Genomic DNA, 130,047 nt, shown 5'->3' on the forward strand with positions numbered 1-130,047 from the left:
ATGGATTAAATAAATAAATGAATGAATAAATAAATAAATAAATAAATAAAATATTGTGGATACAAGAAAGGAAATGCCATGTGTTTAAGTTACCCCCTCCTTTGTTTTCCCCTACCATCCCTTCCCTCCCCACTTCACCAAGTCCTCCCTCCCCCCACAAATTCATTTCTTAAAGGTAATACTTCGAAAAAAATTAGGACCCACAAATTGTAAATCCAGAATTTATACTAAGAAAATCATCATAAGTAGCCTCAAAATTTTACTCATAGGATTTTTGTTATAAAATTAAAATAATCTATAACTATTCATTACTCTATATTATGCAGCCATGTAAAAATATAGTAAAAATCAACATATAGAAACATTCATAATAGCATGATCCCATAATTCCAGGTTTACTATTAAAATGATGAGTTTCTCATGTAGAAATTTTCTGGAATGAATCTTTATCATTAGTAGAAAAGACATTCTTCTAGCACTGTGAGTTATTTTGGCTCTCAAGTTCAAGAGACTTCATGTAGAACAAATTAATTTTTTTCTAAAGCTAGCAGAACAGTTGCAAAAATAAAAGAAGTGGAGCATCTACCACTGAGGCTAGAGGGAGGAAAAGTAAGCTAGTGAGTTAAAGAGAGTATGGTGGTTGCTCTACTTAATCCTCTGGGAAAAATAATACAAAATCTTACATACTCAGTCAAAAAAAAGTTCAATTAAGTAGTGATGAAGTAATATGCACTTTATAAATAAGATTTGGAAATAAGGCAATACTCTATTTAAGATGATTAAAATATGTTTATTACCCCTCTGCTTATTTTGAACACAATAAATATTTAATATCACAATAAGAAGATATTCAAACATGTTTAGGTTTCTCCATTTCACAGGAAGTGGAGAACAACCACAGAAAAGGTAGAAATTTGTTTTACTGGTTAGACAAGAAAAATAGAAAATAATCAATATAGAAAGTTCTAGAATCCTGATTTAATTCTTAATTATTGCAAGCAAAGGCCAGAAAAGTAGTGAAGCAGAGACATTCCCATTCCCCAACCACCCCATATCACTGGAAGAACTGGGAAGTGAACTAATCTAGAACTTTTTCAGGCCAGGATGAATGTGTAGGGCTTGACTTCCAAATATGTGACTGCACAATACTCCATCCCTAAGAATAAAACACAGTAGCATATCCAGTATCTATCATCTGTCAGTCCAACTATAGTAAGTATTCCTTTGTGGTCAGTAAAGTGCAACTAAAATGAGCAAATTAATCATCTGCAGTGCAGGCAACCAGTGGCTCATGCCTGGAATACTAGCTACTCAGGATGCTGAGATCTGAGGATGATGGTACCAAGCCAACTCCAGCAGGAAAAGTCTGTAAGACTCGTACCTCCAATCAACCACCCAAAACCTGGAAGTGGAGTTGTGGCTCCCCTGGTAGAGTGCTGTCCTTGGTCAAAAAAAAGCTAAAGGACAAGTGCCCCGGCCAAGTTCAAGCCTCAGCACCAGGACACACTTACAAAATAATCCATAGCAATGTATTCCAAGGGTGCTTCTGGGTATAATTTCTAGTTAAATATTGATCTAGATTACTGGTCAGAATGAATTTGTTGCTGATGGTGGTAGGAGATGAGACCTTGGAAGGTGATTAGGTCATGTGGGAAGTGTCCTTGTAGAAGAGAACTTAGATTACTACCAAACCCTTTCTGCCACTTGAGAATAGTGCAAATATTTATAGAGTAAATGCATTATCCATATGATTAATCTTTGAGTACAAGAAAATAAAATGCCAGAGGCCCTTTCAACAGAGACCACTAAAGTAACTCAGTAGGACTAATTTACATGGGTCCAACAGGTATCCCAAAAAATGATGGGCCCTGTGCAGAGAGCTCAGCAAGCTGACTAGCTTACTTATCAACCTGTGAGTTGGCTAGAGCTCTGGGAGAAAATTCTGTAAGACTGAGGAAAGAGCTGCTGTCTAGAAAGGCCCAGATCGAACACAGCTCAGACACCTATGTAAACTCAGGTAACATCTGTTAGACTTGCACCTCTTCTGATGCTCAGTTAAAAAGATGGTTAGCCTTTATGTATTTTGATACATTTAGTATCAGATGCTTACTGAAATCAAGGAAATAGAATTTCTTTGCACATGTAATATTAAATTTTAAAGGAAAATATATCTTTTGGCTCCCAGGCAGTTGTTATGGTTAAGGGTTCATATGCTCAATACTTGATTTCTTGGGCCCTTCAGCCCTACTTGGTCATTCTCTGTGGTACCCAGAGTATGAAGATGGATGGATGATTGACATCTTTCTGTGGAATGAGAAAAGCAATTATTTATTTCTCAAAACTAAGAAACCAAGAGATGAGTGTTTGTTAATGTATCTCTTTTAACTTAGAATGTCGTATACAATAATTTATCACTGAAGCATTTGAAGTAAGCAGATGGCATAATTTTTCTTTGAAATGAAGAGGTTGAACACCTGTCCTGAATAAGGATGAGGTGTGTTTTGTTTTGTTTTGTTTGTAATCAAATCCTGGTTTCTCCCAAATTGGTCTCCTTTCACTATGATATAAGGGCCATTAATTAGTATGAAGCTTGGTATGATAATGAAATATTTCAGGATTAATTAGATATGAAACCAGTCTTCTCAACTCTTCTAAGTCTGATGCTATTCTCCCAGCACAGTTTGTTGAAATATGCCACCTGCTCTAACTCATTAGTCTCGCCGATAAATTCAATGCTGACAGAGCTATTTAATTCTGTGTTATTACTCAGCCAGTGTCTAAGGATTATAAGACCTTTATGGAAAATTATATATATTTATCTGTCAAGCTCTGGGTGGCCAAATTTATGACTCATGAGAACATGCAATCTTCAACAATGAGAATATGGAAAATCTGATTAAATTTTAATAAAACTGCCAAATCAATGAGATTGATCCTTTTAAAGATAATTTCCCTTGCCAGATTTTAGGAGTGACATAAAACTCATTTTCAGACATTTATCTGCAAAAGCTTTTCAGATCTACTCACATTATGAAACTCAAGGAAAAATAGCTCAGTAAATTCAGAGAATTCGGAGATGTTATTGTTGTTTCTGGTGTTATTTTTTTTTACTAAGAAAAGACACCAGGTTTCAAATATATTATCTAAATTTGCTTTAGAAATAGAATAAAGCTGGGTGCCAGTGGTTTATACCTATAATCCTCAGGAGGCTGAGATCTGAAGAACATGGTTTGAAGTCAACCCAGGCTGGAAAGTCAGTATGACTCATGTCCAATTAACCACCAAAAAAAAAAAACAAAACAGAAGTAGAACTGTGACTCAAGTGGTAGAATTAGCCTTGAACAAAAGAGTTCTGGGACATTGCCCAGGCCCTGAGTTCAAGCCCTAGAATTGATGAGAGAGAGTGATAGAGAGACAAAGACAGGCAGAGACAGAGAGAGAAAGTGAGAGACAGCAGGAAAGATAGAAAAGGAAGAAATTAAGGCCAGGTACCATTCATTTTAAACCCTTAAAATAAGAGTTAAGGGATCGAGTTTGGGATTAAGAGTTAGACTGAGTAAGCCTGGATAAGACATACTCAAAATATAATAGTAGCACTGTAGTGTCTTTGTTAAGTCTACTATTAGACTATCTTCTCTGGAAACTGATGAACTCATAGAAAGACCTGTAATTTCTTTTTTCTTGGTAGGGACTTGAATTCCAGTACCTAATGCTCTTGCTCATGGGCTGGTGCTCTGTCAATTGAGCTATGTACGCCTCCAAGCCCAAGCCTAAGTATTTACATGAAAAGTGGTCCATTTTCGCTCATTGAGCAGTGATGTTCAAAACTGAATGTTATCACCTAATAAACAACTCATTTTTTCTCATTCTTTTGGTAAGAACTGAATTTATATGCAGCATCAGAAGTGAGACATTAAATGAGCTGATACCAAGTGGGCCTTTAAGAAACCACCAGCTCATTTTTACCCTAATTCTTTTTCAAGGAAAATATATATTAGCCAAATGTAGTTTAACAGTTCCAGTTCCACAGCAAACTACCCTCAACGTACATGTTATTAGAGCCAATTCCCTTTAACAATATATTAAAGTGACAGTTTTTAGTATGCTTCAATTTAACAAAATTTACTAAGGATCAAATTACAGTAGTAGTTTTATCTGTCATATCTTTATTATTCCTAAAGTACAATTCCTTTCAGAATTTCATTACTTTTATCATGTATAAAATGATTTTTCATTTCTTGGCCAAAATTGCTAAGAAAATTATAACCAGCCTTTGTGTGGTTTTAAAAATCATAACTCCAGAATTTGTTACATATTAATATGAAATAGTCCAGCAGCTATATCTACTGTTACTACTTTTTTTTTTATCAGTGATATCGCACTCGTGGAATAATTAACTGTTCTCACACACACACACACACACACACACACACACACACACACACACACACACACATCTCCACAATGGTAAAAGGGACCTTTTATTTGAATGATTGATTATTCTGTAGTAAAAACAGAGTTAGAACCAAGGTGTTCAGCAAATATTAGTGCAGTAGAAAAAACCTATTTTTTTTGGCTTGACGCTGAAACCTGATAAGAGTTTTTCTTCTATTCAATATATTGGCTATATAGCTTTACTTCCTATTGGAAATCCAGTTTTACAATTCACTTACCATATTATGATTTGTGATAGATGGGAAAGTTTAAGTACTTTAAATAAATGTATGGCTTTCTACAAATAAATTAAATCAAGGAGATTTAATAAAGAGTAAACAGTACATACCTGTAATTTCAGCTACTCATATGATGGAACCTGGAGAATCTCAAATTTGAAGCTAGCTCAGGCAAAAAGACAGTGAGATACTATTTTTTTTTAAGTACAGGAATATAACTCAAGTACTAGAGCTCTTGCCCAGAATGCATGAGGCCTGAGACCATAGGTTCAATTTCTATAAGAGAGACAGACAGAAAGAGATAGAGACAGAGAGAGAGAGAGTTAACAAGCATATATTACAGAGAGCAGACAGGCCCTTAACCTGTTATGTTAATAACAAGAAGCTCATATTTAAATGAGCATATTTCCAAAGTTGTGAAGAATGTTAGTACTTGATCAATATCTCACCCCTTTTCTTCTCCCTCTGTTCTTAACCTTAGAGTCCATCTTCTCAGTAAATTCTAGGACAGTATGCCCTTGGTGAACAGCAGGTACCAGATTGTTCTATCTGTTCTGGTTCCAATTACAAATTAATTACTTGGTTTTTAGTTTTATTAATTAGCCTTCCTTTGGGCTTGAATAAATCAACTCCCCCTGATTTCATGAACTTCAATTGAACTGTAAATATTTGTGTATAGAGGGGGAGGGGTTACAAGCCTAACCAAGTTGATGACCACATCTCACATCTCTGACAGCAAATTTTTTGTGTGTGACATTGGAATTATTATCTAAGAAACAACTGGCTTATGTCTTAATGAGAAAACCTCTCAGCTATATTCAACTATACAGCACAGAGAAAGCCTGTTAAGTGCTTCTCTGAGCTTCTATGTCTAAGGTACTGTGCTCAAATTTGCTCAGTTGGACCATTCGGTTGCATTTTACCTAACCAACCAATGGCTACAAGTCATAACTTACTAGAAAAATTTTTCAAGTACATAGCTTGGATCTATGGATTTTGACAGTTAAAAAATAGAACCAGATTTATCTTGATAATTTCTGTTCATTAGCACAGTCTGTGATGCTGTGCATTAACATTCCACAGTTTAAACAAATGTTTATAAATCAGGGTGATTTTTGTCTTTTCTTTTCTTTTTCTTGTTCTTCCTTTTTCCTGTCTTCCTCTCCCCTTTTCTCTTTCCTTCCTTCCCTCCTTCCTTCCGTCCTTTCCTGCTTTCTTTCTTTCTTCTTTTTCTTCTTAACATGAGGGCTTGCCTATTGCCCAGGCTAGATTCTAGCTTCTACACTTGGACAGCTCCCCTGACTCATACCATAGCCTCCTGTGTAATTAGAACTGTAAGGAAGTACCACCATTCCTGACTCATAAAGCATTTTTTAATATAGTAAATATCCTTCCCAACTAACAATTATGGGGGGATATAATATTTGGACTGCAATATTTTTTGTCTTATTTACTTTTTTGACAGTGTCACTAAATTTCCCAGGCTATCCTTGAACTTGGATCCTCCTGTTTTAATCTAATTAGCTGGGATTATAGATGTGCACCACAATTCTAAGCTACATTAACCCATAAATAACCTCGATATTGTCATTGTATCAAAAGCAGACTTTTTAAACAGTTGAAGCAATTTAAAATCTTATCAGTTTTTCTAAAGAAGCTGTAACCTTCATGTGCAAAATTACTTGTGCTAAATTCACACATCTTCTCAGTTCTATTAGAAGGTCTACACAGTACCCATTAATTATCAGCTTCAAACTGTACACGAAGCTTGTCACTTCTCAAGGTTGTAAATGAGCATGGTATTCTGTAAAAACCAATGTTTAAAACAAGTAAGTACCTTAATTGTTTTTCATCCTAAAATAATCCCTATCATTTTTTTAAAATTTCACAACTGTAGTATTAATTAGGAAATACCAACTGAACAGTCATTCTGTACTTCACTCTCCTTTCTCAATCTACAAATGGTTTTCAACACCCACTCTGGGACATGTCACTTTGGCCCACCCTGGGCCACCATCTACCCTCCCTGTGTTTCCAAATGGAGTTGATTGCTGTTGATTATCGACTGTTAATATATTGCAATAATGAGAAACAATTTTTTTCTTTTTTTTTAATTGTGAAAATACCATACAGACGGGTTACAATTACATGAGCAAGGTAATGAGTACATTTCATATCAAGCATTGTTGCCTCCTCCTTTGTTTCCCCTTCCCATCCCTTCCCATCCCCCCCTTGCCACCTCCCCACACCAAAGTTGTAAAGTTCGTTTTTTGACATAATGTGTTGTACATCTCATTGTTGCAATGGGCTCACCTGTAAGAGAAACAATTTTTTCTTGAATATCTAGTCATGTTGAACTTTAAATAGAAGCCATAGGATATTTCTCAAATAATATCTCAAACCTCAGTTATTTCTCCCTTGTCTCTGATATTACTTGTATGCACATGCATGCACGTGCGCACACACATACACACACACATGGTGTGGTTGTGGAGAAGAAGATGGTGTCACCATGGGCAATGAGCAGATCCAAGTTGTCCATACTGGACAACTTGTCTAGGCAACTTGTCTATCCTTTATTATTTTTTAAATTATCTTTAAGTAGTTGTACAAATATTCATGAATATATCCTGATCAATGTCACCCCTTCCATAATTCTCCTCCATCTGTCCCAATCCCACCAATCTATACAAGTTTAGTGTCGTTTTTTGTTTTGTTCTTGTGCAGGTACTGGGGCTTGATTTCAGCGTTTGAGCACTGTCCTACAGTGCTAGTGCTAGTGCTGTACCAGGTGAACCAAACCTCCACTTCCCGCTTTGCAGTAATTAGTTGGAGATAATCTCACCAACTTTCCTACTGGGGCAGCCTTTGAACCACAAGCATCAGATCTTAGCCTCCTGAGTAGCTAGGATTACAGGTGTGAGCTACTTGCACCTAGATTAATCTGTCTTTTTAAAGCCAGGATGATAATCTTCCTTGGTTATTCCTAATAAGAATTCAAGAGAATCTCCAGAGGAAAGGAAATACTATACAATCAATATTCAGATATGAGATCATAAAAATTCTTTGAGTAGAGAATAAAGACACAGAGATTTGTGTTTGAGAAAGATACATAATGTCAAGATGGCTGAATAGCTTGGCTATAGCTCTGATAGCTCGGATAACCCTGAGACAGGAGAAACTACTACTATTAAAATAGGTGGGGAGGGAAGGGATGGTAGGGGAAAATCAAAGGAGGGGGTAACAATGCTCGATAGGAAATGGACTCATTACCTCACTCACGTAGCTGTAACCCCTCTGTACAGTATCTTTACAATACATACATACATACATACATACATACATACATGCATGCATGCATACATAGTCCTGCAGAGAAATAAAGGAAAGCCTGATGTTAAGCCATTTACCATGAGAGGGCAACAAAGATAACTGACCAAGAAAAGGTCATTGGATAACCCAGTTCCCAAGGGGTTTCAAATGCTCTTCAGAAAAGATGGATGCTAGTAGAAAATTTAGTGTTCCTTAAAGAAAAATATCAGAGGCCTGGCACAGTGGTACATTGCCTGTGATTCCAACACTCGGACAGAGGCAGGAGGACCTCCAGTTCAAGGCCTTTCTGGGCTACTGAGTGAGACATCTATGATAATTTTTGAGCAGAGACACCTGCTTAACCCAAACATTCCTAATTCTGGATCCTTTGGGGGATGCATATTAAAATGATTCAACTTTCTGTGCAATATTGTTTGAAAAACCATCATGAATAATATGTTGAGATCTGAGAGGTAGAGTTCTGCTTTTAAGAAGAACGTATTTTCCATACTATGCAAATGTCAACATTCAGCCTGGTTTTGAACCCTGATCCTTAGACCTCAGCCTCCTAAGTAGCTAGAATTATAAGCATGAGTCACAGTTGCCCAATCTCAATTAAGGATCTTGAGTTGGAGAGACTACTTCAATTTTTTTCTTTTTCCTTTTTTTCTTCTCTTTCTTTTCTGTTTAAACCATGAGGCAGTAGGTCTTACACAGCAGTCTTTTCCTTGAAAGTGGCAAAAAGTTCTCACAAAATTATATTTTAAAACTGTTCTTCCCAAATTCACAGCTGAAAAGGAAAATTTCTACTTTTTCAGTTGTCCAATGTAAGCACATTGGGTTTAAACAACTTACCTACTTTTTGACCATTTTCATGCCTTATGAAGGATAAAAAATATTTTTGAGAGACTTCAAATGGGACCCAGATACTATTCTGCCACTCTAAAACCTTATTTTATGCAGAAATTGTCTTATTTTGCTAAAATATAAACAACCATAACATAACCCACGTTGAGTCTCTCACTACCTGGGCCCATTTTCACTTCCAATAAATCCAAATGTCATAATCATAGATTTGCCTTTTGCTGAAAGTCCCACAGCTCATTTCTAATTCATAACTGCTGAGACTGAAAGAAAATTGAATTTTCTGCAAGAAAGATTATACAATTAATTTCCTTAATCACAATGCTCTATGATTCACATAAGCCAACATTAACAGATTACATATATTGGAATTGCACAATTCTACTGATTACTCAGTCTTCCTCATGGAGTTTCAGAGAGGAACAAGAAGAGGTAGCAGTCAGCTCTATTCTGGGAGGGCAACTGGCATTACAATTTAAAGAATGAAATTCTTTTTATTTCATAAGACTTCACCTATGAACTCTCGTGGGGATAGTTGTGGGAAGTTATATTGAAGAGCCAGAGAAATTCCCTAAGAAAAGTAGGGAGCCAGGTACCAGTGCTTTATTCTTGTAATCCTAGCTCCTCAAGAGGCTGGGATTTGAGGATCATGCCAGCCTGGACAAGGAAGTCTGTAAGACTCTTAACTCAAATTACCCACCAAAAAGCCAGAAGTGTAACTGTAGATCAAGTGGTAGAACACCAGCATTGAGTGGAAAAAGCTAAGGGATAGCCTCAGGATGCATGCACATGCACATACACATGCACATGCAACTCCCCCCCCCACACACATACGAATGAATGAACAAACGAAAGAAAGAAAGGAAGAAAGAGAGAGAAAGAAAGAAAGAAAGAAAGAAAGAAAGAAAGAAAGAAAGAAAGAAAGAAAGAAAGAAAGAAAGAAAGAAAAAGAAAGAAAGAAAAAAGAAAGGAAGAAAGAAGAAAGGAAGGAAGAGAGAGAGAAAAAGAAAGAAAGAAAGAAAGAAGAAAGGAAGGAAGGAAGGAAGGAAGGAAGGAAGGAAGAAAGAGAGAAAAAAGGAAGAAAGAAAGAAAGAAAGAAAGAAAGAAAGAAAGAAAGAAAGAAAGGAAGGAAGGAAGGAAGGAAGGAAGGAAGGAGAGAAAGAAAGAAAGAAAGAAAGAAAGAAAGAAAGAAAGAAAGAAAGAAAGAAAGAAAGAAAGAAAGTCTGGATTAAGAATAAGAGGTGGTCTTTTGGGCTATCTTTGAACAACTTCAGCAAACTAGAATTTTAGGAAGCTCTGTGTCAAAAATACTTAAAACACAGACCAAACATAAGCTTAACATAAAAAACCTGAAAGCTGCTACTCTTATGTGTTTTCCAGTACTTATGGAATACATTCATTTATGCAGGAACAGGAACTAATATGTCTACTAATAATATGTCTACATGGAACCAGTGTGATTTACTCCTGTGGAATCAACATTAAACAAATATTTGAGATGTCAGCATGCATGGGATAGTTTATCAAGCCAAGAATGCTTTCATGATTAACAGATTTTTCTTCTGACAGTAATTCCATCTCCCTAGGAGCATATAACAGCTGGTTAGTTGTTAGTAATAAAAAATCATATATGGTTTCACATGTTTCATAGCAACTAATTATATCCAAGGCTGCCTTGCAGCCTCACTGGTCTACGAGGGAAAAGAACAGACATTGAGACCAACAGTATTCTATCCTTGCCATGGAGATGTGTCACCAGCACAGGGGTGTAGTTGTTTCCAGCCAATAAATACCGTATCATAGCCTTCATTATAAATGGATTGTATTGTTTTTGTGTGTGCTTTTCTTGGAGCTTGAATTCAGGCCTTGGGGTGCTGTCCCTGAGTTTTCTTGCTCATGGCTGGCACTTTACCACTTGAGTTACTGCTCCACTTCTGGCCTTTTTTTTTTTTTTTTGGTGGTTATTGGATGTAAGAGTCTCATTGACTTTCCTGTCCCATAATCCTCAGATCTCAGCCTCCTGAGTAACTAGAACTACAGGCATGAGCCAACAGTGCCTGGCACCTGAGTTGAAGTTTTTGATTGACAATATATGATTATGTATGTATGTATGTATATATGTATGTATGTATGTGTATATATACAGACACATATATATGTATATATACATATATAGTGACCATATATATGTAATGTGACTATATATCATCTGGGCCAGGCCATATTCCTTGTCCACTGTGACATTACACGGCATTGGTGATTGTAACCCATCCTAAGATCAACTTAAAGTCTGACTATTCTAACATACTACACAGTACATACAGATATACTGCCTCATGGACAATGTTGAGTCATTTCTTTTTGTTTTCAAATGGTCATTAACCTATTAATTCAACAGAAAGTCTCTTAAAATTCAAAGCTGTGGAGGGAAGGCTTCTGCTTTCTGAGTGGTTGCAGATCTGAAAGTTGAGAAATGAGATGAAAATATCTGCATTACCAAATGATATTTTCATGATTTTTAGAAATGTTTACAAAATTATCAGTTAGGACTGGGAATGTGGCTTAGTGGTAGAGTGTTGCCTAGCATGCATGAAGCCCTGGGTTTTAAAAACTGTGAAATTAATTTCATTTTCTAAGTTCATAAATACTTAGCATATTCTGATGAAATTTCATGAACTCCTGACTTTAGTCGATTTTATATAACCATAGAAACTCCCGATATAGTTTCTAATTTTCCAAAAGGCTATCTTACATTTTTGGGCAAAATGAAAATTCATTCCTATATACTTTACATAATCACTAGTTATAGAAATAAATTTGCAACTAAGAAAAAAAGAACCCAGTGATTCCAGAAGTCTGTATCTCATCATTTATACAAAAATAAAAAGATGTATTATAGGTATTGGTGGTTTATAACAGTAATCCTATCTACTTGGAAAGTGAAGAGCAGGAAGATAGTGGTTCAAGACTAGCCTGGAGCCGGGCACCAGTGGCTCACACCTGTAATCTTCGCTATTCAGGAGGCTGAGATCTGAGGTAGAGGTTCAAAGCCAGCCCAGGCAGGAAAGTCCGTGAGACTCTTATGTATAATAAACCACTAGAAAACCAAAAGTGTTGCTGTGGCTCAAGTAGTAGAGCGCTCGCCTTGAGCTAAAGAGCACAGGGACAGCGCCCAAGCCCAGAGTTCAAGCCCCACAACCGACCAAAAAAAAAAAAAAAAAAAAGACTAGTCTGGGCAAAAAGTTCAGAAGACCCCTATCTTAAGATAAAAGCCGGATGTTATAGTATGTTCCTGCTATCCTTGCTACAGGAGGATTATGGCCTGGAGAAAAGAGTAAGACTATATCTCAAACCAGACCAAAACCACTGGATTCATGGCTTACACAGTAGAGTACCTGCTTAGCAAGTAAGAACACCTGAGTTCAAACATCAATACTACAAAAAAAAAAAAAAAACCGACAGAAAAGAAGGAAAAAGAGAAGAAAGGAAGAAAGGAAAAAGAAAGGAAGGGAAGGAAAGAAAAGAAAAGAAAGAGAAAGAAAAGGAAGGAGGGCTGGGAAGGTGGCTCAGTGGTAGAGCACTTGCCTTGCATGCATGAGGTCCTGGGTTCGATTCCTCAGCACCACATAAGCAAAAAGAAAAAAGCCGGAAGTGGCGCTGTAGCTCAAGTGGTAGAGCGCTAGCCTTGAGCTGAAGAGCCGAGGGACAGCGCCCAGGCCCAGAGTTCAGGCCCCACGAATGGACCCCCCCCCAAAAAAAAAAGAAAGAAAGAAAAGGACAGAAAGAAGGTAGGAAGGAAAAAAAGAAAGAAAGGTGAATAGATGGAAACACCTAAATGCTGGAGATTTATATTAAACAAGAAAGAAAAAAGAAGAACTACCATCAAAAAAATGTAGTTTCCTGAGCTCTTACATTGTAGAATTATCCAAATGAATTCTTTCTGACAATGAATACAGTTTATTTTATACCAGTCATCTCTTTCAGTTGGGGCTGGGAATGAACATCTATTTATACCACTTTCCTCTACAATGAACAATTCATTTTGCATTACATTTAACTTTCATCCAGTAGAAAGACTTCATTGTGTGAAATAACACTGGAAAGCAAAGAACCTTTTGTGCCTTTGTCCTGACAGTTGGTCTTTTGGCTACATACACTGTGTTCTTTTACTTTTTAAAGCTCTTCCTGAGTTTTGATCTATTTGTTGGTTATTGATCCTCTGATAAATTATTGTAAAGTGTTGGCAAAAGGGAGGCATAGGTGTGAGCTATCAGCGCCAGCTGACTCCTATTTTTATCATCTCTAATTGATGCTAAGAACCTCCAGTAACATTCTACCAAATGTTCTTTGTCATTACAGAGAGTTTTTTTTTTTTGGGTCCAGTCATGGGGCCTGAATTCTGGGCCTGGGTGCTGTTCCTCAGCTCTTCAGCTCAAGGCTAGTGCTCTACCACTTGAGCCACAGCGCCACTTCCGGCTTTTTCCTTTTTGCTTATGTGGTGCTGAGGAATCGAACCCAGGGACTCAGGCATGCAAGGCAAACACTCTACCACTGAGCCACCTTCCCAGCCCACAGAGAGTTTTTTTTATTACAACTAATACACTTTTTAAATTATATTTTTATTATCTTCAAGTGCTTATACAAAGGGATTACCATTTAACAAATTAGCAAGCAACAAAGCTGACATGTAAAGTGAATCATTTCTTCTCATGGCTGATCTCGACGACGTTCTGGTTTTGACTAATTTCATCTTTTAGAGAGCTCTGGAGAAAATTGAGGTGAAACAAATCCATTATAACCTCATGGAATGTGTACCAGATACAGTGCTATCTGGGACTGGCACTGGGGAGTCCATTAGTGAAGAAGCCAATTTCTCGCTAACAGCTCTGTACCATGAAAGGAAATCTTTCTGCTGCTAATAATATCTAGATTGACAATATAGATATTCGAAGATCTCTCTTCTGAACAAGGCTGCTTTTTAGTGGAAAATAGTAAAGATTATTCTGAAAGAGAAAATACATCCTTTTAAAAGCTGCTGCTGTTGAGAAGTGTTAGCTTTGCCTTATTTTTCATCTCTTTCTACTCAAAATATACCAATATTTCTGTAAGATGTAGTACACTGACACCAAAAACTTTGGTTCTAATTATACATAAAGACAAAAAAGCCACGTAAATTTTTTTCTTTAGTGGTAATGTGGACATTATACTTGCTAAGGAAGCACTCGACTCCTCGTATCAGACGCACAGCACTTTTTTGCCTTGGGTTTTCAGATAGGGTCTCACCCCAGCCAGCTTAAGACTTGGACAAGTGTCAGACTATCTATGCCTCCCATGTAGCTGGGATGAAAGACATGGACCACCACCATGCCTTAGCTTGATGGTGAAATGAAATCTTACCAACCTGGCCTAGGTTGACCTTTAGTGACATACAATCCTTCAAAGACCTCAGCTTCCCAAGTAGCTGGTATTACAGGCTTGAACCATCATGCCTGGTTTCATTTTCTTCTTAAAGACTATATGCGATGTTCTGAAATGGGTTTATTTGAGGATCAGGTCTGAGGGTTAGGCAGAAATAAGCAGATAAGTGTTTGTCCAGACTGAAAACTAAATACTTAGCTTTGGCCAGCAAAACTGGTAAGCATTTAAAAAAAATCTCAATTCTGAGTATTTGTATTAATTTTGGGGTTGTACCACATATGAGAATAATTTTGTTGCATTTCACTCCTATTTGAAAAATTTGATTACACTTTAGGAAATTTTATTTCACACAAGAGCTCACTGTCCACAAAGCTAGTGATATGTGTTTGTGCTTGAGACAGGTATGTCAATGGATAATTCAAATAGAACAAACAGAATGAATGATTAATGACATAATGCTGTGGAGGCATCTTATCTGTGACAGTGATCACAGCAATGTTCCTCTGAGTAGCCACATATCACAAATATCTTTGGGAACAATGCAGAATACTTTATTTATTATGTCTTCAGAAGAAGTTCTATTAAAGGAAATAGTATTCTCTACCCATATCTACTTTGTCTGTATACACTGAAGTTATAATTAAGAGTCTGGTTCCCTCTTCTAATGAGTTTAGAATAATAATGAGCTTATGATTATTCTCCTGGCTTAAAGTGCGTAAGCAATACTAGACTTTCATGGACAACTTCAGTCATTCAGCAAATCTCTAAGATATATGTATGTCTTAGCTAGAAGGAACACAGAAATGAAAAAGGATAGGCAAGGTTTCTACTCTTACAGAGTGAGTATTTCATTGGGAAAAGGGATTACATATTTTGGATTGAGTGGTCAGCAGAGATTGCTAGGAGATCTGACATTTCAGGTGAGTTCCACATGGTAAGGACAGAAAATAATGGTGCAAATGCAAGAAACCAATCAACAATAGAAGACAGCTTGTATGCATCATAGTGAGAAAGGCAAAAAAGAATTTTCCAGCAAGTTAATGAAGTAATGAAGCCAAGCCATGGAAGTTTCGCAAGCTGAAATATAATTGGAAGCTAGTGGAGGGGTTTTGCTTTGTTTTGTGCCAGGTCTGGGGATTAAACTCAGGGTCTGGGTGCTATCCCTGAGCTTTTATGTTCAACGCTAGTATGCTACCACTTGAGCCACAACTCTACTTCTAGCTTTTTGGTGGTTAATTGAAGTTTAAGAGTCTTAAAAACTTTCCTGCTGAGGCTAGCTTCAAATCATGATCCTCAGATCTCAGCCTGACTAGCTAGGACTATAGGTATGAATCACTGGTGCTTGGCTTTATTTCTGATTTTGTTTTATTAGTGCTAAGATTATACACATGAGCCACTAGCACTTGGCTTTCTTTATGGAAGGGTTTAAACAAGGAGAGAACTTGCTGATTTGCATCAATGGAGCCACTCTAAAGGAGTACTCACACTCTAAAGGAAGAGTGTGAGCACTATTCTGGTATTAAATCCATTACCTGAGAAAGAGATGATAATATACAGTTCTGACAACAGGGGACTAGAGATTTGAAATATGTAGAAGCAACAGATCTGCTGATGGGTTGAGCATAGGATGTGCAGGTAAGAGAAGGCACAAAGATGACACCATGACTTTGATTTGAACAGCTAGATGGTACTATTTCCTGAGATGGGGATGAGTGGAGGTAGAGTGGATTTAAGATTTGATATCAACAGTCTCATTATAGCCAGGTGTGGTGGTGTATGTCTATAATCTCGGGACTAGGGAAACTGAGGCAGGATGGCTGTGATTTTGAGGCTAGCCTGTGTTATACAACAAGATCCTGTCTCAAAGGCAAAACAGAGTCCCATCAAGGTCATGTAATGCCCTTGTCTATTAAACAACCATTAAGACATCTGAACCACACAGTTGAGGGTCTGGAGAGAGGGAGCTTTTAGCACTTGTCAGCACAGATGGTATTAAAAGCTACTGGTCTAAGTGTGGTTCCTGTGTAAGAGAATGTGTTGTCAGCGAGAATAGTACTTGAGATAGGGCCCTAGAACTTCAATATTTAAACACTGAGCTGAGATGCAAAGATCGGCTAAGGAAACTGAGGACACAGTGAGAAAGGGGGAGGGGCCATGACTATAATGTCATAAAACTCAAGAAACATTTTCAAGGAGAGTGATCTGTTTTGTCCATGATTCTGGCTGAAGATTAAAATTAGATAAGCAAAAGAACTGAGCCATGTTGGTGATGACACCCCTGATAGCTGTTGTGATGTTTAGAAGATCCCGTATCCAAGCTCATGCCAACCTGCTTCTACTTTGAGTGAGCAATTCCTGAGGATCTACTTGTGCCAGGAGTGAGATGGAAAGGCCCAGTGGCTTAGATGAGAGGAGGAGGACATGGAAATAGGAGGTTATAATTCATGTGATGAAAGTCAGCTTAAGTCAGCATGAAAAATGGCAGCGCAACAAAGAAAGCGATGCTCATTAGCAGCATGACAAGGTATATTACTCTACTAAAGTGTTATTCTGCTATTCTGTTATCCTTCTAATTCCAATCTGAGAACATCAAGCTGTAAGAAAGAGCTATAGTCCATCATTTACTAAGTGCTATACATGGACTGTGAATTGAGAAAGTATGATTTACAGAAGTAAAGTTTTGCCCAAATTTAATGTATAGACAGTCCAATATTCTGGATCACAAGCCAGTATTTTTCATTATGAAAAATGTGTCAGCCAGGCATCAGTGGTTCATGCCTGTAATCCTAGCTATTCAGGAGGCTGACCTCTTAGGATTACAATTTGTAGCCTGCCTGGGAAGGAAATAGCCAGAAGTTGAGCCATAACTCAAGTAGTAGAGTGACACATTGAATGAAAAAGCTAAGGGACAGTGCCTAGACCCTGAGTTCAAGCCCCAGGAAAGAAAGAAAGAAAGAGAGAGAGAGAGAGAGAGAGAGAGAGAGAGAGAGAGAGAGAGAGAGAGAGAGAGAGAGAGAGAGAGAAAGGAAGGAAGGAAGGAAGGAAGGAAGGGAAGGAAGGAAGGAAGGAAGAGAGGGAGGGAGGAAAAGAAGGAAGGGAAGAGGGAGGGAAAGAGAATGGGAAAGGAAGGAAGAACAGGAGGAAGAAAAGAAGGAAGAAAAGAAAGAAGAGAGAAATAAAGAAATGAAGAAAGAAAAAGTAAAGAAAGAAAGCCATAGGCTCTACATTGATCAGACACATAAAATCAAGGTGAAGGAACAAAGAAGGGAATGAGAAAGTAGGAAGGTTGATTCTTAGATAGGAGGCACCTTAAAAAAATACAATGGGCATAAAAGTGCAACTGAAATACACAGAGAGTAGCCTAAGATGAAATCATACTGTGTTCAAAGCTCCTTGCTGTATCCCATACCATCAAACAAGCCTCTCAGTAGCAAAGGCACACAGAAAACCTTGTCTTCAAGGAGCCAGCTTGTGAAACAAAACCTGGTAGATAGAGCAAAGTGAAGCACCTGTGATGCATTACAAAGACAAGACAGAATTTAAAATAAGTCTGCCAAGGTTCTGAACTTCCACAGCAATTTTCTAATAAGAGAGAAAAGAACATTGTTCAGAGAAAACTCACCACCCAGGATTTGTATTCAGAACACTATTTTACATACTCATGGGTAGTTTCTTTTCAAAATTCACTCTTTCACCAGAAATGTAAGCACCAGAAATTTTATTTTAAAAAATAAAATAAAGATGGGGCTGGGAAGGTGGCTCAGTGGTAGAGCGCTTGCCTTGCATGCTCGAGGCCCTGGGTTCGATTCCTCAGCACCACATAAGCAAAAAGAAAAAAGCCGGAAGTGGCACTGTGGCTCAAGTGGTAGAGCGCTAGCCTTGAGCTGAAGAGCTGAGGGACAGCGCCCAGGCCCAGAGTTCAGGCCCCACGACCGGACCCAAAAAATAAAAAAATAAAAAAATAAAGGAGGATACTTCCTCCAAGAATGTAGTCACTCAGGAGGGCTATTATCTTGAGGTTGGAGTGAGCCTGGTTTTCTGTGTCTCTATCTTTTCAACAATGCCTCCACTTCTCTTTAGCTTAGAGTCTCCATTTCCCATAGAGAGTGAGGCTTCCCCAAGAGAAGCCACAATTGAAATGATCAAATCTTTGATACTGAAGTGGCTGTTTAAGTTAATGAGGCAGAACAGGGAAGCAGAGAACATGTGAAATGTGCAGTGATAGGAGAGGAATGAGCTGAGCTGTGAAGGCTAAGAATTAAACCCATTCACAACTTTGCTTTCAAACAAGCTTATTCTGCCCCCTGCAGGTCAGGAAAGCAAATGTTTTAGCTGGTTGATGGCCTGGCCTTTCATAAATCCATCCATTCAAACAAGTATGGTTCCAAAGAGATATTTTAAATTGTATCTGTACTGAACATACATGGAGTATTTTCTTGTCATCTCTCCCTAAACAATACTGTATTACAACTATGACCATAGTTTAATTTTTTTTTCAGATTTGGGAGTATTTGTGTATGTATAACATAATGAGATTTCTTAAGGATAGGACCCAAGTTGAACACAAAATTCATTCACGTTTCATATACAACTTATGAACATAATCGAGAATAATTTAATATACTATTTTTAGTAATTTGATTAGGTAATTAATTCCCATGAATAAGATCCTGTCAGTGCTCAAAAAACGTTGGATTTTGGAGTATCTCAGAGCCTTGATTGTAAGACAAAGTATACTTAATATGAATATGTAGTTTAGAGATAATTTGTAGTGTGCCTATTATATGAAAATAATGTGCCATTTTACATAAGGGACTTGAACAGCCACAAATTTCAATTATCAGTGGGAAGAACCAAGTACCCATCAATATTGAGGGATACCTATATGATTTTTATAGAAACAGATTTACAAGATAAAGAATATTAAAGTCTTAATCCAGCAAATTATTAGATATTTAGCTTCCAGCTCAAATCCAGAGTTGCAAAGATTATGGTCAGCCCAAAGTTACTCTAGGACAAATAATCTTTCTTTCAAAAGACAAGCAAAGCAGGTACAAGTGACTCGCTCCTGCGGTGAGTGAAACACAGTTCACCTCTACCTAAGTGTGTGCATGTGCCTACAAACACATCATATGCCACAAACATGTATGCAAAACTTCCATAGATAGTCACAAATGGGAAAGAAATGACTGAGTCTAGAGGAAATTGATAGGGCCAAACAGGTGGCAGATGTCAGTAAGCTGGTCTGCAAGTGAAGCTTAAGTCTTTTTTTTTTTTTTTTTTTTTTTGGGGTCTGGTCGTGGGGCCCGAACTCTGGGCCTGTGCGCTGTCGCTCAGCTCTTCAGCTCAAGGCTAGCACGCTACCACTTGAGCCACAGCGCCACTTCCAGCTTTTTTCTTATGTGGTACTGAGGAATCGAACCCAGGGCCTCGAGCATGCAAGGCAAGTGCTCTACCACTGAGCCACCTTCCCAGCCCCAATGAAGCTTAAGTCTTTTTAGCACAAAGATAAAATGACCCCCAACACACAGAGTCTACAGCAGCCCTCAGAAGTTCTCTTTTCTGGCCTTCAGAGTAATTTCCCTTTGGGCCAAAGACTAAGATTCTCTTATACACAGAAGGCAAAGTGGGAATCGGTGAGCAGGTAACAGAATGCAGTGTACCAGAACAAATCTGTTTATGGTTTCATCACTGAATGAGCCCCTAGAATTGTGATTTTGTTCTTTGCTTGCTTGTTTGGTTCAGTGCCGACACCTAATGGGACATCAGCCTTGATATGGTTAACTGGCAGATGAAAAGTGTAACATAGGCCTTTCAGCTAGCATCAGCCCTCTATCAGCCCTCTAACAAATTAAGTACCTTTAAATGTAATTACCTTTAAAAAGCAGTTGTGGCTTTTATTTCATTCAAAAACACTCCTTTCTATGTTGAAGAAAAGGGGAACTGTTAGGGTGACAGAAATAAAAATGGCATCTATACATGGCAGATAACACATGGCCCATCATAGTGCTTCTTGTTCCATAATGCCTCAGGCTCCTGTTCAAATACTTCTTCCCATAATTCCCTAGGTTCCCACTCGAGCAATAAAAAGATCCAGGATAGCACACAAGCAAGAGTAAATCATCCAAGGAGATGTGGGAGTAGCTCCATAATATATAAACCACCTGGACTCCACTGGACTCATTGTTTGGAGTCCTTGTCTCAGAGTCTTTCATTGCTTTCTTTTGCACTCAAATAAATTTGATCTGTCTGTTTTAAACACTCTCCTACATTTTAACTAATCAGTGGAGAAAATGAGCATATTCCTAGAGGACATCAATGTGCTACACCACAAATTTCAGGATAATTAATTCCATAGATCCCTTTCAGAAGACATAGACCTGACAACTTAATGACTATGGAAATGCACTAACTAGAGAACAGTTCATAAGGTTGTTCTATGTTGTGAAGGACTTTCAAATTAAAAATAAATTTGTTAGCCTGAATATTTTCCTCTTCAAAGTTGAGTTCAGAATCTGCTTAAGGAAAAGATGGAAACTTGGTACAACAGTTAATATACTATTACACCCTCCCCCATTAGCATTAGATAACTACAAGGCATAGCTCTATATTTTCTTCTGTTTATTTTGTGTTCTGGGCATCATAAAAGTTCTGGAAAGAGTTTTGAACCACAATGGTTGAGGAATGAAAAGGCAATGTATACTAGAACTATTCTAATCTACTGTAAATGTAAAACAAAAGAAAGTATCATGGTAGATACTCAAATATAAGTTATGCAGTAGTTTGAAATCCTTGTGGACTTCCAAGGGAACAGGGAATCAGTAGTCAAGCTACTGGGGATAGGTAGAACACATTTTTGACATGAGATAAACCCCATTATATCAAAATTTGCTTTCTGTTTTTGTGCCAGTAGTAGGGTTTGTTTTCGGGGTATGTGTGCTATCCCTGAGCTCTTTTTGCTTAAGCCTAATACTCTACCACTTGAGCCACAGCTCCACTATCAACTTTTTTGTGGTTAATTAGAGATAAGAGTTTCATGGACTTTTATTGCCTTCGTCTTCAGATCTCAGCTAGGATTACAGGTGTGAGTAACCAGCACCTGGCTTATCATCAGGACGTTCTCACAATTGATAAACAGTAGAGACAAATCCATCCTCTGAGGTGCCTCTTAACAATAAAGTATTTAAGGGCCAATTACACTGGGGATGTGTTCTCATGGGACCTTTACTGGAAAGTAATTGTTTTCTATGTGTCACCCTGGGCCATCAAATACCAGTCACAATGAATTAGAAATGTTAATTCTTCATTTCTTCTTTACCTACCAAAATTAAGGACTTGAGAGAGAGCTCCCTTCCCCATTAATATGCATTCTAACAAATCATTGAGGGAATTCTAATGCCTGCTGAAAGAAAGTTGAAGGCAACTGAAGTTACTTGTTTGGCTTTTTATTTCCATGATGCATCATCTATATCCATGCTGTTTATGTTTGTGTCTAAATTTTTTTTGACAGTCCTGGGGCTTGAACTCAGGGCCTGGATTCTGCCCCTGAGCTTTTTGCTCAAGGATAGCACTCTACCACTTGAGCCACAGCACCACTTCTGGCTTTTTCTGTGTATGTGGTACTGGGGAATCCAACCCAGGGCTTCATACATGCTAGGCAAGCACTCTACCGCTGAGCCACATCCCCAGCTCTGTCTAAATTTTTTTACAGCATATTTAAAAAGAATTCTTCCTCATTACTGCTTGTTTTAACTCAATGCTGTGAGTGGAGGGAATAATAAACAGGAAGGTGAAATCAGTAAGTAACAAGAAGTAATCTAAAATGACAGAAAGGGATCAACAGGAAAGTGGATAAATACATAGTTTTTTCATTTCTTTTTCTTTTTGTATCACTACTGGGACTTGAACTCAGGGCCTGAGTTGTTGTTGTTGTTGTTGTTTTCTCAAGCCTAGCACTCTATCATTTGAGACAGAGCTCAACTTCAGGATCTTTGGTGGTTAACTGGAGATCAGAGTGTCAGACTTTTCTGTCCAGGCTGGCTTCAGACCTCGATTCTTAGATCTCTTCCTCCTGAGTAGCAAGGATTTATAGTTATAAGCCATGGATGCCCAACATTATTTCTTTTTCTTAACAGTTAAGTAAGAGTTCCTTGAAATTCTGTTGATATAAGAATGTGATTTATTTTTCATTTGGAAACAACCTTTGATATACCCATCACTATCTTCTCAAGTCACAGATGAGGATCTGAACAGGCGAAGTGTTTATTTACACTCCAGTTAAACAACAAGTTCATGATCGTGGGAAGAGAGAGATCTCAAGAAAGAGTTTAAATAGAGTAGATATGTTAACTTACAGGGGTGGGTTAAAACACTTGTCTACACTTTATTTGCTGTAATTATGTAGCTCATGTATACCCTCTTCACCATCACCTGGCTCCTGCTGTGTCATTAAAGGAACACATGCTATCTCAGGAGAATACCAGTCAGAACAAGGATCAACACCACAGGCTGGGCCCAGCTGTCAGGCTGCAGTTGCCAGAGGAATGAAAGAGCCTTTTCACTCTGGTTTTCCTCCTCCCCCAGGCCAGGCACAGCAACCACCAACAGCCCCACTTTGGCTCCAGGACACATTCTTCAGTTCTGAAAGGAAATCATAAGCAACGTGGCCAGGAAGGATTGTTCTTCAGTAAGTAAATAATAACTTACTACTATTACGACTATTACTCTCTCCCTCCTTCTTTCAGGAGTTATTTCAGGAATGGGAATGTTTTATTTTGAAGGGCTAGTTCTTTGTCCCAACTTCTAACAGGCTTGAGTCTTTAGGTGAGGGTAAGAAGAGTCAGGTCAGGCTCCATGTCTTCATTGTTTCTAGGTGTCAAGTTCATTTCTTTGCATACAAGGAGGGCTTTGTAAATACTTGATGAATTTATTAGCAAACCTGAGAGAATAATGGGGGAAATGGTGATGTAAACATAGGAACATGTTCCTGTATATATTTGGATGAGAGGGATAGCTCCTAAGAACAGAGTCTTTTGGTTGTAGTTTACTTTTAGAAGGAAAGAAAGTAGGACAGTCTGCAATCATGGTAAGTTCATGATTCAGACAAAGGAGGATAACTTGGAGCCTTCAGTATTTCCAAGTCTGGATGAAATGATCTTCCCAGATTTCCTTGAAGGAAAGTGCCTTGCAGTGGAAACACTCCAAACCAGAACTCAGACATTTATCACAGCTAAGATAAGGCAGTCATGCCTGAAAATAAAAATTATAATTCAGAACTAACAAAAAGGAATAGGTGAAACTGATAGCAGAGACTGGATGAAGTGTTCCCTCTGGTTCCCAATTTATTAGTGGTGGGTGGTCATGGCAAAGGTGAGGATCTCAGATTCTTGGCATCTCTAAAAAAGAATTGAATGAAGATGTACAGAGTAAGGAGATTAATAGAAAAGGTACACAGTAAAGGTGGACTCCAGCTTAGATGGCTCAAGAGCCAGTTTAAAAGAGAAAAGGGAAGGAGGCAAACAGGGAAGGAGACAGAGACAGAGAAAGAGAGAGAGGTATTTCTTGCTCTCCAAGCAGGAAATGAGAATTAAATACTCAAAATGGCAGCTGTTATCTGCTTCCATATCCTTTCTGAGCTGGAGGAATACCCATCAACATCTAGCAACCCCTAAGTCTTAGGCAATGGTGCTAGGTAGTCAAGATGATGAGATGTATAAGATGCTATGTCCAAAAACGAACTTTACAACTTTGGCAGTGGGAGGGGGGTGTAGTCATGAAGATGGGAGGGCAGGGATGGTGGGGGGAAAACAAAGGAGAAGGCAACAATGCTTGATAAGAAATGTACTCATTACCTTGCTCATGTAATTGTAACCCCTCTGTATGGTATTTTCACAATTTAAAAAAAAACTTATTTTAAAAAACCAGCAAAAAAAAGAAAAAAAAGATGGATGTTACTTACTATTACTATTTTAAAATGTGGGAATGTCTCTGGGCCTACTCAAAAACATATGGACAAAGGAGAGCTTTAATGTTTCCTTTTCTCAGACAAACTTACCCTTTCTACCCATTCCCAGACAGAGGCCAAGTTTTTACCATTTCAAAGGAGAGACCAGTTTTTGATTGTTAATCTTTTAGGTCTCTAATACCTTGTTATATTAGTATTTCAATGCAGGAAGCTTAACTACTTTATTAGTTGCTTTCTGGGTTTCAACTTCTGAATCTGACCCTTTGTATATTACAAAGAATATAATTTCCTGATTTTCACCTAGTTATCCTGCCACAATTTTCCACCTTCCCTCATTCCCAAATCTCTGATCCCTTTTATCCTAAAAGAGGGTAAGACAGAAGAGAAAGAACTCCTGCTATCTTCTAGGGCATGACTGGGATAGAGGATTGTTTCAAAGTCATAGTCAGACCAGGAATCATGCCTGTGTTGTTGTTTTCTGCATCATCAGCAACTAATATAGTGCTGACCTGTTAGCAATCTGGAAGTTAGAAAAAGAAGAACTATTTCTTGCTGATCTACTAAAATTATTCCTATTTTTTCTTCAAAGAAAAATCATAAGCCAGGGAGTTTCATACCTGTGATCATTCTATTAGTAGAAAGTCTCTGTGAAGTTTCATATATGCATCTTGAATTCATATTGCAATGAGAGCAGAAAACACACAAATAATTCATGTACGTTAAGACTGCAGAAGCGAAAGGTTACTCATTTTTACCCTGAAAATCGGTTAATGTTTGAGAGCTAAAGGTATTTAAGTAGGATCAAATACATACTATGTTTTCAGTTAAACTCAGTAGTAAGATGCCTAGATCATCACATTCTTTTTTTGGGGGGGGGGTCCGGTCATGGGGCCTGATCTCTGGGCCTGGGCGCTGTCCCTCAGCTCTTCAGCTCAAGGCTAGCGCTTCTACCACTTGAGCCACAGCGCCACTTCCGGCTTTTTTCTTTTTGCTTGTGGTGCTAAGAAATCGAACCCAGGGCCTCATGCATGCAAGGCAAGCGCTCTACCACTGAGCCACCTTCCTAGCCCCGATCATCACATTCTTAACATAAGGAGCTATCACTAGGGAAGAGAAAGCTCTGCTTCTCAATAAGCCCAAGAAAACACTGCCATCTACTTCTTATTTTTTATTTTAAAGCAAAAAGTGCATGTTGGATTTCAGCTTTTTAGAAGCATTTCCAGAACTGCACTCCACTCAGAAATTTCCCTGGAATCTGAGAATCATAAATAAAGTCAGTCCATATGTAAATACTAGGTAGTCAAGTATTTGATAGATTGAGTAAAAGCTGATGCAGCAAATCATTTATGTGAGCATGGAACTGGAGTGGAAACAAGGTCATCTTTGAAAGGAGGAGGAATTATAGAGAGCATATGCAACATTAAGGGGGTGATAAGCTGGATAGTGGTGGTTCATGCCTTTCTGTATTCCTAGCTACTCAGGAGACTGAGATCTGGGGATCATGGTTCTAAGCCAGCCCAGGCAAGAAAGTCCATGAGATTCTTATCTCTTACTAAACACTAAAAAGCCAGAAGTGGAGCTGTGGTAGAAGTGGTAAAGCATCAACCTTGAGTAAGAAAGCTGGCAGTTCCCAGGTCCTGGGTTCAAGTCCCAGTGTGAGCATACACACACACACACACACACACACACACACACACACACACACACACACACACACACACACACACACACACAGAGGCACCCAGAGAGAGAGAGAGAGAGAGAGAGAAAGAGAAAGAGAGAGAGAGAGAACGGTAGTGATGCTAATGGTGGTGTGATAATTTGGATGGAGAAATAGGACACATTCCCAATGGAATTTGTAGCAGTTGAGATAGCTCTACAAAACAAACAGCTGTGGAATGCAGTCTATTCTGGAACAGCTGCAAATGCTGTGGCTAGAGCAGAGACCATATAAAGAGAGAAAAAGAAGAGAGGTGAGGCTGAAAGACAGACTAGATTTTATGAAGACTTAGAATGCCTAATGAACAGATGTATTTTCCAGGGTACAAGAAACTCTAAAAATATTTAAGCAGAAGAGTAAACAGATTTTGTTCTTTGTTGTGTTTTTAGAAAATACTGGTGAAACACAGAGAAAAAAATTCATTCAGAGAGATCAGAGAGAAGAGCTTTCACAGAAATCCAATTAAGAAATGACAAGTCTGATAGGGCTTTGGTCATGGGATGTTTGAAGACATTTTGAAAGTGGAATTCACAGGATTTGGTGGTTCTGTGTGAGAAGAGATAGGGAGATCTGAGCTTGACACCTGAGAACGAGGTGATGTCTTTAGTCTACTTATGCATTCCACTGATGTACATGAACCAGCTTTTTCTCTGTCAGTCAATATACTAGATTCTGGAGCTACAGATATGAAAAGAGATGGCCATTAGACTACGGTATATAAAAATTGTATCATAAGTTCATAATCAAAGGAATTAAGGATGAAATGAGAAAAATATTACAACATATATGACCAATGTTCTGCAGCATGTCTACTCCTTAAAGACATGGTAGATATCAACAGGCAGTTCACAGAAAAAAGAATACAAGAAAAGGTGCTTGGCTTTTTTTAGGGATCAAAAAAGTCTACACTGCTAGACACTGGTGGCTCATACTTGTAATCCTAGTTACTCAGGAGGCTGAGATATGAGAGTCATGGTTCAAAGTCAGTCAGGACAGAAAAACGAGTCTCATCTCCAGTTAACTACCAAAAAGCTAGAAGTAGAAATGTAACTCAGCTGTCAGCCTCAAGTAGAAAAGCCAAGTGAGAGCATGAGATTTTGAGTTCAAGTCCCATTACAGGTAGGCACATGGGTGCGTGCATGCACAAACGCATGTGTGAACACACACACACACACACACACACACACACACACACACACACACTGTATATGTACAATGTGCATTAAAATGAAAATAACATATTTTGCAGGGAGAGTATAGGTTGATTAAAAAGAAAGAATAACAAAAGTAGCATGTTCCAGCTTTATAGACTGGCATACACACCGACAGTGGGAAGAATGGCTATATATATATGCCAAACTGTTAAAATATTCTTCCCAATGGGGTTACAGATCTGGTGAGTTTCACCTAAGATTTTGCGTTTTTTGCATTGTTTTCATTTTCCTACTTTAACTATGTGTTGCTTCTAGAAACTAAAATGAAATAATTAACCAGGCAAGTTGTGATGGTAGTAACATGCATCTATACAGAAATTGATGAAATTTCAGAGCATTATATACCATCTCCTTGGAAAACAAAAAACAGTGCATGTGCCAGGTGCTGGTGGCTCACGCCTGTAATCCTAGCTACTCAGGAGGCTGAAATCTGAGGATCGCAGTTCAAAGCCAGCCCGGGCAGGAAAGACCGTGAGACTCCTATCTCCAATAAACCATCAGAAAACCGGAAGTGGCGCTGTAGCTCAAGTGGTAGGGCGCTCGCCTTGAGCTGAAGAGCTGAGGGACAGTGCCAGGCCCAGAGTTCAAGCCCCATGACCGACAAAAAAAAAAAAAAAAAACAGTGCATGTAAACACTGATAAAATCTACATGAGATCTCTTAGTCATTGGTACTGGATTAGTGCAAATCTCGTGGCTTTGATAACTATGGTTATCTTTGCAGAGAGGGTCTATTTTAAGACAAAAATTTAAAAACAAATAACAAGCTGCAACACTATTAATGCTGACATGCTGGAACCAGGCTGCCTCAAACATTTTGGATAACAGAGGAACTATTGTGTGCTGATATTATTTTATGGTTCTTTTCAGCAGCCATCTACTTTGAGGCTAATTTCAAAAGAATGTGACCAACTGCCCAAGCTAAAATAGCTACAAGTCTGTTTCAATAAAAACCCTAAATCTCTATGAGAGGGAGAGATTTAGCACAGGCAGCCAAGACTAACTGGGAAAATTAAGGAGGAAAGAGAGGAAGAAAGACCATCTGAATTAAGAGTGTTTTTGAAAGATGCAAAGGGATTTTAAAACACATGGAGTAGTTCATATTCACTGACATTTACAAACTCTCCTGTTTATGATCTATAGGTAGAAGCCTATCAAAATGTTGCTATTTATATATTCACAATTCCACAGTGCATGTATTACAGTAATTTTTCAAAATGAATGGAAGTTATTTTGGGGGGGAGTGTTTTAAAGAACTTTCCAGGTTCTTTGTTCTTCTGGCGTCATTCAGAAATCAGCAATCACCCTTAAAGATTCACAAACTCTTTTGACTAGTGTAGGTTCTTTTTAGCTTAATATATTTCATTCTTGAAAGGTTGAGGTAATACAAGCTGGTATTCATCATTCAAAAGACAGGGATAGAAATGTAGGCTTCGTTTGCTTGCAACTGGAACAGGTTGAATTATTTGAATGATGGTGTTGCTATTGTTACTTTGGGCAATATCCCTTGCAGGGTGAATTTTAACTCCCTAGTAGTCTCTCCCTCATGGGTTAGAGAAATATTGTAGCTCCTGTGATGCTCATCTAACCATTCAAGATTAATTTCTAATTAATCTTGAGCTGTGTGGTATCTCCAGTGTTTCTTATTTTGTGGATGTATCCACGTACTGTGGAGAACTAAAACCCGTCCCTTCACCTTGAAAGCTGTGATGCTCACACACCAAAGCTGCTGAACCTCTGATATGAAAATCAGAACTTAGCAGAATGAGAGAGCAGCAGAAAAAAAGAATCCTTACCCTATTTGTACCGTAAACTTTTATTTGGAGAGTTGGGTCTAATTTAAGGTGTCTATCACAAATCTTCAAAGATTCTCACAGATTCACAAAGCTATTGTAGAGAATAAAATCTATAAGGGGCTTCATTCTGTGTGAAATGGGTATCAGGTATACAAAGTGCCTACCACAACGTGGGGTATTTGGGAGATACTGAAAAAAGTTGCCTTTCCTCCTCTTTTCCATTTGCAAACTGCCCCCTTCCTCTTCTCAGGATGTAGCTAATGTCATACACAGGTGTTTCATTATAAAAACTCAGAAGATACTCTAAGCACCTTTCTGTCCACCACACCTCTCTTTGCCCCCAACTCCAGCAGACATACTAGCATAGCTATAATAAGGTTGATTCTTCACAGATTGCTGCTTCAGATTTTTGTATTTCCCTAATGACAAACTCAAAGCATCAAAATTTCATGTTTGTTGGGGAAAAATATCATTTTCATTCACAAAAATTGTTACAGGGTAAAATAGCTCCTGTTTATTTAGCATAAACTATGATCAGAGTTGTTTTTTTCCAGTTCTGGGGCTTGAACTTTGGGCCTGAACAATGTCCTTGAGCTTCTGTGCTCAAATCTTGCTCTCCACCACTTGAACTACAGCTCCACTTTTGTCTTTTTGTGGTTAATTGGAGATCAAAGTCTCATGGACTTTCCTGCCTAGGGTTGGCTTCAAATTATGATCCTCAGATTTTAGCCTCCTAAGTAGTTAGGATTACAGGAGTGAGCCACTGATGCCCCGCCAAAGAGCAGTTTTTAATTTGACAATTTTTTGTGTGTATAATGTGTTGAGCACTATTCTAAGTACTTTCCACATACAAAGCCATTAGTTACTAACATTACACTATTTTGCCAGTGAGAAACTAGAGATGCAGATGGACAAGGCCACCTTGCTCACAAGTCGCAGAGACAGCCACTAGCCTGCTCAGAATTTTAAACTAGGCAGCTGCTACAGCTGTGCCCTTCCACATCCAACTGCTGACTCTCCTGGGGACAAGGAGCTTTGCATACATTATCTTACTTATCAACACATAAAATCTATGAATTAGTAATTGCTATCCCAATTATACAAAGTTGGAAACAAATTTGGAGCATAAGTGACTTGTCTAACCAAGTTCTTCTAGAAAGTAGGCAAGACTGACAGGAATCAAATACATTTCTATCAAATAGTCCACGGTGATGAGTACTTATCTGAAGAGACCACCTTTGTTCTTGGCAAGTTTGATCTTTACTAAGATCTTTCATATTTTCCTAAAATACTTAACCCCTGAGGGATAACCAACAACAAGATGCTGTGATGTGAAATAACACACTCAAGGTTTTTGTTGTTGTGTTGTGTGTGTGTGTTGTTTAATTTTCCTGGTTACCTATTGTAAGACTGAATACAACTAATTGGTCAACAGAACAAGTTTCTCTCACTTTTTTTTGGGGGGGGTCAGACCTAGGACTTGAACTCAGGGCTTGGGCACTGTCCCTGAGCTGCTTTTGCTCAAGGCTAGCACTCTACCACCTGAGCCACAGTGCCACTTCTGCCTTTTTCTGTTTATGTGGTACTGAGGAATCAAACCCAGGGCTTCATGCATACTAGGCAATCACTCTACCACTAAGCCACATTCCCAGCCACTCAGGTTTTTAGAAGTTCCAGTTTAAATTGTAGATACAGAGCCTGATGCCAGTGGTTCACATCTATAATCCTAGCTATTCAAAAGGCTGAGATCTGTAGTTAAAGGCCAGCCCAGGCAGGAAAGTCTGTGAGACTTTGACCTCCTATTAACTACCAAAAGAGCCAGAAGTAGGACTGTGCTTAAGTGGTTGAGCACTAGCTAGCTTTGAGCAAAAATGTGCAGGAACAGATCCTACACCCTATGTTTAAGCCCCACAATTGGCACAAAATGAACAAAAGAAGAAATATATAAATTTTAGCTATTATCTGCCACAAGACCATGGCCATATTAATAATAATCTTTTTTTTTTTTTTTGTCGGTCGTGGGGCTTGAACTCTGGGCCTGGGTGCTGTCCCTCAGCTCTTCAGCTCAAGGCAAGCGCTCTACCACTTGAGCTACAGCGCCACTTCCGGTTTTCTGGTGGTTTATTGGAGATAGGAGTCTCACGGTCTCTCCTGCCCGGGCTGGCTTTGAACTGCGATCCTCAGATCTCAGCCTCCTGAGTAGCTAGGATTACAGGCGTGAGCCACCAGCGCCGGCATTAATAATAATCTTTATTTCAACGGTTCTGACTGAAAAAGAAAATGAGCATATAATAGTAACGATGTGAATTTCAAAATAATAGTTCTGAATGCAGTTTTGTGGAATCTTGGTTTATAAGGCACTTGCTTTGGGGTTTGGGACCCATGACATTAACATGGTGGTATGTGAAATAAAATGACAAATGTAAAACAGTAGATGATCTTATATTTGGTCTGGAAAAGATTATTATTATGGTTGCCTCATTTTTTCTGAAAATTATTTTCTTATATTTAGTCTGGAAAAGATTATTATTACGGTTGCCTCATTTTTTCTGAAAATTATTTTTCACAGAAAGAATTACTCAAATTCCCTTAGTTTATTCTGATGGAGTAATTTATAGACTTGGAAGAGAGGGCTTGATATATATGTATTTCCTGTGGGTTGTTTCAAACTGGAGTTTGTTAGCATTTTAATTTCTGTCTCTTCAAGCCTGCATAAGAAGCACCCAACTGTGATAATCAAGGCTTACAGCAAAATAGAATTCAGTGATGCTCAGCTCAGCTATGACACCACAGACACTTGTCTGCATGTAAATTAAAGCAAGGAATTTGATGGGGGGTGGGGATGGAAGCACTGGTGGTTTTAAAAGAAACAGGCACCATAAAGAAAAGTATTTGAGGTAATAGACATATTCAAGTTGATTTAATCTCTCTACAGCACATGGAAGTTTGAAATAACACAGAGTATCCCATTAATATATGCAAATTTTTGTGTGTATGTACTTGTTTAAATTTTAAAAAGAAATCTCCTTATGTAATAAACACCACTTTCTGTGCTGAATGTAAAATTTTTAGACAACAGATTTTGTAGGTAATGTCTGGAGAAAGGAGACCCCATGTGATTGTTCAGGCAGGAGAGAGTTTCTTAGCAGAACCGAACCTGTTGGCCCCTACGAGATGGAGGTATGCAGAAGGTGGACTTATGGTAGGGATTGATGTTATATAGGGAGAGGGTGGGGAGGATGTATAGCAGCAGCAGATGCAGAGGTGACCTCAGAGGATGAGGAAGTCACCTCAGAGCCTGGGAGACTTCCCACTGCCCCCAGGTGCACTAGTTACCTGGGTTACAGGTGCTGGGCCATGACTTCTAGAGAGGGTCAAAAATGCTCTGAGGGAGAACAAAGGGGAAGGGGCCATTTTTCCAAAAGGGAAGGAGCCATTTTTCCTGATCATACATAGCAGGTAATAGTAATACCAATTATTGAAGCTGAACTGGAGCTATAGGGCAAAAAATAATATAATTCAACTGTAGTTTTTCATCTTTATGTACAAGTACTAGTCAAGGCACCAAGTCTTTGTAGCTATGTTATGTCAAGTATTTTCAGAGTTTATTATTACCCCGTGAAAAAGAACCTCATGTTTAAGGAAACAGTAACAGTTATGAAAGTGGGGTGTGATTCAAGCGGTAGTCCCAGTACACATGCACAGGAAAGAAAAGAAAGCAATTAAAGCTATAACCACTCAAGCTGGGTGCTGGTGGCTCATACTTGTAATGCTAGCTACTCAAGAGGCTGAGATCTGAGCATCACATTGAATATCACAGCAGCAAAGTCTACAAGACTCATTTCGCCAATTAACTACCAAAAAGCTGCAAGCAGAAGAAAAGATCAAGTGGTAACAGTACTAGACTTGAATAAAAAAGCTAAGAATCAGAGTCCATACCCTGAATTCAAACTCTAGTACTGACATACAAAAATTTTTAATAAATAAACCTATTAAAATGACTAATAAGTACAGATTGTTCAGGAAATGAGTACAACTGAATAGCAAAAAGTTCTGGGGAAAAAACAGAAAATTTCAACTATAAAGGTATGACCCTTGGTGTATATTCTTTTAGCCATAAAAACAGAAGAACTTTAATCTTTTAAACATTTCCATCAATAGTATCCATGTGCATGAACTCTCTGTGAATGGATACACCTAAACTTTTGTGTTTGGTATTCAGCTATAATATCATCTTATGTGAATAATCAGGATTGGATGAACCAGCCCCAACTGTTGAGACCCAGTGGTGGAATTTAGGGTCTGAGTCTTTCCTGCATATTACCTGAAACTGTTAGTGCTATTTGGAATAGGAATCCCATAGGATCACAAGAATGTCCAATTGTGAATTCTTAGAGATGTTCAATGGACTTTCCCAATAAATCTTCACATAATTCTGTGGCTATCCTATTCAAGAAAGGGAAGAGTCCAGGATTTGACTAGTATCAGTCAACTAGAACTTAAGGGATTCTCTTCTTTTTTGTAATCCCAAATTACACAACAGTTGGAAATCTTTTAAAGACCTACAACAAATACATTAAACATAACCACTATATTAATAATGAACAAAATATAGCCACATTGCTGCATTACCAAGGATTCATTCACATTTCATTTCTAGGCTCCTTCTGTGAGAAGTTGGACATTGTTTGGGTGTGATTTGCTATAAAGCTAAAAGAGCAGGGCCCTCCTCCTCTAATTATTTCAGTAGGATCCTGACCAGGGTCTCAGAACTTTTCTACAAAGTTGCCATGCCTTCACATTCTTCAAAGAAAACTACTCAGTGTGCATAAACTTACCTTTGAACCAGCAAAAAGACTCACTCCTTAATGTGTGAGTCTAATGTGTGCCTACTAATTACTCCTAGGCCTGGGGCTTATTCCCTGGAATAACACAGTTGAAATAGAACACACAAGGTTGCAATAGAACATACAAGATAAGGTCACACTAATCTATTAAGGCTCAAGACAGAAGCATGGCCACTCTGAAATTGTATTTGAACAGAGGAGATGAATGTTGTCCAAAGCACAATAATGGCCAAACAAACATACCCTAATGCTGGCTGAGTGACTGCTGGTTCGGAAATAATTACAGATTTTATGTGGTTCTGGCTCCTCTCCTAGATAAGACTTATTAAGAGCACCAAATCAGAGAATTATCTCTGATTCCTGACAACCCCCAAACCAGAGTAAAGTTCTGCTTCCTTCTAGCCTCCCAAATATCACCTACTTAATGCAATCCTAAATCCCGTGAGTCTTTCTTTTTTTTTTTTAAATTTATTTTTTTATTGTGAAAATACTGTACAGAGGAGTTACAATTACATGGGCAAGGTAATGACTACATTTCTTATCAAGCATTGTAGCCTCCTCCTTTGTTTCCCCTTCCCATCCCTTCCCATCCTCCCCCTGCCCCCCCAATCATTCCCACCCTTACCCCCCTCCCCTCCCCCCCCCCCCCCCCGCACAAAAGTTGTAAAGTTCGTTTTGGACATAACGACTTGTACATCTCATTGTTGCAGTGGGTCCACCTGTATCCCTATTTAAACGATTTGTTTTTCCCCTTCCCTTCCACAAATTATACCTACATCAAATACAGTGAAAGCAGAGGTTATACTGTGGGGGAGTCTTTCTTAATACCTTCTTACTATGATGGCTCATGCCTACCATGGTGTGCTCTCTTGTACTTCAATAAATAAAGAACCAAATTTGTTCAAACTTTAAGTTCATTCTTGAAGTCTTTGGCTAAGGACATTGGTTTGGCTTTGAGCCTCCTATTCCTTCCTCTTGTAGGAAAATCTAATGTCTTCTTCAAGATGACCAAAAGTTCCTGAAAGGCTTACAGTCTTAAGGACACCTCTGGTTCTGATCCCTTCCATTCCTTAATTTGGTTAAGTTCATAGAGTCTTCTGGATAGTTCTTTGTCTTATTCTGTACAGATCTGTCTTATTTTGTACCATATAAACAAGATAGATGTTGAGGCACTTTCCTGTATTTCTAGCCACAATAGAACAAAGCTAAACTAGCATTTTGAGTGAACATCACTAAAGAAGTCAAGACATTTAGGCTTCTTATATCATGATAGCAACAAGAACCTCAAATGCAAAATTCAAAATTTTGACCTTCGGAGTCCTTTGTTTGGCTTCTCCTCTGTTCTCAGTTTTCCCTGCCCTCCATTCACTACTCCACCAGGACAAATCTGCTCATTTCTAAAGTAGGGACAGTATCACAAAACATTCTGTTCCTTCATTTGTCTCTTATTGTTTGAGTCTTGGGAACTCATCTTTTTTTTTTTTTTTTTTGGTTGGTCATGGGGCTTGAACTCTGGGTTTGGGGCTGTCCTTGCATTTTTCAGCTCAAGGCAAGTGCTCTACCACTTGAACCACAGCGCCACTGCCGGTTTTCTAGTGGTTTATTGGAGAGAAGAGGCTCACAAACTTTCCTGTCTGGGCTGGCTTTGAACTGTGATCCTCAGATCTCAGCCTCCTGAGTAGCTAGGATTACAGGCGTGAGCCACCAGCACCCGGCATTGGGAACTCATCTTGAATCATGAGTTACCAACCTATTTTTCTGAAGCAATGAAGTTGCTATGATAAGATTTTTTGTTTACAATTAAGTTATACCCTACCATCTTGTTATACATATAAACAGAAAAATAAGACAATTTACTGAACAACCTATTAGTGCCTTCATAATAACACATAAAGAGTTCAGTTCAAATCCTCAGCAAGAAGAACAGTGTTGAAGGAATAGCAATACCAAACTTCAAACTCTATTACCAAGTACCTTGGTACTGGCATAAGAATAGGCCTGAGGACCAATGGAATAGAAGACCCAGAAATGAACCCACAGACTTATAGCCACCTAATCTTTGGTAAAGGAGCCAAAAACACAGCATGGAAGAAGTACAGCCTCTTCAACAAATGGTGCTGGCAGAACTGGCTATACAGATGTAGAAAACTGAAGCTAGATTCTTATATATCAATCTGTACCATAATCAATTCCAAATGGATCAAAGATCTTAATGTAAGGCCAGATGCCATGAAAATATTATAGGAAAAGGTAGGGGAAACACTAGGGCTCTTAGGAACATGTTTCCTAAGTAAAGACCTAGAATCACAAATCCAATTGAAGAGTTTCTGCATGGCAAAAGACATAGCTAGCAAGATAAACAGAAAGCCAATAGAATGGGAGAAGATCTTTACTAGCTATGCATCAGATAAGGGCCTCATATCTAAAATATACTTAAAGCTAAAAAAATTAAGCCCCCCAATAACAAATCCTCAAAGAAACAGCCACCCCATTAATAAGTGGGCTAAAGAATTAAAATGATACTTCTTTGAAGAGGAAATAAGAATAGCCAATACACACATGAAGAAATGTTTAACATCTCTGGCCATAAGAGAAATGCAAATCAAAACAACATTGAGATTCCACCTTACCCCAGTTAGAATGGCCACAGAATGCTGGCAGGGATGTGGCCAAAAGGGAAGACTACTACATTGTTGGTAGACGTGTAAACTTGTTTAACCACTCTGGAAAGCAGTATAAAGGTCCCGCAAAAGACTAAACATTGAGCTTCCATATGACCCAGCAATTCTACTCCTTGGCATTTAGCCAATAGACCACAAACAAGGCCACATTAAAGCTACCAGCACAATCATGTTCATTGTAGCATTGTTTACCATAGCCAAGATATGAAATCCACCCAGATGCCCCTCAATGGATGAATGAATCAACAAAATATGGTATATATACACAATGGAATTCTATGCTTCAATAAGAAAGAATGGTGTTGCCCTATTCATAAGGAAATGGAATGACTTGGAAAAAATTATATTAAGTGACATAAGCCAGACCCAAAGAAACATAGGTTGCATGGTTTCCATCATTTGTTGAACTAGATTACAATTATAAAGCTACAAGTAAACCCACTTTATGGTAAAAGATAAAAAATTACACTTGGACATGATAAATTATATGAGACTCTATAAACATTCACACAGAAAGACCAAAGGAGGATATTCTTAGGAAAGGATCATAAAGGCTCAGTAGCTATGTACATATGATCATATAAAATGATGTTTATTAAAATGAACTCCCAGAAATGAAACAAGAGGGTTTTTTTATTTTCCTTTTTTCTCTCTCCTTGGTCACTGTTTTTTATTTCTGTACCCTTTGTCTTTTATGTAAGTTTACCTGTTTGGAGGGTAAGGGGAGCACAGAAATGGTAGAACAAAGGGTGAACAAATTCAGCAGTGATACTCACTAGATACTACATTAAAAATGACCTATACAACGTAGGGGAGGGAGGTGGGGAGGGAAAAACTGGAAGAAAAATGAAGAGGTAACAATGTTCAAAAAGAAATGTACTCAATACTTGACATATGTAACTGTAATTCTTCTGTAATCACTTTTACAATAAAAAAGAATTCCATTCAGCTAGGAAAAATTAAGGTAGTCAAAATATTAAAGGAAGTTTTTATACTTTAATCAATTGGTTTTTAATAGATAGGCATATCTGCTGCATAAATTTCAAAATCCACATATTTATCTCCAATTTGATGTATGAGATTACTTCTCCTTATTTTATAAATGTTTATAAATCCATTAGCAGTTATATTTGGTCTGTAAGGAGAAATCTGTGCTGTGCTAACACCACAGCCATTTATCTTATGTCAATGAATGTTTTTCCATATAGCCAAGAATTTAAAGAACAAAAATGAAATGATATTATAGATCAAAAACCTAGTCTTGTGTAGTGTTTTTGGAACATTATTATCACAATAGCCCTCAACATAGTGTGTTCACTACAAGCTTTATTGCACACCAAAGCTGTCTACTGATTTCAATATGAACTTGTAGCAATTAGTCTGTATCATCAGTGAGAAGCTAGATTAATTCAAACAACAGATGCCTTGATACCTCACTTGATGCATAACTAATGAACATTTCTTATTTTAATGACATTCATCAGCATGTGATACACAGAATTTCCTAATATCCATTGACATAATATAATCAATGAAAGGAAAAAATTCAATGTGTTTTCAGCATGTGGATAAAAGAAACATGACAGTTTGTATAAAATTTATTCAATTATAGTATAATTTAGTATAAAACTCTTAGCAAGTATATTTAACTAAAATGCTGGCTTCTACACCAAAGTCTTTGGCATGACCATTTAGGAATTGGAACTATAATGATATCACCTGCTTAAATAGTCAAATAACTCCTAAAGTCTACCAATAGGCAGACTATTTTTGGGGGGGAACACAAATAATCAAAATGGTACCTTATTATTAGTGGTACCTTAGTATTATTTTTGTTAAGTGATATGAGATGATTAAAATAACATTTACACTTACTAATTTTGTACTGTGAACAACTTTTTAATTAAAGATAATATACCCTAACTGTAATCTCCACCACCCTGGAAGTGAAGAGTGGGAGGATATAGGTTGGACACCAGCCTGGGCAAAAAGTGAGAAAAATCTCAACTAAAAAAACAGTATGGTGGCACCCACTGCACACTTGAACTATTCTGGAGATATAAGGAGGATGATCCTGGTCCAGGCCAGCCCAGATGTAAGCAACAAAAGACCATACCTGAAAAATAACTACAATCTAAAGGCTGGGTTGTGACTCAAGTGGTGTAGTGCCTTGCTAGGAAATGCAAGACCCTGAATTCAAACCCCATTACAACGAGAGAGAGAGAGAGAGAGAGAGAGAGAGAGAGAGAGAGAGAGAGAGAGAGAGAGAGAGAGAGAGAGAGAGAGAGAGAGAGAGAGAACATTGTCAAGTTATTAAAGACAAACAAAAAAAGTATTCAAATTTGCTTAGAACAAAACAACTCTTTGTTAATTATTTAAAGATTTCAGCAAGGCAAAAAGCCTATCAAGTATCATAATCATTTATTGCCTACTTTAAATGAATGATTTCAGTTAATTGAAGCATAATGCTCCTATGACAAAACAGTTGCAGAGTGGTTAACAATATATTCAAACCCAGCCACTTGGTTTCCAGAACTAGTGGTCTTGGGTACTCAGCTACAGTAATGTGATACTGATGATCAATATTGTTAATTTTTTGGAAATATACAAGACATTACAAGGATATAGGAGTTTAAAAATAATCAAAATCTACATCTTCAATGTCATATGTGGTGATTCCTAAATCTCACCTTCTTAAATATCACTCTAGTGTATTATCCTGGAATTAGAAACTTCAAGGGTATCAAATAAAAGAACAGTTTAAACTTCTATTCAGTGGCAGCCACTTCAAACTACCATACCCAAATTTAGTATTCTTAGCTTTTCCCACCCTAGACAACATCTTTCAATAGCTTCAGAAAAGAGGAGGAATATTTTGCTGAGACATTGCTAAATTAGATATATTGTAGCATTCAGGGAATATGTGAATAATGGTATTTTTAAAAAAGACTTCCCTACCTAATGCTTTTTCTTTCTTAAGACATGTCTTCTTGTTACCCAATCTACCTTTGATCTTTTCTGCCTCAGCCTCTCGTATATAGCTGGGCTTACAGATATGACAGAATGTCTGGTATATAGCTGGGCTTACAGATGACAGAATGTCTGGTGAGAGACTACATTATTTTTTAAGAGTCTAGTGAGAAGAAAAAGTAACCCAGAATGCATATGTGGAAGTGCCCAAGTCCAACCTTTTTATAAGCATGACGATAGATCCCAAGGTACATAGTAATGGAGAGTTTTTAATCTTTGAAATGCTTTTAGCAGCTACACCTGGACTGTCCAAATGGCTTAAGGTAAATAAACTTGGGATTTATGTATGCGCATAAAATGGTCTTCTAGAAAAAGTCAATGTCAGCCATATACATCAATGTCAGGAGCACATTCATGCTGGAATAGCTCTGCTTGGGTAAATGATTGTTATTATTTCTTACTCATAGGCCTTATGTGTCTAGGCCATGGCCGCATTGTGTTCTAAAAGGGTGGAGGAGGATCTGAAGAGACAGGTTGGCATTTTCAGAAATCTCTATTATTTCCTTATGACAGGGTAAACATGCTGATTCTCTCTTTGGTCTGATTAAAAACCTAAGCCTTTGTTTTACCTCAGTAACATACTACATGTTAAAAATAGCTGTTCATATGCTTTCAAATATGTGATTGTTTTCTGCTAATCTCAAATGTCATTTCAACCCAAACAGACCCAAGTTGTATAGTGCTTGCTGCTTTTATCATTTGGATGACATTGTGTAAGAAAAGAACACAAAAGAAGAAACAAAAGTGAATCACTAGCCAGGTACTAGTGGCTTACTCCTATAATTCTTGCTGCTGTAGAAGCTGAGATCTGAGGATAGTGGTTCAAAGCCAACCTAAGCAGGAAAGTCTATGAAACTCATCTCTAACTACTAGAAAACCAGAAGTGGCACTCTGGCTCAAAGTGGTAGAGTGCTAGCCTTGAGCAAAAAAAGCTCCTAGAATGTGCCCAGGCTCTGAGTTCAAGCACCACAACTGAAAAACAAAAAAAAAAGTGAATCACAAAACTATACATTTTAAACAGGACCAATATGTTACTACTAATCAAGAAAATAACAATTCTTACTCTATTTAGATGACTGACCATCCCAGAATATTTTCTTCTTACTTCGTTTGTTTTTTTACTGTTAAACCAACTTTAAGGGGTATGGATTTTGGATTGAGCATATGTACTGGTCCAAGAGCCCAAACCATAACAGAATTTAGTTAGTTGTGGAGAGCCTGCAGCCAATAAGCTAAACTGTAAGTAACCAACTAGTGAAGCCATAACTAACTGGCTTTTTGTACCTAAGTTGTTTTAGACTTTCCTTCAGATCCATCAGATCACATTCTCAGGAACTGTAGTTCTGGGACCTTCCTGACTCATGGATCTGTTTCATTTTAATCAAATAAACTCTATTTTAATTGATCTAAGGATTTTTTTTTACCAATATGCATTGTCTCCGCACATGAAAATGATTTTTCAGATATCCTACAAAGAGAATAAAGAGCTTAAAATTCACCTTCTAATATGGTTTATTGTAAAATGGTTTAGTATATAACTTAGGAAAGTTCATTACAGCTTTATTTTGATATTGACAATGCTGTGCTTATGATTCTTGGGAAATTTGAGAGCACTATATAAGTTTTCTTTTCTGTTGTTTCCTAAAATAACGAAAGCAAAAAAGGATGAAGGTATGGATCAAGTGGTAGGGTACCTGTCTAGCAAATGCAAGGGCCTGAGTTCAAACACCAGTACAACTATATAGTTGTGTGTATATATAGTTGTATATATACATATACTGTACATATCATATATGTATATATATGATACCATATATATATATATATATGGGTGTGATCAAGCATTTTATTAATCTTAAAAAACTTTTAAGGTAAAAACGTAGATTTTTCCCTTTCAGCATTTCGTAATTCTAAATGGTTTTGGCAGTGGCTTATTTATCCTTATGAGTAAAATGTTTAGCATCTTTTATGGTATTGGAACACACACACCTTACAGGAGGGTAACTGGGTAAGCAGAGACTGGGTTGCAGTTGCTCGTCCTCTTTTGTTCTAGGTGCACAGCGTCAGGCGCGCCCCCTGCCGGCCGCCGGCGTTCACGGCCCACGATTCTGCCGCTCTCTGCACAGGGCCCACTGTCGGGGGGGGGGGGGGGGGGGGGAGATTGCGCAGGCGCAGTGGCGGTCGACGTGGCCAAGCAGAGGCCCTGGTCGGGGGCAGGGGGCTGGGGGCGGGGGGTGAGGAACCGCCCGCCGGCGCTCTTCTTTCTCCTTTTACAGTTTGACCGGCGTTTCCCCGGTTCGAGGCCGTCTCCCCATCCCAGGTGGGTGGCAGGTCAGAGTGAGTAGCCTTGAGGCTGCAGCGGGCGCGACGCTCGCGGGGGGCTTAGCCACGTGAGCGGGCTTGCGAAGGCGGTGCGCGCGTGACGTGACGCGCGTGACGTGTGGCGCGCGGCCCGGCGGGGGCGGGGCGGGGCGGAGCGTGGGGGGCGGAGCCTGGGGCGCGGGGCGCGGGTCGTCTTGGGGAGCGGGTCAGGTTGCCACGCTCGGGCGGGGAGCTCGTGAGACCGCGCCGGAGGAGCGCCCCACGTCTGCAAGGCTCAGGTGGGCGGGCGGCTCGGAGTCGCGGGGGGGGGGGGGAGGACCGGGGAGGGGGGTCCCCCCTCCGCAATCCGAGTCTGAGGGGGACAGTTGAAGGGAGCCATTTCGAGGGAGATGAGTTGGAGAAGTTGTTCTAAACTCCCATCTCGCCCCTTCTTCCCCCGCCCCCCGGCGCTGACTGCTGGCGTGGGGAGCCCCCCCAACTCACCCCCACATCCCCGCTCCCGGCGCTGACTGCTGGCGTGGGGAGCCCCCCCAACTCACCCCCACATCCCCGCTCCCGGCGCTGACTGCTGGAGTGGGGAGCCCCCCCAACTCACCCCCACATCCCCGCTCCCGGCGCTGACTGCTGGCGTGGGGAACCCCCCCTTACCCCCACATCGCCCCCCCCAGGCTGATATGGTCCGCCCGAAACCGCAGCCCCTCCTGGAGCCCCTCCTCTGCGCCTGTCCTGAGGCCCAGGCTTCACTGTTGACATGGCTGGAGGGGGGGACGAAAAGGTTCGAGTTACTCTCCCTTCCCTGGCTTTCACGACCCTGCGAGGCCCGTGCTGCGGCCTGCTGGGGAGCGGCCCCCCAGGGCAGCCGCGGGTGGAGGGCGTGGCGGCGCACTCTGTCGAGTACACTGGCTCGCGTCCGCCAGGAATGTGACATCCCAAACTCTGAATCAGGGAGAGAGGGTGCTGGCCCTGTGCACTCTGCCGTGACCTAGCATTGTGGCGTTGCAGTCGGGCCGGGCCGGCCTCCCCGTTCTTAGATTGTGATGAATCGAAGTTTGCTTTCTGGTGTGTAACGAGGAACTCAGTTATTGTGATCCAGAGGAACAGTTGGACTGAAGTCAGAAGTAGTTAAGAAATCTAATCAGGTTTCTTTGAAATTTACGAAATCGGGAAGATTTCCTAAGTGGAACTCGTTTCTAACGTGTACTCTTTTTACAGTTGACTTCACTTGGTGGTTTTATATACAGCCTGCTTGAAAGTGGAAGCCTTGATACTGTGTGATGAAGGATTGCTTCCCACCTGTGGCCCTATATACATGTGAAATGTATATAGCTATTACCTTAGTGAGCCAGAATGGGGTAGGATGGTACAGAAGGAGTTGGGAACAGATATTTGAAAAAGCCCTATTTCTCCCTTCTCAATAATAAGAATAAGGTGGGTTTGTTTGTTTTGTTTTCTGCAGAATGTGGGCAGGAGTCTGTTGGACAGTGTTGGTGAATATAACTGAGTCTTGTGCATTTCAGTAGCAGTAAGATAAATTCTCAAATCGGAAATGCTCTTATTTAAAATGTCAAGGTGATACAAAAGTTAATTGGCTTGCTTTAATCATCCTTCTTATATTGCATTGAAAATCAGACTACATCACTTTATATATAACTAATTCGTTAATATGTAATTTAAGTAATGATGTTTGTGGACCTTCCCTCTTTTCTTTTGTAAAGGTCAAGGCAGCTAAGACTAACTGTGGTGTTACCCTTTAAACGTGATTGCTTACTGTCATTTTTAGAAACAGGATTGAACCAAATTGCCAGGTATTTGGATTCAAAACTTTACTTTTGCGTTGTTATTTTTAAAGCAAACCGACATATAGTTATATTGTTTGTAAGCTCCTTTTACTTTCATTAGAATGTATAATACAACTTACGTGTATTATTGCTACCTGCAAACAGGTTTTGACTTATGATTTGATTGTGGTACTGGAATAGATACTGCTTATTACTTCAGATTGATGTTTCCTACACTTTCTATTCCCAACTTTGAAAATTAACGCATATGAAATCACATAATAATTTTTATCTTGACAAGATGCTTGGTAAACACTTGCAGTTAGGAATATGATAGGCCTCTGGCGACTTGTATTGTCTTATTCTGTGCCACCTTGTATCAAAGGAGCGTGTAATGTGTCCCCTGTTTTCTGCAGTAAGAAGTGGTTACTGTTGGGTTCAAAGGCTCATTATTAGGTTCAGAGGCGTGGAGAATAGACAGCATGTTCAATACCAACACAGGTTTGTTGGAGGCCCCGGGGAACAGAGGGGAGCCCCCAGCCAAAGTTAAGAGACTCACTCCTTGCTTACAAGCTGAGGCATTTGTAGTGGGGAATGTAGTGTGGTCTGATGGGGGTTGGTAAAAGCAGCTGTTACATTTGCAGTTGGCAAGAGGTGTGTGTGTTAGTAATCCATATGGATTACAGCCTGTCCAGGAAAAGTGGGGGTAATTCAGAATTTGTAAATCAAAACACTGGTGGCTTCTAAATGGGTCACCCCCAGACAAGGGAAAGTAAGAATGGAATATTCATAAATCAAAGCACTGGTCTGGAGCCTTGATAAGGAGACCTGACTATTTGGATCTCTCAGGATCTTTGGAAAGGGAGGCATTCTGAAGACATTTATTTCTACTACTATTGAAGTCAGCCTGAGCAGAAAAGTCTAAGAGATTCTATCTCTGAAATAAAGAGCAAAAAGCTAGGCTGAAGGCATGGCTCAGGTGCTAAAGCACCAGATGAAAAAGCAAGCCCAGCAAGTGTAAGGCCCTGAGTTCAAGCCCTGGTATCAGCAAAAAATAAAAATACAAAAAAAGGAAAAAATTTGTAAGCCAGGCATTGATGATAGCTCATGCCTATAATCTTAAGCTTCTTGGGAGGCTGAACCAGGGAGAATAATAGTTCAAATCTAAGTTGAGCCAATGGTTAAGACCATTTCTCAATCATTAGCAGAGCCTGGTGGTACATGTCTGTCGTCCCAGCCATGGTAGGAAACCCAAATAGGAAGATTGAGGTCTAGACACACACTTGGGTAGGAAGCAAGGCCCTGCCCCCCCCCCCAAAAAAAAAGTAGGGAAAAAGAACTGAAGGTATAGCTCAACAGTAAAGTGCCTGACTAGCAAGCACGCCCTGCATTCAAACTCCAGGACCTCCAAAAGATAAAATAGTTATCACCTTTTTAGTAATCTTTTAGTAAGCTATCTTAATAGGGGTTAGAGGGGAAAATAGGCTAACTCTACTTGGGTAGCTTGCTATCTTTGAATGAAAATTGGGTAACTTTAAGGTTTCCTCCAGATATTTTCTCATTTCTCATTCAGTGTGATTCAGCTAATTTTTTTTTTAAAATTTTTATTTTTTATTTTTTATTTTATTTTATTTTTTTTAATTGTATTTTATTTTATTTGAGAACATACTGTACAGGGGGGCTACAATTACATGGGCAGGATAATGCATACATTTCTTACCAATGATTCAGCTAATTTTTATTAGCTCTAGATATAATCTGGATTTATAGAAACTGTATAATGAATGTTAAGTAAGGCTTTTTACTGCAGCTCTTAAAGGTGAATACAATAGAGAAGTATTTTATTAAAACTAGTAAAAATTACTTAATAGTTGTATTCTTTTATTTCTTAATATTTAGGAGTATGAGCATTTATCCATCAACTACATATTAAGGGCTTTCTGTGTGTCAGAACTAGTCTTAGAGAATATAAAAGTGAACAAGATAGACGAGCAAGTCTCCTGTCCTCTTGAACTATATTCAGGTAAGAGAAATGAATAAGTAAACAAGTAGCTAGCTAATTACTGGTAATGTTTTCTATTTTGCAGAAATGGAGCAAAATCCACAAAATGGAGAGCCTGCTGAAATTAAGATCATCAAAGAAGCATACCAGAAGGCCTTTTTATTTGTTAATAAAGGACTAAATACAGATGAATTGGGCCAGAAGGAGGAAGCAAAGAACTACTACAAGCAAGGAATAGGACACCTGCTCAGGGGAATCAGCATAGTATCAACAGAGCCTACACACACAGGCCCTGGGTGGGAATCTGCTAGACAGATGCAGCAGAAAATGAAAGAAACACTGCAGAATGTTCGTACCAGGTTAGAAATCCTAGAGAAAGGACTTGCCACTTCTCTACGGAATGATCTGCAAGAGGTGCCCAAGTTATATCCAGAGTTCCCACCAAAGGACATGAATGGAAAGTCACCAGAGCCTCAGTCCTCTAGGTCACCTCCCCAGCAAGCTGAAGAAAGTAGAAACACTTCAGCCACAGGTGCAGGGTCAGTTGCTGAACCCTCTTCTCTGTCTTTACCATCTCCAAGCTGTCCAGCAGAAGCTCCTCCTGCTTACACTCCACAGGCAGCCGAGGGACACTACACTGTGTCCTACGGAACAGATTCTGGGGAGGTTTCATCAGTTGGAGAGGACTTCTACAGAAACCATTCTCAGCCACCTCCCCTTGAAAGCTTAGGGCTAGATGCTGATGAGTTAATTTTGGTACCAAATGGAGTGCAGATTTTTTTTGTAAATCCTGCAGGGGAAGTTAGTGCACCTTCGTATCCTGGGTACCTTCGAATTGTGAGGTTTCTGGATAATTCTCTGGATGCAGTTCTAAACCGTCCTCCTGGGTTTCTTCAGGTAAGTGGGTACAAATGGAAATGTAATTTTAAACATAGGATGCATCTCTTTTGTTAGTATTTATACTGCATCCAGGATAATTGCAAATATAATTGTAGGTTCTACTTCATGTCTCCTAAAATTAATGAGCCCCAAATATCTATGTTTCTGTTTTATAATCATTTTTAAGATACAAAATCTTACTTTGGTTTTAAATTTGTGATGACAGGACAAAAAAAGGAGAGAGTACATCATTAGTTTTTTCATTCTTTATCTGAAGAAGAAACCTAGTGTTTTAAATTTCAGAAGGGATTTACATAATTTATGTAGAAATAAATTACTATCCACAAATGTTATCAAGACCCAGCTGAGGTTCTGAACTTGGTAGAACCAGTCTACTGTATATAAGAATGGTTCCTATCCAGATACAAGTTTGCCCCTCAGGTCATGAGACAATATCTGGAAACGTTTGGTTGTCACAACTAGGGGATGGTTCCTATTGGCATAGAGAGTAAGCTGCTAAACATCCACATCATACAACCATTATCAACAAAAAAGTTAGCCTCCAAGTTGCAATCATGCCAAGGTTGAGAAAATGGATAAATTTACCAGAATGTAATTGGTTCATAAGCAAAGATTGGTAGACTAAGTAAAGACTGGTGTCAGGACAGAGCTGTGGACAGTCAGGTGTTTCAAAGGTAGCAGTAGTCCAGTGACAATCTGGGCTTTTTGGTTTTGGTAGAACTGGTGTTTGAACTCAGGGCCTAAACAAGTGCTCTACCACTTGAGCAACTCCTCCAGCCTTTCAATTTTTCAGATAGGGTCTTCTGTATTTTTCCCAGATTGCCTCCGGTCATGGTCCTCCTATGTATCTCTCCCATGTAGCTGGGATTAGAGGCCTGAGCTATAATGCTTTGCCTGGAAGTATGGTTTCAACTGTTTGGTTGTAGGTGCTGGGAGCTGGGTTATTGAAATGAGGATTGATTTAGGGTACATTAAGCATAAAAAGGAATTTACTTCGTTGAGTGATGACTATTTAAACAAAGTAGGTACTTTTGTCTGGAGTCCAGATAATGTAGCTTTGTTTTAGCACTGGCTATATATATTTTTACCTGGAGAGTGTTCGTGTACATTCAGTTCTCATGAAGCTTTTTCATAGAGTCAGCTTAAAAGCTGTTTACAGTTAAGGCTTAGTAGATTGAAAGGTCCTTTGGGCATTATTGATTAATTACTGGACAAGAAGAATGACTCCAGTTATTTTAGGGAAGAAGTCTTAAGGTTGAACAGGGCAGGTTGTTCTCCCTCTATAAACAACAACAACAACAACAGGGCAGGTATGTTGTATAGGGTCATGGAAGGATACTGATAAAACTACAACAACCTGCTTATTTGGTAATAGTAATACTGTGGAATTAAATAATGTTTGGGTCCTTGGCAGCTGAAGGTTCAGGAGGTAAACATCAGAAACACTGCTGGTTACATGAACTAAATCATTAAAAGGATTGAAACTTTAGAAAATATCTTGTATTAATTCTTGATAATTTAATCTTTTTCATCCCTCCTTCTTTGGTCCTATGTCAAAAGTAAAATTATACCCCAAAATTACTTTGAATCCCCTTAAGAAGCTCTCATTTACATATGTCCAGGTATTTGTAGCAGAGTCTTAAAAAGGATTTGCAGAAATGTTGACTGAGTGTGTTTATTCTAAAAGCCAAACCATAATAAACTTGCTAAGTTTCAGGCATTAGAAATATTTTTTCATATGCTATAAAGTCCATTTGTGTATTTAACAAATGAGAACAAGATTATTTTGTTTGGAATAGACTTGGAATTTTAGGACTCTGAAATTCTTTTGGTTTAGTTCTAATGTGTTTTTTTAAAGTCCACAAATCTGTGGTTAGTTCATAGAGAACTTGAACATGAAATTTCCTTCTGAAAGTGAAACTGGGATAAGTCAACTTACAAAGATAAGCTCACCAATCTGTAATAACTGATTCTATGAAAGGGTAAACAATGTTTAGGAGCTTTGGCATATTGCACTTCAATCAAGGTATAGAGATATAATTAATTTTAAAAATATTATAGAATAGTAAATGAAACATTTCATAAGCTTTTTATCATTTTTAGAATAAACTAAAATTTTCTTGGTCAAATATATACCCCTAGTATTGGTTTCTCAATACTTTTATTATACTGTATGATTTGTTCATCAGAATAACAAATGTAAAAATTAAGGAAAATACCTGTTGTCTCTAATGCATATTAAAATATGTAATTACTCAAATTTAAAAGTTTGTGAATTGGGCTGGAAAGGTGGCTCAGTGGTAGAGTGCTTGCCTTGCATGCATGAGGCCCTGGGTTCGATACCTCAGCACCACATAAGCAGGAAAAAAAAGCCAGAAGTGGCACTGTGGCTCAAGTAGTAGAGCACTAGCCTTGAGCTGAAGAGTTGAGGTACAGCGCCCGGGCCCAGAGTTTAGGCCCCACAACCGGACTCCCCCGTCCCCCCAAAAAATTGTGAATTGCCTGATATCATTTCACATGATTTATCTACTATGCTTTGGAAAATATAGTAGTTTTTATTATAACTTGTGCCAAGTTTGACTTAAATATAAACAGGTAGTTATTTCTGAGATAAATACTGAAGAGAGCCAGGCACTGGTGGCTCACACCTGTAATCCTAGCTACTCAGAAGGCTGAGATCTGAGGATCACGGTTCAAAGCAAGCCAGGGCAGGAAAGTCTGTGAGACTCTGATCTCCAATAAACCACTTGAAAACTGGAAGTGGCGCTGTGGCACAAGTGGTAGAGCGCTCACCTTGAGCTGTAGAGGGCAAGGGGAGTGCCCAAGCCCAGAGTTCAAGCCCCACGACCAGGAAAAAAAAAAAAAAAAACCAACTGAAGAGAATTAATAAAAGGACTGAAAATGTTTATTAGGTAAATTTCAGAAGTGAGCCTTAAATGTATCAGTTTTCCATCTGCTTGGATGAAGTCTATGTTCTTTTATATGTTTATATCACACATTGTGTTAACGGATTGATCCTTCCAATTTTATTTTATAATAAGATAGGACTCTAGTGTTAGGCAGAGTTATATAGTTTGGCTACTAAAAAGCAGTATGGCTACCACTTTTAAGACTGTTAGTTTTCTTACAGATGTGGAATGTAGATATAAAAAAGTAATATGACATGCTTATAAAGAGATATTTGGGGAAGAACTACTGGAAGAGAAATGATCGAAGTACATTATGTGTAGATAGGAAAATACTATAATGAAATCCACTAAACAATTCAAAAAGGAAGGGGAGAGATAAAGGGATAATGAATTTGTTGTTTTTGTTTTTTGGTCAGTCGTGGGGCTTGAACTCTAGGCTTAGGCGCTGTCCTTGCGCTCTTCGGCTCAAGGCGAGCACTCTACTGCTTGAGCCACAGCACCACTTCTGGTTTTCGAGTGGTTTATTGGAGATAAGAGTCTCACGGACTTTCCTGCCAGGGCTGGTTTTGAACCATGATTCTCAGATCTCAGCCTCCTGTGTAGCTAGGATTACAGGAGTGAGCCACCAGTGCCCAGCCAGATCTCTAGTTCTGAAATGTACTATGAGAGTCTAATTTGTATCATCATTTTGGGATGAAAACTATATAACATGTATTTCTGCTTTTTAAAAAACCCAAAGATGGGCTGGGAAGGTGGCTCAGTGGTAGAGCGCTTGCCTTGCATGCTCGAGGCCCTGGGTTCGATTCCTCAGCACCACGTAAGCAAAAAGAAAAAAATACGGAAGTGGCGCTGTGGCTTAAGTGGTAGAGCACTAGCCTTGAGCTGAAGAGCTGAGGGACAGCGCCCAGGCCCAGAGTTCAGGCCCCATGACCGGACCAAAAAAAAAAAAAAAACAAAAAAAACCCCCAAAGATGTAATGGAGCAATAGCATTTTTAGCAGTTTTTATTGCGGGAAGGTTATAGTAAGAACTGATTAATTTTCATTGGGGATTTATTAATACAGATGTTCTATAAAATCTTTAATATATGTACATATCAAAGTTTGAAATGTTTATTTTCTACCATAACAATCTTATTTTAAAATTTATTTCACTGATTTTTCTTCTAATTATTTTAGGTTTGTGACTGGTTATATCCTCTAGTTCCTGATCGATCTCCAGTTCTGAAATGTACTGTGGGAGCCTACATGTTTCCTGATACAATGTTACAAGCTGCAGGATGCTTTGTGGGAGTTGTCTTGTCCTCTGAACTACCAGAGGAAGATAGAGAACTCTTTGAAGATCTGTTAAGGCAAATGTCTGACCTCCGGCTTCAGGTAATTCATATCTTCATTTAGGATGAAAATCTACTTTAACTTGTGCACTGTCTTCTTTTTAAATTTTTTATTATTTTTTATTATAAAGGTGATGTATGGAGGGGTTGCAAATACATAAGCCAGGTAAAGAGTACATTTGTTTTTGGGCAGTGTCCTCTATTCCCTCACTCTTTCCTGGTTTTTCTCTCCCATCCCCACTCACAAGTTGTATAGTTGATTTCCTTTTCTTTTTTATTGTGAAAATACCATACAGAAGGGTTACAATTACATTAGCAAGGTAATAAGTACATTTCTTATCAAGCATTGTTGCCTCCTCCTTTGTTTCCCCTACCATCCCTGCCATCCATCTGTATAGTTGATTTTCAATATGGTGTCCACTGAGTAGCATTGCTGCATTTGTTCACCCTTTGTCTCTCCGCTTTTGGGCCCTTACTCTCCCAAAGACAGATAAAAAGAAAACTAAAACAGCAACAAAGAAAAAAAAACCCTCTGTTTCCATTTCCTATAATTCATTTCGATAAATACTATTTTATATGGTCAGATGCACAGAGGCATTGCACTTGGTGTTCATCTCTCCTAAGAGAATCCTCCTTTGGTTTCACTGTGTGTGAGTGCCTAGAGTCCTGGTCATGTCTGCTTTTAAAGAAATTGTAGCTGGGCACTGGTGGCTTATACCTATAATCCTAACTACTTAGAAGGCTGAGGATGTAAGGATGTGGTTCAAAGCCAGCCCAGTCAGGAAAGTCAGTGAGACTCTCATTTCCAATAAACTACTCTCAAAAAGCTGGTGGTAGAGCTATGGATTAAGACTTGAGCAAAAGAAGCTCAGGGACAGCTCCCAGGCCCTAAGTTCACACTGCAAGACAACACACACACACACACACACACACACACACACACACACACACACACACACACACACACACACACACACACACACACACACACACACACACACACACACACACACACACACACACACACACACACACACACACACACACACACACACACACACACACACACACACCATGAAGTTGTAGGAGTTGGATATGTAGCTTAAGTTATATAGTGCATGCTTACCAAGTGTTAAGCCCTTGAGTTCAAACTTCCACAAATAAGGTGGAAGTTATTCACTTATCTAATGAGATTAGTGGAGACTGAGAGTGTCTAATTTGCTTTGTGTTTTTAAGACTATCCTGAGAATTTCATATAAACAATGATTAAGGTTCTAGGCTTTGAAGTTAAATTTCCCTGGTCTGAATTCAAATTCTTTTACTTTTTAGCTGTTTATCTCAGCTGTTACTTCTTTACCTTGTCATAAAATAGGGATAAGAACATCCACTTAGTGGGCTGAGGTGATCAGTGCTAGTAAGAAGTAGAGCTCTGTGAATACAAGCTTTTATGTTTACCACCACTCTTAATGCTTGATTGGAAAAGTGGTCCCATGGCAGTAAAGCATGAATGAATGAAGACAATTTTAGCTTCAGATCTAGTTGTATTATTTGGACATTTAAGGTGTATGTTTGGAATTTTCAGAATAGAATTGGTTGACAGATTACCTTTTATGACCATGAAGGAAAAATGAAAAAATAAAATGAGTTAATTTTCATTGCTATGACAAATGCTTGAGAGAAGCAGTTTAAAATGATTTATTTAAAAGATTTATTTGTACTGACAATTTCAGAGATTTCAGTCCATGACTGGCTGCTCTATTACTTTTAAGTCTATAGCTAAGCAAAAACATTGATAGCAAAATGGTATGGAAGAGAAAAGCTGCTTGCCTCATGGCAGCCAGGAAGCAGAGAAAGAACTGGGAACAAAGTGCACCCTCCAGAAGCACGCCCCCAAAACCAACTTCCTCCCACCAGGCCCCACATGCCCTAGCCTGTACTATCTCCCAGTGGTTATTAAATTATGAATGTATCAATCAGGTGATGAGAGCTCTCATGATTCAGTCACCTTTTAATGATGAGAACCAGCTAGGACCAACTGGGGGCCACTTTCTATCCAAACCACAACTATCACCCATATTTAACCCATTTCCTCTGCCCATATTATAAGCATGTGGGTATCTGTAAGGGAGTTGAAACAGATTATGGTGATGGTTTTATTTAGGGGTTCTTTTCTATCCTACTGTTTGACAAGAGGGGAAATTATTTTTATTAAGGAGTATTAACAGTTACCTCAGCATGATTGGCAACATGTGTGTACTCATTTGGAATTTATTATTAACCAAGTACTCTATGAAATGGTAGGATAGCAAGAGTAAGATAGGTGAATACAAAGGTACATGGCCTCTGTGTGTTCATGGGGAGGAATAAGCATGGTGAAATGGGTCTGGATTTCTCTTGGCTTTGCTTGTTTACTCCTTTAAGTGACATGCATATGTATCCACAGACCTGACTTATCTATATATCATTGAACCTACATTATTGAGCTTTAGGAAAGAAATTAAAGAGACTTTGAGAATACATTAATGTTTATTTTCTCTATTCAATTTTTTTATTGTGTATTACCTTTTCTCTATTGTTTCAGAACTTAAACTGTAAATGAAAACTAGTTGCTGAAATTGTTTTTTATTTTAAGTACTCATTTAGCAAATGTGTGCTAGCAAAATGCCTTTAGTATTAAAAGCAAACATCAACTTATATGCATTTCCTTAAATCTATTCATCATTTAATTAAATTCAGTTATGCCAGCAAGTACTCTTAAGTTGTCTTTTATATTCTTCTTTGAAATTAAATATAGGCCATATGGTTTGAAACTAAAGAACTTAGAAATTTCAGGTTTGGTAATAAGGTTTAGGGACAAACAAAAACAACTTATTTAGACTGTCCAATGCTGATATTTGAAGAAGTATATTGTGAAAATGGTGTAACATGTCTGGATAAAAGTCATCTATGCAGTCTGTTGGGTTTTTTTGTTTTGTTTTTGTCGGTCATGGGGCCTGAACTCTGAGCCTGGGCGCTGTCCCTCAGCTCCTTAGCTCAAGGCTAGCACTCTACCACTTGAGCCACTTCCAGCTTTTTCTGCTAATGTGGAGCTGAGCAATCGAACCCAGGGCCTCGTGCATGCAAGGCAAGCACTCTACCACTGAACCACCTTCCCAGCCCTATGCAGTCTGTTCTGAGCTAAGTTTTGTTCTTTACACTCCAGGCCAACTGGAACAGGGCAGAAGGAGAAGATGAATTGCAAATCCCGGGAAGAACAAGACTCCCCTCTGACCAGTTGAAGGAAGCTTCTGGCATTGATGTAAGGCAGTCAGGTTCTTCATTGGACCAGGCCAACAAGGAGGCACGTCATAAAGGAAAACGCGGGAAAAAGGTAAATAAAGGAGTGATAGGAAGTATGTTCTATTCTGTTTCATGTTTTATGCGATCTTACTTACATTCATTACTTATATTCACTACAGTGCAGTCAGGATTTGCTTTAATATTTCTTCCTCTAAATCATTTGTACTCAGATCCTTTGAAGTTCAGGGATCCATTTATCCTGTTTGAAAACTTTTATATTTACAGTAATGACATGCAAACTCTTCATTTGCTATGCCTTGTTTTCCACTTTGCTGTATTTAGCAAGAGTTTGGTGCCAGTTTGCTACTTTCTTTGGCATTGTCAGCTCTACTTGGTTCCTTTCACTTTCATAGATGGGAAACAGAACTGAGATCTGGTTTCTTAAAACAATGTGTAGTAGTTTTCATTTTATACCTTAGGTTCTTAGTATGAAATATGCCCTAAATTACAAATGTGAATTAGAGTTCAGTAAATATTTACCGAGTGTTAGAATGTTAGACGTACATATTGGACAAGGTTTAAATTTCTCATCTCAAGAAATAGACCACATAGTGGAAAGTATGGATTAGAAAAGAGATAGTTTCTCTCTAATGATTATTAGGTAGAAGATCTAGCCTAGCCTGATAAATAAGTATGGGTGGATGGATGGCATCGGAAGCATCAAAGAGTGTTGTTCAGATAGACATAATAACTAGGATGGTTCTTAAAGATAACAATAAGAATTGGCCTCATGTACGTACAAAAAGTGGAAGGGATTCTAGGCAGAAGTAGTAAGATATGTAAATAGAAGCCAGTAGTGTTCTGTGGCTTACAAGCAATTCAGTATTCTTCATTGTTGTATTCTGTTTGGTAAGTGCTCATTAATTTTCTTTAGGATTAATATCACATGAATATTCCATATATGCTTGCAAAATACAACCGGTTCAAGTTATTAACATCTTAGGCCAGCTCAATGAGGACTTTAGAGTCCTGCATGATTCAAAGAAACGTTTGTTTTTAAAGGTTTTGAAAAGTTAATCACAAGAAATAACTTCAAAGGGTAGAAAATTCCTAACAGTCATCTAGCTCCCTTCTTATTTTGGTGGTACTGAGAAGGGAACTAAAGATCTTGTATGAGCTAGGCAAACATTCTACACTTGAGCCAAATGTCTAATCCTAGATAGGGTTTGCATTTTTGCCTAGACCAACCTCTGACTTTGACCCTCCTACCTGTGCTTCCCCCATATTTGGGAATATAGGCATGTACCATCATGCTTGTTTGTTGAAGCGGGATATCACCTGGAGTTAGCCTCAAACCATGATCTTACTATTCAACACCCCATCCCCCCTCCCCTTGGCCCTGAGTTACTAGCTTCTGATTGTCATTTCATATGTATTTTATACATAGTCCAGCCTATATATATATATATATATATATATATATATATATATATATATATATATATACACACACACACACATATGCAGATATTTAACACATATAATACATACAATATTTTGGCATATAATACATGTAATCTTTTGCTTTTGTTTGATGTACATATGTAATCTATATTTTTGTATTTAAATGAATTTCTTGATATTTCTATTGGACATAGAAAGGTTTCATACTATGAGGTATGAGTTAGCCTGTTCTTCAGTTTCTTAGAATGAACTTATTTTGAGATTTTTGGTGTTGTCTCTAGCTCTATACCTTCTCCCATTTCCACTTAAAATTAATGTTTATTCTTTTTTTTTGTCTGTTGGTCATGGGGCTTGAACTCTGGGCCTGAACGCTGTCGCTCAACTCTTCAGCTCAAGGCTAGCTCTCTACCACTTGAGCTACAGTGCCAATTCCAGTGTTCTGGTGGTTTATTGGAGATAAGAGTTTCATGGACTTTCCTGCCCAGGCTGGCTTTGAACCGCGATCCTCAGATCTCAGCCTCCTGAGTAGCTAGGATTACAAGCATGAGCCACCAGCGCCCGCCTACATATTCTTAAATACTTCACATTCATCTTTTCATCTCTGTCAAAACCAATTTTAGATATATCCTTTATTGACTGAGTCATTCAAGAGTAATTTCTGAGCACCAGACACAAAATAACTTCTATGGATGAAGGAATATACATGAAGGAATGGATTAATCAAGGAAAAAAATTAGCCAATTTAAATATGAATTTATAAATGGTATATTAAGAGTTATACATGTATTTAGTTCCAGTGGGAACTTAGATAAGACCAGGATTACTTTTTGCTTCATGACAGTTCTAGTATTGTAGTGTATAGGATTTGCAACAACTAGATTGGCTGGAGATTTTTTTTTTATAATTATAACTCATATTTGTTGCCTTAACATTTTATTACATGGTAAGTTTCCCCCTTTTATTGTTTTCACATTTTGAAACATTTTCACTGTTTAGACAAAAGATGCTTCAACTGAAGAAGTTAATCTGAGTAACATTGTACCCTATGAGCCAGTTTCAGAAGAAAAAGCAAAAGAATTACCTGAATGGAGTGAAAAAATGGCTCACAACATTTTAACAGGTACTACAGTAATATTAGTTTTTTCCCCTATATTTTGAAATTTTGGGAACCAAATAAAATTATTGTTTATAAGGCAATGATTTAGAAAAAAACTTCTATTTTTATCTCAAGCAACCAATTTTGAAATACTAAAAATAGAATTAATGTCCCAGAACATCACATTATCACATAGGTATAAATTTTTCCTTGGCATATTACTATATTTTGCTCTTGGGAAAATTGGTAATAGAAAATTTCAGGTATTCCTAAACTATCAAGTATCAAGTAACTCTAAACATAAAATTACTTTTTTTTTTTTTTTTTGCTAGTCCTAGGGCTTGAAATCAGGGCCTGGGCACTGTCCCTGAGCCTGTTTGTGCTCAAGGCTAGCACTCTAACACTTGAGCCACAGTGCCACATCCAGTTTTTTGAGTAGTGTTTTGGAGATGTCTTTCAGACTTTTCTGCCTGGGCTGGCTTCGAACCACGATCCTCAGATCTTAGCCTCCTGAGTAGCTAGGATAATAGATGTGAGTCTCAGGTATCCAGCTCATAAAATTTTATTTGAAATGTCTTTTCTTCTCCTCTTCTTCTACTCCTGTGGTCTGAATATTTGCATCCTCTCAAAATTTTCACATTGAAACACTGACCTCTAGCATGATCATATTAGGAGGTCTTTTAGGAGGTGATTAGGTCACAATGGAAGAGCCTTTACAAATGAGAATAGTCTGTCGTTAAAGAGGCCCCAGAAGACCCTGTACTTAGGAGCTAAGATCTGAGGATTAGGGTTCAAAGCCAACCTGGGCAGAAAATTCCATGAAATGTTATCTGTAAAAAACAAGCAAAAAGCTGGCTGGCAGCATGACTCAAGTTGTGAGTAACAGCTAGAGCATGAAGCCCTGAGTTCAAGACTGGGTACTGGCAAAAAAAGTGAAAATTTTAAAGTAAATAAGAAGGCCTTGCCAGTACCTTAGATTTGCTAGTCTCCAAACTATGAGAACTAAAATTTATTGTTCCACAACTTTATAGTCTTTTGCTTCAGCACCACAGTTTAATATGCCTACGTTTTTTTTAAAAAATGATTATCTCCTTTGGAAACACTTTAGTTAACTTTCTATTGCTACAACAGATTATCTGGGTAATTACTTTTAAAAAGAGAATAGGTTTATTTGCTTATGATTCTGGAGGTTCCAGTCTCAGATGGGGTAGCCCCCATCACTGTGGGTCTCTGTGGAGTATGCCAGATGGCAATTACTGGGAGCACAGGGAGGGCATGGTGGAAGAGACTGCTTGTATCATGAGTCACTAAGCAGAAGAAAGAGACTGGGGTCCTATAATCGCCTCTTAAGGGCACACTACAATGACCTGAGGACCTCTCATAAAACTCTGCCTCCCAGTCAGGATCACCCTGACAGCCTTTCATACTAACATAGAGACCTGTGGGAGACACTGTCCATACTCAAATCAGAACAAGAAGCAAAACAGTACGCCTTTGGTACACAGCACTGCAATCAATCTGAGAAGATCTGCAGGATATAGCCAAACCGATTGGGAAGTAAGATCTGTTAATAAATTAAGGCTAGAAAGGTATTCAGATCAATTATTCTGAAACTAGAATGACCATTACTAACATATATCTTTCTACTTTACAACTAACCTTTTATTTAGCTAATCAATTGTAGTAGTTCTCTGATTCATCCTGTTTAGCTTTAAAAAAATACTGCTAGTTGCCTTTCAGTAAAACAAATTTATGACCTAATAAATAGCTAACAACTTGGCTAAAATAGACAGGTACTAATAAAATATTATTCCTCTTGCCAAACAACTGTGCTTGAGATGAAAAGATGAAGTTACATTTTCAAATGTGATAGTTAATATTGACTCATGAAGAGATTTTCATTGAAATTTTTAAAAACCCTTCACTTACATTACCAACTAAGCTGCCAAGCACTATGGGGAGGCTACTATTGAGAGAACTTGCTGGCCACCTTAACCTTTTGAAGGCCATTTCCTTAAAAATTTTTACGTTATTATACTGCTATAAGTGCCATTATTGCTACTGTGCTTTAAAAACAAAAAGCCCACCACATTTCTATCTAGGAAATCAGTGGGCCAGATATTCAGAAAGGTGAGTCACAGCAGAATGGCTTGTGTCTGTTTCATAATTTCTGAGGACCTTGATTGAGGAAGGATGGTTAGCTCCTTAGTGACTTGACAGTTGGGGGACTTATGATCTCCAGAGAGCAAGACAATCCATCAAGGCACAGACAGTGAAAGGTGGACAAAAGTTTATTTACACCAGAAAGGGGTCTTGAGACTACCTTGTCCTGGGCTAGATACCTAGAACCAAGAGCAGCCTCGACCACCAAACCTCCAAGCCTCCAATGGACAGTCCGACCTTTATTAGTTGGTCTGCAAACCTCCAACCCCAGACCTCCAGAGCTCCAAACCTCCAGAGGAGAAGGCTTTTCCCTGTCTTCCCTTCCTGCTCCTCCTCTGCAGGCCTCTCCACTCTCCACCGGCCTGCCCTGCTCTGCCCTGCTCCAGGCGCCTTCTAGAGGAGGTGAGGAGGCCCCGAGTGAACTCAAGAAGCCCCAGATGGCCCAGATGGCCTATGGAGGCTTGCCCTGCTCTGGCGAGCGTTCCTCTCCTGCCATGTCTCCTCTACTCCTACTCCTCTCCTTCCTCAGCACTCCCTAACTCCGCCGAACGGTTTTCCCCTCTAACCTCTCTTTTCCTCAGGACTCCAGTTTTTCTTCTACCCTCTCACCCCCTCACACAGCCTACATATACCCAGATAGGCTGCACCCTCTCCAGCTGATGGTTTCAAACCACCATTCCCCATTTCTTTTTCTTTTTGCTTATGTGGTGCTGAGGAATCGAACCCAGGGCCTCAGGCATGCAAGGCAAGCACTCTACCACTGAGCCATCTTCCCAGCCCCTCAAACCGCCATTCATGCTCCTGCCCTAAACTGCCCCCCTCTCCAGTCCAAATGGCAGCTCACCACGTGGGGCTGGATGCCCCTCCCCCTCCAACAACATGCCCCGCCCCTTTTGGCGGTGTGCCCCACCCCTCGGCATGACACGCCCCTCCTGCCATGCCCGGCTAGGCGGTGAAGCCAGACTCTCAAAGTCTGGTGGCCAGGCCTGTGGGGCGGTGAGGCTCGCCTTTTGATGTTCCGTCCCCTCCAGCAGGCTGGGCCAGGGGGCCACGCTGACTTGGGCCCCACGGATTATTACAGGGGTCAACTGCCAGAGTCCTCTGAAGATTCCTCCTCCTCACACCTCTCGAATCAAGCTTAAGAGGCATCAAAAATCTAGAACTATGCCAAATAGAGTGCCCACATGAGGATTTTCACAGCTTGACTTCCTTACAACCGGGTGGACTTTGGCTAGTCTGGTTTCCATAGTGATTCAGGTTTCAAATGTGAAGCATCTACCAAAACAGGAAGAAACTGTTGCCATATTCTTTGAAATCCTAGTATTTCTTAGTAACAGACACATACTAAGCCTGCCTAGATTCAAAGGGATATGACAGGGCCCACTTCTCAGTGGGAAGAATATCACCTTTATGTTGAAGGAATTTTGGAATAGGATATAATGTTTTTGGCCATTTTCCTAAAATACTACCTGTCACGAAGTCTTATGCCTCCTTAGATTCCACACCTATCGGACACAGAGATTGGATGGAAAAACAAAACATTCTTAAAGCCAGATAATCTTGAGAAATATCTTTAGAGATTCATAACTGTCAGCAACGCATCATTTAAAATGAGTAAAACTGCATTCTGGCAATATTTAAGATGACTTTGCTATTAGAAACCTCAGTTTCTTCATATTAGTAACTCTTTTCATCTTGTATCCTTAGGCTCAAAGTTCTAGTAATAGTTTCATAGGTGCTGACAGTTAAAACATTAACTACATACTGCTTTTTTTTTTTTTTTTTTGCCTGGGGCTTGAATTCAGGGCCTGGGCACTGTCCCTAAGCCTCTCTATGCTCAAGGCTAGCACTCTACCACTTGAGCCACAGCACCACTTTCAGCTTTTTCTGTTTATGTGGTATTGAGGAATTAACCCAGGGCTTCATGCATGCTAGGCAAAGCACTCTACCACTAAGCCACGTTCCCAGCCCTACATACTGCTTTTTGAGAGGTAGAATAACTAGTTTATAAAGTACTAGTTTAAATAAAAAGGAAAGTGGCTCAAAACATTTTAGAATTAATATAAGGAAAATTATCTGATCTATCAAGAGACTTATTTATCTGATTCATGAGAGCTCTGCACAATATAAATTGGGCTCATTTACCCCAGCCTATGGTTGAGTAAAGATCAATAAAAAAACCAAAACTGGTCCTAAGTTTTACAAATGTACAAGCATGGAAAATGTTAAATAACTTTAAAATTGAACTGTGTAGAAATTGACCTTGAGACTGATAGACTTTTAGGTGCCTGCCATACCTTTTCATTTCCTTGACATACAAGTTCTTTAGTTTCTAGTTTGTTCCCCACCCCCCTGCCCCACCTTAGGAGAAAAGGGGAAAAGTGGTGACTGGAATAAGCTAGCAAGAATAATATCTGGGTCCTTCTGCCAAGTACTATCTTCAGAACTCAAAATTAGTATTCAGCAGTAGAAAACTGATGACTTATGGGGTATTACCTACACTTGTATGGCAAAGTTGGGTATTGTAGCATTCTTGTCATAGATTTAGATACAAAGTAGGCTTGCAAGTTTATAGTATAGTTGATAGGATCTGAATATTGACTCGTTTTTTTTTTTTTCTGGCAGTTGTTACTTATAAAAGGTTTAAAGGAATAATTGGCCTTAATACTGAGCAATTTTACATTTTCCCTTTAAAGGAGCTTCCTGGGTGAGTTGGGGCTTAGTTAAAGGGGCTGAATTTACCGGCAAAGCAATCCAGAAAGGTGCGTCTAAACTCCGAGAACGGCTTCAGCCAGAAGAAAAACCAGTAGAAGTTAGTCCAGCTGTCACCAAGGGACTTTATATAGCGAAGCAGGCTACTGGTGGAGCAGCAAAAGTCAGTCAATTCCTAGGTAAGGTGACTTGAGGCTTCATTGTTTCTTTTCAGTTAAACTTGAAATAATTTCTTTTAAAAAAATTTATTGTAAAGTTGATATATGGAGAGGGTTACAGTTATGTAACTAAGGTAACGAGTACAATAATTTCTTAATCCATGGTTAATATACAATGTTGATTTAGATGGTATACTCTCAAAGAATACACAGCACCTTTCTACTCATAGTGTGACTTTTAGACCCCAACAATATAGGCTTGTCTGGAAACCTGAGAAACGCAGAATGCAGGCACACATATCCAGTTCTGAATCTGCGTCTGCAAGATTCCTAGGTGATTCATTTTGCATATTAAATGTTGAGAAATGGTGTTGGAGAGAAATGGTGTGAATGAGTTCTGAATGTATTTACTATCCTTGAGTCCATTTGAGGAAATGATGTATGCTTCAGGAGATTGCAGCTCACTTTATAGTGGTTGCAGGTCAAGTATCAAGGGATCTGTTGTTTGAGAAAAGCTGCTGTTGTAGTTCTGATGTCAGGCTTCCCAGCATCATGCCTCTTTCTTTATCTTTTGACAATCACAGCACTAAAACAGGCTGTGGATTGCCACTAAATATACTAAGATTATCTTTCTCTTGGTATTTAGTATTTTTTGAACCAGATTTGGGATTGTTTCTTTTATAGAATTAAAAACTGTGCTATTATTTGCCATATTTTCTGAGAAGAGAGAAAATATAACTATGCTTAGCTAGAAAAGAAATGTAGCATTAATTATGCCCCTACCTGGTGTGTATTGCAGAAATCATAAAAAAGGTAGGTGATTTTCTTTTAAACAGGAAAAGAGCATGTATATCCAAGAGGCAAGGTTATTAATATAAGGTGCAAACTCACCTGAAAGATGAGTGATAGACTTTGTTTAAAAACAGGCAGTAGACTGTCTCCCATAGGTAGAATTTTGCTAAATATGAATGGTAAAAACCAAGAGAATAACAGTGTTTCTAAGTAAGCTTCTTTTTTTTTTTAAATTAGTTGATGGAGTTTGTACTGTAGCAAATTGTGTTGGTAAAGAACTAGCTCCACATGTCAAGAAGCATGGAAGCAAACTTGTTCCTGAAGCTCTTAAAAGGGACAAAGATGGAAAATCTACCCTGGATGGTGCAATGGTAATTGCAGCAAGTAGTGTTCAAGGTAATAAGACGTCTTGGAGTTAAATTAATTCAGTTTCTCTTAAATTTACTTATTTATATGTTTATTTCTTAGTTATTGACTATAATGCTAGGAATCAAGCACAGGTTTTGTACATGCTAGGCAAGTTTATCCCTAACTCAAAGAGTTTTATATAAGAAAGTCTTGTTTGCTTTGAGCATGATTTGTTTACTTTTAATACATTTACAGGATTTTCAACTGTCTGGCAGGGCTTGGAATGTGCAGCTAGATGCATTGTTAATAATGTTTCAGCAGAAACTGTACAAACTGTCAGATACAAGTAAGTTAAATTTTATTTTACTTTCAAGATTAATTCTCTTGTCACTTACTTAAAATCAGGAGAGTTAAGATGTTACTGTAATTTTTTTTCTGGTCATGAGGTTTGAACTCTGGGCCTGGGCACTGTTCCTGAGCCTCTTTGTGCTCAAGGCTAGCTGCAACTTGAGCCAGAGTGCTACTTCCAGCTTTTTCTGAGTAGTTTATTGGAGATGAGTTTCATGGACTTTCCTGCCCAGGCTGGCTTCAAACTGCAATCCTCATATCTCAGCCTCCTGAGGAGCCAGATTACAAATGTGAGCCACCAGTGTCTGACTCTGTAATTGTTTTTTAAAATATTTTTATTTGACAGAATGCATTGTTTCACTGTTTTCTAAATTTGGAGAAAAGTTTTTGATTCTGTTTTTCTCAGTCGGGGGGCTTGAACTCAGGGCCTGGACACAGTCCCTGAGCTTTTTTTCACTCAAGGTTAGTGTTATACCACTTTAAGCCATAGCTCTGCTTCTAGTTTTCTGATGGTTAATTGGAGATAAGAGTCTCATGGACTTTTTTGCCTGGCCTGGCTTTGAACCATGATCCTCAGATCTCACCCTCCTGAGTAGCTAGGATTACAGGTGTGAGCCACCCGCTTCCAGCTTAAGAAAAGTTTTAATATAATATAATTCATATGACTTTGCTTTATGTTACTAATTGTTATAAATGTCCATCATCCATAAAGAGAATAATAGGTATATCTTTTTAAAGTCTAGAATTTTTGTATATGCTGTTAACTATATTTTGTCAATGGTGATATCTGCCTAGATAAACTTGACTAAGTACATCATCCTTCCTTAGCTCATTCTCTGTACCATGACTGCTAAATTATAACACATCTTCACTAATCACCACTATTTATATTGGAATGAATGATGGTAGATCTTCTATTTCATGTGTTAAAGAATAGGCAAACATAGAAATGAGCAAGTATATCCACTAATTAGTATCATTTTTTTCTAATATGGCTTTGCAGTCTCTAGAGAGTGATTGTAAATTTAAGTCCTGCTCAGTTGGTACTGGGCAACGTAGGCCAGTACAACTTTCTAGGTTACTACTTTATCCTCATATACAACCCAAGTGTCCCTCTCAGAAGAAACTTGATTTTGTTTGTTTGTTTGATTGTTGTTGTGGAGCTTGAACTCTGGGCCTGGGCACTGTCCCTCAGCTCTTCAACTCAAAGCTAACACTCTACCACTTGAGCCACAGCCCTATTAACAGTTTTCTGAGTGGTTTATTGGAGATAAGTCTCAGGGCTTTCCTGCCCAGGCTGGCTTTGAACCATGATCCTCAGATCTCAGCCTCCTGAATAGCTAGGATTACAGGTGTGAGCCACTAGAGCCATGCAAAACTTGTTTTGTCATGCAGACACTCTTAGGGCTCTTTTCAGACCTGTATTTGTTCTTTGTCTGATCTATATTCCTACTAGAGAAGTAATCTCTAGGACTCTTTAGGAGACCAATGACTGGTAAAAGAATTATATTTGTGTGTATTGGTCAGGTGAGACACAAAGGGGACTACACAATAAAACATGGGAAATTGTACAAATATTTTAGGATAGATTTACTAGAGAAGAAGATTATAAATAAGGACTGACAGGAAGTCTAAAGACAACAGGGAGGAAACTGTAGGTGAAGAGAGAGACAGGCAAAGACAGGAGGATGAGTTTGGGTGCAGAAGAAAGGTGAAAGAGGAGAGTCTATCACTCTAGCCTTGTTAAAATCCATGAGTGCTACTCCTTTGGCCTTCTAATTGATAGGTGTCCCTTTTCAGGTAAACTAGCCAAACTCACATGACTGGCCAGCAACTGTGAGTCAGTGAGATTGGGCTTTATTACAAAGGAACTAAAAACAAAGAAGATGAAGTCTTAACTAGGCCAAAGGTGGTAGGATTTCACACAGTTTAAGTCATGCCTAAAAATGGATGCCGAAGCAGCAGCCTTCAATAAATTTATAACAAGTGATTTTTAAAGAGCTAAGATCTTCTAGTTGTTTATTCTCTTTTTTTTTTGTAGTTTGTACCACTTTCATTAGAACATACTGTACAAAATACTGGTTTCTTTTTAACATTTTCACGAATCTGTACAATGTACTCTTTGATCAGATGTTCTTTATATTTTGTCCTACTATACTATCTAGTAAGTGCCAAAATGTGAAGGATGTAATTTGCTTCTGTAACTGAATGAGTTTAGACCTAATTTTTCTTTTAAAAGAGGAGTAATACTTATGCTGTTCATTACTCTTGGTTACTCGCTTTGACAACATTATTTTTAGTTTATAATTACATATTAGTCGATGTGTTCATTGCCTTTAGCTTTTAACAGTTATCTCCATTTTATAGATGAGCAATACAAAGCATAAAACATTAAATTGAGTTGTAGAACTAAAATATAAACCAAATGTGTTACAACCTGTGCTCTGCAGTGCAGAGAATAGTCCTGGGCCACTCTGCCCTTGATGTACCCATCTGTGCAAGTTTTGCACTCTATAGATTTATTTTCTAACACTTTAAAATGTATTTTTTAAATTTTTATTTTTTAATTTTTATTTTTTTTATTGTGAAAATACTGTACAGAGGGGTTACAATTACATGGGCAAGATAATGAGTACATTTCTTATCAAGCATTGCTCTTAAATCAGCTTGATTTAGGACATGTGGACCTTCGGATCAAAGCAACATGACACATCTTGGATCATCACTTTTTTTTTTGGTTGGTAGTGGGGGCTGAACTCTGGGCCTGGGTGCTGTCCCTCAGCTCTTCAGCTCAAGGCTAGTGCCTACCTCTTAAGCCACTTCCAGCTTTTTTCTGCTTATGTGGTGCTGAGGAATCAAACCCAGGGCCTCATGCATGTGAGGCAAGCACTCTACCACTGAACCAACTTTCCAGCCCTGGATCATCACTTTTTAAGTGAGAGTTGGAACAGAAAATACAGAATACATCTGAATCCCTTTTGACAGAAATGTAAAAACTCAAATCTTTCAGTTTACCTCTTAGAATTGTGGTATTGACCTCTAATATTCAGAGAGAGAGAGAGAGAGAGAGAGAGAGAGAGAGAGAGAGAGAGAGAGAGAGAGAGAGAGAGAGAGAGAGTGTGTGTGTGTGTGTGTGTGTGTGTGTGTGTGTGTGTGTGTCCCTGAGTTTTACTTTAATGGATCAGTATGAATTGGGAAAAAGTTTCTCTCCTAGCAACAGCCATATAAAATCAGAAGTGACTATTAGACCAAAAGTGAATTATGTTTAAATTATCACTATCATTTGTTCACACAGATAATTAGGCAGTAGACATGCATGTTAGATTTTCTCAGGTTTAAGACTCACATATACAGGAAGTACTAGGTTTTGGTATAGATTTTTCTATTTATAAGTTCTTAGTGAAGAGGATATAATATTATATGTGGGATATTTTGACAGAAATTATATTTCTTTTATACTCTTTGCTATTCTTTTCATCCTTTACTCCCAAGTTAACTTGGGCGAGAATTTAGCTGAATAGCTTTGTATTATTACTATAAAGATGACTTGGTCTCGGAAGTAATTAAATTTCTATTAGGATTTTAGAAAGAAGGAGATGCTTGAGAAATAAAGGATTTTGTCTAGGTAATCCTGTTTTCTCATCTTTGGTTGAGAAGCAGTCTGGTCTAGAAATGGAAAATGCCTTTTAAGGGAAGAAACTTAAAAAATACCGAGCTAGCAATAACTTAGTGATAGAACTGACCAAATCAATTCATCATTCCTTCATTTAATTTGTTTATAGAAATGCTGTATGTTCTACATCTCCATACATCTTTATTTATGATTTTCTTTTCTAATACAGCTGATTCAGTATAATAAATAAATTCATATTTTCATTGTAATATTCTCCCAAGTGGTTGTTTTGAGTCCACATAATTTATATACATTATGTCAGGAAAACCCCAAATGTACTATTTAAGCATTCTTATCTGATTTCTAATGGTATAAGGTAATGTAAAGGATCAGTTTACCATTTTTAGGTAAATATATTTATTTTTTTGGTCGGTGTAGGGCTTGATCTCTGGGCCTAGGCACTTCCCCTCTGCACTTCAGCTCAAGATTAGTGCTCTACCACTTGAGCCACAGCACCACTTCTGGCTTTTTCTATTTATGTGGTGCTGAGGAATCAAACCCAGGGCCTCATGCATGCGAGGCAAGCGCTCTACTTCTAAGCCACCTTCCAGCCCTATATGGGAACTTTTAAGACTCATTTTAAACAATTTTTGTCAGACATTGACACTTTTGTCTTACTTTTTAGATTTAGAAAAGACCTACAAGAACAGTGGAAAGCAATAACTGATTGTAAACTACTATACTTAATTGCAATGTAGTACCTGTTAAATAATTCACCACACTTCTACCTAGCTTCTAGATTTTACCTTTAAGCTCCTTTTGTTCCACTTTAAATTGTTTAAAGGAGAATATAAAATATCAGTAAGTTAGATCTATTGTTATTTTCCCCTTATGATATTTTATTTTTGAATATATATTTGTGGAAAATAAGCTAGATAATAAATATTTTCCTATAAGAAATTTACTACTTTATGGCATAGTACTTTATTGGTTATTATGGTGAAATTCAATTTAAATACTCTTTTAACTTTGCAAGAGTGTGTGAATAATTCCAGTGGTTGCTATGATATTGCCTGAAACCAAATGTACATCACATCCACTAAGGAGTTATATGAATCATTCCTCTGTTTTCCATAGAATATCTATGCAAATACATACATAACACTGTTTTGCTCATCAGTTGTGGTTTTCTTCTCTTCTAAGTATTGTCAGTTCCTTAATCCTCTATATGAAGGGCTCTGTTATTCTCTTTTAATTTCTATTTTATTTTGTTAGGAACACATTAGTTTATCAGTCTTCTCAAAATATAGCATTGGAATAGAATCTGATTTTTGTTATCTGTTGTAATCGGATTAGATATGGTTTTGGTCATATTTTTACTTGATAAGGAAGGCCTAAGACAGAATGTATGTTTTTAGTGGCTGTTTCTTTAATGACCCATATCAAACTTGTCACTTTTTGAAAAATAAGCTATTAAAATCTAAACCATTAATTTATCTTTGGATAATTGCTGCATTTTTGTAAAATTGGATTCTTTCATTATACTACTTAATTTTCCTTCATTAGTTTTGATTTGTTATTGATTTCTTAATTTTGGCTTCATTATTAGCCACCCTTCTTATTTGTGTTATCACTAGTAATGATTTTATTATGTACGTGTATAGATTTCTTTCAGAAATTCTCATGAATAACATTTAATTACATGCTTATTACTTCTGGTCAATCTTGTTCCAATATTTAGTGGTTTTAAAGATTGAGGGATTCAGTCTAACTGTATTCTCATTTAGGTCACCTTTTCTTTTTATCTTAGTAAACTTTTTCTTAGTGTTGTCTTCCAAACCTATCCTTAACTTGGTTCTTTCTAAGATTTTATTGTATTCTGTTTTCTGTTATTCATTACATTATCATGTTTGCACAAGCAACTCTCAAGTCTGTCTTTTCTGGTAAGCTTTGTCTTAATCTTTTTACTCAAGCATCCAAATTATATATCACTACAGGTTTTTCTGCCACCAATATCTTTTGCTTTTTTATCAGCCACTTAGAATAGGCCTACATTATTTCAAATCAGGCTCACTTGTTTCCTGTTTCAATTTATGAAACAATTAGAGCTTGCTAAAGCATAGGTCCTGTCATACTGTTAGATCATAACCATTTGCCTAAATTAAATTGCCTATTAACTCCAAGATTAAACTTGAGTCCATAGATTCACCTACTAGACTGTTCATAAACCAGGTACTTCCTGCTAACTTTTAATACTTACATGAATAGAAAGGTATTTCTATTTTATTTCAAGATAATATTTCTGAGAATAGTTTTGAAGGTTGCATATAAATTGACCTTCTGGTAGATTTATTTGAAATATGTTATTGCTTAAATGCTTTAGTTAGTAAAATCTAAAATCACTTCCAGTGTCCTCTGTAGAATGCACTGAAGACATTGGAGAAATTTTCTAAAAATGATTCAAATAATAAATTAAGTCCCACTGATTTATTTAGAATATAATGCACATTGATTTTTACTTTTTTCTATTGACAGTGTTTGTACATAAAATCTAACTGAAACTCCAACTAAAGTTAACTTATTTTAAAAAGTAAGAGATCAAAAGTAAGTTTTTATTGAAGATATGCTTTCTAGGACTTAATACTATAGTTTGAATCTAAATGAAGAGAAGGACTGAATAATTGACTAGAAATGAATAGGTGCTTGTAAAACTGATTTCAAAGCATATTTAGAAGGAAAGTTAATAGGTGTGGTTATATTAAAAAAAAAATAAAAACTGCCAGGCCCCAGTGGCTCACACCATAATCCTAGCTACTCAGAAGCCTGAGGTCTGAGGATCAAGGTTCAAAGCCAGCCCAGGCAAAAATGTCTCCAAGACTCTACCTCCAATTAACCAGCAAAAAAGCCGGTCTGGAGATATGGCTCAATTGGTAGAGTATCAGTCATGATTGGAAGATAAGCTTGAGGCCCTGAGTTTAAATTCTCATACCAGCTAAATAAGTAAATAAAGCTAATGTAAAGCTATTTAATAAATGTTTAGTACTTTAGAACTTTCAAAAATGCTTTCAGTTACATATTATTTTATAAGTTGAGATGAAATGCAGGAGACTTGGCTAAGGTTATGTAGCCAATTGATATTAGAATATAGTTCCCTGCTTCCTAGTTTGGTACTTTTTTCCAGTTTAAAAAGAATTGCTACAGATAGCATGGAAGAACAAAATCATCATTATTAAAGACAGTATAACTTTTAGAAATGTGATATACATAAAAATACTGTAAGTGTTGTAAGAGTTAATAAACTGCATCAGTAAAATAGGGAACATTCCAAATCCAGTGGAAGTTTTTAAGTCTGGAGGATTTTCTGCACTTGAAAACGTGAGTGGGACTTAAATTCCTGAGTTACGATGACTGTAGTTCACATAGTGCTATAGAGGTAAACATGAGACCAAGAGTTAGGATCACTTTTCCAATGCTAAAAAGCCACCACCCTAGTCATCTCATGTAGTTCTAGCCATTGTCAGTCATGTTCATGACTGCTTCCCTTCTCTATGAAGCCTCTATACCATCAACAAATCCTTGGAATGCTGAGGGATTGCAAACAGCAGGAACTGGCAGGATACAGTTATAGGCAGCCCTGGGGATGAGAAAAATCTCTAGTCCAGAGTCACACACATTTAAAGTTCAGCTAACAACAGCTTCTGCCTTTATCTGTATTTAAGCAGAATCAATCTCTCTCTCCCCCCTCTCTCTCTCTCTATGTACCTCTGTATGTACATGTATGTATATGTATATTACAATACAGTATTATACTATATTATGTTTGTTGTAATTATAATTACAAACTTGAAGCAAAAGGTAGAATCGAATTCATTGAGGGCCATAGTACGATTACTTTATGCTTACAACACTAGTACTAGGAAATAACCAAGCTCAGAGAAGCCAGTGGATCATATAACACTGTTCTAGTCCAGGTTAACAGTAACAGAGAATTTTGTTAATCCCAAAGGTAGATCCAGTGTTAATGTGAATTGTTCAAGTACAGATCTCAAAGCACCTATGAAACATGATATGCAGAAATGTAGATTTGCCTTTTTATTGTTTAAGCAATCTACTACTTGGGGATATAGATAAGAATTTTAAAAGAATTTTAAAAGCTTGGCTCTGGGGAAAAACGGTATAAAGACTAAAACAACTACTGGGAGGTGTGCTTTTGGTATTCTTGTATAGGAGTTCAGAGTGGGGGTAGTCTTGGGTATTGCACTGCCTCATGTTCTCAAGGGAGTCACTCTACCACCTCAGCTACATCTATGCTTGAACTATATTTCCAGCCCATGTTTACCTTGGTTGTTTTTGAGGTAGGATTTCATGCTTTTATGCCAGAGCCAGCCTTCGCTACATTTCTCCTACAGTGCTTTCTCCTGTTTGTGGATGCATCCCACAGAGCCTAGCCATTGTGTTTTCCCCTGTAACTGGGTAACAGGTATATACCACTGCACTCAGCCTTTGGTTAAGATGGTGTCTCCTGAATGCTTATGCCTAGATGGGCCTTGGTCTCTCCCACCCAACTACTTCAGATTACAGGCTTGAGCCACCATAATGAGCCAGATTATATATTTTTTAGAACATAATATTAAAGAAAGATACTGGCTATTATTGTGGTTGGTAATAAGTATTCTTATACATATTTTATAATTTTTCACAAAACTTTTAAAATTTTGTTAGCATGTACTATGCAAGTAGATCCATTTCCATGGATACATGTCTTTTAGTCATATTCACTCCCTCTAATTTCCTTTCTTACATTTCCTTCCTCCTCCCCTTTTCCACATCCCTGAAAGTCCCTTTTTTACTTTCATATCCTTTTCTACCCTCTAAATTCTACAAGAGAGAAAACCAGGGTATTTATCTTAGTGAGACTGGCTTATTTTGTTTATCATGATAATCTCCAATTCCATTTTCCTACAGATAATATAATTTCATATATAATTTCATAATTTCATATATACTCCATTGTATATATAATGCATTTTCTTTATCAGATAATGGACACCTATGCTATGGACACTATTCTACAGTGTTGTGAATAGTGCAGTGGTAAATATGAGTGTGTAAATATTTCTGTATATGATGCTCAAAAAACTTAGAATGAGCTGGGCTCGCACCTATAATCCTAGCAACTCAGGAGCCTGAGACCTGAGAATCTGTGGTTCAAAGCCATCCCGAGCAGAAACTTCCATGAGACTCATGTCTAATAAACTACTGAAAAAAGCCAGAAGTGGCACTGTGGCTCAAGTGTTAGAGTGCTCACCTTGAGCATAAGAGTCTCAAACAGCACTCTGGCCCAGAGGCGCTCTTCTAGATGTATAGGATTCATTAATGAACACAGTAAAAAGGAGTTGATTTGGTTAGACAAGATGTAATCAATCGTAAGTAAGTTCTGTATGGTATGTAAAAGGTGATACATGATAGAAGAAAGAGCAATTAAGAGTGAGTTTGGCAATGAGATGGGCTATTTAAAAGATTGGATACTGAGAAAATAATAGCTAGATGACTTGAGAATGGGGAGACACTGAATCACAGGTAGTCCAGGCCAGAACAAAGTGCTTGGTATGTTTAATGACTGGCTAATAGCCACTTATTTAGATTTCATTTTTATTGAACAGTCTTTATTCTCATCTAATATGAGTTTATTTTCACGTAAATTATACAGTGTTATGATTTCATTCTTGGTTGTGTTTTAAGCTATTAATGAAATTGAAAGTTAAGATTTTACCTTCAAAGGTAACTGAAGGTTTATTTAATACTAACTTCAGAATTCCTTATTTTATATTTATAATTTTATTGTACTTTTTTAAAATTAAGATACGGGCATAATGCAGGAGAAGCTACACATAGTGCAGTGGATTCTGCTATCAACGTTGGTGTAGCTGCCTACAACATTGACAACATTGGTATCAAAGCCATGGTGAAGAAAACTGCAAAACAAACAGGACAGACACTCCTTGAGGACTATCGGATCATCGACAGTTCTCAGAAGGAAATTCAAGGAGCAGCAGGAAATGCAGACTTGAAAAGAGAGGATGAAGAGACCAAGGAAGTAGAGAAGAAAGAGACAAAGAAGGATGAGAAGTGATGGAAATACTAGGAAGTAACCTATACCAAAGCCTTACCACATGGAAGAAATTTTGTTAAATAGTCCAATGGTGGAATTCTCCCCAGATGAGTCAATATTTTTTAAATGCATTCATTCCTGTAAAGTGACAGTCCCACTTTTTGGAGCTTGTATTCTACTTGCAAGGAAAATAATCAGCATTCTTGCACTGGACTTTGGAAATATGCACACAGTAGTCTCAATAAGTTTATTTTCTCCTGAATGTGGCTACAGTATTTTTGCAGTTAAAATAAAGCTTTAATATATGTGCTTTAACCTAATTTAACCTAACCCTGAACTATTTTTGTATCTGCTAGCTTTTAGAAAGTCAAATAGGAAGTTATATATTTACATAAACCTCACATGTAGTACCTTAGTTCTATTTATACTAAAACAGATTGAAAATATTGTCTCCTCTTTTTGCACTAATTGTGGATCTTTATAGATGCCCCATTTGAATTTTCAGTATATAAGCTAAACAAGAGCAGTAATGTTACAATTTTTAAAAAAATTCTCAGACAACATTTTAAAAGACTTCAAATCAGGGAAGTCTTAGAAGATTACTTGGTAGCTTACCCATCTGTTAGGAAATGAGATGGCTTTCTGAGTTGAAATGAATAAAATACATCTTTAAGTCTTTTGGAGATTGAGATTAGTAGTAATATATTAGGAGCCTAGATAATTTTTCAGTATTATTAATAAAGTGAAGTGATATTATCAGCTTAATTGGACAAATAGGTACATAAATCATTTTACCAATATCTGCTTCTGTAAGCCTAGTAACTATAAGAATGAAAGTATGAACAGAGATCAGTTTACTTTTTTTTTTTTTTTGGGTCCGGTCGTGGGGCCTGAACTCTGGGCCTGAGCGCTGTCCCTCAGCTCTTCAGCTCAAGGCTAGCACTCTACCACTTGAGCCACAGCGCCACTTCCGGCTTTTTTCTTTTTGCTTATGTGGTGCTGAGGAATCGAACCCAGGGCCTCAGGCATGCAAGGCAAGCGCTCTACCACTGAGCCAACTTCCCAGCCCAGAGATCAGTTTACTTTTACTTTTTGATTCAATCATTGGAATTTGTGTTAAAAATACAAAAAGTTATTAAGAAAGGAAGTTCCTACTCATGGTCAAGGTAAAGAATATGTGTAGTCATGGTAGTTTCTACTTTGGCAAAGGACATGATGCTGTTTTTTTAAGTTATAAATATGTAATCTGATACCTAATCGCATTTATTTTGGATTATTGATTTTAAAAGATTGGTATTGGTTTGTGTAGCTCTAGTCTATTCATTTCTAAACTTCTAGTGGCTCCCTAGTTAATGGACTATATTTGAAGCTGGTAAAATAATGCTTTTTGTGAATAAATAATTCTCTGAATTGGCCTCAGATGTATTCATTGGGTTTGTATTTTAGGAATACAAATTTACTGTAGCTTTTTTCTAATCAAGGAATGGGTTACTAGTTTCTGAGATGGATGGAAATAAAATTGAATTTGAAAAATAACTTCCAATCAGGATATCTACACCGGCCAGGTTGCTCATATCTATAATCCTATCTACTGAGGAGGCTGAGATCTGAGGATCACAGTTCAAAGCCAGCTCAGGCAGGAAAGTTCATGGGACTCATAGCTCCAATTAACCACTAGAAAACCAAAAGTGGAGCTGTGGCTCAAAGTAGTAAAGCTCTATCCTTGAACAAAAGAACTCAGGGACAGTGCCCACACCCTGAGTTCAAACCCCATGATCAACCTAGTTTTCATTGTCTACAGGCCTACTATGGTTTGTGTATTTCAAATTTATGTTGAAACTTAGTACCTGTATAACAGTATTTAGAGGCTGGATCTTTAGGAGATGATTAAGCCATGAGGTCTTTGTTTTCATGGGTGAGATCGATGCCATAGAAAAGGGCTAGAAAGAACTACAAAGTCCCTTTGTTGCCTCTTTCCTTATCCATTGAGAACGTGACATTTGTCTCATTTTACACTCCACTGTTCTGTCATGTGTGAACACACCCCATACCCCATCTTTGAAGCAGAGACTAGTTTCCAGCAACAGTGAACCCCGGAGCTCCTGGCCTCCAGAATTGTGAGAAAGGAATGTCTGCTCTTTACAAATATGGTGGTTCTTAAAGCAGCATAATGGCAAGACTTTTTGTCTACCGAAAAATCCAATTGTATATGTTACATTTACTCCTATCAGGGCTTTTCCTGATAAATGAACTTGGTGGTATAGCTCTAGGTATCAGCTGGCTACAGAACTAATGGTAGATAATGTTTACGTAGTTCCTATGTCTATGACAGTCCTTAGAAGTGTTTTATCTTTAATATCATTTTATCTTTAATAATATGACTCACCTGGGTATTAGAAACTTTATTTCACAGAATAAGACTGAGAGGTTAGGTAGCTTGCCCAACATTATGTTAGAGTAGAAAAAAGCCACCTACTAGCCTTAAAAATGAGGGAGAAAAGCAATTATTCAATCAATCTTCTTTCATTAACGAATGTAGGTAGATGAGGATGAATGGCTTTCATAAGTTTCCCAATTCCAGCTGCTTAAAAATTACTGTTTTCGTTACAATTTCTTTGGTGTAGCCAAGGGAAAAAATTTCCAAGGTAAACAATTTTTCATCAGATTTTGGGGAGAGTGAGCTTTTTCCTTTTCCTGTTTTATTTGAACGGAAAGCTATGTGTTGGGAAAGGTGCAGAGTCCTATGATACCCTCTCCCAACCCTCCCATCAGAGTCAGCCTTTGAACGCTCTCTAATTTAAGAGATAAAGAGCCAACACAGTCTGGGACTTTGTGTGAGAATATCTTTCCCATTCAGGCTCAATGAGTGTTCTTTTGTTCTGTCTATACATGTGTATGTGATCCTTTCAGAATCTACTGGGGAAGGAGTCAGGATCATTCCACTGTGGTGTAAGAGAAATGCATAGGCAAATTTCCCTGCATGGCTCCTTAGGGAAGTACTATGTATAAGAGACTCACACATACTATTGGAACTAATCTTGTATCTGCTGTATGTAAGGAATACCTTGTTCCATCTGATGCTGTGCTGTATTTTCCTTGGTGATTCTTAAGCCAAGATGCAATGGATAAGAAATGAGTCCTCTTCTGGAAATGCTAACTAGTTTATGGTCTGCTTACCAGTCTTAGGGCTGTTGCCAAACATTTCATATTCTACATCTCACCCAAATGTGATAACTTCTTACCAAACTAAAGTTTTTAAAGAGTCTTGCTAATCAATTTTTGTATTTAGCAACAGAACTACTTTCAAACAGAACATCAATTTTTGAAAAGCTTACAGTTTTTCAATAAAAATATTCAAGGATCTAGAAAGATAAAAATATATAGATTAGATGAAAAAATATATAGATTGGATGAAATATTGTCCTAAGATATATTCTATGGAAAGAGATATCATGTAAAGAAACAGCTTGATCACTCAAGGTTATTCACTGGAGAAATGTAGAGAAATGTGCTTTCCACTCACAATGCACAGACATGCTCTTTAAATTTTGCAGACAAGATTTGGAAGTCAGGTCAAGAGCAAACTGTTAAGAGTATTTGATGAAAGAAGTTTCACCTAGGTACAAGAAAGGCTCTCAGAGTTCACTGGCTTGGCAGCTAAAAGGATAGGAAACTTTTGACACAAAATTGTTTTTTAAACTTGGAGGTAAAGCCATCCAGTGATAAAAAGGTTGAAACAATGGCTATGTTGTCAGTTGTAAATTGAAGAGTGAGGTTGTCTTGCAGGATCAGCCATTTGGAAGTCCAGTCAGAAGTGTGGCAAGACTTGACCTTTTGCTGTCAGTAGGCGAGCAGTGAATGGAAGCCTGAAACAAGTATGAGTAGCATATTAGACCAAGAAGGCATGAAGAGCAAAAGAACAGTTGGTTTACATGAGAGTGGATGAGTATTCATTTAGAAATTCATTTAGAGGTAAAGAGGATTGTTGATCTGGATCCAGAGGAACAGAGGATTCCACAAGCAAATCAGAGAAAAAAAAACACTAATTCTAGGCCTTGACATTTCATAATCTATGTGCTGGGTTACATACAAGAATTCTAAAAGTAAATCACACATAATCATCCCTAAGTAATTCTCACCTCTCCTCAATCTAAAAGAAATGAACTCTAGTTAGGAGAAAAGGAAGATATGAAGGACATTGGTGAGTGGGATTAATAGGAGACTGGCATGAATTCCTTCATACTACCCTTCCCTTTTCCACTGAAGTATAGGTCCTTTGAAAGCAGTTGAATAGGTGGTGTTAAATACCAAAAGAGATCAACACCTTGCAATGGAAAAGAATTGTTGACCTAACAAATGACCCCAGAAGCCATGTTTGTTTCAAACATCCAAACCCATCCTCCCCCCCCCCCCCCCCCCCGCTTAAGTTTTGTGGTCTGTTACAGACCTCTGTACAGACCTACGTCTGTACCTTATACCGAAGTCCATTCTTCTCAGTATTTGAGATAAAATAGCTTCCCTAAGAATTGGGGTGGGAGCTTGAAGAACAGACCTGATTGACTACAGGTTCAGGTCTGCAGTAAGTCACAGGTCTTCTCTGGTTGGTTGTGTTACACCTCATGCACCTATGGTGCAGCCAATCAGAATGAAGCCCTTGTATCTTAAAACCCCCTAGATTCAGCCACTTCTCGACCCTCTCACACCTGTTAAGAACCACTGATTTTTCCAGTTTTACTCCATATCTTTATTTTTTATTTTTTGCTTGGTCGTGGGGCTTGAACTCAGGGCTTGGACACTATCCTTGAGCCTTCTCCTCTCCTCCTTACTCAAGGCTAGTGTTCTACTACTTTGAGCCACAGGTCTACTTCTGGTTAATTGGAGTGATTACAGGAGATAAGACCCTGCACCAGAATCAACTCCAAATGGATCAAAGACCTCAAAGTCAAAGCGGACACCCTAGAAGGAACAGGAGAAACTTTGGGCTCCTCGGCGCAGGCCAAGGTTGGGCATATGGGATTGCATGAAACTGCAGAGCTTCTGCACAGCAAAGGACATAGCTAGCAAGATCAATAGAAAGCCTACGGATTGGGAGAAGATCTTCACTAGCCATACAACAGACAAGGGCCTCATATCTAAAATATACTTAGAACTCAAAAAATTAAATTCCCCAACAACAAATCCTCCAAGAAACAACCACCCCAAAACCTAATACAGCCAATGTGAGGATTGGCCCCTAAGATTTGGGATTTGCTTTTCTCTGCTGTCTTTTTTCACAGCAAGCTGCCATGGGGGTCTGTAGGGAGCCGGGGCGAGACTCCGCCCACTCCCTTGCAGCTTTGAGGTAACCACCCCATATTAGACGGTGCTTGGCGGGACGCCTGGGCTTTGCGCGTGCGCGAGCCAGGTAGAGTCCCCAGCCAATCCCATGGCACCTGGTGACGGTGAAAGGCAGGCGACCAACAATAGACCGACCCGCGTTCCTATTCCCTATATAAGCGGCCATGTTTCGGGTGCATGCTCTCTCGCGCTCAAGCTCTCCCATCAACTAAAAGGCTCTCCAACAAAGCGTGATCTGAGAAGACTCCTGGTGTGGTGGTCGTTCTTTCTCGCTGGTCGAGTAGACCGTCGCTACAGGGGTCCCCTCAGACAGAGCCCTGCAGGTGTCGGCTGGCAGCAGGTCCACCAACTCTAAATTGTATCTTACAAATACACTGTAGTCTGACTTCCTCTATGTAAATTAGGCATGTTAGTACTGACTGGCAAGAATTTGTCAATAACTCTGATGTTTTTGATAGCTTGTAAATATTAAAGATAGGATGTTAAAAAAAAACAACCACCCCATTAATAATTGTGCTAAAGATTTAGACCTCTCTGAAGAGGAAATAAGAATGGCCAATAGACAAATGAAGAAATGTTCAACTACTCTAGCCATAAAAGAAATGCAAGTCAAAACAACATTGAGATTCCACCTCACCCCAGTTATAATGGCTATAATCAATAAATCTAACAACAACAGATGCTGGAGGGGATGTGGCCAAAAAGGAACTCTACTGAATTGTTGGTAGGAGCATAAACTTGTTCAACCAGTTTGGAAAGCAGTATGGAGGTTCCTCAAAAGACTCCACATAGAGCTCCCCTATGACCCAGCAATCCCACTTTTGGGCATTTACCCAAACAATCACAAACAAGGCCATACTAAAGCTACCAGCACAACTATGTTTATCGCAGCACTATTCACCATAGCTAAGATATAGAACCAACCCAGATGCTCCTCAGTAGTGTGTGTGTGTGTGTGTGTGTGCGCGCGCGTGCACACACACACACACACACACACAATGGAATTCTATGCCTCCATCAGAAAGAATGGCATTGCCCCATTTGTTAGGAAATGGAAAGACTTGGAAAAAAGTATATTAAGTGAAGTAAGTCAGGCCCAAAGAAACATAGGTCCCATGGTTTCCCTTATTTGTAATAACTAGCATACATCTAGGATAATCTTGTCAGACAAGCAGAAAAGGTCAAGAGCTGTGTACATATGACCATGTAAGATGATGCTAAGCAAAATGAACCCCAAGATAGGGACACAGAGGCTTTTTCTTTTAATGTACTATGTGATTTTTTATGGTATAACCCTTGTCACTGTATTTGATTCCCTATATTTCATTCCACTGTCCTGTATCTTGTATATACATTTTCCTAATTTGGGGAGGGGAAGGGAAATAACAAAACCAGGATACAGGTTGACCCATTATAACAGTGAGATGTACAAGACACTATGTTGGAAAAGAACTTTACAACTTGGCTGGTTCAGTGGGAGGAGTTGGGGAGGTGGGGAGGGAAGGGAGAATAGGAAAAAAACAAAGGAGGAGGTAACACTGCTCAATAGGAAATGAACTCATTACCTTATTCATGTAACTCTAACCCCTCTGTAAAGTATCTTTACAATTAAAAAATAAAATAAAAGAGTCTCATGGACATTCCTGCCTGGGCTGGGCTGGTTTCAAATTGTGATCCTCAAGATCTGAGTCTTCTGAGTAACTAGGATTACAGGCATGAGCCACCAGCTCCTGGCTATACCCTCACAGTGGATCTCCTTAAGTTCAAAAGACAAGAACTCAAATAACCATGCCATAGTGAGTATAGCACCTTACACATCACCTTTACATAGTAAAGTTAATTATTATTAGTTGAATTAATTCCTCAAAATTCTTCTGGCCTACAAATGTGTTTCTTTTGGACACATTAAATACATGATTGGGAGCTGGGTGACTCATGCCTGTAACCCTAGCACTAAAAGAGGCTATGATCTCTAGAATGAGCTTTTAAGCCAGCCTAGGCAGAAAGATCCATGGAACTCTTTTTGATTTTATTGTCAGGGTGATGTACAGAGGGGTTACAGTTACATAAGTAAGGAGTACATTTCTTGTCAAACATTTTTACCTACTCCCTCATTTTTCTCCCAGTATCTCTTCCCTTAATTACCTCCCCCAAGTTGTAAAAAGTTCATTTCCAACATATTATCTTGTATTGATGAGACTCTTATCTTCACTTAACCAGCTAAAAGCTTGAAGTGGAGGTATATCTGAAGTGGTAGATCAACTGCCTTGAGTAGCAAAAGTCAAGAGTATAAGGCCCTCAGTTCAAGTCCTAGTACTGGCACAAAGCAGACAACAAAAACAACAAACACACTACTGGTCTAATGTTGTTTTTATATTTTTTTCAAATTAATTTTAAACTGTTCCCTTGCTTAAAACACTCCACATTTAAGAAATTTTACAATTTTCTCAAATCTCCCTTTTTTCTATCAAAACCCACTTTCTAACAGAAAGCTTATGTATATTTTGTATACTAGCTTCAAGAATAGCAACCATAGGTCTCTAATTTTTCCTGTAAATTTCTAATATTTTTTCAATAGTGTTTTCCAAGTATGTTAGTAAACAGTTGCCAGGTAAGTATTAATTATTGTGTCTTTTATGCATTTTACCTTTGATTTCCCTTTTGTAGGGATATAAAATTTACTAACTCCTATCCCAGGAGTGGGAAAGTCTTTTTCTGACAAGGTCCATTTGGATATTTGTAACATCATTTGATTTTCACTAAAGGCAGACAGGCCATGGGCATTTGTGTCTGTCTCATCAATTTACAAATGGTTTCACAGGCCTAATATGATGTGAGCCAGATGTTCCCTATCTCTGTGTCCTACACTAAAGGCCATTCTTCTGAGCACTAGAGATGAACTGAAATGAAGAAATTCCTTACCAGATACACCACTTGCAATTTCTGTTGGCAAACATGGTGCCATCACACTTTTATTAAACGGATTCAGGAAAATGTAAGAAGTCATTATCATACACTGTTTCCTGTAGGTAGTAATCCAAAGAGGTTTATTTGGCTCACAATTCTGTTCCAAGATTGAGGGGCCATAACTGGTGTTGGCCTATATGTTGTCAGAGTCCCAAGGTGGTGAAAGACATCAATCACCAGGCCAGCATCTGGCTAGGACTCTAACCCAACTGGCTTTGATATCAGACTCATCTGGAGATAAACCACGAAGATAAACCATGAACTCATTAGTTCCATGAATGGATTTCTCCACCCAAGAGGGCCAAGAACTAATCATGTCTTATGGGTCCCTAGTTTCACCTTTCTATCTCAGTCTAGGACTCAAATTTCAATATGAATTTTGGAGGAGATAGTAGCAGTCAGTGCATCTTACCTTTCTATTCAAAGATGGGGAGCTGGGAAAGAAGGCAATTAAAAGTTAGATGCCTCAAGAGAATGAAAATTGTATATCTAAACAGATAAAATTTCAAGTTGTAGTGGACAGTCCGCAGATCTGCCTAAAACTAAGAGAAAAGCTCTTGGTTTGGCGGCTCACTTCTTCCCCAGTCCAGGCAGTATCTTTCCAAGGCCCAATCCTCCTACTGTATGCCTAAGCACAGGCTCTGGTGTGCGTTCAGTAGGCCTTGCAATAAAGAAAATATCACACCTGAGACCAGAAAAAGGCAGACGTGTAGTCAGTGCACCAAAATTCTCGGTACCTGAGCAAAGGGTGACCTTCCACCATGTAGGAGAAGGAATGATGGCCCAGGTTTCTGGACTCCGTTGTGGAATGTTAATCTATGGCCACTACTTCTAGCCCCACCCTCTTGGAATCGCTGCTGACGCCCTGTGACATCACCATGTGTCCCACACAAAGAAGGAGGGGCGCAGGGCATCACCATGGCGACGATGCTTGCCATCCATCCCTTCTTCCCTGGCTCCAGTGGGTCTCTTCAGATCTTATGTCCCAAGCTGTGTGGAGAGGAGGGGCACAGGAGGTCTCTGACCTGCCACGATGGGGGAGGGAGGAGATGACAACTTTGATGGTGTGAGCATAGACCGCCTTAAACTGGAGTTGCTGGAAGAAATCCACATGAAGTGAGTTGGGCAGTACACTTCCCCGTGCGTGTTCCCATTCCCCGTGTGTGTCCCCATCTGACCCCTTTCCCGTGTTCACACACACATATATACATTTGTATGGTAGATAAATAGCTAGATATATACACATATATGTATACATCTATATATATGCACATACATATACACATATACATCTGTATATTATATATGTGTATTACATATATATGTGTATACACTGTACATATATGATTCACTGTATTGTCTTTAATTCAGTGCTTCTAACATAATAGGCATTCAAAAATACTGAATAAATGAGCCTCTCATTTTCTTCACTTCGATTAATGTACTGCTTACTGGTGTCCTGCTGTAGCTGACCTTTGGTATGCTTAAGAAGGATCTGTGTTTCTTTGTTTTGGGCTGTCAGTTCTTACGTAGGCCCCTCTGGCCCTAGCCTTTTTGCAATGCTTTGAAGCTTTTAATTTGCTGGGTTGTGAGCACCAGATAATAAACTTCCTTGAGATTTTGGTTAAGGGTCATTTCCAGTGATTGTCTGTGCACTTTGAGTTTTAAGATAATAGTCTTTTGGAAATTGACTGATCCGTAGCCTTCATTGCAACCATGCTGTCAATTATATTTCAGAGTAAAATTGTTTCTGAAGTATTAGTAGGTAGCTGTGCTTTCATTGTTTCATGTTATTTTTGATTGAAATATAACTAACCAACATATTTTTAATGACAGGGATGTAGTGCAACTGTCATTGCTTGAAATAAGACACAAGATAGCAGAAATGGAAGCCAAACTCAATAGTGATAATGAAGGTAAAGAAGTAGAAACATTATGTGACTACTGTATAATTCTTGTTCATTTTATCAGAATACTTAGAGTATATTAAAGAACACAGGTTAAATCATAGTACCAAAATTTCAGCATGGCTTTTTGGTATCATTAATAATAATTTATAATAAACTACTTTAGTAAAAAGTAAAACTGTAAAACTAATACTTCAGAATGCAAACCTATTATTATATAATTATTTTTTCTACCTTACAAGTTCAATGTATTCATGAATTCACAAAATTTTATTATTAACATCAATATATAAATTCTTTCAGAGTGATAAAATATGACAAGCTTTGCATTTAACTTAAATTACACCCCTCTTATCTATTGGATATGAGCTGTAACTAAAATCTGGGGAGGAGAGAGTATATAAAATACATCACACACATACCCATCTATCTTTAAACTTCATAATGAATTCAGGTTATTAATGTATTCCACAAATACTGATTGACACCTTGTCATGTAGCAACACTTTGAATGAACACTTTTCTTTTTTACTTAGTACTGGGAGCCAAGGTCAAAATAAAATCAGGATATGAGAAGTAATCTGTGTTCTTTGTAAGGAGAAATGGGAACCTAGGGAAAGAGAACTGGACACAGTTCCAGAAAGGGCTGAAAGATGGTGTTACCAGAGAAGACAATGCTGAGGTGTTTATTAGGGTGAAAAGGGTAGGATTTGGTCCTTAACCCATTTATACTTCCCCTTTCTTGGGAAACAAACTGGATTAGTAGCCAAATGAGAAATCAAAAGCCACTTGCTGTAAATTCCTAACACTCTATTAAAGTTTGATTGGAGAACAACATTTTATCCAAGGCTAGTAGCTTCCTATATCTCCTTATGTATACTTTAATTATCACTAGCTCAGTGAGGGTAGCCACTAGGTTCATTTATCAAGTATTTCCATTGGCAAGAGTAGCTATATGTTTACAGAAAAAGTAGAAGTCATGATCCTGGATCCACATGCAAAGCATTATCTATGCCCACTAGTAAATATTGCATAACAAGACATATTAGCACCAGTTATCATGGAAAGGTATTTGTACATAAGGATGAAGAAAATGTCAAGATGGCAGGAGAGGAAGTTCTCTTCTCTGTAGGCTAAAGCTAAAGCCTAAGATGAATTCCTGACAGCGGGCATTATCCTCATATCTAAGAAAGAAGGTCATATACCTAAGGAGTTGCAAGGCCTAGCTTCCATTAGATTTCTACGACTATAATTTCCATCTACCACATTACTCATGAAAGTTTTAGTTACATACTGCCTTGCAGCAAACTGCCATCTAATTTAGCAGTTACAAACAATAATAACAACAACAACAACAATAACAATCAAGCTTGAAATGCCTTTCTCAAGGCTATGGAGATGGTCAGTGATAGATCTGGAATTCAGATCCAGGCATTCTTCTCCTATCAAAGTTCACACTCTTAGTCTCTGCTTTTTTTCCACCTCTTAACCTTAAATTTGCTCCTCATTTTTTTTTTCATCTAGAGAAGTGAACCTTGATTAAGTGAGGCTCTGTGGCATTTGTCCATCTAGAGATAACAGACTAAATTTGCCCAGTACAAAGATAACTAATTTTCTCCTACACTCATTCCAATCAGAAGTTTTACCTCCAATCACCTTCTTTCATCAAGGTCACCATTTCGTTCCACTTTGCTGAGTACATCAGCAGCTCTCATTTCTCATTTTACTTGACCTATCAATCATTGTCACAGTTGATCAAGAACTTGTTTTTGAAAGGACAATACCACACTGTCTTGGTTATCTTCCTACCAGCTAGCACTTGTCATTTCTCTTCATCTTCCTGATTGCTAAAAGTACTGTGAATGCTCCAGGTCTGAGTCCTCTTTCTTTCCCATTTCTTAAATGATCCTTGACATATAGGGTTATACATTCCATACAGTGACTACACACAAATCCACAGACCTTTCCTTTGAGAACATTTGTTTCCATTTATAGTCTGGTTTCCAACCTTGGATCTTTTTGGTTATTAAATCATATGTGTATAGATTAAATGGTTTTTAAAATTCTTTTCATAAAATTCAATTTGTCTTCCTCATTTGAAAACAAGAAAAATATTACTTCTATTTACTTCAGGCAGACATTATACTTAATGGTGAAACGTTAGAGGCATTTTCATTATGAAGGGGAAAAATACAAAAACACTTGCTATCATTAAAATGTACTACACCGTTAAACACCGTTGAAGAAATCAAATCATAATTATTGCAATTTTCATTTTTTAGAATTTAGTAGTCCAGAACTTTCCATGGGATTAGTTAAAATCTAATATATTAATGGTCTTTTTTTTAATGTTGACAATAGCAGGTTAGAAAGTGAGGTTTTCTACTTCCTTGTGTTTCAGATCTTTTTAGCTGAAAGACAATTTGACCACATTTTCAGACTCATGAGTTGCCTATATGTCCTACCCATATTTCTCTGTTGCAACTTCCTCCATTGCTGAGTCAATTTCAGAAGTTATAGATGTAATAGAAATATAGATTTTTTTCATCATGTTGCCCACTAATACCTTTCCCAGATAGCGGCATGACTACTCATATGGATCCCTTTATCTTGAAGAAAAGCTGCTTTTGTTACAAGTTATATACTGCAGTACAGTGCTTCCTCTCCAGGAAGCACTTTGGAGACAATTTTTTTTTATAATGTTGATGATCATTGTGATAAAAATAAAGTATAACAACTCTGATAGCATTTCTGCATGCCCTGAAGCATTCTAGGCATTTTACTTGTCTCATGAGTGTTCCCAATAAGATAGGAAAGATAAAGTTCATATAAGATAGGAACTTTAGCTATCATTATTTTGCAGATGAGAAACAAAAGCAAGAAAAGAAAGGAACTAGCTCCAAATCTCATTCACATTCAGGTAAGTGGTGGAGATGACTCAAACTTAATCTACTTAATCTACTTTGTAGATTGTTGTTGTTTTTCATCACGAAATCACCTGAAATTGAAGAAGTCTCCATATACCTCCTCCTGTGTAGACATGTTGGTATGTTTGTCCTTGCCAAATCTCTCTGCTTTAATATATTTTCTTACCTTTTTTGGTTGGGTCAGAGGTTATTTCTATCAGGATATAGTTCCTCACTTAGAACCTTTATTGGCTAATGTGTTCCATAGCATCCACATAACCAAACATTTTCTCCTGACTGACCAGTCATAGCAAGGTCTGTCTAATGTTAGCTTTGTGTTGTCATTGTCCCTCTCCCCTCCCCCCGCCTTTGTACACAAATGTAAAATATTTTTCACATCCAATCTATGGGGAAATCATTTGGTTTTTAATTATTATGAAACAGAACCTAAAGAGAACTTTATTATTAAATAAACATGAAGATGAATATTTAGGGTTATGCACCTTCATTCTACCATACACATTTTCACTCTAACTTATGAGTGTGTAAAGAAGAAAAGACACATCAAACAATAAAGAAAAGCCATTTATACCCTGAAAACTTGACAGGCACTCATGGTGTCTAACTTTATTTTTATATCCCTAGTACCTAATGGAGTGCCACATTAGGCTTTTTTATTTCCATGTTAAGTTAATTTCTTCTTATACTGTTTTCAAATTGACAGCTTTAATGTTGTAGTTATTATATACTGAACAATTTCAATATGACTAGATTATTAAACCAGCCAGATGCTGGTGGCTCACACCTGTAATTCTAGCTACTCAGGCGGCTGAGTCTTGAGGATCACAATTCAAAGCCAGCCCAGGAAGGAAAGTTTGTAAGATACTTATTTCCACAAAGCTTAGAGCACTAACATTGAGTGAAAGAGATCAGAGACAGAGCCCAAGCCCTGAGTTCAACCCCCACAGCCAACAAAAAAGATCAATAAATAAAATAATTTTTTTAATGAGGATTAAATAACTAGTCATGTGAAGAGTTTTGCGATTTGTGTATAGAAACCACAAATACACATTCGTTATTAAACAGACTTTAGAGCTCTTTCTTTTTTTTTTTTTTTTTTTTTGGTTGTGAGGCCTGAACTCTGGGACTAGGTGCTGTCCCTCAGCTCAAGGCTAGCACTTTACCACTTGAGCCATAGCACCACTTCCGGCTTTTTCTGCTTATGTGGTGCTGAAGAATTGAACCCAGGGCCTCATACATGCAAGGCAAGCACTCTACCACTGAGCCACCTTTCCAGCCCCTAGAGCTCTTTTTCAAAGTGAAAAGATGAATATGGGCAGTACTGTAGAGATTTTATGCTCAAGGAAAGAAACATGTGCCTACTATTCCCTCTAATTGAATTCCTTATTCGGTTGCATGAGAAGGTAAAGAATGGGTGACATAAAGTGAATATTCTGGTATGCTGCGATGCATCTATAGTCTGGAAAATCTAACAGAAATAGAGACTTAAAATTATTTCCTTTAGCTCGTTTGTATTAATCATTAAGTTAGGTATAGTAATAGGTTGCCTTGGTTCATGTTATTCAAATGAGTAAATAAAATGCAGTGTGGGTGATCTTGATTTTTTTCCCCTACCTTTTTCACTCAGGTAGTGAATGGAAAGCTCGTTATGAGACCCAACTTGAACTGAATGGTCAATTAGAAAAGCAAATTAGGTCTCTTGAAGAAAAAATGGAAAAATGCCGTGGAAATCCTTCAGGTACAAAAGGAATGATGTGTATGTCTTATAAGTTGAATTGAAATTAATAAAATATCAATTGCCCATATTTGCTTTATTGTAGATAGACTATCTTCTATTCGTGTCTATGAACGAATGTCAGTGGTAAGTAAAGGATGGCTAAGCAAAACAAATAATTGAAAGAAATTATGTATATTTTCCCCCAGACAGATTCCAAACAAAATTATAAAGACTATGGCAAGGTTCAAATAAAATATTTTGTTCAGAAAAGCAATTCCAGAATTCAAGAAATCCACTAACAAGGAACAGGACTATCAACATCATCTCCCCCTTACAAAACTGGACAGGGAATTATATGTAGGTACAAACATATGAAGTAAATACAAAAGAAAAGGAATCTCAGTATACCATCAGTCTCACATACCTTCTGTGTTACTGGGAAGATTATTTGGAAAAGAGGATTTCCCCAATAGCAGTGGGAACTCTACATAGGTTTTCAAGTCACCAGGACTCCCAGGAATTTGTAATAATAATGAAATAAATTTCAAAGTAACACAGAAGGCCAGCATTTAGCATGTTTAGTTAATGGATTTATTTACTGCAGTAAGACAAAGGGCCCAAGGGGAAAAAAAGAAACAACACTTGCACCTTTTTACAAGTTATCAGAAAGAAGGTGAGGGGCAAAGTTACAATGAGTGATCTTTGTCCAAGGGTATTTATTTCTCCTAAATTGGCCAGAAGATTCCAGTTTAGAACTGGTCACCTGGATATGTAGTGCTTCACAATTTTCAAATTATCCTCTTTTGATTCTGTCACCAACATGGAGACAAGGGGTCTGAATTGGTCTTTTAGTCAAAAGAGCTGTGACCTGAGTGTCTGTTCTTTGTAGTCTTTTTTATTCTTGTTTTTTAAATGTGGGTATTCCAGTTCTAGAGCTTGAACTCAGAGTCCCTAAGTTTTTTTTTTTTTTCTCTCAAGGTTAGCACGTTACCTCTTGAGCCTTTGCTCTACTCCCAGCTTCTTCTGGTTGTTAATTGGCGGTGCAAGTGTCTCATACACCTTCTTGCTTGTGCTGGCTTTTAACTGTAGTTCTCAGATTTCAGCCTCCTGAGTAGCTAGAATGACAGGTGTTAGCCACCAGCACCCAGCATTTAAGGTCTTTTATCTTTTAAAGGTACTTTGGTCACACATTTAAAACAAAAACAAACTTGTGTACAAGGTTGGGAGGGGGAAGCTGTGGGAAAGCAAAGGAAGGGGTGACATTATCTAAAAAAAGAAGTGTACTCATTTCCTTATGAAATGATAATCACTTATGAAATAGTAATACCTTAATAATAGCAATAAAATTATATTTAAAATTAAATTAAATTAAAAGAAACCCAAACCAGGTCTTTTTATCCTCAGATTTATTTCTCCCTCCAGAGGCATTGTATCTCATTTAAAAAGGAAGGCATAAAGGTCTATTCATTTTGAAGAGTTGATTTGATTTTCTGCTGGTCTAGTGATTGCTTTTCAGCCGTATTTACCAATTCAGTCTCAGCTCCTGGATCTGACTAATTTCTAATATATTTTTCCTATTTCTCGTCACCATATCCTAGCTGTTTGCCTCATTCTGCATATCTAAAACAGTCCCATGCCAGTTCCTCTGTATTATACCTGCATCCATGTATACCCACTCACATAAATATTTTTCTATACACATATACAAATATGTAAGATATGAGTAAAACCCAACAGAGAACCCATAACATTACCTTACAATGAGCCTCAGACTGTTTGTCTTTAGTGACATCTTCTCATGTCTTGAGAGTTCATTTTAACCCCTGGGAAATTACTAGGTATTTTATGTTTAATACTTTACAAAGCACATTCATTGGCTTTTCATTCATTCAAAATTCCTCTTTAAAATATAGAGAAGGCCAATAGCATGATTTACATTCCAGAGTATGCTTAGAAATAGCCTTTTACTCAGAACTCTTGCTGAATTTTTACTTAAAAGTGCTCAGAAACATGGGGAGTTTGTGGTACTTTTTAAAAGTAAAAATACAATATTCAGCTAATTTGTAGGACAACAATGATCATCTGTCTTTAATTAATTATATGCAGTATGTATATATTTATATTTCCTTATCTTAGTCTCCTAACAACCTGATGGAATAGAGTTTAATATTATTTTCTTTAATCATGTGACTAAAATGGAAGAGATTAAGGGAGTTTCTCAAGCACACACAGTATAAGCACAGAGTCATATTTTCTTCCTCTAAAAGTCCTGTACCATTTCACTGAATTACTCTGTACTGCTCATTATCAATAACCACAGATAGCTGCAGCTAAAGCACTGAGTTGAAAGCTGCATTCTCAGGTGTCCTGAGGACCTCCAGAGCACTTGTGGGTGTTTGTTGTTGTTGTTTTGAGTAAGTGCAATTTATTACTGACAAATATAGAGAAATGTTGTATGTTGCTAATACTAATGCAAGTATTTGCATACCCCTCTCATTGTCAGTTCATAAGTATTCACCTTTTTGTTACTAGGTAAGACAGGAAAGATGATTTCTTTTTTCAAACTGGAAAAACCAGTTTGTTCTCCCCTTCTTTAGTAGAGTAATACTACCCTCTTGTGGCACTTCAGAAATTACTTTTAGAGCCAGTTTAAGTGTAGCATTTTTAGTTTAAGCTAGTTTTAATATTTCCTATAAATAATGAAGTATGAAGTATTCCCTACAGATTGTAAATATAAAATATTTTGGCTATTTGCTCCTTGGTAACCTAGCCCCAGTCCTAAAGAATTGGGTTTGGATAGCTCCGTGTGGGTGTGACATGGTAAAGTACTTTACAGCTGTCTAGGGAACAGTTAGTTTTTTTTCAATTACTCCCTGAGATGGAGACTCTACAATACATTTAACTGACAAATAATTTTCTTAAAGGACTTGTGAGTCTTTTTTTTAAAATTTTTTTTTTGGGGGTCCGGTCATGGGGCCTGAACTCTGGGCCTGGGCACTGTCCCTCAACTCTTCAGCTCAAGGTTAGCACTCTACCACTTGAGCCACAGCGCCACTTCCGCTTTTTTCTTTTTGCTTATGTGGTGCTGAGGAATCGAACCCAGGGCCTCGGGCATGCAAGGCAAGCGCTCTACCACTGAGCCACCTTCCCAGCCCTTGTGAGAGTTGTGAAGTGGGGTTCTCTAACAGGTTTAGATCCAGAGACAGAAAATTATTATTTCTCTTCAGTAAAACACAAAGGAAGTAGTAAGACTATCATGGTGGGTTGGCCATAGACCCAGCAGAGAGAGAATGGAAATTCAGAACAAATGGAACTTGCCTTCTCTGTTTTCTAGGCAGATGACCTGTGCAAGTATTTAGGTTGTTGAAAACAGTAAAATTCATCAGTGGTTTGGTGAGTAGGCTCTAACCAGCATTTGATCAGCAAAGGAACTATCCAAGTACTGAGCAGAACATACTGATACCTAGAATTCAATACTAATCAAGATATATATAAGGATAACACTGTATTAAGTCTTAGTCATTGATATAGAGAGCAATATTTTTGAAATTTAGACATATGTTGGTATATAAAAACATACTGTAAAATTTCCTTCTAAGTTGATATGACTTAACTTGGTGGTTTGGGTTGGAGGGGGCACTAGAGTATGAATTCCCACTACTTGTGAATACCCATCATTCAGTCCTCAGCAATAATCTTTACAAACACACTTTAAAATTGCTAAAGGGATAGGTACTGGGTTTTGATATGTGATATTTTACAATACTATCTGAAAATATGTGAAATGTTATTTTTAAATTAATTGTTAAGGTGGTCTTGATTTTAATATGTTGGATAAAGGTTACTTCCTTAAGAAAGAGTGGAATTCTAGACCTTCTTTGGAAACAGATTAGGATAGTTTAGAGCCTTTAACTTTTTTTTGTTTGTTTGTTTGTTTGTGTTGTTTTTTTGGTCAGTCGTGGGGCTTGAACTCTGGACTTGGGGCGCTGTCCCTGTGCTTTTCAGCTCAAGGCGAGTGTTCTACTGCTTGAGCCACAGCACCATTTCCGGTTTTCTGGGGGTTAATTGGAGATAAGAGTCTCACGGACTTTCCTGTCCAGGGCTGGCTTCGAACCGAGATCCTCAGATCTCAGCCTCCTAAGAAGCTAGGATTATAGGCGAGAGCCACCGGCACCGGGCTTTGTTTTGTTTTTTTTAGATTAACTTTTATCTGAAGGTAGAAAAGAGTATATAAAAACTGTCTCCATGATATAATTAGCTAGCATTTAATTTTCAGCAGGTTGTATCAGTCAGTTATCTATCTATTTGTAGGTGACTTCTAACCCATCGCCCACAAGATGGCTGCTTCATCGTACTTCCTTCACATTTTATTTTTTGTCAGTCATGGGGCTTGAACTCAGAGCCTGGGCACTGTCCCTGAGCTCTTTTGCTTAAGGCTAACACTCTACCACTTTGAGTCACAGCTCCACTAATGATCTTTTGGTGATTAATTGGAGGTAAGAGTCTCATGGACTTCCTGCCTGAGCTGGCTTTCAACTGGGATCCTCAGATCTCAGCCTCCTGAGTAGCTAGGGTTACAGATGTGAGCCATCAGCATCTGGCTTCCTTCACATTCTTATCCAAAAAGAGTAGGTGAACAGAAACAGGCAAAGGTGAAGGACAATCATGTCTACTCTCCTGCAAAGAACTTTCTAAGCTGTACCCAGCAATTCAATCTTACATCTCAATACTTAGAATTGAATCATATAGCTATCCTCATGGGTAAAACAAGCTGAAAATGTACTGTTTTAACTAAGAATAAGTAGGAAGAAGAGGAAATGGGTACAAGTATACAATAAGCTTTGTTACACAAAGGAATGACATTTCAATTTGAAGTGTTATTTATTAGGCCAGAATCAGTGGCTGACATCTGTAATTCTAGCTACTGAGTAGGCTGAGATAGAAGATCATGGTTTGAGGCCAGCCTAGATCAGAAAAGAAAAGTTCATGTTATTCCATTTCAACTGATGACTGGGCAACAGTGGAGTATGCATATCACCCCAGCAACCCAGGGAGGGTCAAACAGGATTATAGTCCAGGCTGGCCTAGGCATAAAGTGATACCTTGTCTCTAAAATAACCAACACAGGGGCTGGGAAGGTGGCTCAGTGGTAGAGTGTTTGCCTTGCATGCCTGAGTCCCTGGGTTCGATTCCTCAGCACCACATAAGCAAAAAGGAAAAAGCCGGAAGTGGCGCTGTGGCTCAAGTGGTAGAGCACTAGCCTTGAGCTGAAGAGCTGAGGGACAGTGCCCAGGCCCAGAGTTCAGGCCCCACGACCGGACCCAAAAAAATAAATAAATTAAAATAACCAACACAGAAGAGCTGGTGGAGTGGCTAAAATGTTAGAGCACACACTTAGCAAGCACGAGACCTTGAGTCCAACCTCAGTACCAGCAAAAACATGATTATATATTTAGTGGCATTTGGAAAATTAAAGACAGAAAATGGGCAAAAGACTAAAAGACTCTCAATAAAATTGACAGTCATTTATTTTAGTAGATGTTAGGCATATATTAATAAAAAAGGACAATCTAATAAGTCATCCAAAAAAGAAGAGAATGAAAAGGATTACATGTAGTTTTTGTGGTTGTTGACATTAAAAACTTAATTTGCTAGGGCTTGAACTCAGGGACAGGGCACTGTCTCTTAGTTATTTTGCTCAAACCTAGCAGTCTAACCACTTGAGCCACAGACCCACTTCTGGCTTTTTGGAGATGAAAGTCTCATGGACTTTCCTGCCTGGGCTGGATTTGAACCATAGTCCTCAGATCTCAGCCTCTTGGGTAACTAGAATGATAGGTATAAGCCACCAGTGCCTGGCAAGTTGTTGTCACTTTTAATATAATTATAACCTTATGGAGAACAGTTTTAAATCGTATGTTAATCAGTGTAATGAAATCAACTGCTGAGTTCTGTTTAGTTCTGTCATTCTATAAGGCTGTATTATAGTCCACTGCATTGAATTTTAAATTTTCTATATTATTGAACATTTAAGGTTTTGTTTGGCTTGATTTTGGTGCTAATATTGGGGTTGAACTCAAGGTTTGTGCTCTCACTCAGCTTTTTCTAAAGCTCACAGCTGACCACTCTAACTCCAGTCTACATTTTTTGCTGGTTAATTGGAGATAGAATCTCATGGACTATTATTTTGCCTGTGCTGGCTTTGAACTGTGATCCTCAGTCAGATAATAAAGGGTCTGAATTCTTACTAGATAATGTGAGCATTTTTTATATGTGATGGAAGCTATTGAAGTATTTTATATAGCTTTATTTTGTGCCAATACGGGAACTTGAACTCAGGGCCTGGGTACTGTCCTGTAGCTTTTATCCTCAAGACTGGTACTCCGCCACTTGGGCCACAGCCCCATTTCCAGCTTTTTGGTGGTTAATTAGAGATAAGAGCCTTATAGATTTTCCTGCCTAAGTTTATCCTTGAACCAGTATTCTCAGATTCAGTAGTAATCCTGAGTAGCTAGAATTACAGGCACAACCCACTGACATTCCACTTATATAGTTTTAAAACTACCCAACCCTCAAATAGATTTCCATGTATGGATTTCCATGTATGGGTGAGAGTTGAGACAGGGACATCAGTTAGCATTCTTTTTTCATAGTCTAAGTAAGAAAAGGCAAATTATTTAAAATGTGAGCAGTTTTAATTCATCTTGGCCAGCATTATATGTAGATGGGGCAGAAAAGACACACATACACACACACAGATATATGAATGATCCTACGAACATGTGGCCCAGGATGAGCCTGAGAGGAGATTTAATGGTGATTGAGGGTCCCCAGTTTAAATGACCTTACAGATGACAATAAACTAGACTATGTAAGAATCAGAGCAAGGAGGGGTGTTATGAAATGATGAGTGTAGTTTTGTCTGTGTGTATCCCATTTCTTTGGAAAAGGATGTTAGTTTTGTCCCAGGTATTTTCTTCATTGAAATGATCATGTGACTTTTGTTCTTAGTTCTGTTTATATGATGCATTATATTTATTAATTTGTGTATGTTTAACCCCCCATTCCTGTGTTCCTAGGATGAAACCAACTTGATCTGAGTGTATTTTTAAAAATGTGTTGTTGAATTCTGTTTGCAAGAAGTTAACTTATTTGCATCAATATTTACCTATAAGATTAGTCTATAATTCCTTGTTGTTGCATCTCTGTATGTTTTCAGAATGAGTGTAATACTTGCTTCATGAAATAAGTTTGATACTGTTCCTCTTTTTTTCTATTTTATGGAAGAGTTTACAGGTATTGGTATTGGTTCTTTGAAAGTCTGGTAGACTTTGTCAGTGGATTAATCTGGCCTTGGAATTTTCTTTGTTGGGAGACTATTACTGCTTTAATCTCATTGCTTGTTATAGCTCTATTTATGTGGTTTAAACAGAGTTCAGTTTTGGTAGCTCATCTAGAAATTTACCCATCTCTTAGAGTTTTCAACTTATTTGAGTATAGATTTTCAAAGCATTTCCTCATAATTCTTTGGATATCTTTGGTATCTATTGTGATATTCTCTCTTGAATTTCTAATTTTATTGAGTGCCTTTTCTCCTTTTTATCAAGTTAACTAGAGGTTTATCAATATTGATTCTTTGCATAGTTCTTTAAATCTCTGATGTATTGCCTTTTCCCTATTTTTTACTATTTATTTTCATCTACTAATTTGGGGTTTGTTCTTTTTTTTTAGAAGTTTATTTGACTTTGTTTTGATGTAGGCCCCCATAGCTTTGAATTTGTGTTCTCTCCAAAGTAAAAGTCATCAGTTCTGAGAGGGTACAATTTCACATAAACTGTCCCATAAAGTGAATAACAGGGTTGGCCACAAGGGGGCACTTTGTATTTAAGCATGCAAATGCTGCTTTCTTTTGTCATCCTACTTGCTTATTGTAAAGTATTGTCTGGGAGCTGTGATTAAATTCTATTATTGTGTTTTTCTCTTGTAAGACATCAATAGATGATTTTTTTCTTATAGATTCTTTCTCCCTCTTTCCTTCCTTCCCTCTTCCTTTCTTTCTTTGTGTCAATGAGTAAGGAAAGAGGTAGGGTAAGAAAGGTGAGTAATTGATCACTGGACCCCATGTAGCAGGAGATACTTTTCTTTATTAGGAGAACTAAAATTGCCATAGCTCTGGAACGTAGATCTTTAGGTGTAGAAAATGATGAGAGTGGGACACATATGAACATATGAAGCCTGAATAATGGATCTCTCAGCGTTCTTCCTCTGCCCTAATTCTAGAAAAACCCAGCTGGTATGAAACCCTATAGACAGATTAGAGGATTCTTCAGTTAAAAAACTGAAACACCTTAAGACAGTATGGTGGCCCAGATACCTAACACCTCACAGACTTCCACAGACTTGTTGCCTGAGGACTGCAGGTGCTAGGGTTTAAAAGTCATCAAAGCTATAGCTTTGCAGGGGCTGTTCTCTTAGCATCTGTTCTTTTTTTTTTTTAAATTGTGAAAATACAGAGGGGTTACAATTACATGGGCAAGATAATGAGTACATTTCTTATCAAGCATTGTAACATCCTCTTTTGTTTCCCCTTCCCATCCCCTCCTCCTCCCACCCCCCCACCCAATCCTCCTCCCCCCCACCAAAGTTGTAAAGTTCGTTTTTGACATAACGACTTGTACGTCTCATTGTTGCAATGGGTTCACCTGTATCCCTATTTAAATGATTTGGTTTTTCCCTTCCACTCCACAAATTATAACATCATCAAATACAGTGAAAGCAGGGGTTATACCATGAAGGAGGGACATACAAAGCAACAAAGAAATCATCTTATAAATGTGTTAGAAACAATCGCATGGAAGAAAAAAAACATTTGAATACATATCTTAGAGTTCATTTCCCTAATATCAACTTAACTGACCTTTTCTGCTTGTCTCAGTCATATACTAGATATTGCAAATAAGGGAAACCATGGGACCTATGTTTCTTTGGGCCTGGCTTACTTCACTTAATATAATTTTTTCCAAGTCTTTCAATTTCCTAACAAATGGGGTAATGCCATGCTTTCTGACGGAGGTATAGAATTCCATTGTGTATATATACCACATTTTCTTGATCCATTCATCTACTGAGGGGCATCTGGGTTGGTTCCATATCTTAGCTATGGTAAATAATTAGCATCTGTTCTATAGCTGACCAGGCAGACTTGTTCCTAGCACACATGAGACTCAATTATTTCTCAGGGTTCTCTGAAAGCTTTGTCAAACCATTCCTAGACTATTTACTGGCCTTAGAACACTCCTGCTTTCAACCTTCTAGACTTGCATTGCTGTGCAGCCTCTGCCAGCCACTTTCTGCTCCCTTTTTTCCCCCTGATAATCCTTGTACATTTCACCCTGCTTTGGTATCTATTCCTTAGAAGCCCAGGCAAAAGATACTGTACTAAAAGTAACCCAAGAAAACATGAACTTAGATGGGAACTCACTAACTGTGACAGGCAGAGAATCTGTCCTAATTGATAGATATAAAATGAATGGACCTGGCTTAGGTTGGAAGTTCAGTTGCTAAAGACTTCATTGGTGATGGTGACCTTAGGAAATGTCCTGGGATGAAGGAATACTGTAGAATAAGTCATAGGGGCAGGCATTTGGAAAATGTGGGGTTACTGCCAAATCCTGTTGGCACTTGCATGAGAATAATGAAGAATAGACAACCATTAAGCAAATAATACTGTAAACCAGAAAGTATTTCTGGGAGCCTCAGGAAGCCCTCAGTAGCAGAGGGGCAGAACAGTGGATGCTGAAGCCCTCACTGTGGAGAATGGCAGAACTCTAGAGGCAGGCGCATGTTTGAGCTCAGGTAGGTTTGTGAAGGGCAGGGCCCAAATAAACATGACTAGGGATCCTGAAAACAGACAGGACATCTGGATAGATGCCTTGGAGATGATGTGTTTGCAGCTGCTCCTGGACCTTAGGGACATGTAAATTAGCCCTCATAAAAGCTAAAGCACCATTCCAAATATATATCATGACAGGGTCTCCTTTCTTCCAAGAAAGAGACCTTTGGCTGTGTACACAAATGACTATCTGCTAGGGAAAAGAGGATGGTTAAATATAGACTATGAGTTGACATTCCCCTTTGTGGGACACTATGGCTAAGGTCCCTATCATAGTGGACCTAGGGTTCCCACAGATGTCTCCTTGATATATTTGGAAGTTGAAAGTTGAAGTCACCCCCACACCACACACATATACATTAAGTCCTTTATCTCTGAAGTAAAAGCTATTATGGTTGAGAAGACCAAAAGGACACTTCTGAAGCTATGCCTTTCACCTCTTCCAAGACAAAGTAGAAGCTAGAGACATTTTCTTATTCCAGGCAATAAAGGGATTTATGCCACAATGAACTAACAAAGATGCAAGGATACTAGTACCTGTGTTAACTCTTATTTAATTTGCCAGTCTGACCCATGCAGAAACTGGCTGGATCTTGGAGAAAGCTGTAGGCTGCTGCAGACTTAATCAGTTAGGAGATTTAATTGCAACTGCTTAACCCAAAGCAGTTTTTATCATCGCTAAGTGTTAGCACTGAGGTTTCAGGTACAGGATTCCCAGCCTTGATGTGGAGAATGCATTCTTTGTATTCTAGTTGGGAAACAGGATGAAATAGCTGGGACCTGTCACTGCAGTAAGGAAAAGTGAAAAATGAACTTGGTTACTTTGGGGGATCCATTAGAGACCTAATTTAGCAGGGCAGACTCCCAGTCTTGTAATTTAGCCCTAAAGAGATGAATGCAGAGTCACAACTGAGACTGCTTACCTGGAACAGAAGATGCTAGGACTGTAAACTGCTAGGATCATTTTGATAAAGCACTGCAGTTAAAGTAAAAAAAAAATCAGAGACTTAATTCACCCTGGTTGGTAACTGATAAATCAAGCAGCCAGAAAATCACTAAAGATGAGACTGAACCAACCTGATCTACTTGACATTATAGACTATCCCTCCTTTATAGGTGCAGAATTGTCAAGTTCACATAGTAGCACTCCACCATGACAGACCACATTCTGGAGCCTTCCCCACCTAGTTTGATGACAACAAGATCTGGGTTCCTTATTCTTTGTGATACCAATATATAGTACAGTTTCTGTTATAGAGGAGGTGCCCTTGAAGCTATCAATGAATTGTGGAATTGGAATAAATTAATTGTAGAATAGGGTTGGAAGATAATCTCGTCTGGTTGGGAATAGCTGCAAGATATGGACTCACTGCAAAGAAAATATATTAAAAATTTAAACCTCAAAGGTCACGACTCATTTGTCATAGAGGCTATCAGTTGATTAATATTCTTATCCCCCTTTCATTGTGTCATTTTATAACTTGGGATAGCTCCCAGAACTTAGATTCCTGGGCCTAACCTCCCAAGCATTCTATAACTGATCCTTCCTTACAGTTATTTTTATTTGTCTCTAATGTATCGCTCAAATTTTTGCTTCAGCTATAATGTTAAATCATCTTATACTTAAGAATATGGTCAATATATTGTTCCCTTCTCTTTTTTCCCCCACTTACATCCTTTCTATCTGAGAGACATTATATGCTCTGTCCACAATGATTGACCTGTTAAAAACTTGTGAAGTGGCTGAGTGCTGGTGGTTCATGCCTGCAATCCTAGCAACTCAGGAGGCTGAGATCTGAGGATCTCAGTTCTAAGCCAGCCAGGGCAGGAAAGTCTATGAGACTCTTATGTCCAATAAACCACCAGAAAACTGGAAGTGGCGCTGTGGCCCAAGTGGTAGAGTGCTAGCCTTGAGCTGAAGAGCTCAGGGACAGCGCCCAGGCCCACAGTTCAAGCCCCACGACCCACCAAAAAACAAAAAACAAAAACAACCAAAGCTGTACAGTGTATATTCTACCACATTTGACATATATTAACGTTATTTGCTCTCTCTGTGTGTGTGTGTGTGTGTGTGTGTGTGTGTGTGTGTGGTGTTTGTGTCTGTGTGTCTGTGGGAACTGTCCCTGAGCTTTTTTGCCCAAGGCTAACTCCCTACCACTTCAGCCACAGCTCCACTTCTGGCTTTTTGCTGGTAGTTAGATATAAGAGTCTCACAGACTCTCCTGCCCTGGCTGGCAATGAGCTGAGACCCTCAGCCCTCAACTTCTTGAGTAGTTAGGATTACAGGAGTGAGTCACCAGTGTCTGGCAACTTTGTATTTTAACTGCTAGTTTACACATGCATATTTGGATCATATTTCATCCAGGTCACCTCTAAATATACAAATAATTTATTCCAGTGGGTTATTTGTAATCAAACTTCATTTAGAACTCAATATAAATTTTTCCAATTTTTTAAACCAATACATGTATTTAGCATTTTTAAATAAATATCTCTATAATATCCTAAACTTGGACTCCTAGGAGCAGTGGTCTATACATACAACAGCAATTTGAAATACTTCCATCAATTCCTGTTTCTTTTCAATTGTTCTTTATACATGGATAGTGTGGTTCACAAGAGTAGTTTATGAGTTTATCTCATAATTTTCTTTTCATGGGGCATGAACTCTGGGCCTGGGTGCTGTCCCTCAGCTCTTCAGCTCAAGGCGAGCGCTCTACCACTTGAGCTACAGTGCCACTTCCGGTTTTTTCTGGTGGTTATTGGAGATAGGAGTCTCGCAGTCTTTCCTGCCCGGGCTGGCTTTGAACCATGATCCTCAGATCTCAGCCTCCTGAGTAGCTAGGATTACAGGCGTGAGCCACCAGCGCCCGGCACTATCCCATAATTTTCTATAAAACAACTTTAGTTAACATGTTTACATGTCATTGATTTTGTCCTAATGTATATATTTGAGGCAGGAAGCCAGAAGCCAGTCATGATATCAGTATTGTATTATCTTTCAAAGATGGTACCTATCTGAGAAATATCCAATTATGTTATAAATGAAGATGTTAATCAAATGTGCATAGTAGGGAGTTAACACTTCTAAAGGACTTATTGATGTTAGTTTCAGAAACCAGAATTTTCTCAGTTTTAGCTGGCCTAGTTATCCTCTTACTATAATTTAGAAAAGTTATAATCATTATTAAGTATCTAAGAGAGAAGATGTAAAGGAGTTAGCATCTCTAAAATATTTCTTTGTTTTTTGCAGCTTTTAGCTGCTTCCATTTCTATTTGAATATTTCTTTTAGTAGATTTAGTGACTTCAGTCATGACCAACAAAAACTGGGGGAATTTTGTACTGATATGAGTAATAATTAGGGTTACTGAAGTTACCAGTTATTAGCTTAAGAATTAAAATTGCAAATTAAGTGGATATAGTATATTATTACACTGTCCTCCTGCTCTCTCACCAATGTACTGAGGAAGTTGATTGTAAATTAAACAACTCTAGTATCACTATACTCTGAGCTAATTTTAGCCTCCTATAACTTCCTTTCATAGCCAAATCCTGAACTTGAATCTCTCTTGTAGAGGATAGTTTGATTTGATATATTAAAAAAAAAACATTTCCTCTGCCTTCTTCCAGAAAACAATTCACCTTCTATAAATTATACTTGCTTTCTCCTTTCAATCATACGTTTGACACTGAAGGATTTTTTTACTTCCTTTTATGTTTCAGAGTCCAGCGGTGAGGACCTTACATAGACTGATTAATCATAGTGTATATCTTTCCCACTTACCCCCATCAAAGTTGATTGATTCATGAATGGATACAGAAAACCAAGCTCACTAATTCTGGACCTGTTGTGCAGACTGCAAAGCCCAGAGTGCCTTTTCTAGGTAGGAGTAGTTTTTTGACATTGGACTCATCAGTATATCTCAACCCCACTCCTCCAGTCACGTTTTTCCTTTGATTTGGAGAAGGGAATCTTTAGGTTTTCGTGATTGAAGGTGTGAGCCATAAGGAAGAGCACATGTGAAACAAGACTTGAATTCCTATGAATTCCTAGTAGCATTTTTCTTCCTTTTTGGGTATTGGAACTAATTTTCGTGGTGCACCGTAGCAAGTCAAGACTACCTGGAAAAGGACTAGTAGGAGACCGGGTCCAACAGTTAATATATTATGCACTTTCTACTTCCAGATGGAGAGAGGTATATACAGAATTCATTGGGTACCTGTTTGGTCATGGTGCTATGGTTTTCTTTTTTTTTGTGGGGGTTTGGGGCTTGAGCTTGGGAATTGAGCTCAAGATCTCACGCTTAATAAACTAAGCAGATATTCTACCATTTGAGCCATTCCTCCACTTGTGTTTACTTTTTTTTTTGAAGTAAAGTCTCACTTTATGCGTAGGCCAGCCTGGGCTGTAGTCTTTCTACTTGTGTTCCTCATGTCACTGGGAATGACAGGTATGTGCTACCATGGCCCATCATTGGCTGAGCTGGAGTCTTGTAAACTTTTTGTTCATGCTGGTCTCAAGACACAATCTCTCAATTTCCACATCAAGTACCTAGCATTACAGGCATGAGCCACCATGCCTGGTGTGTGGTACTTGCCTAATTCATTATGAGACACTAAGTCATACCGGCCTTACAAATTATTTCTACTCCTCTCCTTTTTGTCTAAGGATAAGATCACATGCCTTTTCAAAGTCTGTCAGCTGAGAAGCCTAGATAGTATGTGCCCAAGTTGAAGTGCTTGCAGATGCAATAACTTGAGCATGATTCGTCCCCTCTGAAACTGTTGAAATGTGATTGCCCTTGTGATGTCAGGAAATGGGGTCTTTAAGAGGTTATTGGGTAGTTAAACAGGATTATTGGCTTTCTTGGAAGAATAGGGTTTATAAAGCAAGGCTCTCCTTAGTTTTTGTCTTTTCTGCATGCTTCCACTTGTTTTTCTTCTTCTCTACCATGTTTTGTCATAGCAATAGGCCCTTGCCAGATTCAGCTGCTTATTCTTGACCTTCCAGCCTCTAGACTCAGGTAACCTAACTTTTATAAATTACTCAATCTCAGAGATTCCATTATAACAATTGAAAATGAGCTAAGACAGCAATAGCAGGTCCAAATACTATTGTAAGTCACTTCCACATGACAGATTTTGGAAATACTAGAGAAGTGAAGTTATTTCATGTTCTCAAAAAGGTTTTCTTACATGCAATTCTACCAGCAAGGGTATTTGTTGATGGTTTTACCAGAGTATAAAAAAGAGCTATTCAGCCTTTTAGCAAATTGGCACCTAAAGCCACAATTGTACCCTGTAAATTCCAGTAATAGAGTTTCAATGGCATATTTCAATATTTATTATTTGGGCAATTCTCTATACTTAGAGACTCATTCTTTTACAGTTGAGTACCCAAACAGTATCTTCTAAAACAGAATAAGAAGTTTGATCTTTTGCCTAAAGGAGATTTTTGGGTAACAGTAACCTTTCTCCTCTGAACTAAAGGATTGCTGAGGCCCTGTGAAAAGGAGAGGAAAGGCAAAACTATCAGGGACGTGCATCTGGATGGATTGATGGAAGGCATCTTACATAATCAACTTGTCACTAAGCGTCAGGCTTAGTGATCTTGAAGGATGGCGTCTTATCAGGAGCTCAAGTTAGCATCTTTTGCTGACAGGTCAGACACTGACCAACTGAAGATCTGGTTTAACTTTGGTAGGAAGAAGCCTTGTTACCAAGTTAGTCAGCGAGAAGTCTGTATTTCAGCCACTGTGGATTACTCTGTTCATAAGCTAACTGTCCAGTACTAGTTGAACATGGACAGAGCTGTGGATGATAACTTTTGACCAAGTCTTTGGTCCACTTGGTTTAATGTCTTTTCTGTATTGGGTGCAATGTACAATACGCAACATTTTATTGTTTCTGTGTTAGTAAGAACATCCACATTTCTCTTTCTTAGATTACTTTGTCCTTTGTCATCAGGTCTGGAAGATTTTTTTTTTCCTTCTACCCGGTGACCATGTTGAGGGATAATAAAATTCTCTATGCTTTTATATGTGGTATCTGGGATTTTCACAGCAAAGACCTCTCTAAACCAATAGGGATGAGGCGTTTCAGAAAATAAGCATTCAAGAAAGAAAATTCTAGATTGTGAAGGAGGCAGTGACCAAAAAGACCTGGAAAGTAAAGTTACCAAGCCAAACAAAAGAAGTAAGATGGTAGAACAGGTATTAAGGTTGAGAAGGTTGCATAACTAATATAAAGTAGGGCAGTTCAGGAAACTAAGACCAGAAATCCAGATGACAGACACAAATTATGCCTTTAGATGTGCATTTCTCCTATTTGTGTTTATGTAAAAATACATTGTTGTTGATAGTTTACTCTATCCTCTTATGAAAATGAAGTTTTAAATTTTTCTTTCTGTATGATACCATTTGCCCCAGTGGTTTTCATCAGTAAGTAAAAATGGATTTAAAGCATATAGTTGGCAAGAGAATATATACATAAATATATATTTGTATATTTATCTATATACGTATACATATATACACAAACATATATTTGGTGTGTGTGTGTGTGTGTGTGTGTGTGTGTGTGTGTGTGTGTGTGTGTGTGTGTGTGTGTGTGTGCCAATACTGCGGCTAGAACTTGGGGAATCTCATTATTGCTTAGCTTTTTTGTTCACGGATAGCACTCTATTACTTGAACCACACTTCAACTTCTGGATTTTTCTGGTTACTTGGATATAAGAGCTTCTCACAGATTTGTCTGGCAGTCTTTGAACCTCGCTCCTCAGATACTATCCTCCTGAGTAGATAGGATTATAGGCGTGAGCTGCCAGCACCCAACTAGAGATTTTCATTTTCTTTTTGTACTTCTTTTGTTAACAATAGTAGCAGTGTTATGAATGCATGATATTTATTGGTAATATTAATTGTTTAGTATGTGTAGCCTTTAGAATAGTTTCACCTGTGTTCAAATCTAACATTAATCATCTACCATTAATTATCTGTATATCTTGGGCCATTTTATCACCTCTGTACACTGTAATATTAAATATGTACATTCTCAATATTAAAATGGGAATACATATTAGCCATCTCAAGAGTTGTAATTAGGAACCAGGCTCTGATGTCTCACACCAAAAAAAACGGAGTTGTAAATAGGATTAAATGAAGGGATCTATGGCATAATACCTAGTATAATACATGGCATGTTGTTAAATGTTTTACAATTTTTTTACAAATATTTTACTTATTATTATTAAAAGTACATAGAGATTATGAAATTATAGAATGTTAAGTGTGTAAGGTATTCATTAGTGAAGAAGCTGATGGTCTTTATTGTTACCTGTGGTATGAGTATATATAAAAATTTACTTTTGATATTTTCAGGAATCTTTGAATGCATTACTTAAGCAGCTAGAAAAAGAGAAAAGGTATCTTGAAAATCAAGTGAAAGAATATGCACTTCGACTAGACCAAGAAACAAAGGTTTGTTTTTGCTTGGAAGCTAGTGTCATCTAAAAATTGCTGTACAACGGGGAACATAATGTTAACTTCACTTTTTTCTTTATTATCATAGTCTTACCACAGAACCAACAATGAACGCCGTGTATATGTAGCTGAAATGTCCCAGGTAACTTTTTTACTTTCAAATTCTAAAGGTTCCTGTGTAAATTGTACTTTTCATTTTTCTAGGCTTTGATTGTTTGCTACAAAAACATGTTGGCATTCTAAAGGATACCAATTTTCTTTTTCTTTTTCTTTTTTTTATTGTGAACATACTGTACAGAGGGGTTACAATTACATGGGCAAGATAATGAGTACATTTCCTATCAAGCATTGTAGCCTCCTCCTTTGTTTATCCTTCACATCCCTTCCCAGCCTCCCCCCCGCCCCGCTCCCCCCCCCAATCCTCCCCTCCCCCCCCCACCAAAGTTGTAAAGTTCGTTTTCAACATGACAACTTGTACTTCTCATTGTTGCAACAGGTCCACCTGAGGATACCAATTTTCTAAATATGAGACATAGAAAGGAAAATAACTTTTGAGAAAAGATAAAAAGGAGATAAGTTTCCCAACTAAGATATTATTTTGCTTATTTTCTTCCTTCATAATATAATCCATATAATTCAAACAGATGAGTTAATATAACTCTGCTATTCTGAAATTTCAGGCACTTAAATTTCATAGTTGTACATGGTTAAGTTTAATATGTACATAGCATTGTTGGTATTGTACTTATAAATACTGGATAGGAGAGGGATGAGCAGTTTTATATGTGGTTTTCACAGTTTTTCATTTGTCTTTCAGGTTTAATATTGTTGGCATTATAGAACTTTTTAAAGTGTCGACAGATACCTTTTATTTCTGGTTCCTTCTAGTAAAAAAATACCATCTTTATTTTGATGTCTTTTAAATTTACCCTATTTTTTTCATTACTTATATAGCTTAAAATTGATATTTACATATTTAATCAATATTAACTTTGCTTTGGTATGTATTTTAAGATTAGGGTATGAGTTAGCTTTCAATTCATACTATACCACAGAAGTGGCCAAAGAGCAGTGGAATTGTTGAATCTCAGAGAACAATTTAAGTATAAGGCAAATAGCATACAGATGGTAAGTGCAGTCATGTGAGTGAGTAAAATGCGTGAGGGAGAATAAGGTAAAAAGAAGAATTGGTTCGGAAGATAACTCTGGAGAGGCTCGACAGTGATAGCCAAGGGAACAAAAAGTGGACTGCAGTCCTCAAAGCACAGCAAGTCACACAAGGAGCTCCAGAGGCTGAAAGACAACCTTCTCATAAGAGCAATCTGCTAACCAGAGTATCTAAGAAAGGAACAATAGTGGAATTCCAAAAAGGCATTATTCATGGGGATTCAGCCCCCAAAGAGAATATAAAAAAATTGAAAATAAAAGTTAATGCTACAGAGAGCTATTTGAGCTCATGGTGTTGACAAGGTAAGCAGTCTGAGCTGCTAGTGTGGTCCTTTTCAGAAGCTATAGGCTCCTTCTGAGGTCAAACAGAGTGCCTCATTTTTTCTATTTCTTTACCATTAGTACAAGAGTGGAAAAAAGTCAGTTTGAAACTATTTACTAAATGGAACAAGTATAGACCATGCAAAACCCATGTCATTAAGAAAATGGTGATCCATAATATACTATTGAAGTATAATATACTGTTGTTGTTGGTTGTATTTTTTTTTTGTCATTGGTGGGATTTTGAACTCAGGGCCTGGGGAGTGTCCCTGAGCTTTTCCAGTCAAGTCTAATGCTCTACCACTTTGAACCACAGCTCTACTTTTGGTTTTCCAGTGGTTAGTTGGAGATAAGAGTCTCACAGACTTTCTGCCTAGCTGGTTTTGAACCACAATCCTTAGATCTCAGCCTCCTGAGTTGCTAGGATTACAGTCGTGAGCTAGCGGCTCCTTTTTCCTGAAACATTCACTTACTCTTGTTTACCTGAAAAATTCATTTAGGTGGAATTATCCTACTCTGATTATATAGAATCACAGAACAATCAAACCTTAACAGCTTCCTGAGAAGATGTTAATTCTGTCCCCAGTATAAATATTAACATTTTCTTGCTAGAGTGAATTTTGGTAGTCTTTATAGTTAAAGATGGTTCTGGCCATGAGGAGAGTATAGTGACTAGAAAGGTTAATGGATGCTTGGCAGTTCTCCATGATGAATACATAAATAATTGATTCTTTAGTAGATAACTTGAGCTATTTGCTGAGTCTGTTGATTATACTTCTGCTGCTGTCTCTGTTGCTTTGTCTCACTCTCTACCCACTGTTTTCACTGAAATGGAGTGTCTTCATCTCATCATTCTCATTTGCACAACATGTATATCACAGAGATACTGTTTATTAAGAAAACACAGACATATTGAATTACTGAAAAAATTGGAGAGACTGACAAGAGCTTGTTGCAATAGCCAATAAATTTAAGTTTTAGCTTCTGTTCCCATCAGCCTGGAATTTTAGGTCCATTTAGCAATGGATCTGAGAGAATTCTGAATGTAATGCTTTTGCTTTACAGATAAGAGACCTGAGGTAATTCTGTTTTAACCAGGCATTTCTAGATTTAAAAAATATTTTTACATTTTATTTATGTATCTGATCATTATTTATTTCTTGAGATGTGTTAGTCTGGCTGGACTCAGACTCTTGGGTTCAAGCAATCTTTCTCCTTCAGCCTCCTTGAGTAACTGGGGCTAAAGACATATACTACCACACCTGGCTTTGCCAGACTGTTCAAATGATAATATTGAATTATATTTGTCATCACTGGTGAAACTATCTAGGTTCCAGACTACCCAAACTTTTATATTGTCACTTTGGCAACTCTATTTTATAGTTGCTCATTTAAACACATAGCTAGCCTGTTTGAAATCTAGTCCTTGAGATACATTCTCAAGAACACAACTATCAAAGTATTGTTTCCACTAAAATCACTTGCCTTTTCTGCCATCTCAGAGAAACTATGATACTGTTTCCTTTAGCAAAACAAGAACAACGACGAAAGTCCTTCTGGTTTGCATTGTCAAAGCATCACAGAAAAGCTTCTTGGTGAGATCCGATCTGCCAGGTCCTCTCCAATGTGATCATGCCTATCTCAGTAGCCTCATCCTTGCAATGTACAGTTTGCACAAGTCATGCTGCTTTTCTTCTGTTCCTTGTTATTGCTCCCTTGCCGTTCCTTCTACATAAGATATTCTTGCCATGGTTTGTAACTGGCTCTTGTTGCAGGTGGAGCCCCTTGTTGACTGAAACAGTTGCATGTCCTGAGTGCCAACTTGATCAAGGCCCTTTATTATCATCTTCTACTGATTTTGTTGTTTCCCCTGATAGAATGGTAACTATATATCTTTGTACCCTGGTCCTTATTGTAATGGGAGCATAACATAACCTCTGAATGAAAGAGGATAAATAAATTGCATTTTCTGCTACAACAGTCAAACCTGTCATTCTTAGAAAATGGTCTGATATCTTAACAGAAGGAACAAAGAATCAATCAGACATTAAATCAGTTTTTCTCCTTATCATCCAATTTATTCACATCTTTATCCATTATTCTTATCTTCAGATGGATTTCCTTCTTCTTTCCAAGGCTATCTGCTATTTGCTCTTTATTTTTAATTTCTCTCTTTTGTTGTGGTTTATCCTTTGCTTGGTTTGTCCTTTGCTTAACACACTTAGTTCTTCCATCACAATACACAAACCTTTTCTTTTTTTGGTGGTGGTGGGGGTCCGGTCATGGGGCCTGAACTCTGGGCCTGGGCGCTGTCCCTCAGCTCTTCAGCTCAAGGTTAGTGCTCTACCACTTGAGCCACAGTGCCACTTCCGGATTTTTTTCTTTTTGCTTATGTGGTGCTGGGGAATCAAACCCAGGGCCTCATGCATGCAAGGCAAGCGCTCTACCACTGAGCCACCTTCCCAGCCCCACAAACCTTTTCTTTTACTCCACTGTCTTCTTAAATTTACTATCTCAGATTTCTTTTTCCCAGCTAAACTTGATGAAAGAATGGATATTAACTACCTTTGCCTTTCACTCCACAACCTCTTTTCATCTCTCTTCTGACTACTGGAGTGATCAGGTCCCTTCAGTTACATCTGGCTTTTTTTTGTGTGTGGGTGAGGTGTGGGGGGAGTAGTAGGGTGGTAATAGTGTCTGAAACTTGTTACAGGGCCTTAAACTTGTTACAAGGTAGGCACATGCTCTACAACTTTGCTATGTCTTCAGCCTTTCTTATGTGCTTTTCCTGCCCATTGATTAGTCTACTATCCCCTTGAAAGTTGCCTTTCTAGGTTTAAGTGATGGAATCTCTATGTCCCTGTGTTGCCCTTTATGAATGTTCTCATCACTTCTGGCTTTAGTTGCCATTCCTAAACTGATTGCCATTCCTAGGTTGATTGGTCTGTTCCTGAATTGCAGCTTATACTTATACCATCCAAAACTGTGTCCATTTTTCCTTCTTGAATTTAACAACAAACAACAGTGAAAATACTATCTTCTCTTCCTATTTATGCCCTACCATACCTATTGTTTCTGTTGTCTTGTCAACTTTTATAGCAGAATATATACATGTTTTATGTGTGTTTAACATCTACTAACAAAACTTCCAATGTTCTATATCACATGGATGACTTAATTGTCACAGGTAATTGCATATTTATTTTAAAAGTCATATGGATGATGGAATTGAGGTAGTGAGAATTCCAGAAGCTTTAGAAGCTTTATCATATTGAAAAAGGCTATAATTTCTACAAAAGGGCCTAGTTACAGAAAAATTAACTGAAAATGTGGCTGTTTCTTTTATCTTCAAAGTCAATCACGAAATGAAATATCTGCTCATTTTTTTTTCTGTATTTCAGGTTGTTGGCTCTCATCAAATTTTTAAAAGGCAACAGATGGATCAACTGCCTAAAATGAAAGAGAATCTAGTAAAAACGTAAGTCTTGCTGTATCTTTTCTTTCTAATTAATTTCCCTTCTGTGAGTAGTACTGACAAAACAGGTATCCGTTATATTTTGAAAGTTGAACTTTGAGATTTTTAGCAACAATATAAAGTAGCAGATGGTAAGGGAACCTACAGAAGTTCGTTATCTCCAGTCACTATACATACTTTTTTAGTAACATCTTACTTTGTTTAAAAACTAAAACAATGCAGTACCCAAGAAGAGATTAAACAATACCAGTAAATTACAATTTAAATGTAAAGATATAATTACAGTGTCAGCTTTAAACTGCTTAGTTAGGAAATATATTTATACCAGTACACATGAAATAAATGTAGGTAACAGTATAGTTTGTTTCCTGTATAAATAAAACCAATTTATGATTAAAAAAAAAACCCCAAACATTTAGTAGCTTTATAGCCACACACAATTTTCCCTGGTTCTATTCTAAGTAGAGAATTACCAAATAAGTTCTTATGTAATATTTATTATAGGGAAATATTTATATATAAAAAACTAAAAAATTAAACCAAGATATATTAGTTACAAAGCAACTCTTTTTAAATACAGCTCAAAGCAAGAGGCAATAAAGGGATATGCAATGTAACAATTTTCTTTTGTGAAAATGATGTAGCAATATTTTGCCAATGTATAGCTGGATGGATCAAAATGTTTCCTTGATTAGTCATAAATGATTCAAATTATAGTTATCTCAATACACTTTTATCTTTGGAAATATAGTGTAGTTTAAATATTAAAGCACATCCTGATAAAGGATGTCCTTGAAAAACAATTAAACCAGTGTGTCAGAGATCCTCAAGATCCCCCCTATGATCAGTGATTCACTACAAGGATTCAGAATATATTTGTACCTGTGGCTAAAATTTATTACAGAGAAAGGATACAAAGCAAAATCAGCAAGGAAAAGGACCATGGGAAGAGATCTGAGAAAACAGAATACAAGCTCCAACACACTCTTTGGCTAGAGTTCCATAGACTATACTTAATTCGTTTAGCAATGAGCTGTGGCAGCATGTGTGAGCTGCTCTGAGAACTCATTAAATGCTTAGCACCTAATCAGGAGTAGATTCTCTACCTAAATTTCTCACTCAGCTGGCACTATACCACTTGAGCCACACTAGTGGCCAAGCTTTTTGCTTGCTGATTAGTTGGAGATGCAGTCTTACAAACTTTTCTGCCCAGGCTGCCTTTGAACCATGATCCTCAGATCTCAGCCTCCTAAGTAACTAGGATTTATAGATGTGAGACATTGGTGAATGGCCCAACTACACATTTTGAGATTGATGATTCTAGGTGTCATCAAGATCATGCAGGAGTAGGGGGCTCTGATTAGAGTATAAAATTACATTTTGGAGTAGTGCTCAGTATTAATTTTTATATTTAGCTGATCATATACCTTTCAATGACTCCACAGTTCTACTAGTTATATCCCAAATAGATTGTTACATACACAGGACCTACATAATAATGTTTATTTGTAATGGCCAAAGCTGAAAACAACTAAATATTGGTCACTACAAGAATAGATCATTTTATGTCTCTGTATGTGTGTGTGTGTATATGTGTGTGTGTGGTATATATATGTATATATATAGAGAGAGAGATCTATAACAGTTTTAAAAACTACAGCATTTGAGTAATTATCATATTCTTCAGTGTCAGAGGTAAAAAATATGTGTATAATTACATTTACATAACATTCAATGAAAGGCAAAATTTAACCATAGTATTAGAAATCAGGATATAATTACATATGGAAAGGCCAAAGGTACTAATAAATGGGAAGGATATGGGGCATCTTTCTTTTTTTTTTCTTTTCTTTTTTTGCAGTTGTGGGGCTTGAACTCTGGGCCTGGGAGCTGTCCTTCAGCTCTTCAGCTCAAGGCAAGAGCTCTACCACTTGAGCTACAGCACCACTTCTGGTTTTCTAGTGGTTTTTTTGGAGATAGGAGTCTCTCCTGCCTGGGCTGGCTTTGAACCGCGATCCTCAGATCTCAGCCTCCTGAGTAGCTAGGATTAAAGGCGTGAGCCACTGGCGCCCAGCTCATGGGGCATCTTTCTTTATGATGACAGTACTGTAGTACTTGATCTTGGCAGCAGTTATACTTCATTTTATTGTACTTCATGGAGCTTTAAGTTTACATTTTACACGATATATTATCATACTTTAAGCAATGTTTTAAAATTGTCAGTGGTTTTTAATGTTTGCTTGGGTTGATAGGCTTATATGTGCTTATATATGCTTATGCTCTTCAACTTTCATCTGTAATAAAATACCTCTGGTAATTAACTGATAAAGAGAAAAGGCTTACTTTGCTTTGCAGTTTTGGAGGTTCCTGTCTCTGATCTGTTGACTTCATTGTTTTGGGCCTGCCAGGTGGCTCATAATGACAGAAGTACATGGCAGAGAAAAACTGTGTACATCAAAAAAAGATAGGGAACAAAAGCAAAGAACAAGCTGAAATTCCACTGTCTCCTTCATCAAGGACGTCTGTGGTCTAAGGACTTTCTTCCCCTTGGTCATGCCTCCTAAAGATTTCATGCAATAGCACTACTCTGGAGACCAAGACTTTTATTGTTTGCAGTTGTGGGGCTTGAACTCTGGGCCTGGACACCATCCCTGAGCTCAACTCAAGGCTAGCACTCTACTGCTTGAGCCACAATGCCATTTCTGCTTTTGTGATGGTTTATTGGCGATAAACTGCCTGGGCTGGCTTTGAACCGTGATCCTCAGATCTCAGCCTCCTGAGTAGCTAGGGTTACAGGTATGAGCCACTGGCGCTAAGCCTGGAGACCAAGACTTTAATAAACCAAATTTTAGCAGTCATAATGTTAAAATATTGAGTCTGATGTTCAGAATAAATACCTAATGTTTAGAAAATACCCAATTAATAGGAAATTCTATTTTTAAAAATCTATCAAAGTGGGATAGTGTTTGGCTGAATATCATCCATTATATTACTGTTTTGTGAACTCATGACCACACTTTGCCTTTGAAAAATTTATTCCAGCAATCTTTACACATATTGAGTTGAAAAACAGACTTGTTAAGATAAATAGGGAAAAAAGTTCTAAAATTAAGTTGGGAAATATCCAAAAAAATTGACAAAAGCTAATAGGAAACTTGATTGACTGACCAAAGCACCTATTTAACTGAAAACTACATTCCTGCAAGCAAGGAACTCAAGGCTAATTATCCCAGCAGTGATTCTTAAAAGTAGCAAAATGTAAAGTTCACTTTCCCCCTTTGTGTGCAACTTCGCTTTTTTGCCTATGAAAATTTTATAGAATGAATAAAAACTCTACAGGAAGAAAATAACAAAGCAGTCCTTGGTGCCTTGGAATAAAATGACTTGTGGGAAATTTATTTTAGCACTCATTAAAAGTCAGATTGGTTTGAAAACGTCCTTTAAATTAAAAAATTAAAAAACCTTCTAGAGTAGAGAAAATACAATCGACTTACCCAACATTAGGACAATAACTCAATAAAATGCAGTGATACTATAAAGTTAGAAAAATTAGATTCTCAAAGAATACATACTTGACATGGAAAAATACCTATGCCCATAAGTAAAAATAATATGAAATAGTATAATGGATAATTGATGGTTTGTATTTATTTCTTCTTGCTATTTTCTAAAATAATCTGTGTACTTTATAATTATTTTAAATTATAATAAAAAAGAGACATAAGAAAATTCATCTATTTAGATACCTTGTAAAAGTCCCTAAGTCAAAATAACAAAATGCATATTTGTGTAATAAGTTCAATTTGGTATTTTAAAAAGTAGTGAGAATTGAGGTGATAAATGAAAATTTTTCACTGGTTTTGGGGCAGACAAATCAATTTTTGGCCTCATCAATTATAATTTAATGTGACAATATAAGTAACCATTCTCTGACTCACCAAGCTTGGGACATTTTCAGCAATTATTCTTCAAAGATACTTTCAGTCCTTTTGTCATTTCTCTCTCCTTCTGAGATGCTCATTATATATACATTAGTACACATGATCATGTCTCATGGGTCTCTGAAGCGCTCTCTCTCTCTCTCTCTCTCTCTCTCTCTCTCTCTCTCTCTCTCTCTCTCTCTCTCTCTCTCTCTCTCTCTCTCTCTCTCTCTCTCTCTCTCTCTCTCCCTGGTCTTTATTATCAGTTGTTCAGACTGAATAATTTTATTGATGTATTTTCAACTTCATTTATTCTTCTGTCCTAATCTGCTGTTAAGCTCTTTCACTGAATTTTTCATTGAGTTTTTTTATTTTCCAAATTCAGCAGGGCTTTAAAAATAATTATTATCATTTTTGTAACATAATAGGTAAAGAAGGGTTGAAAATTCTTTCAAGCTTCATTCAGAGGCTTGAATTTTCATTGAAATGTCTGATTACCTGAAATGTCCATTTACAAAGCTGCTCTTACTTGACCTAGTTTGGAGATGACCTAATGTGAAAAGCCTTTTTTCCCTCTTTTTTTCTATGTTCTAGAAAAATTAGAAGAGGGAAAGAGCTGATGCTCATGACCAACTCTAGGGCAATTATACATAGCTCAGTGTTCTGGCCACTTTTCCATTACACACACACTCACATTCTCTCTCTCTCTCTCTCTCTCTCTCTCTCTCTCTCTCTCTCTGTCTCTCTGTTTTTTTTTTCTCTCTCTCTCCCTTTCTGTCTGTCTGTCTGTCTATCTATCTTATCAATCCATCCTCCAGGATTGCTTTAGAGTTTAAAGAATGTTACTTCTGGAGCTGGGAATGTGGCTTACTGGTAGAGTGCTTGCTTAGCATGCATGAAGTCCTGGGTTCGATTTCTCAGTGTCACATAAACAAACAAACAAACAAAAAAACCAGAAGTGGTGCTGTGGCTTAAATGGTAGAGTGTTAGCCTTGAGCAAAAGAAGCTCAGGGACAGTGCCCAGGTCCTGAGTTCAAGCCCCAGGACTGGCAAAAAAAAAAGTTACTTCTGGTTGTTTTTGTGAATTTCTCGTCGTTTTTATGGTTGTGTGTGTGTGTTTTTTTTTGTTTGTTTTTGGTCATGGATCTTGAACTCTGGGCCTGGACACTGTCCCTGAGCTCTTCAATGCAAGGAGAGCACTCTACCACTTGAGCCACAGCACCACTTCCAGTTTTCTGGTGGTTAATTGGAGATAAGAGTGTCATGGACTTTCCTGCCCAGGCTGGTTTTGAACCATGATGCTCAGATCTCAGCCTACTGAGTAGTTAGGATTACAGGCATGAGCCACCGGCACCTGGCAGAATTTACTTCTTGATTAAAATGAAAACAATAATTTCTTACTTGATCATTTTGGCTGATATACAGCCCTAATCAAAACGTATTTTAAAAGCATATTGCCTGGAATTAAAGAAGTTTCCCACTATCTTAAGTAAGAATATATGGAAGATTAGAGGGATACATTAAATAAAAAAAAGATTTCAGGAAAACCTAAGGAGAGGAATTTTATAGATTCTTATTATTTTGCTTTTTGTGTTCCACTTCATGGCCTTGCTCTATTTTCCTAGCTTTAAATTCCAAGGACAAGTGTTTGAATAGTTCATCTCATATCCTTAAAAAAAGCTTTCCACATTAGGGTACTTGATGGGCAGCTTTCCAGCTTTTAGAGCACCTACTCTTGAGCTGGTTACCTCTATCGCTGTGGTGAGATGATGTGTTAGAATATGTGATGATCTAAGATTTAACTGCAAGTAGAAAATATACACCAGAAGATCTGCAGCTCACAGACTACAATCTGGAGAAGCTCAGTGAAATGTACAGTTCTTTTGCTGTGACATATAATGTGTTTGTTATATACAGTAGTTACTGAAAAATCATGATTACTGCTTTATTTCAGGGGAAGATTCAATCCAGTTAACCAGAAGACAATGATTGTCAAGAAAGGACCAGTAAAAAAGATCACAAGATCAAACCATCTTCCAAAACTCCACCCATAATTCCAGCTCTGGGTGGATTTCTATTTCTTCCTTCTTTTTTCATCTGTGGTATTCCACTTGTGAAGCTAATGTCCAATTCATTTTTCAGGGAATGAAATAGATAAGAGCTATCAACTTTCTCTTTAGTTCTTTCTTTGTCTACATCAAAGACCTAGTCTTTACTAGTCCCAAAATGTCTAATAGAAGTGTTCAGGGTTTTAAAACAATTTTTAGGAAATCTGAAGGATGATATAATTATATTTGCTTTTACTAATATTATTCTTGATTTTCTCTGATAGTAACCTTAATAGTGTATTTGTTTTCTAGTTGGATACTAATGTTTATAATATTTTACAATCTTTTTTATAACTGTGACATACATCTTAGATATACATATGCTTATATGCTTATTCTCATAGGTGAAATTATTGGGCTTAAAAATTGCAGGAGTCTGGAAGTGGCGCTGTAGCTCAAGTGGTAGAGCGCTCGCCTTGAGCTGAAGAGCTGAGGGACAGCACTCAGGCCCAGAGTTCAAGCCCCATGACCGACAAAAAAAAAATGCAGGAGTCACCCAGAGATAAGTGCAGCTTTCAATTAATAGTGTTTTCATCTGTATCTGGCACTAAATACAAATTCTGTTTTGTATTACCAGTAATGAATACCAAATGAATTTCTTTACCTCTGTTTTAAAGAAGGATGCATAAATTTCATATGACTGAATAATTGTGTGTGTGTGTGTGTGTGTGTGTGTGTGTGTGTGTGTGTGTGTGTGTGTGTGTGTGTGTGCAAGTGCACCAGTCCTGGGGCTTGAACTCAGGGCCTGGGTGCTATCCCTGAGCTGCTTTTGCTCAAGGCTAACACTCTACCACTTGAGTGGCCACAGCTCTAATTCTAGCTTTTTGGTGACTAATTGGAGATAAAGTCTCATGGACTTTCCTACTAAGGCTGACTTCAAACCATGATCCTCAGATCTCAGCATATTGAATAGCTAGCATTACAGGTGTGAACCACCAGAGTCTAGCTGCAAATACGTCTTCATGTAACTTGAAATATAGTGCAAAGATATATAAAGTAACTCCCTATTAAATATCCTGCATTGGAATGATGGGGAGAAATTTTCTTTGTTCTTAAGCTGACTGCAGATATAAAGTACTGTGATCCATATGTTACAAAAATTCTAGGTTTTAATGTTTATATCATATTTCTTGGCCTTCTTAGCAAAAGGATAACTGAAATATTAGTAACAATTACAGTTATCAAGGAAAATAATTGTTAGTTTCACGCAGAGCTAAGCCATTGTGGGGCCTACGCTGAGGAATATTCACAGTTCTTAATCACTTAGGGGTGGTAGATTAGTTGAATATCTTGTCATAGGGCTTCTCATCACATTGTTAAATCTGTGCCAGCTATCTTGAGTTATCCTGCAGATGTCAGGAAATGGCTGGTCTGCTTTAAGCCATGATGGCACATTGGTGAGATAGTGTAAAAAACTGAAACACTCTGAGTGTTTTAATTCCTGTTATGTCACATCGAGCTTCTAAGTTTTTGGTTAAGCCAGTTTTTGCTGCCTTAGTTTCTCCATTTATAGAGTTGGGAAGATTATTTTTTGGGTCTGGTTGTGGGGCTTGAACTCTGGGGCACTGTCCCTCAGCTCTTCAGCTCAAGGCTAGCGCTCTACCACTTGAGCCACAGCACCACTTCCGGCTTTTTTCATTTTGCTTATGTGGTGCTGAGGAATCGAACCCAGGGCCTCGGGCATGCAAGGCAAGTGCTCTACCACTGAGCCACCTTCCCAGCCCCAAGATTTATCTTAACTACTGCGTAGATATTGCTATATTTTTTGTGTACTTTTTTTGTTCCCCACTTCCCTCTTAAAAAAGCATGTGAGTTAGCTTTTTATTAAACTCAGAGGTAGAGCTGGGAAGGTGGCTCAGTGGTAGAGTGCTTGCCTTGCATGCCTGAGGCCCTGGGTTCGATTCCTCAGCACCACATATGCAGAAAAAAAAAGCCGGAAATGGCGCTGTGGCTCAAGTGGTAGAGGGCTAGCCTTGAACTGAAGAGCTGAGGGACAGCGCCCAGGCCCAGAGTTCAGGCCCCACAACCAGACCCAAAAAAATAAATAAATAAACTCAGGTAGAAAAACAACATAAACAAACTAAAAGATAAAAATAAGAGGTGAAGTTTTTCAATAATTCCTAACTAAGGGAAGCTTTAGCTTTGTCTTTTAGCACTCAGTAAAAAGAAGGAATAAGTTAAATAGTTCTTGGCTTTTTTGTAGAGGAATATACAAACTGAGAAAAGACTTTTTTTAGTCGAAGTTATAAAGATAATTTGTATGTGAGAAAATCCAATTGTTAGCTGAGTACTCATGGCTCACACTTAGAATCCTAGCTACTTAGGAGGCTGAGATCTGGAGGATTGAGATTTGAGGACAACCCAGGTAGAAAAGCTTCCTAGATTAAAAAGAAAGAACCAGTAAGGGGGCTGGGAAGGTGGCTCAGTGGTAGAGCGCTTGCCTTGCATGTGATGAGGCCTTGGGTTCGATTCCTCAGCACCACATAAGCAAAAAGAGAAAGCCAGAAGTGGCGCTGTGGCTCAAGTGGTAAGTGCTAGCCTTGAGCTGAAGAGCTGAGGGACAGTGCCCAGGCCCAGAGTTCAGGTCCCACGACCGGACCCCCCAAAAAGAAAGAAAGGAAAGAAAGGAAGAAAGAAAGAAAGGAAGAAAGAAAGAACCAGTAAAAAGCAGGGCTGGAAGTGGTAAATACTAGCCTAGCAAGTACAAGAAAGGAAAGAAAGGAAAGAAAGAAAGGAAAGAAAGGAAAGAAAGAAAAGGAAGAAAGAAAGAACTAGTAAAAAGCAGGGCTGGAAGTGGTGAATACTAGCCTAGCAAGTACAAGCCTCTGAGTTTAATCCCTGATACTGCCAAAAAATTAAAATGTAATTATTATAATAACCAAAGCAAAATTATATGGCCTTTATTTTGACATGCAAGTTACATAATATCATTATTTTGTAGATTAATTATAATGTTCAGAATTCATAAAATATGAGCAAAACAATAATGAATATATTTGAAAATTTTGAAATACCTATCCTAAGTGAAGGAATCCAATCACAAGACTACATATAATATACTTCCTTATATGAGTTGTCCAGAATAGGCAAATACATGTAGGCAGAAAATACATTAGTGTTTGCCTACAGCTGAGTTGGAGGGTGTTGTGATAGGGAATGCTGTTAATAAGGAGAAGAATTCTTCTGAGAGAACTGAATATGTTCTGAAATAAATTACAGTGACCATTGTACAATTCTATGAGTACATTTTAAATGGGTCGATTGTTTTTTTGTGACCTATACATACAAAAGAGCTATGTTAAAATGCTTAGCATACATTAACATTTTACTATACTTTCTAGGTCATGTACCTTTTTGTAAATTAAGTGATTGAGGTATAGATCCCTAATGAGACTTTCTCAGAAACCAATGTTAAAAATCAGAACACATCATCACTAACTAGCACTATGACTGAATGAAGAACAGACTTTCGAACAGAATATTCCAATAAAGAAACTTTCCCAGGGACTACATCAACCAGAACATAGTAAAGAGACAATTACATCCAATATTTTCCTTTGATGTTTTGATACGGAGATATTTATAAAACATTATTGAGATTTGATTTGTAGAGCACCTGCTTAGGAATCTCAAAGTCATGAGTTCTATCTTTAGCACCACCAAAAGTGTTTTACAAAGAAGCAAATGACAGCCAAATACTAAAAACTGATATTAAAGTCACTAAACATGATTGAGATGAAAAATATTTTTAAAATAACAAGGTATTGTATAATTGTGATATTCTTGGCAGCAGGATACTTTTACAATAAGTGAGCAATTATTAATCTGACCTGTAAATTAGGCTACAGTCTATTCAGAGAGAATAGGAAAATAAAACAATTTAGGGAAGGCAAATAGGGCAGGAGGGTCTAAACACCTAGTTTCTACTTGTCTTTCCATGGATCTTAGGCAGTGCTAACTCTTCCTAACCAAGATGTGTGACAGTGGATGTGGATTATTGCCAGTAGGAAAGTTCATCCAGGCCTAGTTGTCTGGGAGTATTATTGGAGTTTGGTTACATGGGTATAACTCTCCATGGGTCTGACCATTCATTTCTAGTCCTTCTGGAAGTAGAATAAGTACAAATTGTAGACTTTTAGTCTTCACCGATCTGTAACTGAATTCTATGTGACCCATTTCCCCCACTATAGGTCAAATTGTTAACTTGCCTTTGGACCAAAACACTCGGATGAACAAAGACACCTCTACTAAGCAAGACATTCCAAAGGCTTGTTTATTAACTCCCAATACCTGAGAACAAAGGCTAGATCTCACTTTGGGTTAGGCTAATTCTTTTACTACATACCAATTTATAAAATATTCATCTTGCACTTTTTATAACAGCATAGGAAAACTAGGTGCCAAGGGCTTATGTCTATAATCCTACCTACATAGAAGGCTAAGATCCGACAAACATGGTTTGAAGGTAGCCTGGGCAGAAAATCCTCAAGACTATCTTCAAAATGTCAGATTGGAGGTATGGCTCATAGTAATGGAGTCCCAGCTGTAAGCCAACAAGTAAACAAGAGCTCAAGCTCTTGAGTTCAAGCCACAGAATAGGCAATTCAAAACATAAGAGGATTCACTATTTAAAAAATCATTTATATATTTTTAAAAAATTCTTAAGAAAGCAGAAAATATTTCAAAATCACACAGAAAAAACTGTCAAGAGAGGCCAAATCCAGTAATGGCAGAAAGAAAATTAATAGAGAAGGGCTTGAAAGAGAGTTAGTCTAAAATACTTAAGGATTTAAATGAAACATAACCTTCACAAAGGAACACAAGACATAGTATAAATAAATAAATAACATAACATAACCTAATACAACACAACACAACATAACATAACACTACACATAGCTTGAAAAATGTAGTACCATGTTGGAAGAATTCATTGGATGGGCCTAAATTGTAGAATAGACATTGCCAAAGAAAAGTGAAATAAGGAAATCACAATAAAAACTATCTTAATAAAAGGAAGAGCTGAAGCTTCTCTGAACTGAAGGGCCATACTAAGTACTTTAAAACAAATAGAATTTCTATTCAATGGGAAATTATGGAGGAAAAATATATTAAGAAATAAAAATCCAAATCAAAATGGTGTTCACTCATATCCCAATAACTGAAAAACTTCCAAGTAGGACATGTACTTGTTTGCTTTAATCTAGCAAGCTCTTGTGGTCTGTGTGTGTATTTGGTGGTTTGGGGTTTGGACTTAGCCTCCTGCTCTCTGACTTGGGGCACACACCCAGTAGCCAGCCTGTATATATTGAACTGCCCTCTGCAGAACATGCTATGTTAAGAAACTGAGGGAAACTTCCAACAGTACCTGAAGTCCTCAGGTATATCTATAATGAAATGTATTCAGATAATATCGATAGAAGAAGAAATATTTCAGGTTCTGTTGATTACGTATGAATATATATGCATTAGTTAAAACACCAAGCACTAAAAATTGTACTGTAAAATTTAATTGCTTTATAACTCATGATAACGCTGAATTTTCAAATGATTAAAAATCCAGTGTTTTTCACAAAGTATACAATAAAAAGTAAATGCTGACTTTGATACAAAAAAAAGTTTGTAAACTCATCAAACCACTGATTTCACTTTTTAAAAAATGAACACAAATGAACTTTCCCATTTAATTTTACATTGACTGACATATTTGTCAGTTCTGGCATTCTTTATTCCTATTTGTACATCCAGATCTCCATCTGAAATTATCTTATTTTCCTTTAGAAGAACTTAACTTTCAGTGTTGTTTGAAATAAAGATCTGCTGGTAATAAATTTCTAACTTTTGCCTAAGCAAAATTATAATTATTAGTTTTTTAAATTTATTTTTAATATTTTTTATTGTAAAAATACTGTACAGAGGGGTTACATTACATGAGTAAGGTAATGAGTATATTTCCTATTGAGCATTGTTACCTCCTCCTCTGTTTTTTTCCTACCAATTTAAATGCTATGCAGTTTGATATGTAGTTTAGTAGCCAACTCTACAGAGGAAGAGAAATAGACTACAAATGATTCTAGGGATGGAAGGAGAAGGAAAACAGGAATTCTTTTGAAATTAAAGGGAAACCGCTAGTTTGGTAGTTTTAGTTTTCAGTACAGAAAATACCCCTTTCCATTTTTTTACAAGTTGCATAGTTTCATATCAGAAGTCTGTAGATATTTTTCCTTTTATACATAATATGTCTTTTATGATTGTCTGATTTCTCTCCTTTACTGTTTTTCAGGAATTGATTATAATGAGCCTCAGTGTGAAATGTGTAGGTCTATGATGTCTGAATTAGGGATGCTACCAAGAATGACATAATCTCAAAAAGGAAGAATGCACAGCTTTAATGGTCCTAGGTGTTTATGGAGCTACAGTGGATATGCATACTGTTTAGGCTCTCACTGTTTCTTTTCGCAAGAATGTTTTACCTTCTTTTTATTTTATTTATTATTTATTGTTACAGGGGAAAGAGAGACCCTATGCTTGGGACTGCCTCCTCCTCGTCCTCCTCGTCCTCCTCGTCCTCCTCGTCCTTCTCGTCGATCTCCTCCTCCTTCATCATCATCTTCTCCTTTTTCTTCTTCTGCCTTTTGCAATAGGGCTGTTTTCTATTATGTAGTTTGACAGCCTTTATGATCCTGATGGTTCTTTATATTTAAGGATATGCTATTTTGTTATTTTTGTTTTTGTAATCATCTTGCTCACTTCTAGGTAGGTGTGAGGGCTCATGCCACCCTTTGGTAAATACAGCTTACAGGATTCACTTTTTTGTTCAAACAAATTTGGGTGTCCAAAAGGGGATTTACAATTCTTTTTAGAGTATTTTAAATCTAAATTATAGTTTCTTGTATAATTCCACCAAAACAGCCAATTTCATGTATAATGATCATAATTTCAGAGCATGATTTTTCTTTGGCTTTTTGCTATCTCTTTTTCATGGCAGCTACCACACAGACATTTAATTCACTCATAATCTAGCTTTTGCCACAAGTTTGGGTGTTAGCAGTCTTTTGTTGCTCAAAATATTATGCAGTCTTTTCTTTTTAGGACCTAGAGGTAGTTAGCTTTTCTAAAGCTCTCATACCCTGACATGCCTAAAGTTCTAGATTTTCCCTCAGAATTTCTCTATTTTCCTTTGAAAATGCATTAGCTATCATTCTCTGTCTTATAAAGACAGTCAATCAAATCTAGCACAGATTATTTTTAGTTTCTTTCCAACATCTCTACCTACAGACACAGGACATAGTCTGCTATGACAAACATGAGTCTCTAGTATTCTAACCTCCCATATTTATCACTGCCTCCCATTGCAGATCTGCTAAGTTAATGCTATTTGTGTTGGTATTTTATTAAGATAATACCTCATTTTAGTCGCTGTATGACCATAAGAAACAACTCCAGCTGGGCACCAGTGGCTCATGCCTGTAATCCTAGGTACTCAAGAGGCTGAGATCTAAGGATCATGGTTCAAAGCCAGCCCAGGAAGGAAATTCCATGAGACTCTTATCTCCAATAAACTACTGTAGGTGCTGTAGGTCAAGTCGTAGAGCTCTGGCCTTGAATAAAAAAAGCTCAGGAACAGCACCCAAGCATGGAGTTCAAGCCCCAGGTCCGATTAAAAAAAAAAAGAGGCTAGGGAGGTAGCTCAGTGGTAGAGTGCTTGCCTTGCATGCATAAGGTCCTGGGTTCGATTCCTCAGCACCACATAATCAAAAAAAGCCAGAAGTTGTGCTGTGGCTCAAGTGGTAGAAGGCTAGTCTTGAGGTGAAGAGCTGAGGGACAGCACCCAGGCCCAGAGTTCAGACCCCACTACTGACAAAAAAAAAAAAAGAAAAGAAAAGAAAAATGAACCAACTCCCAAGCCTCAGAGATTGACACAAAACTTTTATCAGAGAAATCTGTTCTTATTTCATTAGTAGAAGTAAAACTAAAGAGTAAATATAAAAGTCTTAAACCAGGCACAGTTGGCTCATACGTATAATCCTAGCTACTCAGGAAGCTAAGACCTGAGAAAAACCAGCCAAGTGAACAAAGTCTGAGAAAATCTTATCTCTCCTTATCTCTCATTAAACAGCAAAAAAAAAAAATAAATAAATAAAACTGAAGTGGAGCTGGAGCTCAAGTGGTAGAGTGCCAACCTTGATCAAAAATGCTAAGGGACAGCATTTAGGCCCTGAGTTCAAGCCCCAGTATGGGCTCACATCTGGGGAGTACAAGGAGAATGGGAATGAGAGAGACAGGGATTTCAAATCGTTATTGATGTCTGTTAGGCTGAGTGATGATAAATAAGCACACTATTACACATTGTTTTGCACATCTGTATGTATTCTTATAAAATTTCCCATACTAAAATAAATGGAAATTGCTTCAGTTTTCTTTTTAATCATGTTAGTATCCATCCAAGTCTTCACAAGGAAAGAAGTGGAAGTCCTTTTTCTTTTTTTAAAAAAAATTTCTGCTATTTCCCATCTTCCTAAGATGGAATTGTTTGATTGTAGAAGTTCAGCCAAGTGCCGGTGCCTTATGCCTGTAATCCTAGCTACACAGGAGGCTGAGATCTGAGGATCATGGTTCAAAGCCAGCCCTGGCAGACAAGTCCATGAGACTCTGATTTCCAATAAACCAACAGAAAACCAGAAGTGGCGGTGTTGCTCAAGAGATAGAGTGCTTGCCTTGAGCTGAGGAGTGCAGGAACAGTGCCCAGGTCCAGAGTTCAGCCCCACAACTGACCAAAAAAAACAAAAACAAAAACAAGTTCCTCCTGACTTAAGCCAGCTGTCATTACTGCTATGAGAAAATGAGTAACATCACTGGAGGCTCCAGAAAGCTGCTTTGCTTCTAGCAGTGGCTGTCCTGCTGCCCTGAGGACACCCTCAGTCTGAGTAACCATGCTGGCACCTAGCCTCATTCTGGACCCTGTATGACACAGGCCATAATGGTACTGTCACTTTATTTTAGTTCCACATTCCCTATAAAGAACTGTAGTTAAAATAAGGAAGGTATGTTAGAGCTAAGTCCTTTTTTTGAAAGTGAATTAATATAATGGATGATGAGAAAACTCATGTCTTACTGTAACCTACTGCAGGGAATCCTTGGAAGTTGATCTATTATTAGGCCTTTAGTTGGTCTAATCATTAGACTTTTCCACTGCTGAGGGGCTATTAACCTAACTTGTTGGGAAAATATATATTCATTATCAATATCTATGTACTAGGTTCTAGGATATGAAGTCAAACAAACAGTCTATATCTTAGTGTGCTGTTCTAAGAGAGTTATAGCTATTGGGCAACAAACGGTGTGTGAGAATGTCCTATACTGTTTGAGCTGCTATAAGAAAACACTGCAGCCAGGGTGACTTATAAAGAACACAAAAGGTTCATGGTTCTCAGAGGTGGGAAGAGCACTGTGGGAGGGACAAAGGACCAGGAGACCCCCTCTCATGCAATAATTGCATGAGAACTTCTCCCTCATGAACTACTGATCTCTCAAAGGTCTCACCTCCTAATATCATCATCTTGGGAGTTAGAACTTATATATTAACTATATTTATTTTTAAAATTATTATTTTTATTTTAAAAATTATTATCTTTAAGTAATTGTAAAAAGGAGTTGCTTAACAAAGCAGTTTATGAATACAATATAGTTTGATCAATGTCGCCCCTTTCAACGTTCTCATCCATCCCTCTCTACTTACTCCTTTGCTCATTCTTTTTATTTTTGTATGATATACAATGGATTATTGGCTGCATTCTTCCCCTCTTCTTTATTCATCTACCCCCTTCCCCTTGACCCCCACCCTACCCCTTTCAAGTGTCTACTTCCTGGTGTTTTATTTTGCTGAATGTTTGATTTTGCCTTTCCAAGATATTACACTATTGGTGTTCTCCCTTGAATGTACCATATTTCAGTTAACATTTGTGTGCACTTGTATCTGCCTCACCCCAGTTACAATGGCCATTATGAAGACTATGATGACAGATGCTGTCAAGGATGTAGTCAAGAGGGAACCCTAATACACTGTTGATGGGAATGTAAGCCTTTTCAATAACTCTGCAAAGCAGTGTGGAAGTTCCTCCATACTGCAATTATACTCCTGGGCATTTGCCCAAAAGATTACAAACTAGGATACAATAAAGACTAGCCCAACCATATTTATTACAGTACTATTCACCATAGCTAATGTATGGAATCAGCCCAAATGTCCCTCAATGGATGAAAGGAACAAAAAGAATATGGTATGTATACACAATGGAATTTTACTCACCCATTGGAAAGAATGATCTTGGGGGGGGGGGCGGGGGGAGGCTGGGAAGGGATGTGAAGGGTAAACAAAGGAGGAGGCTGCAATGCTTGATAAGAAATGTACTCATTATCTTGCCCATGTAATTGTAACCCCTCTGTACAGTATGTTCACAAAAAATAAAAATAAAAATAAAAATAAAAATAAAAAAAGAATGATCTTGTACCATTTACAAAGAAATGGAAAGACCTGGGGGAAAAAAGTAAAATGCAAGACCTCAAACAATACAGCTGTGGGAGCTATACTTTCAGGTTAGGAGAATTCTGTGAGGGGCAGAAAGCATAAGGGTTTCTATCCTCTGATGCAGGTAAAATGGGAGTGGAAACATTTTAGGCTGAAATGAGAACCAAAAAAGAACAATAAATGAATTAGTGGCTGAGGACCAGAGGAAGAAGCCAGGGTACTTCCCAAATCAGTGAACTAGGCCCATAGAAGTTTGATGGAAAACTCCAAATTTCAAAAGCAGCTCAGCAGGCTGGGAAGATGGCTCAGTGGTAGAGTGCTTGCCTTGCATGCCTGAGGTCCTGGGTTCGATTCCTCAGCACCACATAAGCAAAATGAAAAAAGCCGGAAGTGGAGCTGTGACTTAAGTGGTAGAGCTCTAGCCTTGATCTGAAGAGCTGAGGGACAGCGCCCAGGCCCAGAGTTCAGGCCCCACAACCGGACCCCCCCCCCCCAAAAAAAAAAAACCAGCTCAGCATGTCTCTGACTTCAGGTGTTTCATTCAGTCAACACTATGGTTCCAAAAAGGTATCTTGCCAGTACCTGTGGTTTATGTTTGTAATCTTAGCTACTCAGAACACAGATCCAGAGATCATGATGGTTCAAAGGATCTGTGGTTTAAAGAAACCACCCAGGCAGAAAAGTCTGACATCGTCTCTTAACTAATCATCAAAAAGCTGGATCTGTGCCAGTGGCTCATGCCTTCAAGCCTACCTAGTCAAGAGGCTGAGACTTGAGGATTGTGGTTTGAAATCAAGCCAGACAGGAAAGTCTGTGAGAGACTTATCTCCAATTAAGCCGCAAAACAAAAGGAGGAAAAAGGAAAAAAAATGGTGGAAGTGGAATTGTGAATCAAATAATACAGCCTTGAGCAAAAAAGCTCAGGGACATTGCCCAGGTCCTGAATTCAAGCTCCAGGATGGACACAAAAAAGCTGGGCTAGAAGTGTGTCTCAAGTCTCAATAGCTGTGAGCAAGAAAGTTGAATGACAATCTAAGAAAACATGGATTTTCTTGGATTTCATAGAGTTCTAATTTTCTAGTTCTGAGAATGTGCCATGTGGTAATCACATTAGGACAGCACTTATAAAAGTTACCATGAAATAGCTAGATGAAAATTTCCAGACATTACAAAATTTAAGTTTGAAACTTCCAAACTATAAGAGTATGAATAGTCCATGTAAAGGCTATTCAGGGCATATGCATATTTCAAAAAATTGTACAATCATAATTTAGTGGGGGGAGTGAAGTAAAGCACATACCATGACTGCACATAAATATTTTCTAAGACAGATTGAATTGTTACTTTTGTTTTTTCCAATATAATTTTCTATGCAGAAATACACTTTATAATTTCAACGTACTATATTCAGTTTTCCATTAAAAGTATAGTAGTCTATTGATACTCTCAGGAACCACAGAGACTATTCTGCATGTTTGTCTCTAATATTAACATAATTCAAGATAACTGAAACTGACAAATTACGTGGTTCATATTCTAAATATGTTACAAATTTGTGAGCTCTATGGTAGGGTTTCTCAATTTATTCACTAGTGCCATTTGGGACAACTAAATGACATAGAGGGCTGCCCTGAGCACTGTAGGATATGTAGCAGCATCTCTAAGTTCCAGTTGCTGGAAGCCAGTTCACAACTCCTCCCACTTTGCAATAATGAAATCTGACTCCAGACATAGCCAAATGTCCTTCGGGATAGCAAAATCCCCTTCAGAGAGAGCCACCATTTTATTTTCTTTTTTAGGGCCACTGTTTTATAGTAAATGTGTATTAATTTAAAAAGTTAGCGCTCTATTTCTGTCTTTGTCTAATTTCTTCTAGAGATTAAAAATAAAATCTTAATAAAATATTTAGAAGCTGTGCTCTCATGTTCTATATATAGAAGAACTTTATCATATTTTTCTTTATTAACATAGGAGGGATGACTTTCACACATCTTAGAAGTTATTACTATTATTATTATTTTATTGTGTGTGTGTGCCAGTACTGGGGCTTGAACACAAGGCCTTGTGCTCTCAATTGGCTTTTTTACTCATAGCACTCTACCACATGAGCCACACATCTCTACTTCCAGTCTTTTGCTGGTTAATTGGAGCTAAAAGTCTCACCGATCTTTTTGCTCAGGTTAGCTCTGAATGACAATCCTCAGATTCTCAGCCTCCTTCGTAGGTATGATTATATATGTGAGCCAATAGCACCTGGCTTTAGGAAAATCCAAAAATGCTCTGAAATTTGAAACTGAGTACTGACATGGTATTACATATGGAAAATTCCACACCTGATTAACTGCATGAGAGGAGTTGCACAAAATTATTAAAAAATTTTGTGTAAAATTTCCTTCAAGCTATGCATTAAAGTACTGATGAAAAGAATTTCATTTTTAGTCCTTTCCCCAAGATATCTCATTACATATATGCAAATATCCTCAGATCAGAAAATGAAATCTGAAACATTCAAGCATTTCTAATAAGAGGTACTCAACCTGTAATAGTTAACACAATGTAAATTGTTGTTATATTGTATTATTTAAGAAATGATAAGAAGGTAAGTTTTTTCCTCCTCCTCTTGGCTTTTTGAGTTAGGGTCTTAATGTAACTCTGCAGGTGCTGCTCAACATAACTCCAGAAAATGTCACTGAAGGCTGAAAAAGAGAGTTGTCAGAGGAGTAGTACCAGAAGATTTGCTTACTGCTTCTAGTGCTCAGTAGAGAAAATGAGGACACTAAATCACAGAACCAAATCAAGTCCTTCTAAATTCTTGTTTCTTATTTTGAAAGTAATTCCTAGTCATTTAGAAAAGTACAACGCTATTCTATACAATACCTTCTCTATCTATACATATATACATGCATCCAAATATATACATATACATACATATACACATATAAATGCATACAGATATATGTATATAAAATGTGTATATATATATATATATATATATATATATATATATATATGGATATATAAAGGAAACTTTGTTAATCCCTAACATTTTAAGTGAAAGACTGCCCAGAAAGTGGAGCTGTGGCTCAAGAGATAGAGTGCCAGACTTGAGAGAAGAGGTGGGGGGTGGGGCAGCATCCAAGCTCTGAGTTCAAACCTCAATACAGGTATTAAAAAAAAATCTAATAAACTAAAAGGCTGCATAACCCATAACCTTTTTTTTTTTTTTTTTTTTTTTTGTTCTGATCCTGGGGCTTGAACTCTGGGCCTGGGCTCTGTCCCTGAGCTTTTCCTTAGTTTTCCAAGATTGGCACTCTACCACTTGAGCCACAACTCCCCTTCCAGCTTTTTAAGCTTCATTGGAGATAAGAGTCCCACTGACTTTGTGCCCGGGCTGGTTTCAAACCGTGATCCTCGGCCTCAGCCTTCCGAGTAGCTAGGATTACTGGCGGCCCAG

At 37.9% G+C, this 130,047-nt stretch overlaps 2 protein-coding genes across 7 annotated transcripts; both read left to right on the forward strand.

The window, feature by feature from the left end:
- The first annotated feature begins 22,877 nt into the window (after positions 1–22,877).
- On the forward strand, positions 22,878–74,260 carry Spart (spartin). 6 transcript variants are annotated; one of them, XM_070002965.1, is made up of 10 exons: positions 42,032–42,117; positions 43,555–43,644; positions 45,705–46,516; positions 50,606–50,803; positions 53,963–54,130; positions 56,500–56,623; positions 61,459–61,653; positions 62,662–62,820; positions 63,028–63,118; positions 72,596–74,260. In XM_070002965.1, the coding sequence occupies exons 3-10, from the start codon at positions 45,707–45,709 to the stop codon at positions 72,864–72,866; spliced, it is 2,016 nt and encodes a 671-aa protein (XP_069859066.1). In that variant the 5' UTR covers positions 42,032–42,117; positions 43,555–43,644; positions 45,705–45,706; the 3' UTR covers positions 72,867–74,260. The 6 variants fall into 6 exon arrangements, with proteins under 6 accessions (XP_069859069.1, XP_069859068.1, XP_069859066.1 ...); XM_070002964.1 differs by lacking the exon at positions 42,032–42,117 and adding an exon at positions 42,916–43,267; XM_070002968.1 differs by lacking the exons at positions 42,032–42,117; positions 43,555–43,644 and adding an exon at positions 22,878–22,953.
- A 7,837-nt stretch (positions 74,261–82,097) lies between these two features.
- Ccdc169 (coiled-coil domain containing 169) lies at positions 82,098–116,129 on the forward strand. Its single transcript, XM_070001966.1, has 9 exons — positions 82,098–82,265; positions 82,986–83,065; positions 85,920–85,976; positions 87,611–87,721; positions 87,804–87,844; positions 104,973–105,071; positions 105,163–105,216; positions 109,964–110,040; positions 115,912–116,129. The coding sequence occupies exons 1-9, from the start codon at positions 82,183–82,185 to the stop codon at positions 116,009–116,011; spliced, it is 702 nt and encodes a 233-aa protein (XP_069858067.1). The 5' UTR covers positions 82,098–82,182; the 3' UTR covers positions 116,012–116,129.
- The last annotated feature ends 13,918 nt before the right edge of the window (positions 116,130–130,047 follow it).

Source organism: Dipodomys merriami, unplaced genomic scaffold (genome assembly GCF_024711535.1).
Source record: "Dipodomys merriami isolate MVZ:Mamm:240054 unplaced genomic scaffold, mDipMer1.0.p SCAF_6, whole genome shotgun sequence".
Classification (NCBI taxonomy): Eukaryota; Metazoa; Chordata; class Mammalia; order Rodentia; family Heteromyidae; genus Dipodomys; species Dipodomys merriami.

Coding starts and splice junctions, on each gene's coding strand:
- Spart (XM_070002968.1), top strand. CDS start 45,707: ATGGAGCAAAATCCACAAAATGGAGAGCCTGCTGAAATTAAGATCATC. Junction 50,804..53,962: donor TGTCTGACCTCCGGCTTCAG/GTAATTCATATC, acceptor TTTACACTCCAG/GCCAACTGGAACAGGGCAGA. Junction 62,821..63,027: donor TGCAGCAAGTAGTGTTCAAG/GTAATAAGACGT, acceptor ATACATTTACAG/GATTTTCAACTGTCTGGCAG.
- Ccdc169 (XM_070001966.1), top strand. CDS start 82,183: ATGGGGGAGGGAGGAGATGACAACTTTGATGGTGTGAGCATAGACCGC. Junction 85,977..87,610: donor CAAATCTCATTCACATTCAG/GTAAGTGGTGGA, acceptor TTTTTCACTCAG/GTAGTGAATGGAAAGCTCGT. Junction 87,722..87,803: donor ATGCCGTGGAAATCCTTCAG/GTACAAAAGGAA, acceptor GCTTTATTGTAG/ATAGACTATCTTCTATTCGT.